At 53.3% G+C, this 137,211-nt stretch overlaps 8 protein-coding genes across 16 annotated transcripts in view; 4 read left to right on the top strand and 4 right to left on the bottom strand.

Moving 5' to 3' along the window:
• Positions 1-14,333, top strand: part of Scn5a (sodium voltage-gated channel alpha subunit 5) — a 57,394-nt gene extending 43,061 nt beyond the window's left edge. For all 3 annotated transcript variants that reach the window (XM_070042440.1, XM_070042441.1, XM_070042439.1), the window contains 7 exons: positions 1,349-1,471; positions 4,073-4,354; positions 5,106-5,159; positions 5,721-5,858; positions 6,923-7,027; positions 8,968-9,238; positions 10,282-14,333. In XM_070042440.1, coding sequence (XP_069898541.1) covers positions 1,349-1,471; positions 4,073-4,354; positions 5,106-5,159; positions 5,721-5,858; positions 6,923-7,027; positions 8,968-9,238; positions 10,282-11,549 — 2,241 coding nt within the window. In that variant the 3' untranslated portion in view covers positions 11,550-14,333. The remainder of the gene's footprint in view (positions 1-1,348; positions 1,472-4,072; positions 4,355-5,105; positions 5,160-5,720; positions 5,859-6,922; positions 7,028-8,967; positions 9,239-10,281) is intronic.
• A 4,976-nt stretch (positions 14,334-19,309) lies between these two features.
• Exog (exo/endonuclease G) lies at positions 19,310-27,702 on the bottom strand. Of its 2 annotated transcripts, none has more exons than XM_070042437.1 (6): positions 27,537-27,702; positions 25,921-26,070; positions 24,396-24,535; positions 23,841-23,917; positions 22,478-22,592; positions 19,310-20,733 (listed from the first exon to the last, which is right to left on the bottom strand). In XM_070042437.1, the coding sequence occupies exons 1-6, from the start codon at positions 27,700-27,702 to the stop codon at positions 20,272-20,274; spliced, it is 1,110 nt and encodes a 369-aa protein (XP_069898538.1). In that variant the 3' UTR covers positions 19,310-20,271. The 2 variants fall into 2 exon arrangements, with proteins under 2 accessions (XP_069898538.1, XP_069898539.1); XM_070042438.1 differs by lacking the exon at positions 27,537-27,702 and adding an exon at positions 26,694-27,147.
• Positions 27,703-37,208: 9,506 nt separating this feature from the next.
• Acvr2b (activin A receptor type 2B) lies at positions 37,209-49,742 on the bottom strand. Of its 3 annotated transcripts, none has more exons than XM_070042434.1 (11): positions 49,614-49,742; positions 44,719-44,926; positions 44,207-44,316; positions 43,703-43,854; positions 43,428-43,571; positions 42,831-42,974; positions 42,254-42,402; positions 41,410-41,524; positions 40,749-40,887; positions 40,508-40,638; positions 37,209-38,662 (listed from the first exon to the last, which is right to left on the bottom strand). In XM_070042434.1, exons 1-11 carry the CDS (start codon positions 49,663-49,665, stop codon positions 37,976-37,978), a joined length of 2,031 nt encoding a protein of 676 aa, XP_069898535.1. In that variant the 5' UTR covers positions 49,666-49,742; the 3' UTR covers positions 37,209-37,975. The 3 variants fall into 3 exon arrangements, with proteins under 3 accessions (XP_069898535.1, XP_069898536.1, XP_069898537.1); XM_070042435.1 differs by having other exon boundaries at positions 43,703-43,830; XM_070042436.1 differs by having other exon boundaries at positions 38,570-39,576; positions 49,614-49,741.
• A 1,284-nt stretch (positions 49,743-51,026) lies between these two features.
• Positions 51,027-69,733, bottom strand: Xylb (xylulokinase). Of its 2 annotated transcripts, none has more exons than XM_070042432.1 (19): positions 69,621-69,733; positions 68,209-68,291; positions 66,302-66,371; positions 65,877-65,957; positions 64,303-64,389; positions 63,710-63,838; positions 63,207-63,272; positions 61,541-61,613; positions 59,618-59,736; positions 58,495-58,576; positions 57,547-57,587; positions 57,008-57,123; positions 56,363-56,478; positions 55,969-56,042; positions 54,119-54,215; positions 53,664-53,722; positions 52,939-53,026; positions 52,144-52,238; positions 51,027-51,807 (listed from the first exon to the last, which is right to left on the bottom strand). In XM_070042432.1, exons 1-19 carry the CDS (start codon positions 69,678-69,680, stop codon positions 51,736-51,738), a joined length of 1,608 nt encoding a protein of 535 aa, XP_069898533.1. In that variant the 5' UTR covers positions 69,681-69,733; the 3' UTR covers positions 51,027-51,735. The 2 variants fall into 2 exon arrangements, with proteins under 2 accessions (XP_069898533.1, XP_069898534.1); XM_070042433.1 differs by lacking the exon at positions 69,621-69,733 and adding an exon at positions 68,818-68,909.
• A 3,184-nt stretch (positions 69,734-72,917) lies between these two features.
• On the bottom strand, positions 72,918-82,123 carry Acaa1 (acetyl-CoA acyltransferase 1). Its single transcript, XM_070042431.1, has 12 exons — positions 81,830-82,123; positions 80,977-81,070; positions 79,784-79,841; positions 78,359-78,438; positions 77,600-77,642; positions 75,547-75,645; positions 75,245-75,325; positions 74,533-74,723; positions 74,265-74,444; positions 73,746-73,801; positions 73,511-73,656; positions 72,918-73,292 (listed from the first exon to the last, which is right to left on the bottom strand). The coding sequence occupies exons 1-12, from the start codon at positions 82,016-82,018 to the stop codon at positions 73,217-73,219; spliced, it is 1,293 nt and encodes a 430-aa protein (XP_069898532.1). The 5' UTR covers positions 82,019-82,123; the 3' UTR covers positions 72,918-73,216.
• Positions 82,124-84,503: 2,380 nt separating this feature from the next.
• Positions 84,504-88,718, top strand: Myd88 (MYD88 innate immune signal transduction adaptor). The gene is made up of 5 exons (XM_070042428.1): positions 84,504-84,956; positions 85,883-86,017; positions 86,884-87,064; positions 87,177-87,268; positions 87,775-88,718. The coding sequence occupies exons 1-5, from the start codon at positions 84,560-84,562 to the stop codon at positions 87,927-87,929; spliced, it is 960 nt and encodes a 319-aa protein (XP_069898529.1). The 5' UTR covers positions 84,504-84,559; the 3' UTR covers positions 87,930-88,718.
• A 3,498-nt stretch (positions 88,719-92,216) lies between these two features.
• Positions 92,217-125,919, top strand: Oxsr1 (oxidative stress responsive kinase 1). The gene is made up of 18 exons (XM_070042427.1): positions 92,217-92,470; positions 99,904-100,016; positions 101,571-101,679; positions 103,035-103,176; positions 105,226-105,281; positions 106,474-106,583; positions 107,558-107,659; positions 109,163-109,296; positions 112,528-112,576; positions 113,780-113,845; positions 113,968-114,090; positions 115,212-115,247; positions 117,134-117,286; positions 118,730-118,794; positions 119,268-119,320; positions 119,900-119,968; positions 121,642-121,706; positions 122,445-125,919. The coding sequence occupies exons 1-18, from the start codon at positions 92,401-92,403 to the stop codon at positions 122,517-122,519; spliced, it is 1,590 nt and encodes a 529-aa protein (XP_069898528.1). The 5' UTR covers positions 92,217-92,400; the 3' UTR covers positions 122,520-125,919.
• A 1,390-nt stretch (positions 125,920-127,309) lies between these two features.
• The window catches only part of Slc22a14 (solute carrier family 22 member 14), a 13,281-nt gene continuing 3,379 nt past the window's right edge, over positions 127,310-137,211 (top strand). The window contains exons 1-9 of one of the 3 annotated variants that reach the window (XM_070042409.1): positions 127,310-127,354; positions 129,628-129,707; positions 130,974-131,474; positions 131,741-131,844; positions 132,012-132,166; positions 133,051-133,219; positions 133,744-133,864; positions 134,372-134,469; positions 136,537-136,754. In XM_070042409.1, the coding sequence (XP_069898510.1) occupies positions 129,699-129,707; positions 130,974-131,474; positions 131,741-131,844; positions 132,012-132,166; positions 133,051-133,219; positions 133,744-133,864; positions 134,372-134,469; positions 136,537-136,754 (1,375 nt within the window). In that variant the 5' untranslated portion in view covers positions 127,310-127,354; positions 129,628-129,698. Of the gene's footprint in view, positions 127,355-129,627; positions 129,708-130,931; positions 131,475-131,740; positions 131,845-132,011; positions 132,167-133,050; positions 133,220-133,743; positions 133,865-134,371; positions 134,470-136,536; positions 136,755-137,211 lie in introns of all 3 variants that reach the window. The other 2 variants (XM_070042408.1, XM_070042407.1) reach the window with 2 other exon arrangements.

Here is a 137,211-nt window from a genome sequence, read left to right as displayed (position 1 = left end):
AGAGAAGAAAGGGAGGGAGGGAGGGGAAGGAGGAGGAGGGGAGAAAGGGAGGAAGAGGAAGGAAAGGAAGGAAGGAAGGAAAGAAGGAAAGAAGGAAGGGAGGAAGGAAGGAAAGAAGGAAGGGAGGAAGGAAGGAAGGAAGGAAAGAAGGAGGGAAAGAAGGGAAGGAGGGAAAGAAGGGAAGGAGGGAAAGAAGGAAGGAGGGAGGGGAGGCTTTTCTTGAGAGTGTAGTAGAGGTGTGGAGGGCTTTTTCTTTGGACCACACGGTCCTCTGGGCAGGGGAGAAGGGCTCTGGCAGAGAGCCAGGGCGAGATGATGACGTAGCCGGTCAGGAGCGTGGCCGGCAGCAGACAGCGTGAGAAATGTTTAGATAGCTGAGGGATTCTAAAGGCAGGGCCAACAGGAAATTCTCACGCATTAGACACAGCATATCAGAGACAGAAAATGAGAGACGATGTCCAGTCTTTAGCCCGGGACAGCTGCGAGATTAGGATCCCACTGCTGTGGAAAGGCCAGGGTGGATCGAGTGGTGTGAGCCTTTGCCAGGAACAGAGATGAAAAGGTGGTTGGTTGGTGACAGGGCATTGGGTGCCACAGGCCTGTCCTTCTAGCTGCTCAGGAGGCTGAGATCGGAGAATCGGGGTTCGAAGCCAGCCTGGGCAGGAAAGTCCATGAGACTCTGATCGCTAGTCAATCACCAGAAATGGAGCTGTGGTTCAAATGGTAGAGTACTAGCCTTGAACAAAACAGCTCAGGGACAGCGTCCAGGCTCTGAGTTCAAGCCCTAGGACTAGCCAAAAAAAAAAAAAAAAAAGAGGGAAAGAAAGAAAAGAAAAAAGGGAGGGAGGGAGGAAGAAAAAGCAAGCAGAGAGCATGGCACCTTTGTGTTCCTACCCTAAAAGTCTCCTTTGGTCTCACTGGGTGTGAATGTCTCAAGTCTTGGATACTCTATCCTTTCCCCATGTAGTTTACCTCTAGCTTCCTCACATGAGAGAAGACATGGCATTTGTCTCTGAGCTTTCCTGACCTCACTTCACGTGATTTGTTCTGGGTCTGTCCATTTCCCTGAAAATGGCATTATTATATTCTTTCTGATGGCTGTGTAATATTCCACTGTGTAGAGGGGCCACGGTTTTTTAGATCCACTCACCGATTGGTGGGGGGGGGGGCATCTGGGCTGCTTCCATAATCGGGCTATGGTGAAGTGCAGCAGTGAACATGGTTGTGTAGACGTCTTTATGGTCTCCTGGCTTGTGATGTTCTGGGTGTATGCCTGTCTCAGTGTGGGTCGGGAACCCTGCCGTCCCTCTCCACACCTCTTCCTGGCCCCCTTTCCTTTCCTCCCCAGGTGTCCCTGGTCAGCCTGGTGGCCAACACGCTGGGCTTTGCCGAGATGGGCCCCATCAAGTCGCTGAGGACGCTGCGTGCGCTGCGACCCCTCAGGGCCTTGTCACGGTTTGAGGGGATGAGAGTAAGTGGGGGAGCCACCTCCCACCCAGGTTCACTCGGGGAGGCCTAGACAGGAGCGAGCATGGCCGGGGAGTATGGGAAGTGGCTGAGCTCCTGTTACCCCAGCTACAAAGGAAGAGGAGATTGGGGGAGGGGAATTGCCAAGCCGGCCTGGGTAGAGAAATCTGTGAGACTCCCATCTCCATCGAAGCAGCTGGGAGCGGTAGGGAACGCCTTCCATCCCAGCCACAAGCAAGAGCCTAAAATAAAGGATCGGGGTTCAGACTCATGCCTGAGCAAGACATGATACACTTTATCTCAATAAATAAACAGCACCGTGGCCTCGCCACGGCCTGTAATAATTCTAGAGGCCCAGGAGGCAGAGATCTGAGCATGGAGGTGCAATGCCCACTTTAGCAGATGACAAAAAAAAAAAAACCCACCTCAAACCTCCAGCAAAAATACAAGAACAAAAGGAAACAAAAGTATGTGTTTATGTGGGCATTTAATTTTTTTTTTTAAGTCAGGTGCCAGTGGCTCCCGCCTGCCATCCTACCTACTCAGGAGGCTGAGATCTGAGGATCAGGGTTCAAAGCCAGCCTGGGCAGGAAAGTCTGTAGGACTTTTTAAAAAAAATATCTTTAAACTTGTTTTTCTTAAGGTGATGTACAGAGGGCTCACCACGGGACTGTGTATCTTCCCTAAACTACCAGAAAAAAAAAAACTGGTGTGGAGCTGTGGCTCAAGTGGTAGAGCACCAGCCTTGTGCAAAAGAAGCTCAGGAACAGCACCCGGGCCCTGAGTTCAAGCCCCAGGACTGACACAGGAAGGAAGGGAAGGAATCCCAGTTTCTTGCAACCAGACAACACATGCTATTCCATTGCTCACCGGACACCAGAAGGCTCACTATTTGTCTGATGGCTTGGATCTTGCCTTTATCCACTCCCCCCCCTACCCTGCACCCCAAGTTCTTGGCAGAAAGCCCACCCACAAGTGACTAATGGGCCTGAGTTAATGTCTCTGTGAGAGCCAGGACATTTGATTGCAATGGGACACGCGGACATGCTAGATGCCAAGAATGCCAAGCCGGGGAGCAGCCAAGGGCAAAAGCGCCTAGGGTTTCTCTCCACCACCCCCTGCCAGGCAGCTCGGGGCAGGGAGGCGGGGCCTGGAGAGCTGCGTGCCCAGCCTGCTCAGATGTAAGGGAGGGAAGGAGGGAGGGAGGGAAGACAGAGATCAGACAGACAGACAGAGATGGTAGAGATTATATAGATGATAGAGAGACAGAGAGAAAGATGATGTAGACAGGCAGATGATACATAGACAGCAGAGATACATGTTAGAGAGAGATGATGTAAATAGACGATTCGTGATAGATAATATAGACTGATAGAGATGAGAGGTTAGGTGAGGATCGATTAGATAGATAGATGTGAGAGATAAATAATGGTGATTGACAGATATAGACAGACAGATAGATTAAGGTAGATAAGGATAGATAGATTATAGAGATAGATAATACATAGATGTTACAAATAGATGATAATATATAAATAGATATAGACAGATGATAGGTAGATAAAATAGATGGATAGATAGACAGATGTTACATATAGATGATATAGATTGATGATGATGATGATGATGATGATGGATGGATAGATAGATAGATAGATAGATAGATAGATAGATAGATAGATATAGGCCAACAGGTTGACAAAGATAAATGATAGGTAGATAAAGATAGATGATAGCGATAGAAGATAAATAGATAAATGTTAAATAATATAGATAGATGATAATAGATATAGTCGGCCAGATACAGACAGAGATAGATGATAGATAAAGATAGATGGATAAATGGATGGATAGCTAATTGATAGATGATGGTGATGATAAAGATAGATGTTACATATAGATGATGATGATAGATAGATAGGAAGGTAGGTAGGTAGGTAGGTAGGTAGATAGACAGACAGATGTTATACATAGATGATATTGATGATGATAGATAGATAGCTTGATGGATGGATGGATGGGTAGATAGATGGATATGTAGATAAGTAGATAGATAGATAGATAGATAGATAGATAGATAGATAGATAGATAGATAGATAGATAGACAGATAGATAGATAGACAGATGGATGGGTAAATAGGTAGGTAGATAGATAGACAGACGGACAGATAGGTAGGTAGGTAGGTAGACAGACAGACAGAGACCTGCATAGCTGGAGAGATAGATAGATAGATAGATAGATAGATAGATAGATAGATAGATAGATAGATAGATAGATAGATAGATAGATAGATAGATAGATAGATAGATAGATGGGTAAATAGGTAGGTAGATAGATAGACAGATGGACAGATAGGTAGGTAGGTAGATAGACAGACAAACAGACAGAGACCTGCATAGCTGGAGAGATAGATAGATAGATAGATAGATAGATAGATAGATAGATAGATAGATAGATAGATAGATAGATAGATAGATGATTGATAGATAGGTAGATAGATAGACAGACAGACAGACAGACAGACAGATAGATAGATAGATATAGTGGCAGGCAGGCGATTCTGGCCGCACACACAGGGGTACCCCATGTCCCCCCCCCCGTAGGTGGTGGTCAATGCGCTGGTGGGCGCCATCCCCTCCATCATGAACGTCCTGCTCGTCTGCCTCATCTTCTGGCTCATCTTCAGCATCATGGGCGTGAACCTGTTCGCGGGCAAGTTCGGGCGCTGCATCAACCAGACGGAGGGCGACCTGCCACTCAACCACACGATCGTGAACAACAAGAGCGACTGCGAGGCCTTCAATGTGACCGGCGAGCTGTACTGGACCAAGGTCAAGGTCAACTTCGACAATGTGGGCGCCGGCTACCTGGCCCTGCTACAAGTGGTAAGTTCCAGAAAGGGGGACAAGAAGGGGGACCAACGGGGCCATCTCAAACCCCACACAGGAATGGAGGAACAGGCCGATGCCGGTGGCTCACGCCTGTCATCCCAGCTACTCAAGAGGCTGAGATCTGCAGGATCACAGTTCAAAGCCAGCCCAGGGCAGGAAAGTCCGTGAGACTCTTACCTCCAATGAACCACCAGAAAACTGGAAGTGGCGCTGTGACTCAAGTGGTAGAGCGCTCGCCTTGAGCAAAAGCAGCTCAGGAACAGCGTCCAGGCCCTGAGTTCAAGCCCCATGACCAACAAAAACAAAATGGAAATGCCAAGCCAAGCTGGGTGCGGTGTCTCCGGCCCATGTCATGCTAGCTGCTGAGGAGGCTGAGATCTGAGGATCACAGTTTGAAGCCAACTCTGCCAGGAAAGTGCATGAGATTCTTCCCTTCCACGAACTAGCAAAAAGCCGGAAGTGAAGGCGTGGCTCAGGTGGTAGAGGACCTCCTTGGGAACACAAAAGCTTAGAGACAGCACCCCAGGAAATGAGTTCAAGCCCCGGTACTGGCACAAAAATAAATAAGTAAATAAAAGCTCGCTACTCACTCACTACAGGGTTTTCTAGAAGGGTCTTTAGCTCAGTTGCTCCCTCCCCTTCCCTCATTCCTAACCCCAGACTTGCCCAGTTAGACAGGGGCTTCGTGTAGCTCTAGTGAGACAGTTGGTTTAATGATTTCTCTTGTGTTTTCTTTCCCTTCCAGGCAACTTTTAAAGGCTGGATGGACATCATGTATGCAGCGGTGGACTCCCGAGGGGTAGGAGATCATTCCTGTTTCTTCTTGTTCATGCCAGCACCGAAGACTTGAACTCAGGACTGGGCTTTGTTCCCTGAGTATTTTTTTTTCATCTCTTGCTCAAGGCTGGTGCTCTACCACTTGAGCCACCAGCTCTGCTTCTGACTTTTTACTGGTTCATTAGAGATTTAAAAGTCTCACAGACCTTCCTGCCCCGGGCTGGCTTTGAACCACAATCCTCCAGATCTCAGCCTCCTGAGTCGCTAGGATGACAGGCGTGAGACACAGGGGTCCTCTGTTTCTTCACCGAATTCACTCCAGGAGAAATGGGGTGAAAGCAAGAGAGATGCAAATTGACTTCCCCCCTCCATTTGACCAACCCCATGACGCCAAGACCCAGGCTCCCAGGGCTGAATCCTGAATCCTATGCTAAACCCAGCAGGCCTTCTGCCCTCCCTTGCCTCTGTCCTCTCCCCCCTGCACCCCTGCCTCCGTCCTGTCCCCCACCTCCAGTCCCCTTGACCTGTCCTCTTACACAGTGCCCCGGCTGGCTGACCATCTCTCTTGACTTCCGTCCCTTAGTACGAAGAGCAGCCACAGTGGGAATACAACCTGTACATGTACATCTACTTCGTAGTCTTCATCATCTTCGGCTCCTTCTTCACCCTGAACCTCTTCATTGGCGTCATCATCGACAACTTCAACCAACAGAAGAAAAAGATACGTAGACTACATATACATACATATAGTCTACATACGTAGAATACGCAGAAGACATACACTATGTAGATTATGTACAATGCATTGAGTTCACAGAATATGTTCAAGACATAGAAGACATGCAGTATGAATACATACAGTATGAATGCATACAGTATGTAGAATATGTACAATACATAGAATGCATAGAACATGTACAATACATAGAATACTCACAATACATAGAATAAATTCAATACATAGACTATGTACAATATATAGACCACATGCAATATGTAAAATACATTTAATAAGTAGAATATGCACAATGCATAGAATGTATAATAGAATCTATTATATTCTATGATATATAATAAATATATCATAGAATATATTATATTCTATTATATGTAATAAATATATAATAGAATATATTATATTCTATTATATATAATAGAATATATTATATATATTCTGTATATTGCATGTATTATACATATATAATAATACATACAATATACAGAATGTATAATACATACAATATACAGAATGCATTCAATATGTAGAATACATACAATGCATAGGATACATAGAATAGTACACTCAATATGCAGAAATGTACAACAACACATAGAATTCATGGAAAACCAGCTCTACCTGGGTTGGGTTGGGTGGGTGGGGCAAGAAGTAGTAGCCATTCTGGCTCCAGGCTCACGGCCTTTCCTGCCCAGGCTGGCTTTGAACCATGATCCTCAGATCTCAGCCTCCTGAGTTCAGCTGGGATGGCAGGCGGCCTCTGGCATAGGCCATGTTATACTGAACGCAATCCAACAGGGCAGAAAGAGCCACCGGGCCCGGCCCAGCTGGGTAGACAAAGGGGAAGGGTGAATGAACAATTGGTTTGGAAACCCTGAAGCCAGCTAGATCTCCAGGGATTTTTGGAAAGGCAGGTTTCGCTGAGAATGTTTGATGCAGTATAAAGCGAGACAAAGCCCATCTTGATACAGAGTCTGCCCTGACACCCCCCCCCAATCCCAGAGGTCAATGAGAACCCTCAAAATGATATCAGTGTTGTCTCTCTGCACTTAGGAGGCCAAGACATCTTCATGACAGAAGAACAGAAGAAATATTACAATGCCATGAAAAAGCTGGGCTCCAAGAAACCCCAAAAGCCCATTCCTCGGCCTCTGGTGAGCCGGGCTCCCTGGAAGAATCAAGAGGGCTGTTCTTTTGGGGTGGGAGAGTTGGAACCTTAAGATTTCGCCCTCCTCCCTAGCCATCAGGGCCGCCTCATGATCCTTCAGCTTCAGGGAGAGGTACTCTGATGTCTGGGCTTCACACCAAGGCTTCATCCTGACATGGATGGGGGGGAGAGGGGCGAAGAAGGTGCAGATCCACGGAAGATATATAGCCACAAGACACACCTGGTCCCTTGGGGTACAGATTTTACCCAGCCCCACACCCATGCTTGTTTCTTTGCTTGTTTATTGCTAGTACTGGGGCTTGAACTCAAGGCCTACCGTGCTAGCCCTGCACTTGTGGTTGGTTGTTTTTCCTAAGTCAACGCTGGTGCTCTACCACTTGGGTCACACCTGCACTTCTGGCTTTTTGCTGGTTCATTGAAGATAAGTCTCTCTCTCTCTCTCTCTCTCTCTCCCCCTCCTCCCTCTCTTTCTCTCTCTCTCCCTCTCTGGTTTGTCAGTCTGAGCTGGCTTTGAAGTGCAGTCCTCAGATTTGCCTTCTGAGTAGCTAGGATGACAGGCGTGAGCCACTGGTGCCTGGATCAGACCTGGTGTGTGTGTGAGACAGAGTCAGAGAGACAGACACAGAGAGACAGAGTGTGTGTGTGTCTGGAGCTTGAACTCAGGGCCTGGGTGCTGCCCCTGGGATTTTGTGCTCAAAGCCAGCACTCAACTACTTGAGCCATAGCTCTGCCTTGGCTTTTTTATAACCAATTGCATGGATATGAGTCTCACAGACTTTCCTGCCTGGGCTGGCTTGGAACCTCGATCCTCAGATCTCACTCAGATCTCAGCCTCCCGAGTCCCTAGGGTGACAGGCCTGAGCCACTGGCAGCTGCATTTACCATGAATGACATATCAATACTGTTTGAGTGCTGGTAACTCACTCCTATACTTGTAGTGACGCAGGTGGCTGAGATCCAAGGATTGAAGTTTGAAGCCAGCCTGGGCCACAGGGTCTGCGAGACTCTGATCTCCAATGAGCCACCAAAAAGCCAGAAATGAGATATGGCCCAAGTAGTAGAGCTCCGTCCTTAAGCATCCTTAAGACCTCCCAGGCCATGAGTCCAAGGCCCCAAACCAACTCCCCCCACTCACACACACATACACCAATTCCACTGAGCAGAATAAATTAAAAACAATTCCATCAAAAGAATAATGCAGCGGCTGGGAATGTGGCTTAGTGGTAGAGCGCTTGCCTCGCATGCATGAAGCCCTGGGTTCAATTCCTTAGTACCACAGACACAGAAAAAGCTGGAAGTGGCGCTATGGCTAAAGTGGTAGAGTTCTAGCCTTGAGCAAAAAGCAGCTCAGGGACAGTGCCCAGGCCCTGAGTTCAAGCCCGAGGACTGGCAAAAATAAATAAGAATGGAGAAAACATACCAATCCAAGGGACTGATACCATTGCTAGAATTGACGTTTAACATTGACCTTGAGCCTTCAAGGTCATCCAGGAAATGGCTGGATAATCCATCCACGAGAGAGTCTGAAGGGCATCGTCCCATCCAAATCTAGGGAAAGAAGACAGAGGGAGAAAAATCTTCAGAATTCAGGGAGAGCCAGGAAAAGGATAGGAACCTCGGAGCTGGGTCTCAAAATCCGGGGAAACATTTAGGACAGGAAAAAAAACAGATGTGAATCTAGGGGGAACACTGAGGCAGGAAGACCGGGTGTGAATCAATCTGGGGGGAATGCTGAGGGAGGAGGACCGGATGTGACTCTGGGGGGAACACTAAGGGAGGAGGACCTCTTTAGTGAATGTGAGTCACTTGGGTGCTGGCCTGGTGGCCCTGGGAAGGCCAAGGGGCGATGGCCACCCCAGGAGAGGCTCCCTTGCCTGCCCAGCCCAGGCCCCGGGCCAAGCCCCACATCCTCCTTCCTCCTGGCAGAACAAGTACCAGGGCTTCCTCTTCGACATCGTGACCAAGCAGGCCTTCGATGTCACCATCATGTTCCTCATCTGCCTCAACATGGTGACCATGATGGTGGAGACGGACGACCAGAGCCCCGAGAAGGTCAGCATCCTCGCCAAGATCAACCTGCTCTTCGTGGCCATCTTCACGGGCGAGTGCTTTGTCAAGATGGCCGCCCTGAGACATTACTACTTCACCAACAGCTGGAACATCTTCGACTTCGTGGTGGTCATCCTCTCCATCGTGGGTGAGCCAGGGTGCCGGCCCCAGCTGGGCAGAGAGGCTGACCACCCGGCCGGGCCTTCTTCCCACCCTTGGGTCTATGGGGAGGCCCTGGAATGCCCCCTCTCCCGCCCTCCCTTCCTCCAGCACCCCCTCCCTCTCCCGCCCTCCCTTCCCCTCCCTCTCTCTCTTCCCTTGTCTCTCTCTCTCTCTTTACTGGGGTTTAAACACAGCTCCCTGGTTGCCCTACTGCTCAACCACGCTGCCAGCTGTGCTTTTTTGCTGGTTATTTTGGAGATGGATTCTAGGACCCCTTGGGTCCGGTCGTGGGGCCTGAACTCTGGGCCTGGGCGCTGTCCCTCCGCTCTTCAGCTCTACCCCTTGAGCCACAGCGCCACTTCTGGCTTTTTTCCTTTTTGCTTATGTGGCACTGAGGAATTGAACCCAGGGCCTCAGGCATGCAAGGCAAGCGCTCTACCACTGAGCCACCTTCCCAGCCCCATGATCCTACCTCTTTTTTAAAGAGGGAGACGTGACTGAGGCAGCAGAGATTTTTTTTGTTGTTGTTTTAACATTTCCACAAACTCCCGAATCCACGACTTAGAATAATGAGGAACTAGAAAGCCTTGAGCAAGGCTGATGCGCTGCTAACCAACTACCTTTGGTCTCAGACACCACCCAGCCATACCAGCTGTGTTAGGAATGCTTGTCATCCTAGCTACGCAGGAGGCTGAAGATCTGAGGATCACAGTTCAAAGCCAGCCCGGGGCAGGAAAGGCTGTGAGACTCTCACCTCCCATGAACCACCATGAAAACCCAAAGTGGTGCTGTGGCTCAAGTGGTAGAGCGCTAGCCTTGAGCTGAAGAGCTGAGGGACAGCGCCCAGGCCCTGAGTTCGAGTCCCACAACCAACACAAAAGAAAGGTGGTGAGAGGTAGTGCTAACACACCTGTCCCTCCCAGAGGTGCTTCATCTCCCTGGATCCTCTCTGGGTGGAGGGGGCCAGTGCTGGCCTGGGAAGCGTAGCGATATTCTTACTGTCCGCCATGCTGTCTGCCATTCTCATAGGCACTGTGCTGTCCGACATCATCCAGAAATATTTCTTCTCCCCCACGCTCTTCCGGGTCATCCGCCTGGCCCGCATCGGCCGCATCCTCCGGCTCATCCGGGGTGCCAAGGGCATCCGCACCCTGCTCTTCGCCCTCATGATGTCCCTCCCGGCCCTCTTCAACATCGGCCTGCTGCTCTTCCTCGTCATGTTCATCTACTCCATCTTCGGCATGGCCAACTTCGCTTACGTCAAGTGGGAGGCGGGCATCGACGACATGTTTAACTTCCAGACGTTCGCCAACAGCATGTTGTGCCTTTTCCAGATCACCACCTCGGCCGGCTGGGACGGCCTCCTCAGCCCCATCCTCAACACCGGGCCTCCCTACTGCGACCCCGATCTGCCCAGTGGCAACGGCTCCCGGGGGAACTGTGGGAGCCCGGCCGTGGGCATCCTGTTCTTCACCACCTACATCATCATCTCCTTCCTCATCGTGGTCAACATGTACATCGCCATCATCCTGGAGAATTTCAGCGTGGCCACGGAGGAGAGCACCGAGCCCCTCAGCGAGGACGACTTTGACATGTTCTACGAGATCTGGGAGAAGTTCGACCCCGAGGCCACGCAGTTCATTGAGTACGCCGCCCTGTCCGACTTCGCCGACGCCCTGTCCGAACCCCTGCGCCTCGCCAAACCCAACCAGATCAGCCTCATCCACATGGACCTGCCCATGGTGAGCGGAGACCGCATTCACTGCATGGATATCCTCTTCGCCTTCACCAAAAGGGTGCTGGGCGAATCCGGGGAAATGGACGCCCTGAAGATCCAGATGGAGGAGAAGTTCATGGCGGCCAACCCGTCCAAGATCTCCTACGAACCCATCACCACCACGCTGCGGCGCAAGCATGAAGAGGTGTCGGCCATTGTCATCCAGCGCGCCTTCCGGAGACACCTGCTCCAGCGCTCCGTGAAGCATGCCTCCTTCCTCTTCCGACGGCAGACCTGCAGCAGCGGCAGCGACGGGGGGCTCTCCCAAGAGGACGCCCCAGAAAGAGAAGGCCTCATCGCCTACATGATGAATCAGAACTTCTCCCGGCCCAATGGTGGTGGTGATGGTGGCCCTCCCTCCAGCTCCTCCATCTCCTCCACCTCCTTCCCGCCATCCTACGACAGTGTCACCCGGGCCACCAGCGACAACCTCCAAGCCAGGGTGTCCGACTACAGTCGGAGCGAAGACCTGGCCGATTTCCCCCCGTCCCCAGACAGGGACCGCGAATCTGTCGTGTGACCCGGGACTTGGCATAGTGGCGAAAAACGGGAGCGAGGTCAAAACCAGCCTCACGTGCTGGGCCTTTCCTGGCTTCGGGGAAGGGGGAGCTAGCTGGGGTTCAGGGGGGAGGGAGGAGTAAGAGCTGAGTCCCCAGCGCCCTCCCCCCAAAATCCACCAGGCACAGTTCTGTGGCAGGGAGAGTCACAGGTGGAGCTGAAGCTGGTGCCCTGCTCCCCGCCCCCCCCCCACTCCTCACCCCCAGAATTCACGGGGGGAGGGGGCCTCTCTCTGGAGAGGGCCTGGTCTCGTCCGGTAACTTCCTGGGGTGCACGGGATTCGGGAGGGGGGGGAAAGGCGATCTAAAGCAGGAAACTCCATCCCAGGTGCCACCGCCCCGTTGAACCCTAAAACAGAGACTTTGTCCGTGTGACTGGGCTTTCATATGATATTTGATATTTTTTTACTGGAGCCGAGAAGACAAACTTTTTCCCTCCCCCCTCCCTCCCCCATCCTCCCCCCCCCAGTCCCAGCGATTCACGCTGTTCTCACCCCCCAAACTTCTGGAACTCAGAGCACAGCGGGGCCAGGTGCTGGTGGCTCGCGCCTGTCATCCTACCTACTCAAAAAGAGTGAGATCTGAGGATCCTGGTTCAAAGCCAGCCCTGGGTAGGAACGTGTCTGTGAGACTGTGTCCAGTGGGTGGCGGAGTGCGGGGGGGCGGGGGACCAGACAGGGAAGCAGGTGGCTTAAGGGGTCAAACACCCAGCTTTGAATGACAAGCAAGCACAAGCACCCCCCCCGAGCTCAAGCCCCAGTCACTGGCACCCAGTGAAGACAATGTGGGGTCCAGTGGGGCTCCCGAAGACCTTCATGGAGAGACGGGGCTCCCAGGCGGCAGGAGCTGAAGGGAGGGGGGGGAAACAAAGCCTCTTACTCACACACGTGCACACACACACGCGTGTGCACACACACTGAACACACCAAGGCCAGACACAGGCTCCCCTCAGGCCTATGTTAGCAACCGAGACGGGCTTTCCTCATTAGCTTCCAAGGGCAGAATCTCAGCAGGACTTACCTGTAGCCATCTATGGACTTCCCTGGGGTCAGCCCTACACACAGGAAAGGCCCCATGGCTGGCCTCGAAGTCCAGGCATGGCCTCAACTTCCCTGGCTCGAGAGTATTAGCCTGACATGCCAAGGCTGCAAGACCCCGATCTACTCCCTGGCTGCAGAGAGCGTCTCTTCTGCTTCCAGAACCTCACAGGCCTCGCCCATGGGGCCAAGGGAAGACTCGATTTTGCAGCTGGAGAGTGGACAGATTCATGCCTGTCACCCTAGCTACTCAGGAGGCTGAGATCTGAGGATTGCAGTTCGAAGTCAGCCTGGGCAGGAAAGTCCGTGAGACTTTCATCTCCAGTGAACCACCAGGAAACCGGAAGTGGCGCCATATATATGGGCTCAAAGTGGTAGAGCGCCAGCCTTGAGCAGAAGAGCTCAGGGGCCATGCCCAGGCCCTGAGTTCAAGTCCCAAGACCGACAGAAGAGAAGAGTAGCTTTTCCACGCTGTAGGGGTGAGGGACTCAGCTTGAACACCGGTCCAGCTGCGATCACACATGCCCATGGCTCTCCACTGGGTGTTTCCTGCAGAACATGGCAGGGAGGAAGGACAGCAGGTAGTTCGCCACTAACCCTGGCAATGGCTGCTCACTTTTTCTCTCCTCACTGAAGAGGATAATGTTCTGCAAGTGATGGACAGTGTGTGCTGGTGACAGACTTTCCCCCCGGGGAGGGTGGAATCCAGGGCTGTCTCCGTGGAGTTGTGCTTTTCTTTTCTTTTCTTTTTTCAGGGAAAAAAAAAAAACACCCTTTCACTAGTCTGATCTTCCTTCCCACCATCCCTTTCGACTGAGTCCGACTCTCCTTCCCGCCATCACTTTCGACTGCTGACAATCTTGGTTCACATATGCAAACACTGGAGCGATGGATGGACGGATGGGGCTGAGCCTGAGCAGGAAGAGCTCAGAGACTCTCCACACCTCCACCCTGCATCACCTCACACCCCCCCCAAGCACCTCGGTCCCTCCCCCCTACCCACGCCAGGCCTCGGCTGCCCCTAACCTACCTCGCCCGGCTGTCCAAGGGGCTGGACAAGGGCATGTTTGACGTGAGGCCCGGGGCAGGGCCGAGGAGGAGCATGCGGCTGGCAAGTCAAGTATTAATGTCTCTTGTCAACCCCGATCCTCTTCTGGGGAGACCCCACGTTCCCGCCCTCCACTTCACCCCACCCCTGCCTTTCCTTCCTTCCTTTTCTTTGTTCCCAACCATCCAGTGTGACATTCTCTCCAAGTGGAAATCTTATTTTTGTAGATCTGGGCTTTGGTTCCCCCTCCTACCCGCCCCCCCATCTCCAAGGCTTGGAGAAGGTGGATCCTGGGTCCCTGGCATCTTCTGGGCCCCTCCTTCATGTAGGGGGGTGCCTGTGGCAGGTCAGGCCACAGCAATGAATGTGTGGACAGGCCAGGGCACGCAGCTGTCCCCGGCTGGCTGTAGATGAATGGCCGAGTGCGGGGACCTGTGCCAGGCCCAGCTCCTTCGCCCCGTGTGACTTTTGATTTATTTTTCTAGAACTTCACCAGGATCCACAGAAGGGGAGAAGAAAACAGAGCCGTGGGAGGAAGGGGGGGAAGAGGAGCAGTGGGGGACAGAGCACCCCGGTGCCAGGCATTGCCTGAGCTGTGTGTGAATACTTCCCAGCAAGCGTGTGTATGGAATAAAAATACATATTTTTAAAACAAACCAATAAATGGCTTCCATGATGTGGGTTGTGGTTTTTGGGTTTTTTTTTTTTGGTGGGTTTGTGTGTGTGTGTGTGTCTGTCTGTCTGTCTGTTTGTCTGTCTGTGTGTTTGCCTTAAGACTGGGACTCAAAACTTGGTATCTGATGCTTTTGTTGGCTGGCTGGCCTGTTACCACCTGAGCCATGCCTCCAGCCCCGTGTTTTGGTTTTGTGCCAGTCCTGGGGCTTGAACTCAAGGCCTAGGCACCATCCCTGAGCTGCTTTTTGCTCAAAGCTAGCGCTCCACCACTTGAGCCACAGCGCTACTTCTGGTTTTCTGGGTGGTTCCTTGGAAATAAGAGTCTCCCAGACTTTTCCTGCCCAGGGCTGGCTTTGAACTGCAAGCCTCAGATCTCTTCCTCCTGTGTGGCTGCGATGACAGGCGTGAGCCACCAGTGCCTTGGCTTCTCTGCTGGTCTTGAAGCCAGGGCTGGGGGCTGGGGGGCCTTCCCAGGGCTTTGGATCGGCCCTGTCTCAGGCGGGCAGGCGGTGTGAGATGAGGCCCAGGAGGAGGCTCTGAGCGAGCGAGTGATCGAGCAGACGCCTGCCCTGCTGTAATACTACAGCTGTCCCCTGCCAGGCGGGGAGGGGAGGCCTGGGCCAGGCGGGTGACTGTGAGTGACGGATGTGGGCTCTTGGGTTACAGATAAGGCATGCAGGCCAGGATCTGAGGCCTTGGCACAGAGAGAGAGAGAGGGAGCGGGCTCAGGACAGACGTCAGCTTTCGCCCTGAGCCTGCAGCTTTGGCATGCCCTACAGCGTCAGCTCTGCCAGCCACGGGACTCGGTGCCCTGGAGGCTGGAGGGGACGGGGTGGGGGGTGGGGACCCACAGAGGCCTTAAAAAGCAACTTTAACCCAGGGGCCCCTCAACAAAGTCAGCCATGCCCCTTCCCACGAAAGACTGATGCATTTCCACACTACTCCTGGAGGCTGAAATAGGAGGATCGCGGTTCGAAGCCCACCCAGGAAGGGAAGTCTGTGAGACTCTCCCACTTCCCATGAGCCACCAGAAAAAGGGCCAAGAGGTAGAACTGGGGCTCAAGCTGCTGAGCACCGGCCAGCCTGGAGAGAGACATTGTTTACACCCTGCCCTGGATGTGGAGACGTGTGTTCCCACATACACGTGTGTGCACCCATGAACAGGCAAAGGCGTGGCAGCCACCAACAGAGTCTGTATGAGAAAAGTCTCTTCATTATTCTGCTGGGCCAGGCCCCTGCCTGGGGTGAAAGGAGCCTCCATCCCAGTGGCTCGGGTCGCTGGGATTACAGGCGTCTGCGACTACACCCAGCCGTCTGAGGAGCTCCAGGACAGAAGAACCAACCACACTCAGGGGCATGCAGCCCTGGAAGGCGTGCGTGGGGGTCTCTGGTATCGTGTCGCGACTGGTCACACCCCTCAGCCTCCCATGCCAGACAGGAGGCAGCGAGGAAAGCCAGTAAACCGGGGGGGAGTGGAATGAATGGGTATGCACACTGATTCTCCCAGGCCCGGCTGCGCATGCGTGCTCTCCCTCCCCCCTCCTCCCCCGCCATCTGGATTACAGGCCCTGGAAGATGGGGGGAAAAGCCACCCCGTGTGGCCCATGGGCGGGGGAGGTTGGGGGGCTGGAGGGGCACAGTGGCATCAGTAGCTTCTTGGGCCACATAATAATAATAAACGTGACATCGAGTTTGTCTCTCGCTTTTCCTCTATCCCAAGTCCCACCGGCTGCTCTGTGTGTGTGTGTGACTTGAACTCAGAGCCTTCAGCCTTCTTCTCCCTTAGCTTTTTCGCTCCAGATTGGTGCTCTACCACTTGGGCCACAGCTCCCCATCTGGGTTTTGGATGGTTTGTTGGAGATCAGAGTCTCACAGACTTTCTTTCCCGGGCTGGCTTTGAACCGCCATCCTCCAGATCTCAGCCTCCCAAGTGGCTGGGATGGTAGGCGTGAGCTGCCGGTGCTGGTAGGCCATATTTGCACACACACACACCATCATCATCATCACCATCATCATCATCACCACCATCATTATCATCATCATCATCTGAAGTGCTTTTTCCAGGTGGAAATGGCCTCAGTCCCCATGTCCTTAGACTGTGCTATGTTTAAAAAAGAAAGACGTTCTGGTTAATTATCTTTGTCTTCGGGCGTTCACACTCAGGGGTCAGGGAGCTGTCTGCGGTGGCGAGCACGCACAGAGACCGGAGAGACCAAGACACCAGGTTCCCACAGCTGGAATGTCTCAAAAGAATGCCAAGCCCGAAAGAGGAGATGAGGTCAGGACCAAGAGATAAAGGAACAAAGAGAAGGCAGGGCACATCCAGAAAGCCAGCGGAGGGCTGAGGTGACATGGCTCTTTTGCCTTAGTAGCCTAAGCTTTATTTTTGGGATTTGAACTCAGGGCCTGGGCGCTGTCCCTGAGCACTTTGTGTTCAAAGCTGGTGCTCTACCACTTTGAGCCATATGGATGGCACCACTTGTGGTTTTCTGATGGTTCATTGGAGGTGAGAGTCTCCCCGATTTTCCAGCCCTGGCTGGATTAGAACTGCGATCCTCCGGATCTCAGCCTCCTGAGAAGCTGGGATGACAGGATTGAGCCACTGGGCCCGGCTCCTCCACCATACTACTGTCCACTCCACACCCAAGGGAACAAGATAGTAAGAACTAGAAGCAGACAGGCACGGGTGGCTCATGCCTGTCATCCCAGCTACTCAGGAGGCTGAGATCCAGAGGATCGTGGTTTTAAAGTCCATGAGACTCTCATCTCCCATGAACCACCAGAAAACCGGAAGTGGCACCATCTATAGGGCTCAAAGTGGTAGAGCACCAGCCTTGAGCACCAAGAGCTCAGGGACGGCGCCTAGGCCCTGGGTTCAAGCCCCAGAAGCAGCAAAATAAAAAAAAACAAACAAGAAGGCCTGGATGTACAGAGCGTGCACAGTCGCCAGCTTCAGATACAGGCCTGAGTTTGGGGACGGGAGGGGGGGGGTGTCATCCACCCGCTGGCTCGGGTCTGGCAGGAAGATGGGGTGCGGGGGAAGAGAAGCTGACATCTGAACTCAGGACTTAAGTGGGTGCTCACCACGGCTGGATCTTCGCCAAACAGGCTGTCAGAGGTGGCCTTGGCTCACACCCGCTTATCAGTGCGGGTGTGGAGAGGGTGTCTTGGACGAGAGATAGGGCCAGGACACGGCTGTCCGCAGCCCCCCCTCCCCCTCCCCCCCTCCCTCCCCCTCCTCAGAGGCTTGAGTGGAAAAGCCAAGTAAGATCACAAGGCCCCGAGTTCAAGAACGCACCAGTACCAGCACACACAGGAAAGTGAAGTTTCAAGTCCTTCGTCACTGCTTTCAAGCAAATTACTTGTGTGCGTGTGTGTCTGTGGTGTGTAGTGTGTGTGTGTGTGTGTGTGTGTGTGTATGGGTCAGTACTGAGGCTTAAACACAAGGTCTGGCCGCTGTCCCTGAGCTCTTTTGCTCAAGGGTGGTGCTCTACCACTTGAGCCACAGCACCACCTCTGGTTTTCTGTGGTTCATTGGAGATCAGAATCTCACGGACTTTCCTGCTGCCCGGGGCTGGCCTCAAATTGTGATCCTCTAGATCTCAGCCTCCTCCTGAGTCGCTAGGAATCCTTTTAAGCTTTTTCATTCAGACTGGAGCTCTACCAGTTGAGCCATAACTCCATTTCCAGCTTCATTGGAGACAGACAATCTCTTGGATTTCTCTCCCCGGCCTGGCTTGGAACCGGGATCCTCAGATCTCAGCCACCCAAGTAGTCAGGAGCCATGGCAGTTAGCAACGAACTACCTCTGAAGAATTCAAAGAGAAAAATAAAGCAAGTGAGGGAAAGCACTAGGCTAAATGGCAATCACTTTGCTCTTCTTTCAACTGTGCTGTAGGGGTTCCAATCTCAAAATAAAAATTGGAGGGTTAGGTGCTAGTGGCTCACGCCTGTCATCCCAACTGAGATCTAAGGATGGCCGATCAAAGCCAGCCCAGGGTAGGAAAGTCTGTGAGACTCTTATTTCCAAAGAACCACCAGAAACATGGAAGTGGTGCTATGGCTCAAGTGATAGAGCTAGCCTTGAGCAAAAGCAGCTCAGGGACAGCACCCAGGCCCTGAGTTCAAGTCTCACCAGACTTGAACTGTGAGGGTCTGAGGATCACCACGTTCTTAGTAAAGAAAACTAAGTCACCCCGATGCCTGTGATTAGATAGTTCACAGCGCCCCCCAGTGGCCGTTCGGGGCTGAACAGCTCCTGGGCGACAACGGCAAATACAGGGTTTCACAGGGCTGGGAAGGTGGCTCAGTGGTAAAGTGCTTGCCTCACATGCATGAAGCCCCGAGTTCAATTCCTCAGTACCACAGACACAGAAAAAGCCAGAAGTGGTGCTGTGACTCAAGTGGTGGAGCGCTCGCCTTGAGCTGAAGAGCTGAGGTACAGTGCCCAGGCCCCAAGTTCAAGTCTCAGGACTGGCAGAAAAAAAAAGAATCTCAAAGCCAGTCCTGGGGAACCCCCATTTCAACATGCAGTTCATCTCCCTCCTGACGCCCATGTGACTATCTGAGGGTTGGTTTGAGACAAGGAAAAAGGAATACTAGCCCGGCACTGGTAGTGACTCAGGAGGATCTCAGTTCAAAGTCAGCCCTGGGCAGAAAAGTCTGTAAGACTGATCTACAATCAACCACCAGAAAACCAGAAGTGGCGCCATATATATGGCTCAAGGTGGCAGAGCTGCAGCCTTGAGTAAATGAAGCTCAGGGACAGTGCCCAGGCCCTGAGTTCAAGTCTGATGGTGGTGGAGGAGGAGGAGGAGGAGGAGGAGGAGGAGGAGGAGGAGGAGGAGGAGGAGGAGGAAGAGGAGGGTTGGAAGGCCTGGCCTAGTACCCCACAGGACATTCACCTCCCCAGGACTCAGAGATGCGCAGGAGCGTGGGTCAGAAGGCAGAGACTCAAGCTTCCTTTGTTTTTTGTGTTTTGGTAAATTGTTAGCATTTAAATAATAGTACACAAAGGGAATGTGTCCAGATGTGTCGACCGTCTCCTCCCATCCATCCTTCACTGCCCCCTTTTCCCCCACCCCCATCCTCTCCACCACACCCCTGCCCATCTGCTGCATCCTTCCCTTCCTCTTCCTTCAAGCAGCGGGCACCATGGCTTGTACCTGTCAATCCCAGCCACTCAGGAGGCTGAGATCTGAGGATTGTGGCTCAAAGCCAGCCCGGGCAGGAAAGTCCATGAGACTCTTATCTCCAATGAACCACCAGGAAACTAGAAGTGGCGCTGTGGCTCAAGTGGTAGAATGCTCGCCTTGAGCTGAAGAGCTGAGGGACAGCGCCCAGGCCCAGAGTTCAAGACCCAATCTGACAATAATAACAACAACAACAACAACAACAAGCGAATAAAAAAACCTAGGCTGGGTGAGGGTGTCTGGTTCACCCGGGGAGGCTGAGATTTGAGGGTTGTCATTGGAAGCCCAGCCCTGAGCAGGAAAATCCAGGAGACTCTTAAAAATCTCCAAGAAACCACAGCAAAAAAGCTACGTGTGGCGCTGTGGCTCAAGAAGTATAGCATCAGCCTGGAGTAAAAAAACATAGAAAATAGCTAGGCTGGGCGCCAGTGGCTCACGCCTGTAATCCTAGCTACTCAGAAGGCTGAGATCTGAGGATACAGTTCAAAGCCAGCCCGGGCAGGAAAGTCCGTGAGACTCCTATCTCCAATAAACCACCAGAAAACCGGAAGTGGCACTGTGGCTCAAGTGGTAGAGCGCTTGCCTTGAGCTGAAGAGCTGAGGGACAGCGCCCAGGCCCAGAGTTCAAGCCCCATGACTGACCAAAAGAAAATAGCTAAGGGAGAGTGGCCAGGCCCTGAGTTCCAGTTCTGGTACTGGGCACACACATCCAAAACTTACAAAATCAACTCATCTAGGAGGATTTCCCCGCCGGGGTTCCCGGCTGCTCCTTAACAATCAGTTCTTTAAGCTTCTTCATGTAGCGACTCATAAAATATGCATCGGGTTCGATGCCCGCGTCCTTCAGGTTTTCCAGAATCTTCTCCAGCCGGGGCAGTGAGCGGGCGCTGTCCACCTTCCGGGTGCTCAGGTACAGCGTGAAAGCCTGGAAGTCCATGAGTTTGCAGCTGTCCACGGAGCAGAGGTCCTGGATCTCCCGTGTCCGGTCCACCCGAGGGAAGAACACCAGGCCAGACAGCGCCTCGAGGTCCCGCAGGCTCACCTGGAAGTCCGCCAGCGGGGGCTGGAAGCCAATGGCTTCGTTGGGCACCACAAAAGCCCCCAGGGCCAAGGGCTCGGGGGACCCCGGGCTCCTCCGGGCCAGGATCACTTTGTAAAGATGCGAGGGCACGGCCACATTGTCTGAGCCGATCACCTACAACACAAGCAGCACAGGTGAACCACAGATTTCACTGGCGGCTCACACATGTCATCCCAGCTACTCAGAAGGCTGAGATCCGGAGGATCGTGGTTCGAAGCCAGCCTGGGGCAGGAAAAGTCCGTGAGCCTCTTGATCTCCAGTCAACCACCAGGCAACCGGAAGTGGCGCCATAGATGGCTCAGAGTGGTAGAGCGCCAACCTTGAGCAAAAGAGTTCAGGACAAGTGCTCAGGCCCTGAGTTCAAGTCCCATGACTGATAAAAAGAATCCATCCATCCATCAATAGGCTAATTCCAGCCAAAGGTAAAGAAATAACATTTCTACAAGGTGTTTTAAACACGTACATTACAGTAACAGGGGCTGGGAAGGTGGCTCAATGGTAGCGTGCTCGCCTAGCATGCACAAAGCCCTGGATTTGATTCCTTAGGACCACACACACAGAAGAAGCCAGAAGTGGTGCTGTGGCTCAAGTGGTAGCGTGCTCACCTTGAGCACAGAGAGGCTCAGGGATAAAGCCCAGGCCCTGAGTTCAAGTTCCAGTACCAGCAAGAAGAAAAAAAAATCATAATATTCCCTGAGCCTTTTTTTTTTTTTTGCTCAAGACTACAAGCTCCTACTACTACTCTACCACTTTAACCACTTTTGGCTTTTTGCTGGCTCACTGGAGAGAAAGAGTCTCACAGACTTGATTTTACTGCCAGAGGCTGGCTTTGAACCATGATCCTCTAGATCTCAGCCTCCTGAGTGCTCGGATAACAGACGTGAGCCATGGCAGCTGGCCTGCTTTCTTGCTGTGGTCATCTCTGGCAGCCGATGTTCAGGTAGAATTCACTGGGCTGGGCCTCACGCGCCTGAAGGCCGGTTTCCGATGGAGAAGCAGCTCTGAGAAAAAGGGGTGATTCTGATAAGAGCTGTCAGGTGACTCACTTCCGATCAAAATCACTGCTACTTATCTGCCCGCAGGCGGCCGGGTCGCCGGAGTTCTTGGACTGGATCATGCTCTCCCAAATATTCTAACCGACATTTGTGCCTGACTATAAGAAAATCACTCTTGGCCCATTTTCTGTGTTTTATTTTGGGGCTCTTCCCCTCCCCGTACCATGTCTGTCTGTCTGTCTGTCTGTCTGTTTGGTGCCAATGCTGGAGGGATTAAACTCAGGACCTCATGCTCTTCCTTGGCTATTTTTGCTCCAGGCTGGTGCTCTACCATTTCAGCCACACCTCTACTTTCCAGCTTTTGGCTGGGTCTCCCAGATTCTCTGCCCTGGCTGGCTTTGAACCAGGATCCACTCGATCTCAGCCTCCTGAGCAAGCTAGGAGGACAGGTGTGAGCCACCGGCACCTGGCTCCACATCTTTTTTTTTTTTTCATTTACCTGTTATCCGTAAGCTTCTGAATAAGGAAAAGCACAACTCATGCGCATCATTCCAGCTACTCAGGAGGCTGAGATCTGGAGGATGGCGGTTCAAAGCCAGTTCAGGCAGGAAAGTCTGTGAGACTCTGATCTCCAATGGACCGCTAAAAAGCCAGAAGTGGTGCTGTGGCTCAAACGGTAGTGCCAGCCTTAAGGAAAAATAAAAAAAAAAGCTCAGCCCCCAAGGCCAGAGTTCAAGCCCCAGTACCAGTGTATGCACATGCACGCATGCACATAAACACGCGCGCGCGCATGTGCAAAAGCAGAACCCAGAATAAACAAAGTTCATGCAAGTAACAAAGCCCTGAATGTTTCAAGGCCCTACCTGGTAACTCACAGTCTTCTTGCCATCATTTCTAGTCTCAGGTAAGGTCAGAGGTCCAGACACTACCCACACATCCTCGAAGCGCTCTGTCAGTTCCCGGCAATACATTTCTATTCTGAAAAACCAAAGGAATCGGGGCTGGGAAGGTGGCTCAGGGGTAAAGCGCTTGCCTTGTATGCATGAGGCCCTGGGTTCGATTCCTCAGCACCACATAAGCAAAAAGAAAAAAGCCGGAAGTGGCGCTGTGGCTCAAGTGGTAGAGCACTAGCCTTGAGCTGAAGAGCTGAGGGACAGCACCCAGGACCAGAGTTCAAGCCAGCTTCTCAGGGGGCTGAGATCTGAGGATGGCGGTTCAAAGCCAGCCTGGGCAGGAAAGGCCATGAGACTCTTATCTCCAATGAACCACTAGAAAGCCAGAAGTAGTGCCATGGTTCAAAGTGGTACAGTGCCAGCCTTGAGCTGAAGAGCTGAGGAACAGCGCCAAGGCCCTGAGTTCAAGCCCCAGGACAGACAGACAGACAGACACACACACACACACACACACACACACACACACACACACACACACACACACACACACACACACACACACACACACACACACAACAGTCAAGGCTGGGGGCTGTAATCCAGTGGTTGGCAGGCATTTGTCAATGCTTGGATTCAATCCCCAGTGCCACAAAAGAAAAGAGAGAGAGGGGGGACGGGGGGGGGGGGGAGAGAAATGCAGTAATGCACCACCTAGACTTGTTTCTAAGCATTTTCAAGAATTACATGTTATCCAACCAGCTGATGTACACAGGAGTTACGCTAACGTTTTTAGATGGAATGCAATTTGTTTTTTTTTTTTGGTCAGTCCTGGGGCTTGAACTCTGGGCCTGGGCGCTGTCCCTCAGCTCTCCAGCTCAAGGAGAATGCTCTACCACTTGAGCCACAGTGCCACTTCTGGTTTTCTGGTGGTTTACTGGAGATATGAGTTTCATGGACTTCCCTGCCTGGGCTGGCTTTGAACCGCAATCCTCAGATCTCAGCCTCCTGAGTAGCTAGGATTACAGGCGTGAGCCACCAGCGCCTGGCTCAATTTGCATTTATGTATTTTTGGTGCCCATCCTATGCTTGAACTCAGGGCCTGGGTGCTGTCCCTGAGTTTTTCACTCAAGGCTAACGTTCTACCTCTTTGAACCACAGCGCTACTTATGTTTTTTTTGTGGTTAATTGGCGCTGAGATTCTCACATTCTTTCCTGCTCTGGGCTGGCTTCAAACCACGATCCTCTAGATCTCAGCCTCCTGAGTAGCTGGGATGACAGGAATAAGCCCCCGGCACTCAGCTAACGAATGTACTTTATAAACTCCCAGACTTACCTATTCCAATATCCAGAATTATTTTCATAATTCTGAGGCACAATATTAGAAAGGTAAAAGGTTTCAGCCATGGCTTTCTGTGAAAAGAAATAAAAGATAATCACTTCCACTGCAACACCTTTCTCTTCAAGATATTTCACAAAACAGACACAGAAAACCAGCTCTCAAAAGAGGAAGTTTGAGCCGGGCACCCGTGGCTCACGCCTATAATCCTAGCTACTCAGGAGGCTGAGATCTGAGGATTGAGGTTCAAAGCCAACCCAGGCAGGAAAGTCCGTGAGACTCTTATCTCAAATAAACCACTAGAAAACCGGAAGTGGCGCTGTGGCTCAAGTGGTAGAGCGCTCTCCTTGAGCTGAAGAGCGCAGGGAAGCGCCCAGGCCCAGAGTTCAATCCCCACGACCGATCAAAAAAAAAAGGGCTAGTAGAGTGCCAGCCTTGAGCAAAAGATGCTGGGGCAGCATCCAGGCCCCAGAACTAGCAACAAATAAATAAATGAAATAAGAATGATGATAAAGATAATAATAAATTAAAATCTTTTAAAAATGTGCTTACACTTGAAAATTTGTTATTTCCAGCTGGAGCCATATGGCCTCTAGACCAGCCACTTCCAAGGTAGTCTTCATTGTGGGCGCTAAAGGCCGAAGGAATCCTGGGATCCGGCTGGAATTTGCAATGCTTTCTGTCTGCATCCCCTAAGGAAAAACACAGCCAAGGATCACCAATGGACAAATGGCTTGTGGGATCTCCAAGCCGGGTAAGCCGGTGTAGGCGAAGATTACTTTGGGGAAGACATATGTCTCAAGTTCCTAGAATAGTTCAGACGTAGTCAGGTGCCAGTGGTTTATACCTGTCATCCCAGCTACTTAGAGGAGGCTGAGATCTGGAGGACCACGGTTCAAAGCCAGCCTGGGCAGGAAAGTCTGTGAGACTCTTATCTCCAATGAACCACCATGAAGCTGGAAGTGGCGCTGTGGCTCAAGTGGTAGAGCGCTTGCCTTGAGGTGAAGAGCTGAGGGACAGGACAGCACCCAGGTCCTGAGTTCAAGCCCCAATACTAGCACACAAAAGGTAGGTTTTAAGTAAAAGTAATAATAATCCAATAGCTAAGATGTTGATTTTACACAATAAGCTCCCTTTTCTCCCCTCCCCCACCCCCCAATTCTGAGGCTTAAACTCAAGGCCTGGGCGCTGTCCCTGAGCTTTTATTTATGCTCAAGGCTAGTGCTCCACCACTTAAGTCACAGTTTCACGTCTTCTTCATCTTTTTTTTCTGCCAGTTCTAGGGCTTCAACTTGGGGCCTGGGCGCTGTCCCTGAGCTTCATTTTGCTCAAGGCTGGTGCTCTACCACTTGAGCCACACACCACTTCTGGCTTTTTCTGTGTCTGTGGTACTGAGGAATCGAACCAGGGGATTCATGCATGCTAGACAAGCACTCTTACCACTGAGCCACATATCCAGTCCCACAGCTCCACTTCTGATTTCTTGCCTGTAACTGGAATAAGAATCTCAAGATGTCTGCCCTCTGGCTGGCTTTGAACCATAATCCTCACATCTCAGCCTCCTGAGTAGCTAGGATGACAGGCTTGAGCCACTGGCGCCCAGCTTAACCTCATATTTTTATTTTAAGCCTTCATGTGTTGTTTTTCACAATTATATTTAAGCAAGCATATATGTACTGAAATGATAGGTATTTATAGACATAAAAGAAGTTATCCTGGACAGGCAGGGGCTGAATAAGGGAAAGTATCTTTGCTATCTTGTTTATTATTTTTTTCCTTGGGGGGGGTGCTGGTACTAAAGCTTAAACTTGGGGTCTTACACTTTCTCTTTGGCTTTTTCATTCAGGACCACTTGAGCCAGAGCTCCACTTCTGGCTTTTTGTTGGTTAATTAGAAATAAAGAGTTTCATGGACTTCCTGGCCAGGCTTGCTCCCAATCCCACTGAGTAGTTAGGATGACAGGTGCGAGCTACCGGTGCCTGGCTGTAGAACATTCTTTGAACCTGTGATCCTCAGATCTCAGCCTCCCAAGGTAGGATGACAGGTGTGAGCTTCTGGCACCTGGGTACTAAGGTACCTGTAATCTTGCTTTTGGAAATGTGTTCAAGGACCCATCGAGGGACTCGTTTTGTCTGGTCGTAGGACAGGGCATGATTTGTGTAACATCTGGTCTCTGTTCCAGCTAACGGGAATCCAAATTGTTCTAACACAGCTGTTTCTGTAGATCCTAAAAAGGAAACGAAAAAAAAAAAAAAGAAGATAACAAATAATTAGTGAGCCCTACTAAAAATCAAAACTTTTTTTTTTTTTTTTTTTTGTCGGTCATGGGGCTTGAACTCTGGGCCTGGGCGCTGTCCTTCAGCTCTTCAGCTCAAGGCTAGCGCTCTACCACTTGAGCTACAGCACCACTTCTGGTTTTCTGGTGGTTTATTGGAGATAGGAGTCTCACAGTCTTTCCTGCCCGGGCTGGCTTTGAACCGTGATCCTCAGATCTCAAACTCCTGAGTAGCTAGGATTACAGGCGTGAGCCACCAGCGCTCGGCTTAAAAATCAAAACTTTTAAGAGCAGGATGGCAAAGAATTGGCTCAAAAGTCTAACCAGGGCTGGGGATGTGGTTTAGTGGTAGAGCGCTTGGCTAGCATGCATGAAGCCCTGGGTTCGATTCCTCAACACCACAGACACAGAAAATGCCAGAAGAGGGCGCTGTGGCTCAAGTGGTAGAGGGGTAGCCTTGAGCCAAAGAAGCTCAGGGACGGTGCCCAGGCCCTGAGTTCAAGTCCCAGAACTGACACCCAGGGGATAATAATAATAATAGGGCTGGGAAGGTGGCTCAGTGGTAGAGCGCTTGCCTTGCATGCCTGAGGCCCTGGGTTCGATTCCTCAGCACCACATAAGCAGAAAATGCTGGAAGTGGTGCTGTGGCTCAAGTGGTAGAGCGCTGGCCTTGAGCTGAAGAGCTGAGGGACAGCGCCCAGGGCCAGAGTTCAGGCCCCATGACCGACAATAATAATAATGATGATGATGATGATGATGATGGTGATGATGATGATGGTGATGATGATGATGGTGATGATGATGGTGATGATGATGGTGATGATGATGATGATGATGATGATGATGATGATGATGATGGTGATGATGTTGATGATGATGATGATGGTGGTGATGATGATGATGATGATGGTGATGATGATGATGATGATGGTGATATGATGATGATGATGGTGATGATGATAATGATGATGATGATGGTGATGATGATAATGATGATGATGATGATGGTGGTGGTGGTGGTGGTCTAGCCGTCGGCCCGTGGCTCACGCCTGCCATCCCAGCTCCTCAGGAGGCTGAGATCTGAGGATCGCGGTTCAAAGCCAGCCCGGGCAAGAAAGTCCGTGAGACTCTGATCTCCAATAAACCACCAGAAAACCGGACATGGCGCTGTGGCTGAAGCGCCAGGCCCGAGTGGAAAACGCTAAAGGCCCCGGGCCCTGAATCGGGGCCACACGACTGACACGCCCTGACACAGGCACACAGACTCACAGACAGCGCATGCGCCAACGCCTGCCTCCTCCCCCGCCCCCACTGAGGCCCGGCGCGGGCTGGAGGAGCGCACCTGGCGGAAGAACCCGCCCCGGAGCCCGGCCACTTCCGGTCCGGGGGAGGAACCGACGCTTCCCGCCAAGACTTACCGCTCGGCTCCCCCGCTGCCGCCGCTGCCGGGGTCCCCGGATGCCGGGAGAGGTGCCAGGCCGTCAGCCCCGCTCCCGCGGCGGCGCCCGCGGCAGCCCCGACCACGAAGCCGCGCAGGAATCGCCGGGAGCCTCGGAGGCGGGAGGCGAAACTCTTGGCGGCCATTTTGCTGGGGCTTTAACGGCCGCGCATGCGCACGGCGGACCTGACGCTGGCGAGCCAACGTCGCCACTGGGACGCGCATGCGCCGTCCGTAGCCGGCCTGGGACGCGCGTGCGTCGTCGCTTCCCCTGGGACCCAGCCGGCGTGGGACGCGCATGCGCGGTCGGATGGCAGGATGCAGGGGGCCCCCCAGGCAGGGCCAGGCTCTGCCCCGGTGGGGAGCAGGGCGTCTTGGGGAGTTCGGGACTCCTTTATTCTTGCCAGTCCTAGGGCTGGAACTTGGGCACTTTGGCTCAAGGCTGGCGCTCCACCGCTGGAGCCACGGCGCCGCTTCTGGCTTTTCCTGTGTCTGTGGAGCGGACTCGAACCCGGGGCCTCACGTATGCCAAGCGAGCGCTCCCCCTGGGGCCTGCTGCTCCCAGCCTGCCATCTCCTCGCCCCCAGGCCCCAGCAGCCCCGCCATCTGGAGCAGGCTTGAATCTGAGTACCCAGGTTGGAAGCCAGCCCTGGGCGGCACAGGCCGAGTCTCTTGAGTTCCAATGAACCAGCAAAGAAAAACCAGAAGTGGAGCTGTGCCTCAAGGGGTAGAGCACCAGCCATGAGTGATCAAGAAGGTAAGGACGAGTGTCCAGGTCCCGAGCCCAAGCCCCAGTACACACACACACACACAGAGGAAGGAAAGAAGGGTGTGAGGGACAGAGGGAGGGAAGGGAGAAGAAGAGGGTAGAGGGAGAAGAGAAAGGGCAATGGGGGGGGGAAGGGTAGAGGGAGGGAGAAGGGGAAGAAGGAAGGGAGGGAAGAAGGGAAGTCCACCCACATCCATGAGACCAGGACAACCAAGTTCTTTTATTATCGTTTTATTTTCATATACAAAAAGATAAAACTTGAAATAGTACTAGACTTCTCCTTCTATTCTGTTGGGGGTGTGGCAGCATCCTGGGGGAGGGGGGAACTACATTCACATGGGTTTATTTGAGGAGCCCCCCCCCATACAGAGTTCAAGCAGCGACACCCCAACTGAGCACATCTACATTTCAAATCGACACTCGTTCTAAAATTACCACAGGAAAAACAGAAAAACAAAACAACAACAAAAAAGAGCAAAGATTCACTGCAAATTAATGATCTATGATACAAAGCTTCTTTCTTTTTTTGTCCCCAAATGTCTGCTTTGGGCTATTTTTAGACTGTGTGTGTGTGTGTGTGTGTGTGTGTGTGTGTTAGTGTATGCACACTTCTCAAATCCAGACAGGGTTCACAACAGGCTTAATTCTTTGTATGGATATTTTCTTTAAAAGGAAAAAAAAAAAAGAGATAACTTCAGTACAACTTTTGTTAATTCAGTAGTACACGCTATCATCTGCTTCTACAAAATCTTTTTATTTTATAGCTACAGGGGTTGAAAAAAGGGATGGGTCACATTTACACATCACATGTCCCAGTATACAAAAACAGGACTTCACAAATTTGAGCCAAATTAAAAAAAACATATATATAATATATGCTATATATTATATATATATATATATTAGAAGTCTTTAGTAAAACGGAAGACCTGGAAGACCTTCCCTATTTCTAGAATCTTCCATCATATACCATTCACCTTCCCAGAATTTGCTGTGACTCATCCTTTCCAACCGAGGAATGGAGTTACATCCCAAACTCTGAATGAGGATTCATCTACACAAGTTAGGAAAAAAAAAAACCAACAACAGCAGAACAGGACTCCATTGGCCGCTGTTGGGCCCAAGCATATGCATTTTCCCCACGAGACCAAGACACGCCTTGGAGGTTTTCCATCTCATTACAAATCAATATACAAAGGTCGAAGGAGCTGGTTAGAAACTGAGTATCTAAGATGGTAAATCAAAAGTTAACACTTTATTTTGCGCTCTACCACTAGATCCACACCTCCAATTTCTAGCTTTTAAAAAAAAATGATTATTGTTGTTTGTTTTCTGCTGGTTCATTGGAGATCAGAGTCTCTCAGAATATACCTTTCCCAGACTGACTTCCAACCTCAGTCCTCAGCTCTGAAGCCTACTGAGCAGCTAGGGTATGAGCCATACACTGGCACCGGTGGCTCCTGCCCATATGTAGGCCATGTTGTGTGCTTTTTCCCCTCCCTGTATGCCTCTTTATTTGATCCAGAATGCTCTTTCCATAAGAACTGCCCTCGAGCCCCACAGGGTCTTAAATCCGATGGACAATGTTGTATAGGAACTCCAACTCCAGCTCAAGGGTAAACGTGCGAAAAGATTCACAGATGAGAAACAAAAACCCGGGCTTTATGTTCCCAGATCAAGTCTGATTTGCTCAGCAGATCTCTCTTGGGGAGTTGTAAACCAAAATAGCATTCTGGGAGCTTTTCAATCATTTTTGTCACATGGAACTGAAATCTAGAAATGGTTCTAACCTGGGGTTAAGTTTCTCAAGTACCGTATGATTATCTTCTTGGGTTCTTTTTTGTGTTTGGGGGGGAATTTACAGAATTCTAGAAAACTAAAATAAAAAATAAAAGAGGCAAAGCAAGTCATTGGGTGTTTGTCTTGTGGTTCCTTCCCTGGTGGTTGGAGCAGACAGTTTTGACATCCATGACTTGAACATTTGTTCAGGTTTTTGTCTCCGTCATGCTTGGTACCATGGGAAGGATTGTGGGGGGTTTCCCCCCTTAGGGGGAAATTATTTGGCTCCACATTAAACTAGTGGCAGTGTTTGGGATGCATATACTTGTGTCCTTTTACTCTCGGATTAGTTTTATTTTTAGTGCTGGTCCCGGGACTTGAACTCGGGGCCTGGGTGCTGTCCTTGAGCTCTTTTCACTCCAGGCTAGCATTTGACCACTTGGAGACATCTATGGTGCCACTTCCAGTTTTCTGGTGGCTCACTGGAGATGAGATTCTCATGGATTTTTCCTGCCCGGGACTGGCCTTGAATTGCGATCCTCCAGACCTCAGCCTCCTGAGTAGCTGGGATGACGGGCTTAAAGCCACTGGAACCAAATACCCCAGAAACCAAACAACCCAGCACACCTGGAGGACAGCACTGAGGATGGCCGGGCACTCGGCGTGTGCACACGCAGCTCAATGGCCACATCACACACTGGTCTTCCCCTGCCGTCCATGCCCCAAGACCGAAAGAAAACATAAATTTACAAAATTGTATTTGTGGTGAATTCTGCTGGCTTAATTAAGCTTTCTTTGAACTGGGTTTTCATTTTCTTTTTTTCTTGTTTTCTTGTTTTTTTTTTTTAAAAAAAGGCTCTTTAAAAAATATATACATATTTATTTCTTTAAGATACATTAAAAAAAAATGACAAATAGCCATACTCTCCAAAGGCCTGGTCTCCTAGCGACAGATGCTAGCGCTACATCTTCCCACAATGCACCGAGGTGGATGGTTGAGGTTTTTTAATCCTGCCTTTTTTTTTTTCTTTTTTCTTAAAAGAGGAATGTTCTGCATCTGAGCTTCCAATGAACTTGGATAGAAGACCGCCCAGTTTGGCTGCTACGGCCTATTTGTGTGTGTGTGTGTGTGTGTGTGTGTGTGTGTGTGTGTGTGTGTGTGTGTGTGTGTGTGTGTGTGTGTGTGTGTGTGTGTGTGTTTGGAATACTGGATGCTGCAGTGGCCACACAGAGCAGCTACAGCAAGCACCAATCAAGACCGCATGCCACACCAATCGCACCACAGCACCAGGGCCAGCTGTGGCACAAGGCCCCTGGGTATCAACCCTTGAAAGAGCTTTTGCCTGATCGCCAGGACCCAAGTGATGTCTGAGGTATAAGTGGTTCTTTAAAAAAAAAAAATCCTGGATTACAAGAGTGTACCCAGAAATTAAGAACTAGGAAGGAGGAGGAGGAAAAAAGGCCAGGAAATTGGGCTAGAAAGGCAGAAAGAAAGAGAGAGAGAGAAACAGAAGCTTACAGCAGTTGCTTTTGACACAAAATAAAGGCACAACAGAATTACATTCTAAGATGAAGAAGTTCTTTTTTGTTCTTTTCCTGTGCTGGGGTACACAGGAATGCCCCCGCTAGCCCACCAGCCTGCTCCCAGACCTGCAGAAACTACACTTATCCCAAGCATGAAAAAAGCAGGCGTAAAAACTGTACAGTAACAATACAGTAACAATACACATGAAAACTGGTTTGAAATGACACCTGAGGACTTTACTATTATTTTTTTGTAGTTGTTTTGTTTAGTGCTGGTACTGGGGGCTTGAACTCAGGGCCAGGGGTGATTATTATCATTTTTCACTCAACGTTAGAATGGAACCCCTTAACCCACACACCTCCAGCTTTTCTTTTTGGTGGTTAAAGTGGAGATGAGAGTCTCACAGATTTGTCTGCCCAGGCTGGCTTTGAACCACAATCCTTAGCTCTCAGCCTCCTGAGTGCTAGGATTATAGGCGCGAGGCACTGCCAACTAGATCTCTTAGATGGCCCTGTCTATCTTTCCATCCATCCACCTACCCATCCATCCATCCATCCATCCATGAGTCCATCCGCCCATCATTCATCCATCCATGAGTCCATCTACCCATCATCCATCCATCCATCCATCCATGAGTCCATCTGCCCATCATCCATCCATCCATGAGTCCATCCACCCATCCATCCATCCATCCATCCATGAATGAGTTCATCCGCCCATCATTCATCCATCCATGAGTCCATCCGCCCATCATTCATCCATCCATGAGTCCATCTACCCATCATCCATCCATCCACCCATCCATCCATCCATGAGTCCATCTGCCCATCATCCATCCATCCATCCATCCATGAGTCCATCCATCCATCCATCCATCCATCTATCCATCCATCCATCCATCCATCTAGAACCCATAGCTTTCAGTGCTTTCAGGGCCTCAGGGCTGGCCACTATAGATACCAGAATTTAGCTTATTCACTGTTTCTCTGTCCTCGCCAAAAATCCCATCCAGATATCCATCCCCTCTCTACTCAAGAGCTGCATGGCTATGATGCACAGTGTCTTTCACTCCATGGCCAGGATCCTGACTTGGTAGGCAACCCAGAAATCCTTGGGGACACCAGGCTGGGTTCATTGTGGGCTGACTCAGATGTCTGGCAGTGAGCTATCTCCAACAAGGCCCTGACCACAGACAGCATCATGGCTGCTCAGATAATCTCGTCCCTTTGTCCAGGCGTCCTGCCCCCCCCCCCCAAGGGTCTGAAAACAATGACAACTGGATAGTATGGTCATTTGCTGATCTGTTTTGGTGACACGCAACCCCTCCCTTCCATCAGACCTGCAGCCTGCATCTTATTCTCAGCCCAGCCCCCACGACTAGCCCTTATTTCTGTACCTCCCAAACCCCTTCTCTGCTCATAGCTGATGAGCAAAATCTTAACCTCAAAAATGCTTGGGTTCAACAGAAATCTCAAGAAAAAGCTGGGCGCTAGCTGTCCACCCTAACTACTCAGGAGGCTGAGATCTGAGGATCAGGGTTCAAAGCCAGTCCTGGGCAGGAACAGCTCATGAGAACCTTTATCTCCAATGAATAAATAATAATAAGCCAGAAGTGGAGCCGTGGTAGAGTGCTAGCCTGGAGCACAAAAAGCTCAGGGACAGAGCCCAGGGTCCTAAGTTCAAACCCCAGGACTGGCACATACACACATTAAAAGAAAAAAAAAAATCATCTCAAGAAACAACACAAACGTGAGATGGGCAGCCACCGCCCAGAAGCTGAGCCACGCCACCGCAAGACACTCCTAGCGACAGTAAACCCTCCACACCCGACCTGATCTAATCGCAGGCTGCCAGTGAGCACAGAAAGCCACCGAATCCATGCAGTCCCTGCCCCAGTGTACCATACCTTAAAAGAAAGACTCAGCAGCCTCAACTAAAACATCTTCAAAACAGCATTCTCATCCCAAACTCATTCGACTTAGAAAAACAATCATCTGTGGCATTATAAAGCCTCTTCACACTGTGTACGACAAAAATCTGTGGGGTGAGGTAACAAAACATAGCGTAAGAGCTAGAGGGGCTTTTCTTTTGAAAGTAAAACCTCAAGTGTTGAGGGTGTGGGTCTCTATTATATAGCTATTATCTATATAACCTACTCTTATTTACAATACTATCAAACAACATGGATGCCAACGTATCTCAGGACAGAGTAACCGGACCAACAGCAGAAATTCTCAGCCCTCAAGAAGCAACTCATTCATTCCCTCATTCATTGACAAAAACCCAGCTTCACCTCAACCTGAAACACAACAGATGGATCACAGTTCTAGTAACTGAGTCAAGAATAGAAAGGGAATACTTTCCTGCAGGTGTTCAGATTTAAAAAAAACCACCACACACACACTCTTCCAGCATATCAATGCCCTTCCACAAGCCATCCACTGCCCTGAGGAAAAAAATCAGATCCAATCAGAGTAAAACCCATCACCACACCCAGCCATCTTACAGAATATGATTGCTGATATTTTATTTTCAGTTTTTGGCATCAGTCTTGGGGCTTGAACTCAGGGCCTGGGCACCATTCCTGTGCTCTTTTGCTCAAGGCTAGGGGGATCTTACCAGTTTGGGCCACAGCTCTGCTTCTGGCTTTTTTGTTGTTTCATTGGAGGTGAAAGTTCCATGGATTTCCCAGCCTGGGCTGGCTTTGAACCACCTCCCGAAAAGTTAGGATGACAGGTGTGTGCCACCAGACCCTGACTTGTAGTAAATACTTTAAATTCAGATCTGTCATCCAAACCAGTTTATAGTAAGTGCTGCATGGATGCACAGCAAACATTTGAAATAACCCACTAACTAATGTATAGACTTTTACAGGAGGAGGAGAATGGGGGAGAGCGAAGAAGGGGTGACATTGTCAACAGGCATTGTACTCACACCCTGATCTATGGAACTGTAGCCCCTGTATACAACTACCTAATAATAATGATATATATTAATAATAGTACTTGGACATTGGTGGGTAGTTTATGGGTCCTTTTGAACTGACCAATTATTTTAACCAAAGTGGCTGTCTCAACTAAATTAATTTCCAAGTCAGGCTTTTCAACTCCAAATTTCTTTTTCCAGTAAAACTAAGTCACTATTGCCAGGTACTGGGGGGGCTCAACGCCTGTCATCCCAGCTACTCAGGGAGGATTGTGGTTCAAGCCAGCCCAGGCAGGAAAGTCCATGAAAGTCTGATCTTCAATGAACCACCAAAAAAGCTAGAAGTGGAGCTGTGGCTCAAGTGGTAGAGCAACTAGCCTTAAGCAACAAAAACTCAGGGACAGTGCCCAGGCTCCAAGTTCAAGCCCTAGGACCAGCAACAAAAAAGCAAACAAACAGAACAACTGATAGGAAATAAGAACATGGCCCAGCTAGACAGAGGAAGACTCTGGCACTCAGGGCTTAGCAAATAGGAAGGTCACACTGGATGACAGAGGAGACTGAGTCTACCAACCCTTTCCCTAGCGCTCTCTCCCTGCAAACAAGCCTTCTGCTAAGCACCAAAGGTGACAGCAGCAAACGCAGCTCATGCTTGGCTCACAGTGCTCTGACGATCAAAAGTGGTTCCCTGGTCTCCACTTGTTTTCTCCTTTTCTGGCTCACTCCCGGATTTCTCTCACTAGGAATGAAAAGTCTATGAGACTTTTATCTCCAATTAGGCACCCAAAACAAACAATCCAAAAACCCTGGAAGTGGAGCTGTGGCTCAAGTGGTAAAAGTGCCAGCCCTTGAGCTGCAAAAGCTCAGAGAGACAGCACCCAGGTCTTGAGTTCAAGCCCCAGGACAGGCCAAAAAAGAAAAAAATTAAAGCATTAGTGCTGAGGCTGGGAAGGTGGTATGCAGGAAGCCCTGGGTTCAATTCCTCAGTACCACACACACAGAAAAGGCTGGGAGTGGCGCTGTGGCTCAAGTGGTAGAGCGCTAGCCTTCAGTAAAAAGCAGCTCAGGGACAGAGCCTAAGTTTAACACCCAGGACTAGGTTGGGGGTAGGGTGGGGCATCAGTTCTCTGGGCTCTCCCAAAGTGTGTTAGTGTGGACTCAGAAGGGCACAGGAGGGGTGCATGGTGACCCAATCGCTGTCATCAATTCAAACCACGCTCTAGATAATTCTATCCTCCTATAGTACACAATTACAAATGCACCCCGCCCCCAGCCCCAGAGCCACACCTGGCCATCCAGGCTGCCACCCTTTGTACCACCCCGGGGGGGACAGGCTGTCCCAAACCCCAGGAACTGGCACAGCCCACAGGCTCTCCTGCAACAGCCTCACCACAGACAGAGACTGCAGAAACCTTTTCGCAGGGGATGGGGGGGGGGGGGGCAGGCCCTGGGAGCTGAGCCCAGGGCCAGAGAAGGAGAGGAGGATCTCCTCCCTGGGGAGGAGATCAAACCTGCCTTGCCTGCATGTGTCTCACCTGCTGGTCTCGCGCTGGAGTTCTGTGTGGCCGGCCCAGTCCTGCTTCCCACAGGAAGTCAAGGCAGGGGGAGGACCAAAGGGGGGTGGGGGAAGAGAACATGGAAAGGCCCAGGGGAAGGTGGAAGGGGGGTAGAGGACATGGAAAGGCCCAGGGGAAGGCGGGGGGGGGGGGGGGGGGTAGAGGACATGGAAAGGCCCAGGGGAAGGGGGGGGGGGTCAGGGGACATGGAAAGGCCCAGGGGAAGGTGGGAGGGGGGTAGAGGACATGGAAAGGCCCAGGGGAAGGCCTGATCAGGGTCTAGCACTGAAGTGCTTCCCATCGCATTTGTCACCGGGTGGATTTGGTTGGTTTGGGGGTTTTCTGCAAGTCCCGGGACGTGAACCCAGGGCCTGGGCACCGGCCCTGCGCGTGGTGCTCTGGCGCTTGGGCTGCGGCCCCACCTCTGCGGTGCTGGTTCACTAGGGGTGAGGGTCTCACGGGCTTTCCTGACCTGGGGAGGCCCGGACCCCGGCCTGGGGGGCGGGGGGGAATGGCAGCTGGAGAGGAGCCACGGCACTTGGTCACGGAGATACTTTAAAGCTTCTGAAGGAAATCCGTAGGGGGGGTGGGGGGAGGGGGAGGAGGAGGGGAGGGGAGAAGGGAGGAGGGAGGAGGAGGTGGGAGGGAGGAAGAGGGGGGAGGGAGGAGGAGGGGAGGAGAAGGGAGGAGGAGGAAGGGGGAGGGGGAGGGGGAGGAGGAGGGAGAAGGAGGGGGAGGGAGGAGGAGGAGAGGGGGGAGGGAGGTGGGGGAGGGGGAGGGAGGAGGGGGGAGGGTGGGGAGGAGGGGAAGGGGGAGGGAGAGGAGGGAGGAGGGGGAGGGGGGAGGGAGGAGGGGGAGGGGGGAGGGAGGAGGGGGAGGAAAAGGAGGGGGGAGGGAGGTGGGGGAGGGGGAGGAGGAGGGAGAAGGAGGGGAGAGGGAGGAGGAGAAAGAGGGGGAGGGGGGTAGGGAAGGGGGAGGGAGGAGGGGGGGAGGGTGGGGAGAAGGGGAAGGGGGAGGGAGAGGGGGGAGGAGGGAAGAGGAGGGGGGAGGAGGGGGAGGGAGTGGGAGGGGGAAGGAGGGGGAGGAGGAGGGGGAGGGGGAGGAGGGGGAAGGGGACGAGGACGGGGAGGAGGAGGGAAAGCAACTGCTGTAGGGCTGGCTTCTGCACTAACGAAGAGCTCCGGGAGGAGGACGCGGCGGGGGCCAGGGGAGGACAAGGGGACACCTGTCAGACACCGCAGGATCTGAGCTCAGAAAGGGAAGCAAGAGCGGCCTCCCGCCGCGACGCGAGCAGCCCGAGCACAGGTCAATGGCGACGCACTGCGGCACTGCGCTTGCGCATTGGCCATAGAGCGCATGCACGCACACTGCGCATGCGCCGGCGACGACGGCGGCACGGCGCACCGCGCAAGCGCAACTATCAATGCTGGCACACTACGCACGCACAAGTCTCTGGAGCACGCCCCCAAGTCCCCGCGCGGGCAATGACGGCGGCACACGGAGCATGCGCACGTCCCTGCGGGGCAGCACACTGGGCATGCGCCACGCCCCCGGGCCGCAGTGTGGGGCCCAGGGGTCCCGGCCTGCGGCGAGGCCCTCCCCGCTCTCCACCCCGAGCCTGCCCGCCCCGGGGCCGGGGAGCCGCTGCTCCTCGGGTCAAGGAACAGGAAAGCCCGGAGGACCGGGAGGAGGAGCTGGGCCGTGGCAGGCCTGGGCCGGGGTCTGGGCCTGGGCCTGGGGGGCTCCCCGGGCCCCCGGCCCCGGCCCCCGCGGCGCGGCGGGGAGGCTGAGGTATTTCTGGTTTGAGGTGCTCTCTGTCGTCACGGGTGTTTTTCTTTTTTTGTTTTTAAACCTTTAGAAAAATATTAAAACAAAACGAACCCTCGGAAGCCACCTCGCGGGAAAGCGCGGGCGCGGGCGGCGACGCCATCCCCGCCATCCCCATCATCACCATCATCATCATCCCCATCACCATCATCACCATCATCATCATCCCCATCACCATCATCATCATCCCCATCACCACCGCCACGGGAGCAGCGTCTATAAATTAACAGGAGAAATCCCGATGTCCAAACAGCAGCATTCAAGACATTCAGTGACTGGAGCGGGTGACGGGGGTGGGGACACGGACCCTGGGACCCCGGGACCCCCGGGACCCCCGGACCCCCGGACCCCGGGCAGCCCCGGACCCCGGGCAGCCCCCGCGGGCGCGCTCCAGGCGGAAGCCCGGCTCTTATCGATTCAGTGGCGACGCCGGGACTCGAACCCGGGACTGCGCGCGTCTGCTCCACCTCCGATTTTGTCGTCTTCCCTGGAGATAGGAACTGGCGAGGATCCGAGGCCCGGCCCGGCCCGGCCCGGGGTACCTGAGAAGTAGCAGAGGCTGCTGCGCCCGGAGTCCCGAGGAGCGCGGATCCAGACCCGGCCGGGGACGGGCTCCTCCTGCGGGTCCGTCCGTCCGTCCGTCCGTCCGTCCGTCCGTGGGGAGCGGGGCCCTGCGGGGTCCGCGAGCGGGCCACACCTCTGTGGCTGTGTTCAAGCTTAACGGCCTTAACAAATAACAACATAAAAATTCAACATCAAAAAGGGGGGGGGGGACAGAGGAGGGGGGGCAGACAGGCCAGCCCGGAGCTGGCGCTGGGGACGAGCGCGCAGCCAGGGACAGGCTAACAGTCTTCCATGGCCCCGGGTAGAGGAGGATCTGCAGCATCAAGGTGGCTAAGACAGGAGATGGGGAGGGGGGGCCCAGAGGGGAAGTCCTGGGGTGTCACCCAATCCGGGGAGATGACAAAACAGAACAGAGCCCCCCCCTCACGCCCCCCAGGACAGGAGGTGAGAGGTGGAGGCCAGTCACAGAGGAGCGACTCAGCGCCCGGCCCGTGCGTCTGGGTGCTGGCCTTGTGCGAGACCACACAGCGAAAAATCCAAATCCAAATTTAAAAAAAAAAAAAAAATGCTGGGTTCAAAAACACAAAAACGGACCCAATTCTCAAAAAAAAAAAAAAAAAATCACCATCATCATCACATTAAGAATAATTATAATAATAATAATTAAAAAAAAAAGTCTAGTAAAATAGCAGCTGCATTTGTATGGGTTTCTTGGTTTTAGGGTTTTTTTTTTCTCCCCTTCCAAAGAAACACAAAACATCCACTCGGGGTTGGCTTGTTTCTGTGTTTCCCCTGGTTTCCTCAGGTCCCACGCTGAGTGTCAGTGGCAGGTGGGCAGGCGGGCGGGCTGGCCGGGAGCTTCTTCACCGCCCCGGGGGTCTCAGATGCTAGGCTCTTTAGGGAGCAGGTCCACATTGGTGAGGGAGGTCACCAGGGAGACCAGGCAGTCCGAGGGACAGGCATTGACGGATCTTCGGATCAAGTTTACCCTTTCCTCCACACAGCCCGCCGACAGGCGTGCCTCCGAGTCGTGATCCCAGCATTCCTCGATCGTCACGCAGAGCTGGGCCAGGCCCTGAGTGCCAGCCGGGGACAGGGGGGGGAAGGAACCATTGGTGACCACAGCCAGGCATTATGGCTCATGCCTTGTTATCCCAGCGACTCAGGAGGCTGGGATCTGAGGATCACGGTTCGAGGCCAGCCCTGTCCAGCAAGTCCTTGAGACCCTAATCTCCAATGAACCACCAGAAAAACCAGATGTGGAGCTATGGCTCAAGTGGTAGAGCACCAACCTTGACAAGCCAGGCATTGGTGGCTCATATTTGTCATCCCAGCTACTCAGGAGGCTGAGATCTGGAGGATTACAGTTCAAAGCCAGCCTGGGCAGGAAAGTCCATGAGATCCTGATCTCCAATCCAGGTTTGGCTGCCATGATACTTAAATTCAACCTTTTTTTTTTTTTTTAGTGGGGGGAGGTCTGGCTTCAAATGGTGATCCTCTAGATCCTGGCCTCCAAGGAGCTAGAATGGACAGGCATGAGCCGTTGGCACCTTGCTCCAATTCCATCTTTTTCTTTTCTTTCTTTTTTTTTTTCTTTTTTGCCAGTCCTGGAGCTTGAACTCCAGGCCTGGGCACTGTTCCTGAACTGCTTTTGCTCAGGGCAAGCGCTCTACCACTTGAGCCATAGCATCACTTCGGGCTTTTTCTGTGGATGTGGTGCTGAGGATTAGAATCCAGGGCCTGTGCATGTGGCGAGCGCTCTACCACTGAGCTACACTCCAACACACACAGGCCCTTGCTGTTACCGGCTTTAGGGGGATAACACTGGGGGTGCTTGGGACCAGGGGAAGGGCATTGCCCACCTTACCTCCTCCTGGTCCTGGCCCTTACCACCCTCGAGCCCCAGAGAGGACAGCCCTCACCCCCTTTATCCGAGGTCCCTCCCGTGTATATACAAGTGGGGGGAGCCGGGTCCCCAGAATCCTGAACACGCCCCTCCCCCTCACCGGATGCTTCAGCCAATGCTCCTTAATGGCGGGCCTCATCTTCTTATGGACGACCACGTCCTGCAGTTCTTCCAGTGAAGGGTGCTGGCCAATCTCCTCCTCGAAGGGCAGCATGTATTCATCCACGGGTCCTGGGGGGGGGGATGGGAAAGAGCCTGGTGGCATCACTCCCTCCCCCCAAAGATCCCTCTAGAACCTTCTAGAACCTTCTAGAACCTTCTAGAATGGGGCTGCCACTCACCGTCAGCCGCTGTGCACCGCGACACCAGCTCCCACAGCACCAGGCCCATGGCGTACATGTCGATGCGCAGGAATGCATCTCTCTGGAAGTTGATGGCGCCTTCCAGCACCTCAGGAGCCAGGTACCGCCTGGTGCCTACCTATGGGGCAGGGGGGTGGGGGTGGGGAGACGAGGGTAGGGCTGGGAAGGCGGCTCAGTGGTGAGTGCGCCCCTAGCATGCACAAAGCCCTAGGTTCCATTCCTCACTACCACTTCCACAGAAAAAGCCAGCAGTGGCGCTGTGGCTCAAGTGGTAGAGCCCCAGCCTTGAGCAAAAGAAGCTGAGGGACAGTGCGCAGGCCCTGAGTTCAAGTCCCAGGACCAACACCCAAATTTAAAAAAAAATAAATTCAAAATGATCATTTTTATGACTTTATGATTTATAAGGCTTATTCTCTCTTAATTGCCCTGCTTTCTTGGGCTCCATTTTTAACACATTTCCATTTTGTCTGGTTCAGTTACTAGAATTGAGGGAGATAAACCGGGCCAGCTCCCCACGACTGCACACCTCTGGATTTCTAAGCCATCTGGCCTGAGGGAAACACAGCGATCCACGGGGAAACCACGGACCTCCACAGTCCCCAGGTCCCAGGCAGGGCTCCGCCTCACACAGACCTCTTACCTGCCCATGAGTGTCCCCTGGAGGCTTGCCGGGCTCAAAGCGGACGGCCAGGCCAAAGTCGGCCAGCACCGCAGTCAGGTCGCTCTTTAGCAGCACGTTCTTGCTCTTGAAGTCCCTGTGGAGAAATCCAGGCCATCGGTGATGAGCACTCGGGACGCGGCCCACAGCAACCTCATCTGCCATGCATCCACACCCGCCTGGGCCTTCGAGATCCTAGAATCTGGGGGGGCCCACGGCCCCCAGAGCAAAGCACCCACTGTATGGGGGACCAAGGCATGTGCCACGGTGAAGAAGTGTCTTCTTGGAGCCTTTTAGCGTGTGTGGGCACACGTGTGTCAGGCACGGGACTTGAACTCAGGACTTTATGCTTTCACTTAGCTATTTCATTCAAGGCTGGCACTCGACCACTTGAGCCTTCCAAACTACCACTTCTGTCTCACTGGCTTTGAACCACAATCTCAGCCTCCTGAGTACCTAGGATCACAGGTGTGTGAGTCACTGGCACCTGACTATATTAACTTTTTGTTGGTTGTGGGGCTTGAACTCTGAGCCTGGGCGCTGTCCCTCAGCTCTTCAGCTCAAGGCAAGAGCTCTACCACTTGAGCCACAGCGCCACTTCCGGTTTTCTGGTGGTTCATTGGAGATAAGAGTCACAGACTTTCCTGCCAAGGCTGGCAGATTTTTCTGATCAGCCCTCATTTTCTTTCAGCAGGTGCTCAAGGTGAGAATGGACGTGGCACTTCCTTGCGTGGCCAGCAGAGGGCAGCACACAGCCAGCCCATGCCATTCCCAGGCTGGCGGGGTGCCAGCAGCCCTCCCAGCCAGTGCCCAGCCACCCGGGTACCTGTGGGCGATGGAGGGCTTGTAGCCTTCGCCACGACACCAGGGCACGTCCTCATGCAGGTACGAGAGGCCACGTGACATCGTCTCCGCCACGTGACACAACTCGTTCCAGCTGATGATATTTCCTTTCAGGTAATCGGTGAGCGAACCCTAAGAAAGAACAGGCACATGAAGCATAGAACTTGGGCACAAGTTCTGGGTGCAAAACTCAGCTCGGCCCCATAGGGGGGTGGGGAGGGGAGAATGTCCCCAGAGAGAGTCGGAATGGCAAACAGGACATCATTACTCCAAGCATTCACAAGTTAGTCCAGAAGCCAGATGCACATCTGCCATCCCAACTGCTCAGGAGGCTGCGATCTAGAGATTCGCAGTTCAAAGCCCAACCAGGGAAGGAAAGGCCAAGGGACTCTGATCTCCAGTGAACCACCCGGAAACCAGTAGTGGCGCTGTGGTTCAAGTGGTAGAGCACCAGCCTTGAGCAAAAGAGCTCAGGGACAGGCCCAGGCCCTAAGTTCAAGCCCCACACTAAGGTACCCCAGGCCCTGAGGGACAGTTAAGTCCGCACCTAGCTGACTCACCTTGTCATGGAAGGCGGTGATGAGCCACAGTTCCACCTCCAGGTTGGAGCCTCGCTTCTCGGCAGCGATGAACTGCAGCAGGTTCTCGTGTTTCATGCCAGGCGTGCTGAAGATCTCGCGCTCGCTCTGCCACGACTGCTTGTCCTGCGTGTGTGTAAAGGTGTGGAAGGGGATGAGCCATGGACGGGGCGTGGCCCAGCTGACAGTACAAGGCCCTAATGTAGGAGGGCCACTGCCCCATTTTGTACTTCCTTATGATTTCTGAGAGGCGATTGTGTGTGTGTGCAAGCGTGCACACACGCACGCATGCACGCACATGCCACTCCTGAGGTTTGAACTCAGGGCCTGAGTGTCATCCTTGAGCTTCTTTGGGGTGCTTAATTGGACATAAGAATAGTGTCTCAGACTTTCCTTGCCCAGGGCTGGCTTTGAACCCCGACCCTCTAGATCTCAGCCTCCTGAGTAGCTAGGATGGCAGGCTACTGGTACCTGGCTTGCTGCCTGCAACACGTGCTCGGTGCAGGGGAGGCCTCTCCCCTCCCTCCCCCCTCCCCCCCCACACCCCTGCTGCGGCCCTGGGGCGCCTCCCTCGCTCACCTGGAGAGGGAAGATCTTCACGGCGACGAAGTCGTTCATGAGCTGGGCCTTCCACACGCAGCCAAAGCGGCCCCGGGCTCTGACCTCAAGCAGCTGCAGTGGCTTCAGGCCCACCAGAGGGGACGGGGGCGGGGGTGCCGAGTCCTGGGGGGGTGGGGGGGGTCTTTCATGTCTTCTTGTCGGTCTGGGGCCGGCGGGTGCTGGGTTTCATGGAGTGTCTGGACCTGCCCGCTCCCGGGCCCCCTCCCCGCCCCTCCGCGGGCGGGCGCCCTCACCTCGTGGACGTCCACGTGGCCGTAGGGGGGCTTGCGCTGGCGGTACATCCAGAAGGCCAGCGCGAGGAGCAGGGCGAGGCCCCCGACGGGCAGCAGCGAGTAGGCCAGCACGGTCAGCAGGGCCGGGGCTGTCGGGGGTGGCTCGTAGGTGACTGAGAGACACACCGCGGAGCCCTGGGTCACACAGACCCACCCTCCCCGCCCACCGGGACTCAAAGCCGCCATTGGCCTACGGGAGCGGGCCCCGCCCACCCGGACTCAATGCAGCCATTGGCCTGCAGGAGCGGGCTCCGCCCACCGGGACTCAATGCAGCCATTGGCCTGCGGGAGCGGGCCCCGCCCACCCGGACTCAATGCAGCCATTGGCCTGTGGGAGCGGGCCCCGCCCACCCGGACTCAATGCAGCCATTGGTCTGCGGGAGCAGGCCCCGCCCACGGACTCAATGCAGCCATTGGCCTGCGGGAGCGGGCCCCGCCCACCCGCCGGGCAGCCCCGCCCCTCACCTTCGGGGCCGCCGGGCTCGGGCAGGTGGGTGAAGCGCTCGTTGCAGAAGTTGCCCTCGCAGCAGCAGAAGTAGACTTGCGGGTTCTCCTCGGTGGCCACGCACTCCTGCCTGGGGGAGCCCGAGGGGGTGGGTGTGAGTCCCGGTCAGGCCTGCGGCCCCCCACACACGCCGCGGCTTCCTGAGGAGCCCGCCCCCCCTACGTCCCCAGAGCAAGTGGGGGCTCGGCGGGGAGGGGCCGGGACGGGCAGCGCACTCCGGTCATCCCAGCTACTCAGGGGGCTGAGATGTGAGGACGGAGGTTCGAAGCCAGCCCGGGCAGGTAAGTCTGTGGACTGCTATCTCCAATGAACCACCAGACACCCCAAAGTGGAGCCGCGGCTCAGGTGGTAGAGCACCAGCCTTGTGCAAAAGCAGCTCAGGCCCTCAAGTCAAGGCCCCTGGAGAACACTGGCACTGCCAGCACCCCAGGGGCGGGCTGGGGGGGGGGACAGGGGAGGGGGGGGACGGCACCTGTCATAGCAGTTGAAGTCGTCCAGCCAGCAGCCCTTCTTCACCAGCTCGATGGTGCCCGAGCTGTTGCGCCAGGAAGCGTAGCAGTGCAGTCTCTTGTCCTGCTCGCCCTCACAGCGCTCACGGCCGCTCTGGTTCGTGCGCTCCAGTTCCCAGTTGGCGTTGTAGTAGACGCACTCACGAGTCCCGGCCTCCCCGCGCCCAGAGCCTGGGGGAACCCCCCCAAAAAAAACCAAAAGACAAGACCATGAGCATGGCGGTCTAAGGAGATCCACAAAGCCAGCCTGAGTGGGACCCCCGTCCCTTCCCCCCCCCCAAAGCTCATTTCCCCCCAAGAAGCAGCTGGAAGCCGGGCACTGTGGCGCACGCCTGGCATACCAGCTACTCCGGAGGCTGAGAGCTGGAGGATGGCGGTTCAAGGCCAGCCCAGTGGTACAGTGCTGGTTTTGAGCAAAAAAATAATAAAAAATCTAAGGGACAGCGCCCAGGCCCTGAGTTCAAGCCCCAGTATCAGTGTATGCACACATGCCCGCGTGCGCACGCACGCATGCACACACATACACACACGTCCAAAGGCCAATTGGTCATTGGATTAAATGTGAACAGTGGAGGAAAAAACAAACAAACAATAAAGAACCTTGAATCCTAGCTACAGTGGAAGCCAAAGTGACCCCATGCCAAGCAAAGCAGTCAGGGTGTGATCATCCCAGCTACCCAAGAGGCAGAAGTAAGGAGGATCGCTGTCCAAGGCCGGCCCCAAGCAAAAATGCAAGGGCTTTAACGTGAAAAGTAAACGGGAACGAGATAAGAGTTCAGGTGGTAGAACGCCCTGCCAGGAAAGTCTGAGAAACGTGTGTGTGTGTATATACACACATGTGTTCGTATACAGGACAAGTCTGTGTATGCATGTGATAACTAGTATGGTGCACACACATGCATTGATATGTATGTATGTCAGAGTGTTTGCATACACAATGGCAGAAACGGAGTTCTGCGGCCACATTCAGAAGCCCAAACCCTAAATAGTTCCAAAAAAGCTGAGGGGTTGACGGCATGGCTCAAGTGGTAGAGCACCAGCCGATGAGCAGAATGCATCAGGTACTAAGCATTAGTCCCAGTCTCAGGTCAGAAAAGAAAAACAGCTGGGCAGCGGTGGCTCAGACCTGTCGATTCTGGCTACTCGGGTGGCTTTGCCAGTCCTGGGGCTTGAACTCAGGGCCTGGGCACTGTCCCTGAGCTTCTTTTGAGCCACACAGCACCACTTCTGGCTTTTTCTGTGTACGTGGGGCTGAGGAATCAAACCCAGGGCTTCCTGCATGCCAGGCCAGCGCTCGACCACTGAGCCACCTTCCCAGCCCCCTTAGCACTCTCATTGGTGGGGCCCTGGGGAGCCCAGTGGGGGACCGCCCTGTCTCTCCAGATGGACAGCCAACAGCTGAGCCCTCCAGAAAAGCAGCCTGCTTCCTCCTCCGGCCAAGTCAGCTTCCGTTTCCCATCCAGCCTTTCTCTTCCTTCCCCCCCACAACTAATTTTAGCCTCCTTGGGAGGAGGTTCCTTGGGGGTTCACAGGCAAATGGGAACCTGGGGGGAAGAAGATCACCTTTTGCAAGTGACATTCTCCCCTAACATCCCTCCCTCCAGCCCAGAGCACTGGCTAGGAAAGACAAGGCAAGGTGGGGGGGGGGGGGGACTTCAAATCTGTCCAGTTGGGGTACTGCTTCCCTTCCAACACAGCTTTCTGTTTTTTTTGGGGGGGGAGGGTTTGTTTTTTTTTGGTCGGTTGTAGGCCTGATCTCTGTCCCTCAGCTCTTCAGCTCAAGGCTAGCGCTCTACCACTTGAGCCACAGCGCCACTGCAGGGTTTTTCCGCTTATGTGGTGCTGAGGAATCGAACCCAGGGCCTCATGCATGCGAGGCAAGCACTCTACCACTGAGCCACCTTCCCAGCCCCATCGTTCTGTGTTTTTTTCTTTCAGCAGTCAGTCCCTGAAGGACAGCAACAGGCTACAGATGTTAATAGCTGACGATCTAAAGGAATAAAGTTAAACTTTTAAGGCTTATGCATACATAACGCCAGAGGGAAATGTTACAAATCGAATTAAAGTCTGGGGCTCTTGTAGGAAAGGGGCCCAGCTGGCATTTCCAGGCCTTTCCAGTCCTTTCCTTTATCCTCCCCAGGCCTAACAGCCCACAGCACATGGAAGCCCCAGAGGGCACCCAGGTCTCCAACCCCAGAAACCTCCAAACCAACCAACAAGCAAAAGGCCCGGGGGGCCAGCCCTGGACCGCCAGAGAGCCTGGGCTCCCAGAAACTGCCAAGAAGCCAGGCCTGGAGGGAGGTGTGGCCCGAGGGGCAGAGAAAGCCAGGGGACAGTGCTGGGAAGGGGGTGCCCAGGAGGCGGGGCTGGGAGAAAGGGAGGTGGCGGGGAGGTGGGTGGTGGGAGGGGGGTCACCCCAGCGGGGGGGGGGTTTCCCTCCCCTCCCCAAGGCTGTCACCACCTCCTGGGGTGCTGTGCGCAAGAGGGGGCAAGGACCCCTTGGCCCGCTGACGGAAGCCAGCAACTGTGGACACCCATGCGGCCTGGGGGGGCGCGGCCTGAGGGGGGGGACGGCCTGGGATGGAGGGGACCTGGGATGGAGGGGACGTGATCTGGTGGAGGGGATGCAGATTGGGGGAGATGCAGATTGGGGGAGATGCGGCCTGGGGTAAGGGACATCTGGTGGGTGGGATGTGGCCTGGGGTGAGCGACATGGCCTGTGGGGGGACGAGGCCTGGGGGGGGGTATGAGGCCTGGTGGAGGGGACAGGGCCTGGGGCGGGGGAGGGGGGGGTGCGGGGGGGGGGGGCGAGAATGCTTCCTCATATGTTCTCTGCAGAACCCGCGCCCAAACACCCGCATGCACACGCGCACCCCGACCGGGGCGGTGGGCTGGGGTGCAGGGCTGGGGGCGTGGGGGGGGGGACCCCAAGCCGGCGCTTCCTCCCCCCCCATGAAACACAACCCCGACGGACCGGCTCGGACCGGCCAGTGGGGAGAGGGACGATGGAGAGCCTGGAGGATGGCAAGTTTGGGGGGCAATTGAAAGCCTGGCGGAGAGGCCGCAAGGTTAGGGGGCTGCGCGCAGGGAGTTGAGGGTTTTGCGCTCACATGGGGACTGTGGCAAATTGGGGAGGGGGTCACGGCTCGGGGGAGGGGGTCACGGCTGGGGGAGGGGGTCACGGGCAGGGGAGGGAGGGGGGTCAGCGCGGGGGAGGGGGCCACGGGCAAGGGAGGGAGGGGGGTCACGGCGCGGGGGACGGGGGTCACGGGCAGGGGAGGGAGGGGGGTCAGCGCGGGGGAGGGGGCCATGGGCAGGGGAGGGAGGGGGGTCAGCGCGGGGGAGGGGGCCATGGGCAGGGGAGGGAGGGGGGTCAGCGCGGGGGAGGGGGCCACGGGCAGGGGAGGGAGGGGGTCAGCGCGGGGGGAGGGGGTCACGGCGCGGGGGAGGGTCACGACACGGGGGAGGGGGTCACCCCGCGGGGGAGGGGGTCACGGCGCCGGGGGGTCACGGCTCGGGGGAGGGAGGGGTCAGGGCGCGGGGGGGGGGTCACGGCGTGGGGGAGGGTCATGGCGCGGGGGGGGGGTCACTGCGCGGGGGGGGCCACGGCGCGGGGGGAGGGGATCACGGCACGGGGGGGGTCACGGGCAGGGGAGGGAGGGGGTCAGCGCGGGGGAGGGGGTCACGGCGCCGGGGGGTCACGGCTCGGGGGAGGGAGGGGTCAGGGCGCGGGGGGGGTCACGGCGTGGGGGAGGGTCAGGGCGCGGGGGAGGGTCAGGGCGCGGGGGGAGGGGGTCATGGCGCGGGGGGGGGTCACTGCGCGGGGGAGGGGGTCACGGCGCGGGGGGGGGGGCCACGGCGCGGGGGGAGGGGATCACGGCACGGGGGGGTCACGGGCAGGGGAGGGAGGGGGTCAGCGCGGGGGAGGGGGTCACGGCGCGGGGGAGGGGGTCACGGCGCGGGGGAGGGTCACGGGCAGGGGAGGGAGGGGGTCAGCGCGGGGGAGGGGGTCACGGCGCGGGGGGGGTCACGGGCAGGGGAGGGAGGGGGTCAGCGCGGGGGAGGGTCACGGCGCGGGGGGAGGGGGTCACGGCGCGGGGGGAGGGGGTCACGGCGCGGGGGGGAGGGGGTCACGGCGCGGGGGAGGGTCACGACACGGGGGAGGGGGTCACCCCGCGGGGGAGGGGGTCACGGCGCCGGGGGTCACGGCTCGGGGGAGGGAGGGGTCAGGGCGCGGGGGGGGGTCACGGCGTGGGGGAGGGTCAGGGCGCGGGGGAGGGTCAGGGCGCGGGGGGAGGGGGTCATGGCGCGGGGGGGGTCACTGCGCGGGGGAGGGGGTCACGGCGCGGGGGGGGGGGGCCACGGCGCGGGGGGAGGGGATCACGGCACGGGGGGGTCACGGGCAGGGGAGGGAGGGGGTCAGCGCGGGGGAGGGGGTCACGGCGCGGGGGAGGGGGGTCACGGCGCGGGGGAGGGTCAGGGCGCGGGGGGAGGGGGTCATGGCGCGGGGGGGGGTCACGGGCAGGGGAGGGAGGGGGTCAGCGCGGGGGAGGGTCACGGCGCGGGGGGAGGGGGTCACGGCGCGGGGGGAGGGGGTCACGGCGCGGGGGGAGGGGGTCACGGCGCGGGGGAGGGTCAGGGCGCGGGGTGTCGCCGGCTCGCGGAGGGGGGCCCCCAGCCCGGGCGCAGCGCGGGGCGCAGGGCCCGCCCTTTGTTGATCTACAGCGCGCCGCCCCGCCCCGCCCCGCGCGCCCCGGCCCCGACGGCCCGGTCCCCGGCCCCGGGCCCGGCCCCGCGCGCCCCGCACGTCCCCATCGCGGGCCCCCCGGGGCCCCGCAACCCCCGGCCCCGCGCTTACCCGCGCACAGCGACCCCCAGACGAGCAGCAGCGCCGCCCAGGCCGCCGTCATGTTCCGCCGCGCCGCCCCCGGGTCCCGGCGCCGCCGGCCGGGCGGGCGCCCCGCCGCTCAGCGCGCGGCTGCTCCGCACCGGGGGCCCCGGGGCGATCGCGAGGCTCGGGGGGGCTCAAGGCCGCAGCGCGCGGCGGGGCCCGCGGCCCGGCGCGGGGCGCGAGGCGGGGGCCGGGGGGCGGCGGCGGGGCGCGGGCCGGGGCGCGCGGGGGCCGGACATCGGGGCGCCGGGCGGGGCCCGCACCCCGGGCCGCGGGGCCGTCGAGTCCGGGGCGGCCATGAACGGGAGGGGGGGGGGGGGACGGCGGGGGAGGACGGCGGAGGCCGGGTCCAAAATGGCTCCGCGGCGGCGACCGCCGGGCCCCGTTCGCCGGCGGGGAAACCCGGATGTTGGATACAAAGAGGCGGGCGAATGGGGCGGGAGGACGGGGGCGCGGGGGCGGGGCTTGCGACCGCGTGGTTCACGCCCCGATTCGGGGCGGGGCCTCCGAGAAACAACAACACGTCCGCCACGCCCCCTCGCGGTGCCGGGCACGCCCCCCTCCGCGCTGGCCACGCCCCCCTCCGCGCTGGCCACGCCCTCCGGCCCCAGCCTGCCAGGGCGCGCGTGCGCAGAGGCCCGCCTGGAGAGCGCGCGAAGAAGGGACGGAGGCGGCAGAGAGGGTGATGGATGAAATGGGATCAGTGAGCCACTTGGGCTCTGGGGGGGAGTCTCGAACCCCTGCACCTCTGGGATCAGAGCGTCTGAGATTGCCTGCTGTAAGGTCTTCAGATCCACACACACACACACACACACCCGTGTCAGGACAGGGTGCCCATGGGGTGAGAGAAGGGGGACGAATCCCACCCCACAGAGCATCTGCAGGTGGGAAGTGGGAGGGGGGGACTGGAGACTCTCCTTTCCACTGTGTGTGTGTGCCAGTCCTGGGGCTTGAACTCAGGCCCTGGGCCCTGCTCAAGCCTGGTGCTCTACCACTTGAGCCACAACTGCACTTCTGGCTTTCCTGATTGGCTGGAGATAGAGTCTCCAAGGGCTTTCCTACATGAGCTGGCATCAGGCTTCGATCCTCAGACTTCAGCCTCCTGAGTAGCTATGTGTACAGGTGTGAGCCACTATGGCTTAACTCTATTCTGGGTGTGTGTGTATGTGTGTATTAGTGCTGGGGCTTGAACCCACAGCCTGGGCACTGTCACTTAGCTTTGAGGCTCAAGGCTGGTGCTCTACTACTTGAGACACGGCTCTGTGTCGCTTTTGGTTCATTGGAGGTAAGAGTCTCACAGACATTTTCTGCTGTGACCCGTGGGTGTTCAGATCTCAGCCTCCTGGTTACCTAGGATTATAGGTGTGAACCAACAACGTCTGGCTGTTCAGAAATTTGAGTCCTTTTATTTATTTTTTGGTCCATCATGGGGCTTGAACTGAGGGCCAAGACGCTGACCATGAGCTTTTCTGCTCAAGGTGAGCTCTCTACCACTTGAGCCACAGCACCACTTCTGGTGTTTTTGGTGGTTCATTGGAGATAAGAGTATCACAGACTTTCCTGCCCAGGCTGGTTTTGAACCATGATCCTCAGATCTCAGCCTCCTGAGTAGCCAGGTATGAGCCACTGATGCCCAACTTTCTGCTGACTCCTGGATTTAGCTGTTGCATTCTGATTATTAATGTCATTTACTCCCTGCTTCTCCTTTCCCCCACCAAGCTTCCAAGAACCCGTTCAGGCTGTTTTCCTCTCCGGCAAGAGTGGCGCCCCGCTACTTGAACCACAACCCCCACTTTCAGCTCCTTGGTGGTCCATTGCAGAGAGAAAAAGAGTTCTTTGCAGCCGTTCCTGTCCTGATTGACTTAGAACTGTGCTCCTCCAGATCTCAGCCTCCTGATTTGCTGACAGGTGTGAGCCACCGGGGCAAAGTCCCAATCTTGATCAAGACCGAGACCTTTGTCTGGTTAACCTTGCATGGCAGGGAAAACACAGTAAAGGAAGGGATTCCTCCCGAGTCTGGGTCCACGTAGCAACAGGCTCAGGACAATTGGATGGAAGGGTGAGGTGGCTGGACCCTACAGAATTTATCTCAGAGACTCTGCTTCTGGGACAAGATTCTCTGTTCAAGTTTGGCATACCGAGGAAGGAGGGCCTGATACACCTGGAGAGACAGAAAGCACCCATTTAGAGGTGGGAAGAGGTGAGGGGAAATTCTTACATTTCTGGCGACCTCTTGAAATGTGTGGTTGCTGTTGGTGTTCTTTGTTTTTAACTGCCAGGCCTGGGGCTTGAACTCAGGGCCTGGGCACCAGCCCTGGGCTTTGGTGCTTAAGGCTGGTGCTCTACCACTTGAGCCATGACACCAGTTCTGGTTTTCTGGTGGTTCATTGGAGTACAAGAGTGGAGGCAAAGGAAGAAAACTGATGTTTCGTGGGAGAAAAGACTCTGGCTGGAGTTCATAATCTGAACGCTAGAACAAAACCTACGGCTTTCCCACCTGTGCGGCTCCTGGGTCTGGGGTGGCAGCCAGCCTGGCCTTTGGAGCTGACTTCACAACTTCTGAAAAAGGCATGTCTACACCACCTGCAAGGCCTAGGAGAGAAAGGACATTTTGTGTCTGTGTGTGTACAGCATGTGGGGCTTGAACCCAGGGCCTGGGTGCTGTCCCTGGGCTCTTTTTTTGCTCAAGGCTGGCACTCTACCACTTGGAGCTCTATGTATGGTGCCACTTCTGTTTTCTGGTGGTTCCTTGGAGATCAGAGTCTCACAGACTTTTCCTGCCCCAAGGTGGCCTCGAACCACGATCCTCAGATCTCAGCCTCCCGAAAAGCTAGGTGGCTGGCTATGACGATCTTAAATTTAAATAGTTAAGGGGAGAGAAGCAAAGAATAGAATCATTATGGAGCCATGAGAAAACCCTTTGAGGCAGGCTGCCAATTAGGGGCTCCCTGGCAGGCAGGTGCCCGGGCAAAGTAGTCCAAGCAAAATGAGGACACCCTTGAGGGTTTGTGTTTCTTTCTGGGGAGCAAGCCTTGATGGGGCTCCCCCCATCAATTCTGGGGCTTTGTCTGCCACCGCTCAAAGGAGGGAGCTGTCCCAGGTCCTGGCTAGTTAACTCCAGAGCCGATCATGATCCTCTCCACTTCCTTTTGTCTCTCCTTGCTAGAAATAACAGCATAGTCTCTGGCTGTGTGCCAGTGCTGTGGCTCACGTCTGTAGTCCCAGTCGCTGCAAAGGAGGCTGAGCTCAGAGGATCTGGGAGAAAGCGCCAAGCCCCCGCTTGTGGACTTACCGTGAAAAGCCCGGTAGGCCGAGCCCACGCAGGCCGAGTTGGCAGTGTCTGTGATGTAAACTGAGGCACCAAACACATCGGCCAGCACCTGGGAAGGACACAGGGGTTTTTCTTTAATGGCAGGGCCGGGATTTGAACTCAGGGCCTGGGTGCTGTCCCTGAGCTGCTTTTACTCAAGGATGATGCTCTACCACTTGAGCCACGGTGCCACTTCTGGTTTTCTGGTGGTTCATTGGGAAGGAGAGTCTCTAGGATTTTCCTGCCGGGCTGGCTTTGAACTTTGATCCTCTAGATCTCAGCCTCCTGAGTAGCTGGGATGACAGGCGTGAGCCACCGGGTCACTTTGCATACCCACACCAGGACTCAGAAATCACCTGGATGTTCAGTGGAAGCCAGAAGAAAACAGAGTGGGCAGCCAGGCACCAGGGACCCTTGCCTGTCATCCCAGCTGCTCAGGAGGCTGAGATCTGGAGGATCACAGTTCGAGGCCAGCCCGGGGCAGGGAAGTCCATGAGACTCTGATCTCCAAGGAACCACCAGAAAACCAGAAGTAGCACCCTATATATGGCTCAAAGTGGTAGAGCGCCATCCTTGAGCCAAAGAGCCCAGGGACAGCGCCCAGGCCCTGAGTTCAAGTCCCACAACTGACAAAAAAAAAAGTTTATGATTCTTAGACTTAACAGATTCACATACTGTCTCGTTGTGAGGCAACTTCCAGTTCCTACCTGTAAAATGTCTGTGTTGTGCGATGCCCCTCCTGTGGCCAAAATCTTTGTCTTAGGCACTACAAGAAAAACAGACAAGCAAAGAAGAAAAATACACAGAACAAAAACAAATGAAACTGGGCACCGGTGGCTCAGCCTCTCATCTCAGCCACTCGGGAGGCTGAGATCTGGAGGATCATAGTTCAAAGCCAGCCCGGGGCAGGAAAGTCCGTGAGACTCTGATCTCCAGGGAACCACCAGAAAACCAGAAGTGGTGCCATAGACGGCTCCAAGTGGTAGAACACCAGCCTTGAGCAAAAAGGAGTTCAGAGACAGCACCCAGGCCCCGAGTTCAAGTCCCCTGTGCAACTCAGTTTCACACCCCTCCCCTGCCCCGGGCCAGGGCTCCATCTCCCTCCAGTCACAATCTCAGCCCCGGGGCTCCCCGCACCCCAAAACACATCCAGTACACTCACTGACTCGGTAGCCCAGACTCTCCGCATGAATCCGCTTGGCCATGAACTGTCCTTCAATGAGGGCTCGGATTTCCACATCCCCAGGGAACGCTGCCACCTAGTACCCAGACATGGGGGGTCCTTGAGGGGCATCTGAGTGTGTATTCCTGTGATATGTGTGTGTGTGCGTGCACGTGTGCACAAGCGTGCGCTAGTACTGGGGCTTGAACTTAGGACCTGGGCGCTGTCCCTGAGCTTCTCTGGCTCAAGGCTGGTGCTCTACCACTTGAACCACAGCGCCACTTCCGGTTTTCTGGTGGTTTATTGGAGATGAGTGTCTCATGAACTTTCCTGTCCTGGGCTGGCTTCAAATCATGATCCATCTCAGCCTCCTGAGTAGCTGGGATGAGGTCAGGTGTGAGCCACGGGTGCCCAGCTCCTTATTCTTTTTACTAGGTAAATAAGAGCCACGTGTTTGTTCCAGGAATCCACACTGCTTGCACACCCATGCTAATGTGCTATCCCCAGGCTGAGCCAGCACCCAGCACCCCCAGCACCCCAGACCAAGGACTGCACTACTCTCTCCCCTGCCCTGTGCTCCAAGTTCCATTCACTGCTGGTCTCCACGCTGTGTCCATCTTCTGGATAAGCCAGCCATCTTGCAGACGTCAACCGAACGCTCTTCACAGAAATCACGCTGTCCAGTCCAGCCCCAGACTCACCCACCCTTCCCTCCCACTCCACACGGACCTCCTCCCCAACCCCCCCACACGTGTGTCCTGTGTGTGTCCACTCAGCCTGATTTCCGTCCATCTTCCAGATCGGGGCTCCACAGGCCCCCCCAAAAGAACCCACTCTCCTTGGATCTGCTAGGACCTGGCACCAGTGACCCATACACAAGCAGTGAATGAATGTGTATGAAAGAGCAAACAATGGGGATGGGTCAGTGAATGAACAAATGTGCATTGAAGAATGAATGAGTGAATGAATGAGGGAACGGATGAATGAATGATCCACTGGAGAATACATCTTTCCTGACAGCCCGAGGGTTGGTGTGTGCAAACAGAGCAGAACTGTACCTGTTCCCCTCAAACACGATCCACACCGATCTCAGTAGGGGACCGGAATGGACTGCGGACACGATCTCCAGAACATTCTACCTAGCCAAATCTGCACCAGCCCCACAGTTACAGTGAGGAATGGCGACACAGGAGCTCCCAGCATGCATTGCAGGGGGCACAACTCTCTCTCAGGTCCAACCTAAACTAGGGTAATCATCCAGGCATCAATGGCTCACACCTGTCATCCCAGCTACTCGGGAGACTGAGATCTGAGGATCATGGTTCGAGGCCAGCCCAGGCAGCGAAAGTCTGTGAGACTCTTCTCTCCGATGAACCACTAGACAACCGCAAGTGGCACCATATATACGGCTCAAAGGGGTAGAGCACCAGCCTTTAGCACAAACAAGCTCAGGGACAATGCCCAGGCCCTCAGTTCAAGCCTCAAAACTAGCAAAAAAGAAAGAAGGAAGGAAGGAAGGACACAATTTGAGCCTCAAGTCCAGCTCTAGTGGCTCACGCCTGTCATCCTAGCTAATCAGGAGGCTGAGATCTAGAGGATAGAATGTTCAAAGCCAGCCCAGGCAGGAAACTCCATGAGACTCCAATGAACTGCCAAAAAAACCCTAGAAGTTGGAGCTGTGGCTCAAGTAGTAGAGCACCAGCCTTGAGCAAACAAACCCTAAATGAACATATAGGTCCCAATACCATGACAACAATAACAACAACAAAGGTGATTGATTTGATTTCTCGACTGCTAAGATCAATGCTCAGTGCATGATTAATATAGCTCCATATCAAGATAGTTCCTACCTCCTGGTTTTCTGCATTAAATCTGTGACGCCCAGACATTTCAGGGGTGATTTCCATTACGTCAAAATAAAAACCTGAAACAAAAATCAAGAAGATTGGCTATCAGGAGCCGGGTGCGCCAATGGCTCACGTTTGTCATCCAGTGACTCAGGAGGTGGAGATCTGGAGGATCCTGGTTTGAAGCCAGCCCCTGGCAGGAAAGTATGTGAGACTCTCATCTCCCATGAACCACCAGAAAACCGGAAGTGGTGCCATATATGGCTTAAAGTGGTAGAGTGCTAGCCTTGAGCAAAAGAGCTCAGGGACAGCGCCCAGGCCCTGAGTTCAAGTCCCAGGACACACACACACACACACACACACACTTAATAACCAAATAAAGAAGTAAAGCCCCTACCCAGGTTTCCTCCATTTCCCATCTCTGTGGACTGCAGGGCCTTGGAGAACTCACTCCAGGAGCCGGAAGCTGACTCATCTCGAATTTTCTCTCTCATCAGGGAGCCATTTTTAAAACTGTAAAAGGGAAGCGAATGCTGAAGACCAGAGGTACGGTGACAGCGGCGCTGGGGATTGAACCTATGACCACATGTAGGCTAGGCAAGTGTTCTGCCTCTGAGCTACAACCCCAGCCTGGATCCATGGGTTACCCAGGCCCCCAGGTTGTGGGTACAACAAGTCTTTCTCAGGTCCAGCCTGAAATGCAGTAATCAGCTGGGCATCAATGGCTCACGCCTGTCATCCCAGCTACTCGGGAGGCTGAGATCTGGAGGATCACAGTTTGAGGCCAGGCCCAGGCAGGTAAATCTGTGAGACTCTCACAGACGAACCACCAGAAAACCGGAAGTGGCGCCATATATATATGGCTCCAAGTGGTAGAGTTAACCTTGCGCAAAAAGCAGCTCAGGGGCTGCGCCCAGGCCCTGAGTTCAAGCCCCCAGGACTGACAAAAATAAAAATACAAACAAAAATGGTCCCCGAGCAGCCTGCACCTGCATCCCACAGCCGGGCTGGGAAATCAACAGCACCCCACACCCCAGCTTACCACAGAAGCGCCATGTAATGCCGGGGGTCAACTGGATTACAGAAAATGTGGCCTTCCAGGGCTGGTGTGGGTTCCTGGAGCCACAGAAAGAGTGTGTCGCTGGTCCCCAGGCTGACCTAGAGAGAAGGCCGGACGGGGTGAGGGACCAGGGGCTGGCTGAACACACACCGTGGGTCTTGACCCGCCACGCCTGCTGCATCTGTCCACGATCTGGGGACCATTTCCCCACGTGAGGATCCAGGAATCAACTCCCCGCTAGAAAGAACCACACCCACCGGGCGCAGGAGGCTCCCGCCTGTCAACCCAGCCGGGAGGCTGAGATCTGGAGGATCACGATTGGAACCCAGGACAGGAAAGTCTGTGAGACTCTGACCTCCCATGAACCACCAGAAAACCGGAAGTGGTGCCATGTATATGGCTCAACGTGGTAGAGTGCCAGCCTTGAGCACAAATGTTCAGGGACAGCGCCCAGGCCCTGAGTTCAAGTCCTACAACAGATTTTTTAAAAAGCAAGCATGGAGATGGAGAAGTCAGCTTACCGCGATGTCGCCTTCCTCCAGCCTCATGCCCGCCAGTGACGCTGAGAAAGGTTGGGGGTCTTTGGTTACTTGAAGCATTGGGCACCAGTGTCCCCGTCCCCCGTCCCCCCCCCACCATCCACCCCTCAGGGAGAAGCGCCAGCATGGGCTCAGGTGGCCTAAGAGAATTTACACAAATCCGAGTGCAGCCTTGGGGTTACAGATGTTTGTCTGTTTACTTAATTTCGGTGCCAGTCCTGGAGCTTGAACTCGGGGCCTGGGCACTGTCCCTGAGCTTTTGCTCAAGGCTGGTGCGCTCCCACTTTGAGCCATTTATATGGCGCCACTTCCGGTTTTCTGGTGGCTCCAGTGAGAATCTCTTTCCTGCCCAGGCTGGCTTAGGAGTAGCGATCCTCCAGATCTCAGCCTCCTGAGTCACTAGGCTGACAGACGTGGGCCCCGTGGACTTGCTGCGCTGTTCAGCAAGTCCAGAGAATCAAGAAGACGACAACAAGAGTGCTCAGGAAACCTGGGCGCCGGTGGCTCAGGCCCATCAACATCCCAGTGACTCAGGAGGCTGAGATCTGAGGATCATGGTTCAAAGCCAGCCCGGGCAGGAAAGTCCGTGACACTCTTGTCTCCAATAAACCACTCAAAAACGGAAGTGGCGCCATAGATGATTCAAAGTGGTAGAGTGCCAGCCTTAGAAACCCAGAGATAGAGCCCAGGCCCTGAGGTGAAGCCCCAGGAGATTGGCAAAAGAAAAACAGAGAGAGAGAGAGAGAGAGAGAGAGAGAGAGAGAGAGAGAGAGAGAGAGAGAGAGAGAGAGAGAGAACAAGTAAAAAAACAATGCAAGATGCTGGACTGCCCTCATTGGGAGGGGCTGAAGCCCCTCCCACCGACTCTGGTGCTCACCTGACTCCGCCCCTCCTTCCCCTTCCCCCCCCCCCTTTCCTGCCCGTACTCACCGGGGTTGTCCCCCGTGAAGGCCACCACTGGGCATTCCGGGGAAAATCCATAGCGCTGGACATAGTAGGAAGAAATGTTTCCCTGAAGGTTGAGAGCAATTGCGTGGGTAATTCTAGCCTGCTACACACACACACACACACACACACACACACACACACACATAACCTCAAGCTACTGGAATATTTCAGAAGACTGAAACTAAGGATTTTGGCGCACGTGTCCCTTGCATGCCAGGCTTGGGGGTTCCCTCCCATCCGCCATTCCAGAAGAGCCCTACACAACCATAAGCATGAAGTCACCTTGGCTTGATCTTTTTAATCTTATTATTTCATTTCATTTTTTTTTTGCACCGGTACTGAGATTTGAACTCAGAGCCTGGGCTCTATCCCTGAGCTTCTTTTGCTCAAGGCTGGCACTCTACCACTTCTGAGCCATACATGGCGCCACTTCCTGTTTTCTTGTGGTTCATTGGAGAGAAGAGTCTCATGGACTTTACTGTCCAGGAGGGCTTTGAACCGTAATCCTCCAGATCTGAGCCTCCCAAGGAGTTGGGATGCCAGGCGCCTGGCTCCAGGAGATCATCTTGAAATCCATTTGACTTTGAGATGCAGAGCAGTTAGAATGAAACAGGCTCCAACTTGAACCAACCTAGGAGAGCTTGAAATTCTGGATACGGCACTGAAAGGAACTTAGCAACATCAGACGCCGGTATCTCACACCTGTCATCCCCGCTATTCAGGAGGCTGAGATCTGAGGATTGCAGTTCAAAGCCAGCCCTGACAGAAAAGTCCAGGAAACTCTAATCCTTCCAATTAACCAACAAAAACTGGAAGTGGAGCTGTGGGCTCAAGTGGTAGAGCGCTTACCTTGAGCTGAAGAGCTGAGGGACAGTGCCCAGGCCCAGAGTTCAAGCCCCATGACCAACAAAAACAAAAACAAAAAGGTATGAGTCACTGATTTGAAACCCTAGTATAGGCAAAGAAAAGGAAAAGAGGGAAGGAAGGGAGGGAGGGAAGGAAGGAAGGAAGGAAGGGAGGACAGGGAGAGAGGGAAGAAAGGGAAGGAGGGAAGGAAGGAAGGAAGGAAGGAAGGAGAGGGAGAGAGGGAGGGATCCTATCCTACCAGGACTGAGCATGGCAGGGCAGGTGGACCCAGCTTCTCCTCTAAATTTGGGGCGCAGGCGAGAAGGCAGGCCTGGGACCAGACTTTGTCCTGGATCTGCAACAAATTCATTCCAGAACCTGAGGAAGGAAAAGGAATGGCAAATGAAAACCAGGCTGGGTAGGGTAGCTCAGCCTGTCATCCACTGTAGCCATCCGGGAGGTAGAGATGGGAGGATCCTAGTTTAAGGCCCAACCTGGATTTTTTAAATAAAAAAGAAAAGTGAGTGAGACCCTATCTTAATGAACAGGAATGTAGTGGGTCCCACCGGTCACCCCAGACTTCTGGAAGCCTGAGGACAGGAGGGCTGACATCCAGGGTGTAGGTAACAGGAGGAGGATTTTCCCGGAGTGACACCTGACCGAGTAAGCGCAAGGCCCCAGGTTCAAACCCCAGTAACACCAGACAAGCAACAGCAACAAAAGTAAATGGCAAAAATAGAAATCAGACACTGGTGGCTCACCATGCTACACTTAGCTACCCAGGAGGCTGGGATCCGGAGGATGGCGGTTCAAAGCCCTACCGGGGTCTCTCCAGTGAACCCACACAAAGCCCGGGAAGCGGTACAGCATCCGTCCTGAGCAGGACAGGGAGCGCACCAGCCATGTCAAGCCCCAGTCCCAGCACCCCTACCGCAAGGAAGGTAATTAGTACCAGCTTTCTCTTTTTTTTTTTTTCTTTTGTCAGTGGTGGGGCTTGAACTCTGGGCCTGGGCGCTGTCCCTCAGCTCCTCAGCTCCAGGCAAGCGCTCTACCACTTGAGCCACAGCGCCACTTCAGGTTTTCTGGTGGTTCATTGGACATAAGAGTCTCACGGACTTTCCTGCCCGGGCTGGCCTTGAACTGCGATCCTCCGATCTCAGCCTCCCGAGTAGCTGGGGTGACAGGCGTGAGCCGCCACGCCGGGCTCAGTATCATCTCTTTCCAACAAAGACTGAAATCCTCAAGACTGGCTGGAAACCAGAGTCCAGTTGAGGCACACTGGGTGGCCACGTGGCCAGCCCGACAACCTGCCTGCAGCCCAAGCCCCGCCCCTGCCAGGCCCCGCCCAGTCCCACTCAGCCCCGCCCCTGCCAGGCCCCGCCCAGTCCCACTCAGCTCCACCCCTCCCGAGCCCCACCCAGTCCCACTCAGCCCCGCCCCTTCCAAGCCCCACCCAGTCCCACTCAGCCCCGCCCCTGCCAGGCCCCGCCCAGTCCCACTCAGCTCCACCCCTCCCGAGCCCCACCCAGTCCCACTCAGCCCCGCCCCTACCAAGCCCAGTCCCACTCAGCCCCGCCCCTTCCAAGCCCCACCCAGTCCTACTCAGCCCCGCCCCTACCAAGCCCAGTCCCACTCAGCCCCGCCCCTTCCAAGCCCCGCCAAGTCCCATTCAGTTCCGCCCTTACCAAGCCCAGCCCCACTCAGCCCCGCCCCTGCCAAGCCCCACCCAGTCCCACTCAGCCCCGCCCCTTCCAAGCCCCACCCAGTCCCACGCAGCTCCGCCCCTACCAAGCCCAGCCCCACTCAGCCCCGCCCCTGTCAAGCCCCGCCCAGTCCCACTCTGCTCCTCCCATACCAAGCCCAGCCCCACTCAGCCCCGCCCCTGCCAAGCCCCGCCCAGTGCCACTCAGCCCCGCCTCTGCCAAGCCCCGCCCAGTCACAATGAAGTCTGCCCCTACCAAACCTCTCCCAGCTCCGCCCCTACCAAGCCCCGCCCAACCCCACCAAGCCCCGCCCCCACCAGCTCCACCCATCCCGAGTTCCACCCGTTCCTAAGCCCCGCCTCTCTGTTTCACCCAGCCCAATCCCCGCTCAGCCCCTCAGCTCCCTCCCACCCAGCCTATTCCCCAAGCCCCGCCCCACTCAGCTCAGCTCATCCCAAGCCCCGCTCAGGAAGGCTCACCATCACTGTAGTCAATGGGGGAGTAGGAGCCCAGGAACAGGGAAGCAGCAAAGCTGCTGACCAGAGAAATCCTCTATGGAAAAGCCACAAGGAGAAAGGCCGTGACACTCCTTTCATCAGTCCATCCATCCACCCATCTATCTCCATCCATCCACCCTTCCATCCACCCACCCATCCATCCATTCATCCATCCATCCATCAATCCACCCATCTATCCATCCACCCACCCACCCACCCATCCATCCATCCATCCATCCATCAATCCTCCCATCTATCCACCCACCCACCCATCCATTCATCCATCCATCCACCCTTCCATCCACCCACCCATCCATCCACTCATCTATCTATCCATCCACCCATCCATCATCCACCCATCCAGCCAGCCAGCCTTCCATCCACCCACCCATCCATCCATCCATCCACCCACCTATCTATCCACCCATCTATCTATCCACCCATCCATCCATCCATCCACTCATCCACCCACCCATCCATCCATCCCCCGGCATAACCTTGCACACACACACACACACACACACACACACACACACACACACACACACACACACACACATCACAAATCGTGCTGGCACAAGACTTGAACTCATGGCCTCCAGCCCAACCTTGGCTTTTTTTTTTTTTTTTGGCTCTAGGTTGGCAACTCTACCACTTGAACCACACCTCTACATCTGGCTTTTTTGGTAGTTCATTGGAGATAAAGAGGCTCATGGAAATTTTTTTTCCATGCCCAGGCTGGCCTTGAACCTCGATCCTCAATATCTCAGCCTCCTGAGTCGCTAGGTGTTCAGGCACAGCAGCTCCTGCTGTAGGTTTGTTTTTGTTTTTTAACTCTAGCATCACTATGAAGAATGAGTAGTTGCCTGTCACGTGAGAACACCCACAAGGACCCTGGGTGAGTGTGATTCTACCATTTTTCTATAGTAGGAGCGCCGGTGGCTCATGTCCATTATCCTGGCTATTCAGGAGGCCGAGATCTGGAGGATTAGAGTTTGAAGCCAGCCTGGGGGAGGAGGGAGTCTGAGACTCATCTCCAAGAGCCAAAGGTGCACACAGCTGTGGCTCAAGCATTCCAGCTTTGAGGGAAAAAACTAAAGGACAGAGTCCAGGTCCTGAGTTCAAGCCCCAGTACTGGCACCAAAAACAAAAAATCAAAATAACCAACTATGGGCCCACCATCATTAATGGAAGCATCATTATACACCAAATATTTATCTCTTTCCTTCCCTTCTTTCTTCCCTCCCTCCCTCCCTTCTTTCCCTACGATGGAACCCGGACATACCCACCACGCCTGTATATATCAGTTTTGGGTGTGTATGCCAGTGGTGGGACTTGAACTCAGGGCCTGGGTGCTGTCCCTGAGCTTCTTTTGCTCAAGGCTGGCGCTCTACCACTTGAGCCACAGCACCGCTTCTGGTTTTTTCTGTGTATGTGGGACTGAGGAATGGAACCCAGGGCGTCATGCACGCTAGGCGAGCACTCGACCACTGAGCCACCTTCCCAGCCCCATCAGTTTAATATTCATTCCTCGAAGGCATGAACCCCCGGTATCCCGTGATGTCTTCATGATGTGCTCACGCGGGGAGTATTCTAAGCAAACTGGTGCAGACTTGTCACACTTGCCACATGGGAAGAATGCACCTACCTCAGTTTGGGAATAGGCCTCAGGGTTTTCCTGGTAAACCTTCGCAATTTGGTTCCCTGTAAAACGCTGGGAGAGAGAGCGTGCATTCTTAGGGAGGGGGACCCAGATTCAGAACAAACTGTGAGATCCACACAGTGAAGAGTTTAATGATATCTATATCTATAGATATTCTATATCTATATCTAGATCTAGATATCCACAGCTACTAGTTAATATCACCCTTGTCACCCTAGCTACTCAAGAGGAGGCTGAGCTCTGGAGGATCGCGGTTTGAGGCCAGCCCTGGGTAGGAAAGTCCATGAGACTCTTCTCTCCAACGAACCACCAGAAAACCGGAAGTGGCGCCATAGATATGTGGCTCAAAGCGGTGAAGTGCCAGCCTGGAGCAGAAGCAGCTCAGGGACAGTGCCCAGGGCCCGGAGTTCAAGTCCCAGGCCTGGCACAAAAGAAACAGACAACTAAAGAAGACACTCAGGGGATGAGGGATGGGTCAACCCTGTTACCTCATAGGCCCGGGAGCCGGTGAGTTGGCTGAGCACCCGGGCCCCTCCCACGGCAGCCTCTAGTTGGTGGCATTGGGCGGTGGTGCTGGAGTCCATCCACACCGGGCAGTCAGGGATGGAGAAACACATCTGCCAGGAAGGGACAGTAGCACAGTGTCAGACACTGGGCCACGCCACTGGCCCTGAGAGCATGTGGGGTGTCTCTTCCTACCACCTTCTAGTGTGTGTGTGTGTGTGTGTGTGTGTGTGTGTGTGTGTGTGTGTGTGTGTGTGTGTGTGTGTGTGTGTGTGGTGCTCTACCACTTGAGCCACAGCTCCACTTGGGGCTTTTCTGGGGGTTCACTGGAGATAAAGGGTCCCAAGGAACTTGGTCCCAAGGCTGGCCTCAAACCTGGATCCTCAGCTCTCAGCCTCCTGAGTAGCTAGGATGACAGGTGTGAGCCACCAGCGCCCGGCCTCCTCCCCTTCTGTTCTTTCTGTCCAAGATCCTTAGACTCGCCAATACTAGTCACCTGCCCGGATCATAGAAAATAATGTTGATCAAAATGAACTCCAGGAAACGGAAGGAACAGAAAAACAAAAACCGAAGTCACCTGTAGCTGTTGGTATAAGGAACGGTCCGGTGACAAATCCCTCAGTGCCAGGCTGGCCCCCGCCTTCCAGTACACGCTGCCATGTTGCTGTTGGAGACAGAGCCAGGCCTGTGGTGTGCGGTCCCTCGGGACACAGAAAGACCCCCCAGGACCCCCAGGCCACTCACTGAGTACCTGGGCTCCACCTCCACTACCTCTCTTAGTCATCCGCAATTGTCAGCTTTATGAAACTCAGTGTTCCTTTCTTTTTTGGTGCCAAGCCTTGGGCTTGAACTCAGGGCCTGGGTGCTGACCCTGAGCTCTTTCACTCAAGGCTAGTGCTGTACCACTTTGAGTCATATATATGGCGCCACTTCCGGTTTTCTGGTGGTCCCTTGGAGATCAGAGTCTTCCGGGCTTTCCTGCCCCAGGTTAGCTTGGAACTGAGATCCTCCAGATCTCAGTCTCCCGAGTAACTGGGATGACAGGCTTGAGCCACCAGTGTTTGGCTTCCATGCTTATTTCTGTCAAATGGGGAAGGGCTCTACCCTGTCACCCCAAAAACTTGTAATACGATTCCAAGAGAAAATCACTGGTCTGTTTCTTGGTGCCTTTTGTAAAACTGTATTTAAACAAATTGCTTGTGAATGCATCCATCCTCTTAATTCACCCATCCCTCCATCCACCTACCCACCCCTCCATCTATCTACCCACCCACCTATCCATCCACCCATCCATCCATCTACCCCATCCATCCATCCATCCACCCATGCACCCATCTACCCCATCCATCCACCCATCCATCCATCTACCCCATCCATCCATCCATCCATCCACCCATCCATCCATCTACCCCATCCATCCATCCATCCATCCACCCATCCATCCATCTACCCCATCCATCCACCCATCCATCCATTCACCCCACCCATCTATCCATCCACCCACCCATCCATCCATCTACCCCTTCCATCCATCCATCCACCCATGCACCCATCTACCCCATCCATCCATCCATCCATCCATCCATCCATCTACCCATCCATCCATCCATCCATCCACCCCACCCATCTATCCACCCACCCACCCATCCATTCACCCTTTCATCTAACCATCCATCCACCCATTCATCTTATTTAAATGCATTCCCCCCATTCATCTATTCATTTAAAGAACTGAAACACTCACTCATGTGTACTGAAACTCACTCACCCATTCATTGACCATGTACTAAGACTCACACAAGTCACTCCAAGAACAGGTGCCTACATTCATCCCATTCATCCAAAGACCATGTGCTGAAACTTTCATCTCATTCATTCATTCAAAGGACACGTACTGAAACTCTCCTTCATTCACTCAAAGAAAATATGCTGAATCTCACCCCATTCATTCACTCAAAGGACACATAGTAAGGGCTGGATCAGCACAGGACTGATGGCCAGGGAATGATGGAGCCTCCTGTCCTGCATATTAGAGGATCTGTAGGTGGACACCCACCAAACTCAGTGGGGCTAAGGGGAGAGACAGCAGGGACAATGCACCCAGACAGCCGATCCCTAAGCACAAACCAGGGAGAGCAAGGGCTAACACACCTGCCCAGCTCCAGACAAAGCGAGAACTTGAGAGAAGTCAAACCCCGAGGCCTTCATCTTCTCCAAGACCATGTCCAGCGCCTGGGGAGATACACGTAGTCCGCCATGACTGAGCTGAGCCAACCCCCCCGCCCCCACAGAGCTGCTAGCCTCCACTTGGAGGCTGGGGGCCACCATGCCGTAAAGGATTCTGGGTGTGGGCTGGGAAGGTGGCTCAGTGGTAAGTGCTCACCTTGCACGCATGAAGCCCTGGGTTCGATTCCTCAGCCCCACATACACAGAAAAAGCCAGAAGTGGCGCTGTGGCTCAAGTGGTAGAGTGCTAGCCTTGAGCAAAAGAAGCTCAGAGACAGCGCCCAGGCCCTGAGTTCAAGCCCCAGGACTTGCTCCGAGAAGGGGGGGGGGGAGGAAGATCACCATGCGTACCTTTACCCACATCAGCACAGGAGAGGTGACGGTCAACCTGTCTTTGTGCAGATGCACACCACCTTGAGTCCTGCAAGAAGAGCAAGTGTGGGCTTCAGGCCCAGGGCAGGCTGGGCTTGGAAAATCCACCCCCCCCCCCACGCGGCCTCCTTCCTCTAGGCCTGAAGTGAGGTAATGGATGAGACTGAACAGAGAGGAAAGGCATGAAAAAAAAAAATCGCACAGCTTCTTCATTCAAGGCTGGCACTCTACCACTTGAGCCACACCTCCCTCCACTTCTGGCTTTCTTCATTGGAGAGAAGAGTCTCTTGGATTTGGCAGTAGCCGGGGGCTCACACCTGTCATCCCAGCGAAGCAGGAGGCTGAGATCTGAGGATCAGGGTTCAAAGGCCATGAGACTCGAATCTCCAATGAACCACCGGAAAACCAGAAGTGGAGCTGTGGCTCAAGTTGAGCACTCGTCTTGAGCACAAAGAGGCTCAGGAACAGCACCCAGGCCCCGAGTTTGAGCCTCAATAGCAGCACAAAAACAAAAGAGGAAGTATTTCTCCTCTCCCCCACCCACTGAAAAGCCAGGAAAAAAAATCCAGACTTTCTAGGTTAAGAACTGGACAAGAAATGTACTCATTATTTTACTTATGCAACGGTAACGCCTCTATATATCACCCTTACAATAAAATAAAAGAACTCATTCTCAGATTTCATCCCTGTTCCGAGGTCATAAAAAGGTAGAAACTTAAATCTTAGCTATCTGAGGCGAGGTCTACAGGAAGTGATTAAGATTAAATAAGGTGCTAGGTGTCAGAGGCTAAGTTATGCGTGTAAATCCTAACTACTCAAAAGCGAGAGACTGAGACTCAGCAGCATCTAGGATAGACCAGGGAAAAAAATGTGGGAAACAAAACCAAGCAGAAAAGCTGGCTGTGGCCGCCGATGCCTATAAACTCATCTCTGAAGCATAAATATGGCAATCTCAGTCTAAGCTGAACTAGCCCAAAAGCCAGGCCCTATCTAAAAATGATCAGAATGCTGGGTGCTGGTGGCTCATGCCTAGCATCCCAGCTATTCAGGAGGCTGAGGTCTAGAGGTTCGAGGTTCAAAGCCAACCCAGGACAGGAAAGTCTGTGAGACTTTGATCTCCAATAAACCATCAAAAAACTGGAAGTGGCGATTTGGCTCAAGTGGTAGAGCACTTACCTTGTGCAGAAGAGCTGAGGGACAGCGCCCAGGCCCAGAGTTCAAGCCCCATGACTGACAAAAAAAAAAAAAAAGAAAGAAAGAAAGAAAGAAAGAGAGAAAGCAAGCGATCTACATTACTACCTCGTGTTTCGTAATGCTCAGGACTCAAAGCAAGAACGCTGACAGCAGATGTCAATCTTTGACCTTCGCCCAGAACTGTGGGCTAAGACAAACTGTTTTCCTTTATAACTAACTGGGTTTGTAGCACTGAGCCGGTGGCTCACGCCTGTTATCCCAGCTACTCAAGAGGCTGAGATCTGAGGACCATAGTTCAAAGCCAGCCCGGGCAGGAAAGCCCATGAAACTCTTATCTCCAAGGAACCACCAGAAAGCCAGAAGTGGTGTTGTGGCTCAAAGTGGTAGAGCGCCAGCCTTGAGTGAAAGAGCTCAGGGGCAGTGCCCAGGCTCTGAGTTCAAGCCCTATGACCGGGAAAGGGGGGGGGGGCAGGACACAATATCAGGAGCATGGTGGTCCAAAGCCCACCTTCTAGAAAAGTCTCCATCTCCAGCTAACTAGCAAAATGTTGGACTGGAGGTGTGGCTCAGGTGGTAGAGCTCAAGCCATGGGCACAAACAAATTGAGAGTTTGAGGACTCTGAGTTCAAGCCCCAGCACAGACATAGCCATACACACACATAAGTGTTCAAGGACACCAGACACAAAAATACCCGAATTCTGGAAGGTCTCTGTCAAAATGCACGCTGTCTTCATAGATGATGTCCAGCTTTGTATCAACCGCAACAACCTTCACCTGGAAGATATTTTTCAAAATGGGGTTCAGCCCATAGCTCCCCTTCAACTCTACGGGGCATCTTTGTTACCATGGTAACAGAGGTCTCATCTCAAGATGCTGAAGCTAAGTGGGCACCAGTGGTCCACACCTGTCATCCCAGCTACTCAGGAGATTGAGATCTAGAGGATCGAGGATCAAAGCCAGCTCTGGGGCAAGAAAGTCCAGGAGACTCTGATTTCCCATGAACCATCAGAAAACTGGAAGTGGTGCCATACTTGGCTCAAAGTGGTACAGTACCAGCCTTGAGCAGAAGAAGCTCTGGGACAGCACCCAGGCCCTGAGTTCAAGTCCCAGGACTGGCACGCACACACACACACACACACACACACACACACACACACACACACACACACACACACACACACACACACACAAAGAGTCCAGGAGGAGAACAACTGTTGCTTTCGAAGGTAAATTTCCATCCTGCTCCATGGAAGCTGGAATCAGCCCAGACCTTTGGTGGCTGGGAGCAACTGAGCCTCACCTCAGCTCCAGTGCCAACCAGAATCCATGCCAACCAACTCAGTCACCAGAAAAGGCAAAGTCCATTCACACAACTGTGTCCATTTCAATTGCACTTACCTAAACATGAAAAGAAAGAAAAAGAATAATAATTCCCAGCCTCACTGGTGGCTCCAGCCACCCTCCTAGCCCCCCCCACTTGAGAGACTGAGAGATGCCAGGATCCTGGTGCCAAGCCAGCCCAGCCCAGGCAGGAAAAGTCTACTGGCATGCTTCTCGCCAATGAACCACCCAAAATACCATCAAATAAAAGCTGGGAAGTTGGAGCTGTGGTTCAAGAGGTGGAGCACCGGGCTTGCATGACAAAAATAACATAAAAGACCAGCTCAGGGACAGGAGCCCAGGCCCTGAGTTCAAGCCCCAGGCCTGGCACCACGAAAGGAAAATAGAGTTTCCAGCAATGTGGAGATCCCAGGCTAGGGCCTCCTCTGCCCCCCCCCAACTTTTGAACCCTTCCCCGTCCCCAGGAGGGCGGGGGGGGGGTATGAGAGGAGGGGAAGTTTCTGGAAAAGTCCAGGGGTGGGGTGAGGTGGGGTGAGGCCGAGCTAGGCCCCAGGGCCGGGCAGTCCCAGGTCATCGCCAGGCCAGGCACCCCGCCACAGCCTCCCCAGGAAGAGGGGGCCCCCCCTCTCTCCGGGAGGTCGGCGCATGCGCACTGCACGGCCCCGGGCGCGGTGCAGCCAGCCGGGCGTCCCGGTGGAGGTGGCCAGGGTCCCCCGCCAACCCCCCCTCCGGTTCCCCTCACGATCCCCCACCCCATCCTACCTGCTGCGTGCTGAAGTCCCAGCCCAGGCAGCAGTGGCGGCGATCGGGGTGCTCGGCCATCGTCCCGGAGAAACGCCCGCAACCCGGGTCCGACCGTCCGGGAGTGTCGCCGCGCTCTGACACCTAGCGAGAAGCGGGGCCACGCCCCTGGCCACGCCCATCGCGCAGCCACGCCCAATCAGCCGGAGTCCGCCACGGACTGGCCCGGCCCACCTCACCGCCACGCCCAATCAGCCGGAGTGCGCCGCGGGTTGACCACGCCCCCTTCCAGTCGGTGGCTTTTGGCCACGCCTCTTAGCCACGCCCAGCCAGACTAAGACACGGGCCGGCCGGAGCTCTGGCGCCACCTAGGGGATCGGCGAGGGAGGACGGCGCCCGGGCCGGGATGGCGCCTAACTCCTGCATGCACCCCTCTTTCTGCTCCTTGCTCTGAGCTCTGGGGACATCCAGGTCCTGGATCGTCACACGTTTCAGGTTTAATCCAACTTGTCCTCGCCTGGTCCTCCCTCCCTCTCCAGTGGCCCTCGTCCTGGGAAAACCTCTGGGGTCGTTCTTGAGTGTGCTGGGGTTTAGGGGTGCTGGGCTCTGGTCCGGATCTAGCCAGTGTGATGCCCTGCTTGTGCCTAGCCTCTCAGGAGGCTGCGATCTGCGGATCCATCAGGGTTCAAAGCCAGCCCGGGAAGGAAAGCTGCCGGAGATCGTTCTGTCACCCAGCCAGAGAGCTGGAAGTAAAGGTGTGGTTGAAGTGGTAGATAGAGCACCAGCCTTGAGTGCGAAAGCCAAGGGAGGAGAGAGACGCCCAAGGGTTCAAGTCCCAGTGCAGTCAGGAGAGAGAGGCACAGACAGACAGCAAGAGAGATAGAGATGGGGAGAGAAATTTTTATGCCACCACGACTCAAAGTTAAGGAGCAAACCACACGTGACAAATCTCCAGACCCCTATTAAATTGTAACTACAAGAATGAGAGAGTTAGCAGGCGCTGGTGGCTCACGCCTGTCATCCTCGCTGGTCAGGAGACTGAGATCTGAGGATCACAGATTGAAGCCCACACAGAAAAATCCAAGGCTCTGATGGGGTTTTTTTTGGGGGGGGGAGGAGACTGGGGGTGCTGGCCATTTGAGCCACAGCTCCACTTCTGGCTTTTTTTCTTTTGGTACCTTTTTTTTTGGGGGGGGGAGAGGTAGTCCTGGGGCTTGAACTCAGGGCCTGGGTACTGTCCCTGAGCTTCTTATGCTCAAAGCTGGTGCTCTACCACTTGAGCCACAACACCACTTCTGGCTTTTTCTGTGTATTTGGTACTGAGGAATGGAACCCAAGGCTTCATGCATGCTAGGCAAGCACTTTATCACTGAGCCACATTTCCAGCTCTGGTTCTTTTGGTACTTTAGTGGAAGTAAAAGTCTCACAGATTTTTCCAGCGTAGGCTGGCTTTGAACCTCAATCCCCAGATCTCAGTCTCCTGAATAGCTAGGATTATAACTACATGCCACCACCAGTGCTTGGCAGAAGTTAAGGGGTGTGTGTGTGTATGAGAGAGAGAGAGAGAGAGAGAGAGAGAGATGGGGCTCAAACTCAGGGGCTGGGTGCTGTCTTTGAGCTTTTTTTTTTCAAGGCTGGTGTTCTACCACTATGAGCCACAGCTCCATGTCCAGTTTTCTCATGATTCATAGGAGATAAGAACTTTTCCTGCCTGGGCTGGCTTTGAACCAGCGATCCTCTAGTCTCAGTCTCCTGAGTAGCTAGGGTAATAGGCATGCGCCACCGGCACCCAGCCATCCTAGCTTTTTGCTGGTAAATTGGAGGTGAGTCTCATGGACTTTTCCTACTCAGGTTAAATTTACACCCCAATCCTCAGATCTCAGCTTCCTCCTGAGTAACTGGGATTACAGGCCTGAGCCACCAAGCCCGGCTTGTTAACACAGGATAGCCCAGGTCACGAAGTCATGTCAGGTGTGGGGGTGGGTGGGCCCTTGGGTGGCTGATCTCTGTAGGGAGCCTTCACCGGGAGGTAAGGGCTAACCGTGGCCTTTTGGGGTGCTTCTGTGACCCCACCTGACCCTCACTAGGGACAGTGAGCTGTAGGAGTCCATGTTGAGTGGACAGCCTGCTGGGAGAGAAAGCCCACACCCCAAGGCTCTGAAACCAAGGGTCTGAGAGATTCAGGGCCAGACAGTAATTCTGACCTGGCCCTGCCCAGTGGCTGAGGGAAGAAACATGGCCCCAGGGCTGAGGAACCGGTCTGCTGGTTAAGCCAGGAGACAAAAACGGTCTCTTCTGTTCAGGCCTAAGGCTTAGAAGTTCCCACTTTGGCCTGCTGGCTAGGCTCTTGGAAAGGAAAAGAGGAACTGTTTGTGGCTAAGAAAAGATTGCTAAGATACATGGTTTTTGTCTTCTGTAGATTTCGAGAAGGGTCGTTTCAGAAATAACAGAGGGGGCAGTGTATTTTAAGATTACTTGTGCACTGTTAATCTTCTTTCACAGTCACTTTAGGGGACTCTATCTGACTCTCTTCAAACCAGCCAACTACGATGCAGCGTGAACCTGAGCCAATCCGAGCAGAGGGGCGGGGCCTGCTGCAGGAGGAACAACCGATGCAAATAAGTTTGCCCTATTCACACCAGCCAATCACAAGCAGAGACTGAACCTGACCTCAGCCAATCAGAGCAGAGGCGTGGGGCCTGCTGTGGTCGGAATATCCTATGTAAATATTTTTCACCCTGCTCAAACCAGCCAATGGCAAGCAGACTGTGAACCTGAGCTCAACCAATTGGAGCAGAGGGGCGGGGCCTGCTGGGTTAGGTATAAATAGGGGAACAGCTCTGTCAGCTTCATGTAGAAGTACATTTTGTCTTGCTGAGAGAATTCTTTTTTGTGTTGTGACTCCAATAGTTCTGAGAGGTATTGATAACAGCCCATCAGGACAGAGCTCCAGCCCAGGCCTTGAATCTGATGTGTCCAGGTGGAACAAAAAAACAGGCCAGGTGGGCATCCGTGGCTCATGCCCCTCATCCAAGCTACCCAGGAGGCTGAGATCTGAGGATTGCGGTTGGAAGCCAGCTGGGCTAGGACAAATTAAGCACTGAAGAAGCCAGAAGTGGTAAAGCGCTAGCCTTGAGCCAAAGTGTTCAGGGTCGGGACTCAGGCCCTGAGTTCAAGTCCTGGTAAGAGCAAAAGGAAAAAGACAAGCCACACCACTGTAGAAAGAGGGACACAGATGGAAGAATAATTGTTCAAATTGAAGAGAGAGGAGCGCAGGACAAAACCTGGCCGTTGTGAAACAAAACAAAAACACAACTGTCAAGATGACATAGCACGTTTATTCCACCCATGGCAGTCTGCTGTCCCCCCAGTTACACACCGGACCCAGTCACAGGGGTCCCACACTGACTTGTGCCCAGATAGACAGAGGGCTGGTGGGGACCACTCCATGCGTGACCCCTCATGGGCTGCGCCATCTGCCTTCACGTTTTCCAAACTAGATAAAGTGCTTCGATGTCCCCACACCCCATCTGGCGAGGGAGGGCTCGGGCTCGTGGATCATGGCTGCAGTCCCGTAGTCCACAGAGCACGGGGAGTTCAGGAACACCAGCAGGGCCTCAGTTTCCAGGGTATTCGAAGACAGCAGCGGCTCCCATGCCGGTCCCAATGCACATGGACACCACGCCGTAGGCCCTGGGGAGGCCTGGGCATCAGCCGGCCGGGCTTTCCCACCATCCACCACCCCACCAACAGGCTGCAGAATCAGACCCCCCTGAGCAGGGCACAGACAAGGCAACCATCCCTGCAGGCCAGGGCCGGCTGCGAAGCTAGGGCCATCCCCGCCCTAGTTCAGAGAACCGCAGGCCTCGGCCCTTGAGACTCCACTTCCGGGCCTCCTCCCCTCCCCTCACCTCTTTCCACGGCGCTTCAGCTCATTCAGCAGCGTGACCACCTGGCGCGTACCAGTGCAGCCCAGGGGGTGGCCCAGGGCCACGGCGCCCCCCAAGGGGTTCACCTTCTCAGGGGGGATGCCCAGCTTCTCCACGCAGTACAGGGCCTGCGAGGAAACACAGCAGATGGAGCCGCCCCCACCCCTCCTCCGGGGCCGCCAGCGCCCAGGGTCACACACAAGGGACACAGGCTCACCTGGCTGGCAAAGGCCTCGTTGATCTCAAAGATGTCCACGTCATTCACCGTCAGCCCTGCGCACAAGGGAGAGACCCCGAGAGCAAAGTGAAGCATGAGCTGGCACCGTGGCTCACGCCTGTAATCCCAGCTACTTAGGAGGCTGAGATCTGAGGATCGCAGTTCAAGACCCACCAGGGCAGGAACCTCTGTGAGACCGTTATCTCCAATTAAGCACAAAAAGCAAGACGTGGCGGCCACAGTGGCTCACATCTGTCATCCCAGCTACCCAGGAGGCCGAGATCAGCTGAGGATTATGGTTTAGTGCCTGCGAGGGCAGGAAAATCTGTGAGATTCTGGTCTCCAAAAGAAATCGCAACCAACAGAAGTGAAGCCGTAGCTCAGACGGTAGAGCACCAGCCTTGAACAACAACAACAAAAGCTCAGGGACCAGCCTCAGGTCCTGAGTTCAAGCCCCAGGACTGGCACACAGGAAAAGGGGAGAGGGATCGGGGCCAGGAAGGGGTGCAGCCGTCTCACCTGCCTTCTGCAGAGCCACAGGGATGGCGTAGGCGGGCCCCACGCCCATGATGTCAGGGGGGACCCCGACCACCGCGAATGATCTCAGCACACCGAGGATGGGGAGGCCCAGCTCTTCCGCTGTGGACCTCCGCGCCATCAGCACGGCCGCCGCCCCGTCGCTCACCTGGCTTGAGTTTCCTGGGGTGGGGGGCAGGGGAGGGGTGAGGAGGTGAGGAGGCAGAGGGAGGGGTGGGGGTGGGAATGGGAAGGGGCCTGCCCTGCTCACCAGCCGTGGTGGAGCCACCATCTTTGAAGGCAGGCTTCAGCTTGGCCAGACCCTCCAGTGTGGTACTGGGACGGATGCCCTCGTCCTGAGCCACGGTGAGGGTCTGGGGGTTGCCCTTGGCATCCAGGACGGTGGTGGTCACGGGCACGATCTCAGCACGGAAGCAGCCCTGGCTCTGAGCTCTGGCTGCCCTTTCAGCAGCATGGACAGACAGACAGACAGGGTCAGGCCTCCCAGCCTTCCCCCTGCCCCACCAAACTTCCCTGGTACAGGGCCACCCGCACACAACACCTTCCAAATAAATGCAGGAGCCCAGTTCTGGGCGGGGACAGAGGATCCCATAGGCCCTGCGACCTGGGGGGCACACCCCAAGCCTTCCTGAGCCCTAGAGGTCCTGGTGGTGACTCATCTGAACCTCAAAGGAGAAGAGGATCAGGACTGGTAGCTCCCGCCTGTCATCCCAGCCACTCAGGAGGCTGAGATCTGAAGATCACAGTTCCAAGCCAACCCTGGGCAAGAAAATCTGGGAGAGTCTTCCTCTCCAGTGAACTAGCCAAAAGCTGGAGTGGAAGTATGTCTCCAGTCGTAAAGCACCAGGCTTGGAATGGAAAAAACCAAACACGGGCAAAGGCACTGAGTTCAAATCCCAGTACTGATGGAACATGACTCAGGGCACACCGGGTTCTTTCCCCGTCCCGACCCCAGCCCTCACTTCTGCTGGGAGGCCAGTGCGAAGGCGTCCTGCCGCTCCCTGGAGATGCCAAACCGCTCAGCCACGTTCTCCGAAGTGATTCTAGAAGCAAAGCAGCAAACCCGACCGGTGGTTGGGGCTGGGCCTGGACCTCCCAGGACCCAAGCCTGATCTGAGCCATGGGGTCGGCCCGGGAAGGGGACGCATAGGCCGGGGTAGGAGGCTGGGTGCGGTCACTAAGTGCCAGGCCCGCCCAGGTCCCCTATGTCTCAGAGGATGAGGGATTCTGGAAGCTTCTAAAGGAAGGCCCGCCTGGCACTCACCCCATGGGGATCAGACAGTCTCTGGCCTTCTTATTGTCCACCAGGCGGGAACTGATGTTGCCAGGATTCCCTCTCTCAGCCATAGACATGGACTCCACCCTGAGAAGCCAAACGGAGAAACTGAGTCCCACCAGGGTCCTCCTGCACACCAAGCACCGCCGGACCAGGGGTGGCCAACGGCCAGGGAGCCCCCAGGATGAAGGGTGGGAAGGGCTGCAAGGCAGGCCGGGCCCCCAGGCCAGCATGGCAGGCCTGGGGGACAGCTCTGCCCAAGCCCCGCCTCTCCCCGCACCCAGGTCTAATCAGAACCACGCCTCTTCCTGAGTCCAGGACCAATCAGGACACAGATCTCTCCCTGCATCCATAAGCAATCAGGACACACGCCTCTCCTGCATCCATGACCAATCAGAACACTGTGTGAACTGCTGAACAGCCAATCGGCAGCTTCCGAGGAAGCCCTGGTAGACCCTGCCCTAGGACACGCCCAGTCAGAGGGAGAAGAGACATCATCTATGTGGAGGAAGTGGACTGGCTGGCCGGAAGTGGTAGTGGTCAGTGCACAGGGGCAGAGCCCCAGGCCTCAAGCACATCACTGAGTACCCGGGTCATGGTGGCTGAGGCCTGCAGTTCAAGGCCCACCCAGGCGGGAAAGTCTATGAGACTCTGATTTCCAAGGACGCAGCAAAAAGCCAGAATCAGCAGCATGGCTCAGGTGGTAGAGCATTACTAGCCTGGAGTGAAAAAGCAAAGGGTCAGTGCCCAGGCTCTGTGGTCCAGCCCCAGGATGGGTAAGAATGACCTCACACACCAGCGTGGCTGAATGGGTTGATGCCCCAGCACTGGGTGGAATTGTGTCACCAAAACCAGGCCCCAAGGGTAAGCTCTGGCAGTCACCCATGTAATCCATCCCCAACAGGAATCCTTGTCACAAATGCGGGTCCTGAGGGATGGAGGGGTGTCAGGGTTCTGACTGTCACCCAGCCCGAACCCCACTGAGGGACTCTGGCCTCAGGACTCATTTCCAAATAGACGCTCTGGGCAAACAGACATGTCAAAGTCTTAGGCGCCAGCCAGCGGGGATTTCAGTATTACTTAGGCCCAGGGATATTTTGTTCTTATTTCTTTTTCTTAAATACTGGGCTTATGCTCAGGGCTTGGAATCTGTCCCTTTGCTTTCTTGTAAGGCAGGGGCTCAAACACTTGTGCCACAGCTCCATTTATGGGGTAGTTTATTGGAGATCGGTCTCCCAGACATTCCTACCTGTGCTAGCTTCAAACCATGATCCTCAGATCTCAGCCTCCTGACTATCTATGAAGACGATGTGAGCCATCAGCGCACAGAGAGCTTTGTAACCGTGTAATCTTAGTGCCATGCCTCAAAGTCAAAGTCCTGGAGAACTCACAGAAGGTTCTAGCTCTTCTCAGAGCACCTACAATGCTTTCCCTGGGAAGAAGGGAACCCAAGGGACAAGGCTCAGACAACCAGATCCCGGTTTGTGAACTTTGGCTATCTCCCTACTGAGACATGGGTCAGCAGAGCCCAGTTCTAGTCAGCCAAGGTCGGCCAGAGGCCAGAGATGCTTCCTGAGAAAAACTCCACTGGCCATCACCCACTGGTGGCTCATGCCCGTCAGTCCAGCTACTCAGGAGGCCAAGATCTGGAGGATCACAGTTCCACACCAGCCCGGGAAGGAAAGTCCGAGACTCTGATCTCCAATGAACCACCAGAAAAACCACAAGTGGAGCCATGGTTCCAAGTGGTAGAGCAAAAGAAATCAGGGACAGTGCCCAGACCCTGAGTTCAAGCCCCACAACCCAAAGAAATGAAATAAAATAAAAATCACTGAAAACAAAAGATTGCCGACATCTCCAGGAAATGAAAGCTTCGAGTCCACCAGAGCAGATTGGATTTGTGGGGAACCTGCTCCCAGCATTGCCAAGGGGAGGAGGGCTGGGGGCACCCCCAAATCACCATCATTTAGAATCAAGGAAGAGGAAAATTAGTTGGACGATCACAGCAGTTATCAGCTCCCCGACTGGAAGGAATTCTTACCCACAGGCCATGCCAATGTCATAAGACCCATTTCTGATGCCACCTGCAACAAAAGTGTTCCGTGACCAGGGGGCTGCGGTGGAGCCTGTGTGTGAGCTGAGGGGCCCCACCCCACCTGTCCTCCAGGTGGGACCCAGCGAAGCCAGACCCAGGAACTGCCCGGGAGGTCTTCACAAAGCCCCGCCTCCTGCGGGGCTCCACTGGCTCACACCTGTCCTAGCTGCTCAGGAGGCTGAGATCTAGAGGATCAGGGTTCAAAGCCAGCCGAGGCAGGAAAGTCTGTGCAACTCTTATGTCTAATGAAACACCAAAAAGCTGGAAATGGTGCTGTGGCTCACGTGGTAGAGCATACGATTGAGTAAAAGAGCTCAGGGTCAGCGCCTGGGCCCTGAGTTCAAGCCCCACCACTGACACAAAATAAATAAGTGGAATAAAAAATGCTTCCTGGGGGCTGGGAAGGTGGCTCAGTGGTAGAGTGCTTGCCTAGTATGCATGAAGTCCTGGGTTCGATTCTTCAGTACCACATACACAGAAAAAGCCGGAAGTGGTGCTGTGGCTCAAGGGGTAGAGCACTAGCCTTGAGCAAGAGAAGCTCAGGGACAGTGCCCAGGCTCTGAGTTCAAGCCCCAGGACTGGCAAAAAAGAAATAAATAAAAAACTGCTTCCTGCTGCCCCAGCAGACAGCCAGGTGCTGCTGCAGCCATGCGGTGTCAGGACCATGCCCAGTCCGGGTCTTGGGCAGTGACCTGCCCCCCTTACCTGCAATGTTAGCCAGCGCCTGCAGGCCGGAAGAGCACTGTCGGTTGACGGTGGATAGAGGTACGGTCTCCGGGATGCCGCTGAGACAGAGGAGAGATGGCCCTGTCATTCTCTGCCTTGCCTTTCCTCCCAGTCCCCATCTGGACAAAGAGCAGTGCTAGGCCTTTTCTCCTTCTGGGGTTGGGGGTTCCCAAAGAAGGGGCATTGCATGGTGCCATCCCAACACAATACAACAGTCCCAGGGCTGGAAGCTCATGCCTGTCATCCTTGCTACTCAGGAGGCAGAGATCTGGATGATGGAGGTTCAAAGCCAGCCCTGGCAGAAACATCAGTGAAATTCTTTGTTGTTGCTGTTGTTGGGCATGGGGCTTAAACTCTGGGCCTGGGCGCTGTCCCTCAGCAATTCTGCTCAAGGTGAGTGCTCTACCACTTGAGCCACAGCGCCACTTCTGGTTTTCTGGTAGTTTACTGGAGGTTAAGAGTCTAAGTGCCATTCCTGCCTTGGGCTGGCTTTTAACTGTGATCCTCAGATCTCAGCCTCCAGGGTAGCTGGGATTTCAGGCCTGAGCCACCAGTGCCAGGCTGTCCTTGAGATTCTCAGTCTGGGAGATTCAGAGTTTAAGCTCTGGAATCAGCAAAAAAGAAAAAGAAAAAAAGGGAGGAAGGAATATTCCAATCATTCATTCCCATCTTGGCACAGCAAGTACTGAAGGTCAAGATTTCCGGAGCAGTAGCAGACTCCCATTCCCCCCACCCCCACCCCTTTGCCCTGGGCTCTGCCCCAACCCCAAACTTCTGCCGATGGTGCAGGTATTGGCTTAGCAGCTTGGTCAGCCGGCCAGCAAAGCCAGCCCAGTGATCAGCATGTTTTCCAGTTATTTATCTGACATGGGAGGACAGAGGCCACTCAGGCCTAGTGTAAACAGCCACACTCGCGTTGTGTACAATCACGTGACTGCCGACCTTTCCCCCAGTGTCCCGGGCCTGTGTGCCTTGGCTCAGGACCTGATCCCTCCCCTGCTCCTCCTTGTAGGGGAAAGGTTGGGTCCACAGAACACCATCCCAGGGATTTTTGGATTGCTTTGATCTGATCCTTCCATGATCCCATTCTGATTTTTTTTATTGGCCAATCATGGGGCTTGAATTCTGGACCTGGGCCCTGTCCCTGATCTCCTTTTTGCGAGCATTCTAAGGACTTGAGCCACAGCGCCACTTCCTGTTTTCTGGAGGTGCATTGGAGATGAGGCTCTCACGGACTTTCCTGACCCGCCTGTGAACTGCGATCCTCTAGATCCCGGCCTCCTGAGTAGCTAGGATGACAGGCGTGATGCCACCAGCACCTGGCTGGCTCATTGAGTTTTGGGGGGCTGGAATCCACTCAAAAACCACAGTGGCCAATTCAGAGGTAAAAGCAGGCAAGATCACCTCAGAAACTGCGCAATCCTGGCCATCACTGCCCCGGCTCCAGGCTGAAGCACGTTGCCTGTGAACAAGGAAAGCCTTCTTCAGTGCTAAGGAAGCGCTCTGAGCGCTGAAGGGACAGCTGTGAGCAGCAGACAGGAGGTATTCCAGATCATTCTCCAACAGCCTGTCCGGGTCTCACACACAAGCTCCTGGAGTCAGGAGAGTTTCAGTCAGATACCTCTGCACCATGCTGTCCCCCAAAACTGCACGGATGGGGCAGGAGGCCTGTCCTGCAGATAAGCTGAGCACCCAACACAGAACGTGACAGCCAACAGACCCGAGCCCAGGGTGCGGGGAATGAGCTTGGTGTGTGCACACGCACGTGAGTGCCAATCCTGGGGCTTGAACTCGGGGCCTGGGCACTGCCCCTGAGCTTTGTGCTCAAGGCTGGTGCTCTGCCACTGGAGCCACAGCTCCACTTCCAGCTTTTTGGAGTTCAATGAGAGATAGGAGTCTCATGGACTTTCTTCCTGTCCAGGCTGGCTTGGAACTGGGGTCCTCAGGTCTCAGCCTCCTGAGCCACCCGCGACCGGCTCATTATATGTCAAGGGAAGCGGTGCGGGATGGGACCCGGCCGTAGGCTGCAGGTAAAGGCTGAGGTCAAGCCAGCTGTGGGGCAAATGCTCTGGGCCTCAGTGTCTCCCCGTGTCAGCGAGAAGGCTGGAGTAGACAGACTTTTGTCTTGTCTGCCTTGCCTCCTGGCCTAGACGGTGTTCATGTGAGCAAGACTGTCATCCCAGTGCTCGGGAGGCTGAGATCTGAGGACGGAGGCCCCCAGCCGGCCCCGGGGGAGGAAAAGTCCACGAGAACACTTACCCCATCATCGGCAAAAGACCAGGACTGAGCTGTGGCTCAGGGGGTAAAGCACCACCGGCCTTGGACGATGATAAAGCTGGGACAGGAGCCGGGGCCAAGTCCAGGCCCCAGTGCCGGCGCATGCGCACATGCACACACACACACACACACACACACACACACACGTTACACGCGCTCCCACGCGCGTGCACGCACAGCCCTCCTCCTCCGGCCCTCGGACTCGGCCTGTCAGGCCGGGCGGCCCTGCTCCCCCGGGAGGAGGGCCAGGGTGGGGTCATCGGCCGCCTTTCCCCTGGGCAGATCTCGGGGTTCGGGGTGTCGGGGACCCGGGGCCTCACCCACGGAGATGTCCCCCAGCTGCTCCGGCCTCAGGTTCACGTCCCGCAGCACGGCGGTCATCACGGCCGACAGGAGCTCATCGGGGGTGGTGTCCTGCCGGGAGGGGCCCAGGATGGGTGAACCCCACTTTCTCATCCGCACCCCCAAGTTAAGAAAACTCCCCAAGCCCGTCCCGGGGACCCATCACCCTCGGCCCTCCTCGGGGAAGGGTTCGGGGCCTCCGTCTGCCCGGGGTCCTCCCCTCCGCCCGGTCCCGGGGTCCCCCCTCCGCCCGATCCCGGGGTCCCCCCTCCGCCCGATCCCGGGGTCCCCCCTCCGCCCGGCCCTGCCCCGAGGTCCCCCCTCTCCGCCCGATCCCGGGGGCCCCCTCTCCGCCCGATCCCGGGGTCCCCCCTCCGCCCGATCCCGGGGGCCCCCTCTCCGCCCGATCCCGGGGTCCCCTCTCCGCCCTGCCCGGGGTCCCCCCTCCGCCCGATCCCGGGGTCCCCCCTCCCCCCTCCGCCCGGCCCTGCCCCACGGTCCCCCTCTCCGCCCGGCCCGGGGTCCCCCCTCCGCCCGATCCCGGGGTCCCCCCTCCGCCCGATCCCGGGGTCCCCCCTCCGCCCGGCCCTGCCCCACGGTCCCCCTCTCCGCCCGGCCCGGGGTCCCCCCTCCGCCCGATCCCAGGGTCCCCCCTCCTCCCGATCCCGGGGTCCCCCCTCCGCCCGATCCCGGGGTCCCGTCTCCGCCCGGCCCGGGGTCCCCCCTCCGCCCGATTCCGGGGTCCCCCCTCTCCGCCCGATCCCGGGGTCCCCCCCTCCGCCCGATCCCGGGGTCCCCCCCTCCGCCCAGCTCGGCCCGGGGTCCCCGCACCTTGAAGCCCCCGCGGCCCGCCTTGCCGATGGCCGTGCGCCGGCCGTGCACCACCACCACGTCGCCGGCCGCGGCCTGAGCGGAGGCCCCGCGGCACGGCGCGGCCCTCGGCCCGGGGTCCGAGTCGGGCCGGCGGGACAGATGTCCCAGCAGCACCTGGAGCCTCCAAACGGCAGCCTTGGACTCCATGGACAACGCCCCCGGCTTCTCCGGCGCCCCGGATTCTTGCGATCGGGAATAAAATAAACCTTCGTCCGCGCCTGCGCACAACCGCCGTCCGGTTACCCCGCTTCCCCCCCCCCACCCCCGCTCGAGGTGTGCCAGCCAAACCGGAGTTTGCGAAAGCGTCCCGAAGGTGCCCACCCACCCCCCGACTCTCGCCAATCAGAAGGAAGCACTGGCTGCCTTAGACCACGCCCGCTCTCCCGCTTCAGCCTATCAGAAGTTGGAGAGGGGGGGGGGGAGGCTGCCTGAAGCCACGCCCCGCTCATCGAAGCCAGCCAATCAGAAGGAGCCGCTAGCTGCTGACACCACGCCCTCCCGTTCATTGACTCGGAAGTGGGTACTGGCTGCCTGAGACCACGCCCCGCTCATCGCAGCCAGCCAATCAGGAGGAGGATCTGCCTGAGGCCGCGCCTCTCGGTCGCCCTTCCGAGGCTCCAAAGTCCGGCTGGACGGCCCGCCTGGCCTCCTGGGGGCTGAGGGAAGGGTGGACATCGCCGGATCCCCGCCAGGGCTGCCCACTGGACACCCGACTTTCGCAATGTGTCGCCCCCCACAAGGGCGCAGCCTCAGCGTTGGGTCCACGACTGCTCTGACAAGCGGACCCCTCCCCGCCACATACACACTTAGTTCCCTCTGCTCTGGCCCCAGCCTCCTGCTCTCAAACCCCCGGACCTCAGTCTGTGGACAGGGTCAGTCTGTCCAGGGCAAAGCCATATGCGATTCCCCGGCGGCAGCACGGACAGTGGATCGTCACAAACATGCGGGTGGCTCAGGCCTGTCAGCCCAGCTGCTCAGGAGGCTGAGAGCTGAGGATCGCGGTTTGAAGCCAGCCCTGGGCAGGAAAGGCTGTGAGACTCTGATCTCCAATAAATGACTCAGTAAAAGCTGACGTCGGGCTGTGTCTCAAGGGGTAGAGCGCCAGCCTTAAGCACAGAGAGGCTCAGGGACAGAGCCCCAGCCCTGGGTTCAAGCTCCAGGACCAACCCACACAGGCACAAGCACACACACACACACACACACACACACACACACACACACACTAAAGGAGAGTCCAGGCCCCAAGTTCAAGCTCCAGAACCAACACCAACACACACACAGACACACACACACACTAAAGGAGAATCCAGGCCCCAAGTTCAAGCTCCAGAACCAACACCAACACACAGACACACAGACACACACACACTAAAGGACAGAGTCCGGGCCCCAAGTTCAAGCTCCAGAACCAACACCAACACACAGACACACACACACACACACACTAAATGACAAAGTCCAGGCCCCAAGTTCAAGCCCCAGGACCAACACACACACACACACACACACACAAGCTAAAGGAGAGTCCAGGCCCCAACAGTCCAGAACCAACACCAACACACAGACACACAGACACACACAGACATACACACACACACACTAAAGGACAGAGTCCAGGCCCCAAGTTCAAGCCCCAGGACACACACACATACACACACACACACACAAGCTAAAGGAGAGTTCTAGGCCCCAAGTTCAAGCTCCAGAACCAACACCAACACACAGACACACAAGCTAAAGGAGAGTCCAGGCCCCAAGTTCAAGCTCCAGAACCAACACCAACACAGAGACACACAGACACACACAGACATACACACACATACACACACACTAAAGGACAGAGTCCAGGCCCCAAGTTCAAGCCCCAGGACACACACACATACACACACACACACACAAGCTAAAGGAGAGTTCTAGGCCCCAAGTTCAAGCTCCAGAACCAACACCAACACACAGACACACAAGCTAAAGGAGAGTCCAGGCCCCAAGTTCAAGCTCCAGAACCAACACCAACACAGAGACACACAGACACACACAGACATACACACACATACACACACACTAAAGGACAGAGTCCAGGCCCCAAGTTCAAGCCCCAGGACCCCCCTCTCCACACACACACACGCTAAAGGAGAGTCCAGGCCCCAAGTTCAAGCTCCAGAACCAACACCAACACACAGACACACACATACATACACACACACACACCCCTTCAACCCCATTAACTCCTAAAGGCCCAGGCTGGTTGCTGTAACCCCCTTTCTCCATTTCTTTTTTTTTGGGGGGGGGGTCAATCATGGGGTTGTCGTCGGTGCTGTCTCTGAGCTCTTTTGCTCGAGGCTGGCGCTCGACCCCTTGAGCCACATTTCCACTTGCAGTTTTCTGGTGGTCTCACCGTCTTTCCTGCCCGGGCTGTTTTCGATCCTCTGGATCTCAGCCTCAGGCGGGAGCCGCAGCTCCAGCACTGGGCTCTCTTTTTGAAGGCATCGAAAGGCTTTCCCGTGTGTGCACACAGCCCCTCCCTTACCCCCCCCAGCTCAGGGCGAGGCCCGCCGGACCGGGCCGCAGGGGCGGCGCCTCCTCCTTCCCCTCCCGCGGAAACCGAAAGCGGGCGTGGCCGGCGGTGAGCTCCCGGCGAGGAAGCAGGAAGTCCGCGGAGACGCGCAGCCGGCTCCGCGGCGAGGCGCCATGGCCGCGGGAGGCCCGGGCGCGGAGTTTGCATCCCGGGGTCTGTCGGGTTCGGCGCCGGCGCCGTCCCCCGGTCCGGCCCGGTCCTCGACCCCGGCCTCCGCGCTGTCCCCCGCCGCTGCCGAGCTGCCCCTGGCCGCCCTGAACGTGCGCGTGCGGCGCCGCCTGGCGCTGCACCTGAACCCGCGCACGGCCGTGGCGGCCGACTGGACGGTGCTGGCCGAGGAGATGGGCTTCGAGTACCTGGAGATCCGGCAGCTGGAGGCCCGGCCTGACCCCACTGCCGCGCTGCTGGACGCCTGGCAGGCCCGGCCGGGAGCCTCGGTGGGCCGCCTGCTGTGGCTGCTGGAGCAGCTGGGCCGCAAGGACGTGCTGCAGGAGCTGCGCGCGGACATCGGTGAGGGCCGGGGGGCGGCATGGAGCGGGGGGTGCTGGGGGCTCAGGGACGGAGAGGAGAATGTGAGGGGTGCTGGGTCCGGGCATAGGGGGGCATGGCGAGGGTGGGATGGGGGGTACATATGCCCCATGCCCCTCTTGTTTCTCATTTAAGGGGCCTAGGGTGGGGATGGAAGGGGAAGGGAGTTCAGAGGTGCCCCGGGATGCTCATGGAAAGGGTGGGGAGGGGGAAGGGATATCAGAAATGCCCCCCCACTTTCTCCCATCAAGGGGGTACCGAAGCTGGAAAAGGCCCCGATTGGAGCCCGGAGAGGGTCGGGTTTTCCTGTCCAGGCCAAAGGAAGGAAGAAAGGCCTGAAAGAAGAGACCTTGAAAAAGCACAGAGGGGGTGGGGCGCGACTTGGGGAGCAGAGGAACCCCAAGCCTCAGAGGGGAGGGACTATAAGGGGAGGGAAATGGGGAGCAGACTATACCCCAAACCTCAGGTGCCTTGAAAGGTTCCAACTGGGTTTGTTGTTGTTTGGGTCTTGGCCTGGGCGCTGTCCGTGGGCTCTTTTCACCCAAGGTTTGGTGCTCTACCACTGGAGCCACAGTGTCACTTCTGGTTCTCTGTGGTTCTCTGGAGCGGGGAGAGTCTCACACCTTTCCCACCCTGGTTTGAGGCCAAGCCCAGACAGCCAAGTCCACGAAGTTCAGGGAAAGACCAAAAAGCCAGAAGTGGTGCTGTGGCTCCAGTGGTAGAGCCGCCAGCCTTGAGTGGAAGAGCTCAGGGACAGCGTCCAGGTCCCCAGTTCGAGTCCCAGGCCTGGCACACGCACTCACCCCCCCTAACACACACACAGAGGAACGGGGTGGTGGAGGAGGGATGGGCCTGGCCTGTGGAGAAGGAGCGATGGTCCTGCCCCCAGCCATGCCCTTCTCCCGCAGAGGAGGACTGCCTGAAGTACATTCGGAAGCAGCAGGAGCTGGAGGCCGAGAAACCCTTGCAGGTGGCCCGAGTGGACAGCAGCGTCCCCAGGACCGAGGAGCTGACCGGCATCACCACACTGGATGACCCGCTGGGTAGGCACTGGGTGCTTTCCTCGTGGGGGCTCTGAGGAAGAAGGTGGGCAGGCCAACTTCGTCATTTGGAGCCTCAGTTTCCCCACCCTGACAGATGGTGGTGAAGCCAGTGATGGGTGGTTTGCCCTTGGGGTCGGTCCCTAGCTACTCAGGAGGCTGAGACCTGAAGATCACTTGAGATTGCAGAGAAATGATTCTTGGTCACCAGGGAGCTACCTGAAGTGTGTAGAAGTGTGGTTCAAACGGTAGAGCACCCACCTTGACAAAAAATAAGCTGGGTGGAAAGGTGGCTCAGTGGGGTAGAGTTGCTTGCCCAGCATGCACAAAGCCCTGGGTTCGATTCCTCAGCACCACATACACAGGAAAAGCCAGAAGTGGTGTCGTGGCTCAAGTTGATGTAGAGTGCTAGCCTTGAGTTCACGCTCAGGACTGGCATTGAAAGGAAGTGAGGGAGGGAATGTGGAAAAGCAATGAAAATAGTTCCGTCTCTGATTTGCCTTGTGACTTTCAAGGCATGGCCTGTGTCACGATTAACCCAGGACTTCTACCCAACTGGAGCACATTGGGATGGACACCAGGAAATTTCTAGCAAATACCACCTGGACATTGATTGCCATGGAGTCTCTTTCCCCCCGGGGCTTGAACTCATGGCTTGGGCGCTGTCCCTGAACTCTTTGTGATCAGGACTGGCACTGTACCACTTTTGAGCCACTCCGTTTTCTGGTCTCTTGGACTTTCCTGGCTTTTGAACCATGATTTTCAGATCTCAGCCTCCTGAGTCGTAGCCAGGATGACTGGCTCCAGCTGTGGGTGCCTGGCCCTCTGACCATTCCCCCGATGCTGTTCGTCCCCCCTCACCCCCCCAGGACAAGCACCGGAGCTCTTCGATGCCTTCATCTGCTACTGCCCCAGCGACCTGCAGTTTGTGCAGGAGATGATCCGGCAGCTGGAGCAGACGGAGCACCGGCTGAAGCTGTGCGTGTCCGACCGCGATGTCCTCCCTGGCACCTGTGTCTGGTCCATTGCCAGCGAGCTCATCGAGAAGAGGTTACCTAGGGGAGCCTGGGATGGGGGGGGCACAAAGCTCCCCGGTGTTGGGTCCCTGATGGAGTCTGTGCCTACACTAAACGAAGTCACCGCAGTGCCCATTCTCTCCCAGATGCCGCCGGATGGTGGTGGTGGTCTCCGATGATTACCTGCAGAGCAAAGAGTGTGACTTCCAGACCAAATTCGCGCTCAGCCTCTCTCCAGGTAAACTGAGTCCTGCCCCCGGCTAGAGAACTGTAGATCCAGGAATGCCCCTCCTACCTCTGCCCCAAGACACCTTCCTCCATGTTGTTTAGTTTTGTGCCTGTCTTGGGGCTTGAACTCAGGGCCTAGGAGCACACTGTCCCTGAGCCTCTCTGTGCTCAAGGTTGGTGCTCTACCCCTTGAGCCACAGCACCACTTCTGGTATTTTGGTGGTTCATTGGAGGTGTAAAAGTCTCATAGACTCCCTGTCCTGGGGCTGGCTTTGAGCCCCAGTTCTCCAGATCTCAGCCTCCTGAGATGACAGGCATGAGCCACCACTGGCACCCAGTGTGGATGTTTTGGAGGTCTTTGGCCACGAAGATAATGCATTCGCGGCTCTCTATGTCAACACACATGTGTGTCTCCGTGTGCTGCGTGGCCGCGGGCTGCTGTCCCCTCCGTTGGGGTCTGGGCCTGTCTGGGTCGGGGTGGGCAGCTAACGGCTATGTCCCATGCCCGGCCGGCAGGTGCCCATCAGAAGCGCCTGATTCCCATCAGGTACAAGGCCATGAAGAAGGAATTTCCCAGCATCCTCCGGTTCATCACAGTCTGTGACTACACCAACCCCTGCACCAAGTCCTGGTTCTGGACCCGCCTGGCCAAGGCCTTGTCCTTGCCTTGATGCACAGCTCTGGACCACATTGGGAGGGGACATTGGATGTGCTCATCCCCCCTTCCTCCCTCCTCCTCGGGGTGGGGGTGGGGGTGGAAACCTGCACCCCTCTTATTTCTGGACAGCCCTCCTCAGATGACCGCCTGGGCTGCCTCCCAGCACCTGGGGAGCAGGGAGCGAAAATCAGACCAGAACTCTGTGCAGATCACAGCAGGAAATGTCTCAGGGCATCCCGGCTGTCCCAGAGAGATCGTTTTGGGGGTCAGGGGGCAGAGGGGGGGACCTAGGTCCCCTTTCTCCTACTGAGGGTGGACCCAGGGAGGATTCCCTCCCTGACCCCTGAACCTCCACACCCCTTGACCAATGGATGGATGTGGGCAGTAGGGGCAGGTGTTCGCCTCCACTGTCTAGTGGCTGGTGGGTTGGGCAGGGATCCGGGTCCCTGGTGGGGCCATCTGTCCCAGTGACCACGGGCAGGGAAGCTGTTTCCCTGTGCCACCTAGAAGTAATCTCTGGCAGCTTCCTGCCCCTCCCTCCTTCCTCACTTCCTTATCCCTTCTCTTCCTCTTTCTTCCCCCTTCTTCTCTCTCTCCTTCCTCCTTTCCTCCTCCCTTTCCTTACCCTTCTTCTCTTCCCTCCCTCCTACTTCCTCCTTCTGGATATTGTGCCTTTTAAAACACTTTGAAATCGTCATTCTACATGTTTTTGTATGCTTTCTGGAAACTTGTGTGAGATCTGAGAACTGCGTATCAATTTTCTAAAGCCTAGATTTAAATAAAGACTGTTCTATTTTGTGTATGAGTGTGTGCGCACGCATGTGCGTGTGTGTGCCAGCCTAAGGACTCTGGGAACGGTAAGCTGGGGCGCAGCCTTTCCAGGGAGGGAGGCTGGCACCCGTGGATGGGGTTGGTATGGGACTGGGAGAAATTTGCAGATAACCAGGTGACTCCACCATTATGACTTTACTCAGCAGAATAGCCACTGGCCACATGTAGCAACTGGGCACTTGCATTGTGACTACTTCAAATGCAGATGTGCCAGCCAGGCATTGGCCACTCAAGCCTGTTATCCCAGGAGGGTGGGATCAGAGGATCACAGTTCAAGGCCAGCCTGGACCAGAAAGTCTGTGAGACTCTTATCTCCAATCAACTACCAAGAAGCTGGAAAGTGGCACTGTGGCTCTAAGAAGAGATAGAGCACTAGCCTTGGCTGCAAAAGCTCAGGGCCAAGTGCCTGGACCCTGAGTTCAAGTCCCATGACTGGCACCACCCCCCCAAAAAAAAAATTGAGGTGGAATAAGCCAAGAAGGGGTTTGATCTGAGAGAAGACAAAGACACACTTCCTGTCATTTCCCTTCTTGTTTTGGTTTCCTGAAGATGAAATAATCAGGCCTGCTTCTCCACTTCCCTAATTGCACTTGTGCAGGAATTTAACCCAGCCCTCTCTCTGCACACGGATCTAATACTTCCTTCCGTCTGCCCAGACAACTGGGTAGCAGTAGAAGTACAAAAGGCCTCCGTTGTTGCTGCAGAGCCCTGAGGGTTTTATCTGCCCCACCAAAGTGTCATCATCTTTCTATGTGAATTCTGCTTTAAAAAAAAAAATTTAGGGGCTGGGGATTTAGCCCAGTGGAAGGGTGGGCACAGGGTCTTCAGCCCTGGCAAAAAAAGATTTTTTTTTTTTACCCTGTGGCTTGAACTCAGGGGCCTGGGTGTCGTCCCTTAGCTTTTTTTACTCAAGGCTGGTGTTCTGCCACTTAAGCCACACCCACAATGGGATTTGCCATTCATGAAAGTGTGATCTCAAACTGGGCCCCCCAGTGGCTCACGACTGTCAGCCCAGCTACTCAGGAGGCTGAGTCCTGGAGGATTGTGTTCAAAACCAGCCTGGGCTGAAAAGTTGTGTAAGACTCTTAATCTCCAATCAGAAAAAGCTCTTGTGGCTCAAGATAGCCTTGAGCACAAAGAGGCTCAGGGACAGCGCCCAGGCCCTGAGTTCATCCCAGGAATGGCATGCGTGCGTGCACACACACACACATACACACAGCATTTCTTTGGGCAGGGGTGGGTGGAAAGGTTTGGCCTTTAGCCAAACTTGCAGAGCAGGTAAGATCTGGACAGGTGAGGCAGAAGTGCCATTCCTGGAAGGAGGGCATTACATATGGGCTAAGGCAGGCCCATGAAAGCTGGCTGGAGGTTGGAAGGTGTGTCAGACTGAAAGACAGGAAAAGCTTGGACCAAGTGTGTACCACAAACATTACTATGACCTGAAATGTGAAAAACCAAACGTTATAAATTATGCCATCTGTTAGGTTTTTAAAAAGAGGTAGCCAAGTAAGAACTGCACCAGCACGCATGTGGTATTCAGGTAAGGTAGGTTTATTCAGTAGACCTGATGGGACCAGGCAAGGTTGGCACTCCACGTGGCTGGGAAAGAGAGAGAGCAAGAAAAGAACAGAGAGAGAGCTAGAATAGAACAGAGAGAGCAAGAAAAGAGCAGCAAGAGCAAGAAAAGAAGAGCAAGAGCAAGAGAGCAAGAGCAAGAGAGCGTCTGGGCCTGGGTTAGGCCTTATGTAGGGTATGGGCGGGGAAAGGTGTGGCCACATCAAATTCAGATGTGACCTCAGTGGATGCAGATGTGACCTCTTCCAGGTGTGCCAGTTGCAGGTACTGGGTGGAGACTTCGCTGCGAGGAGGGTGGAGTCTTCTCGTCATCCAGGAGCGGACCTTACAGCTGGCGCTCTACCACTTGAGCCACAGCACCACTTCTGGCTTTTGCTTTTTGTCGGTTGTGGGGCTTGAACTCTGGGCTTGGGTGCTGTCCTTGTGCTTTTCAGCTCAAGGAGAGCTGCTCTACCTACCCCTTCTGGTTTTCTAGTGGTTTATTGGAGATAAGAGTCTCGTGGACTTTCCTGCCCGGGCTGGCTCTGAACTGTATCCTCAGATCTCAGCCTCCTGAGTAGCTAGGATTACAGGTGTGAGCCACCAGTGCCCGGCTCTACTCTACGACTTCTAGCCACCTTCCCAGGCCCTAAATATTATTATATATTTTGCAGCCTGTATATAATTATATTTATTCCCAATCTTCTCTGTGGGGATTTAGATATACATGTATGTTATATATAATTACATATGTAATGTTGTTGTTTATGATTAATATACATTTCCAGTCCACATACCGTATATCCCCAGTCTCCTGTGGGCATATATACACAATTATATGTCACATACAATGTATCCACTTATTTTGCGGGTCGTGGGGCTTGAACTCTGGGCCTGGGCGCTGTCCCTGAGCTCAAGGCCAGCGCTCTCCCACTTGAGCCACAGCGCCACGTCTGGTTTTCTGGTGGTTCATTGGAGATCCCAGAGTCCACGGCCTTTCCTGGCCCAGGCTGGCTTTGAACCGCGATCCCTTTGAGTGCTAGGATGACGGGCGTGAGCCACTGGCGCCAGGCCTATTATTTATTATTACATGTTATATGTATAATCGTATATAAAATAAAAATATAAAAAAATCCGAAACACACCCCAGTACTGGGGGGGGGGGGGGGGGGATGGTGCGGCCGGGCACTTCCGCCTCGGCGCCGATGACGTCACTGACGCGACTTCCGGTGCTCCCGGGTGTTTTCCCTCCCGCCCCTCTCCTCCTCCCCTCCCCCTCCCCTCCCCGTCTGACCTTTCACCCCGGCGGGCGGTGGCCCGCCCCCTCCGCAGGCTCCTCCACACCCCCACGGCGCGGGTCCGCACGTCTCCGGGGCGTGACGCTCCGCGGAGTGACGTCACCGCAGAGCCCACGATCCAGGAGCCGGGAGGCGGGGAGTAAGTCGTGATTGACGTCCACGCCTGCCTATGAGCCGTCACGGCCCTCCGGAAGCCTGACCAATGAGGGCGCCCCAGCGGTTACAGAGCGGTCCCGCCCCCCTCACATCCGGTTACGGCCGCGCCGCCATGTTGGGTGTGGCGGAAGTCCCTCCGTGCAGAGAATGTCGGCTTGGTATTAAGCCCCCCGACCCCCCCCCAGAGCTGAACCCCTTCCGAGGCTTGGCTCCTCCGCCGTCGCCCATGCTCCTTTCCCTCCTCCCCGCGCGGACACGGCCTCCCCGCCGGGTCTCCCATCCCGCCACACCTAAGATGGCGACCCGGACATGCTGCTCCCGAGAAGGAGGAGGCGGGGCGTACGTATCCGTCCTTCCGGCGGCGCGGTGACGTCAGCGCGCTGCGTGCGGCCGGCAGGTGGAGGCAGAGCGGGGCGGGCGGGGGGAAAGTTGGGCGCCGTGCGCTGAGGGCTCGGGGCGGAGAGGGCGGGACGGCGGCCGAGGGGCCGGGCGTGAGGACAGTGCCCGGCGGCGGCGGCCCGGGGGAGGCCGGCAGCTCGGGGCGCCGAGGCCTGGCAAGGCTGCGCGGCCCCAGGGCCCCAGGCGGTTGGCGCCGGGGCGCGACGCGCGGCCTGAGGAGGCGACGCCGCGGCGGCGGCCGCCGTCATGAGCGAGGACGCGGCCGCCCTGCCCTGGTCCATCAACCGGGACGACTACGAGCTGCAGGAGGTGATCGGTGAGCCGAGGGCGGGGAGCCGGGGCGTGAATGCGTCTGCGGCGCGGGTGTGTGTTTTTTGGGGGTGGGATGCTGTGATCCAGGGGACCCCCTGAGGGCGGGGAGGGGGGGGGGCGGGAGGGAAGCGTCGCAGGCCTGGGCTATGATATGAATGACAAGGGGACGGGCCTCACCCCGAGATCCCCGGGGCTGATGATGGCGACAGGGTGGAGCGGATCCGTGGTCGTGGGGGGGGGGGGACGACGGTGGCCTGTCGAGGTGGATGCAGGGCGATGCTTTTGGCAGGGGTGGTGAGCCAAAGGGGCTGATGAACGACATCGGGGGGTCGGGGGGTCGGGGGGGGTCTGGGATCATGGAGGGGGTCGGGGGGGGGGTCTGGGATCGTGGGGGGGGGCGCGCAGGTTGACACCCGAAGAGTGATCCCCCTCACTCACACACACACACCCCCAGAAAAAGGGGTGCAGACCGGGCAGAGCTGGAAGGATCGTGGTTGGAAGCCAGCTGGGGCAGACAGGCCCCCTGATCTCCTCCCCGAATGAAATTACCCACCTTGAGCGGGACAGCACTGGCGGGCCCCCTGATGGATGTTCAAGCCTCGGTTCTGCCACAAAATAAAGTCCAGGAACTAAATAATAATAATAATAATAATAATAATAATAATAATAATAATAATAATAATAATAATAATAATAATAATAATAGATGTAGTTGGGGCTGGTGGTAGGAAGAAACTCAAGTAGGGCAGACCCTGGAGACAGTGGTGTGAATTCAGGGACAAATGGTCTTCTTAATGATGCTAAGTTGAGCACTGAAAAATTGAGAAATGCCTTTAACTTCAGAGCCTGGGCAAGTTTTTTTTTTTGTTGTTGTTGTTGTTTTTGTTGTTGTTGTTGTTTTTTGGGGGGGTCTGGTCGTGGGGCCTGAACTCTGGGCCTGGGTGCTGTCCCTCAGCTCTTCAGCTCAAGGCTAGCGCTCTACCACTTGAGCCACAGCTCCACTTCCAGCTTTTTTCTTTTTGCTTATGTGGTGCTGAGGAATCGAACCCAGGGCCTCAGGCATGCAAGGCAAGCGCTCTACCACTGAGCCACCTTCTCAGCCCCAAGTTTTGTTTTTTTATCTCCTCCCCACCCTCCCACTTTGTTTTTGTTTTTGTGCTGATTCTGGGGCTTGAACTGAGGGAAGGCTGCCCCTCTGCCACCTCCAGCTTTTTTTTTTTTTTTTACTTTTGGCAGGTTCCTTGGAGATAGGAGTTTCACAGCCTTTTCACCTAGACTGGCCTTTGAACTGTGATCCTCAGATCTTAGCCTCCTGAGTAGTTAGGATGACAGGCGTGAGCCACCAGAGAAAAGATTCCCCCCCCCCATCTCCCACCCCCCTTCCCCTTGAGGGATAAGGGAAGGCAAAAAACCCCTGGGAGGCAAAGGGCTGGATGTGTGCTCCCTCGTGTGGCAGGGCTGGATCTCAGGCCGCCGGGCCCTTCTCAGCCTTGCTAAAGAGCTTGGAATTTCTTGTCAAGTGTGTCATCAGAGGGTTCGGGCCAGGGTTGTGACATGATCTAATAGGTGTGGCCACTATGCGCTGGATTTGAAGGGGGTCCAGGAATACCAATCCGCAGAAAGCAAAACTTGTACAAACAGGGCTGGGATTCCAAAGTGCAGTGATTGAGGGGAGCCTGAGGGTGGGGAATGAGGGGTGTATTGGCTGCCCAGACATTAAAAAAAAAAAAAAAAAAAAGATTTAGCTAAACACAGGCTCAGCCCAGCTGACAGGAGCAAACCCTCATGTGTTAAAAGAAAAGAATTGTCTACTTTAACCAGCATCTTGCCCTAAAGTTGTTTCTTTTCTTTTTTTTTTTTTTTTTTCCTGGTCTTGGGGCCTGAACTCTGGGCCTGGGCACTGTCCCTCAGCTCTTCAGCTCAAGGCGAGCGCTCTACCACTTGAGCCACAGTGCCACTTCCGGCTTTTTCTGCTTATGTGGTGCTAAGGAATCGAACCCAGGGCCTCATGCATCCAAGTCAAGCACTCTACCACTGAGACACCTTCCCAGCCCTAGATCTAATTTTTGTTTCTAGAAATTCATCTTTATTCTAGACATTACACATAACTAGGATTGTATAACATGTGGCCTTTCATGTTTCTCTTTCCTTCACTTCTCATAGTCTTTTTACATTTTTTTTCCAGTACAATTTTATTGCGGTATAATTTCCATCCCATAAGTCTTACCTGACTACTATCTAAAATTCAGTAACTTTTTTTTCTTAAAAGTTAATTTTAATTTTTGTGTATATGGTACCAAGGAAGTGAACCCAGGGACTTATGCATGCTAGGCAAGCTCTCTACCACTGAGACACCTTCCCAGCCTCAACGATTATTGTTGTTGTTGTTTAGTAAATGTACAAGGTTTTCGGTTGTCACTACAGGCTAGTTTTAGAACATTTCCATCATTCCAGAAGGATGTCTCACACTGGTTTGCAGCAACTCCCTGTTCTCACCCCTTGCTGGAGGCAATTTCACTTCCCCCCCAAAATCTGCTTTCTGTCTCTATAGATTAGATCTTTCTGGACAGTCATCTGAAGTTGTAGTTGTAGTCATCTTAACCTGTAGTTATTTGGGATGGTTTTCTTTGACTGCATATGTGTTTTTTTTTTTTTTTGGGGGGGGGTGTCAGTTATAGGGCTTGAGGGTCTGGGCTCAAGACTGGTGCTCTACCACTTGAGCCACAGCACCATTTTTGGCTTTTTCTGAGTAGTTTATTGGAGACAAGAGTCTCAGCCTTTTCTGCCTAGGCTGGCATCAAACAGTGATCATCCAGATCTCAGCCTCCCGATAGCTAGGATGACAGGTGTCATGAGACAAAGAAGCCAGCTAGCTACACCTTTTGATGTTTAAAGTATTGATCTGTGAATAAAGCCTCCTCCAGCCTCAACTAGAAGCTCACTTCTAGCCCCAACATAAATGTGAAGCGCTTCACGCTCTATTAATAGAATGATGACCAACAGTTTTTCCTCTGATTAGAAGACTCAGGTAACATTTTCATCGAGGCACACTAATTAAACCAATAGTCTCTCGCAGGGTTCTGGCTAGGAAAGATTATTTGAAAACAAACACAATAATCTAAGAAAATGCTTTTCCCTTATTTATTTTTGTGGGTCCCGGGGCTTGAACTCAGGGCCTCTACCACTTTGAGCTACAGCTCCACTTCATCTTTTTTGCTGGTTAATTGGAGATAAAAGTCTCAGGTGCTTTATCTACCTGGGCTAGCTTCCAACCACGATCCTCAGATCTCAACCTCCTAAGTAGCTAGGATGACAAATCTAGGCCACAGGGGGGCGAGGAAGCACCCAGCTACCTCTCAGATGTCACGATGGAGGAGAAAATGCATTCCTGGAGAAGCAGCTAAAAATATTGATCCTGTGTTTGCTTTTAAATTAGAATTTAAATATGATACTGAAAGTAAATCATTTAATTTGCCCCACTAGTCAGTTACACTGCCTGGTATTGGAACATTGTGGCCAACAGTGTAGCCTTGATACATTGTTTTATTTGTTACCTTGTTTGATATACATTGCTTTGGGAATGTTGCTATTAATGATGAGAATAATTACGTAGTGTGTCAAGATTGAGCTATATTTACTTTTTCATTTTTACTTTTTTTTCTTGTACCACTACTGGGACTCGATCACAGAGCCTGGCACTCTTTGCTTCTTGCTCAACATGGGCACTCTGCCACTTGAGCCACACCTCCACTTCCAGCTTTTTTTTGCTGGTGAATTGGACATAAGAGTCTCATGAAGTTTTCCGCTCAGGTTGGCTTCGAACCACAGATTTTCAGACCTCGCATACTCTCTTGAGTCACCAGGATTTCAGGCACTGGTCCCCGGTCTAGACAAGGTGATTTTGATCAATATATGCCCTGTCTATGCATGGGATTACCGCAATGAAATGCCCTTGTCTAACTAGTACACAGTAAAAATTAAAAAAAAAAAGATTGGACATGTTTTCTTTTCCTTTTTTTGTATGTTTTTTATTGTAAAAATGCTGTACAGAGGGGTTACAGTTACATGAGCAAGGTAATGAGTACATTTCCTATTGAGCATTGTTGTTTCCTCCTTTGTTTTCCCCCTACCATCATTCCTTCCCTCCCACCTCTACAACTACAATCCCCCCCCCAACACACACATATTTTCTTTGCTTTGCCTCAAGTAAAGTTCTTTCCTTGGAAACTACCCCAGCATTTGATGAATCAACAAGTATTCTTTGAACTCCTACCATGTTTGCTGCTGAGATGAAAGCAGGTAGTAACCGAGTTAAGAGGCTGCTAAGGCTGGAGGTGGTTGTAGTTTTACAATAGGTCTTGGAGGCTGGGCACTGGTGCTTCTCACCTGTCACTCCAGCTACTCAGGAGGCGAGATCTGGAGGATCGTGGTTCAAAGCCAGCCCGGTGGGCAGGAAAGACCTGGTAAGACTCTAATCTCCAATGACCCACCAGAAAACTGGAAGTAGCCCCAAACTGGAAATGCTAGAGCACTAGCTTTGAGCAAAAGACAAAAGAGCTCAGAGACAGCGCCCAGGCCCTGAGTTCAAGCCCCATAACTACAGTAAGTCATGGAAAGCCTCAGCTGGAAGGTGACATTTGAGTGAGAACCTGAAGGAGAAGTGATTTCCACAGTTAACTGCTGGAAGTTGTTCCAGGTCAGGGGAGAAAGGGCAGGGCTGTGACCTAGAGCCCAACAGCTGACACGAGGAGCAGGGAGGAGGCAGGGAGGTCTAAATTGATTCTAAGTTGAGAATCCTGGGGCCTGAACTCAGGGCCTGAGCGCTGTCCCTGAGCTGCTTTTGCTCAAGGCTAGTGCTCTACCACTTGAGCCACAGCACCACTTCCAGCTTTTTCTGTGGATGTGGTACTGAGGAATCAAACTGCATGCTAGGCAAGCACTCTACCACTGAGCCACATTCCCAGCCCTGCAGGTGTTTTCTTTCTCTTCCCTCCTCCTTCCTTCCTCTCCCCCATCCTTTCCTCTTTCTCTTTCTTCCCTCCCTTTTCTTCTTTACTTCCTTCCCTTCCTTTCTCCCCCTTCTCCCCCTCCCTTCTTTTCTTCTTTCTCTCTTCCTTCCTTCCTTCCTTCCTTTCTTTCTTTCTTTCTTTCTTTCTTTCTTTCTTTCTTTCTTTCTTTCTTTCTTTCTTTCTCTCTTTCTCTCTTTCTCTCTTTCTCCCTCCCTCCCTCCCTCCCTTCATTCCTTCCTTAGTAGCTAGGATGACAGTGCCTGGCCAGCTCTGTTTTTTTTTTTTTTTTATATCATTTTTATGACATGTGTGGCTTCATGTAACTATTGCTAAACCACACAAAACAGAATTGGACTATTAGGCTACAGTAGTGTCTTTGTGTCCATACCCTCACCCTCTCCCCACACCCCTTGCTGCCTCTGGCTGTTCTCAGTCTCTAGGAGCTTGTATTTGATAAGTCAAATAAGAGGAGTTGTGAAATATGTAACAATCAGTTATGACATTCATTCAAGTTATTATATCATTGCTTTCTTATTTATTCACTGTTGGTCCTGGGACTTGAACTCAGGGCCTGGACTCTGTCCCTGAGCTCACTCAAGACTAGCTCTCTAACACTTGAGCCACAGCACCACTTCTGGTTTTCTGGTGGTTCATTGGAGATAAGAGTCTCACAAACTTTCCTGCCTGGGCTGGCTTTGAATGGTGATCCTCTAGATGACGTCTTGTCGATATTGTGTTGTGGTGACTCATTGTAATTTTAATTTCTCTAATAGGCCAATGATGTTGAATATCTTGTGTGTGCATGTGTGTGCGTGCTTGGGTGTTTATGTTCATCCTGGAGCTAGAATTAAAGGCATGGGCTCCAGGCTAGCCCACTTGAGATCCTCCCAGCTTTTTTTGTTTTTTGTTTTTTGTTTTTTTGTTTTTGGAGGGGAGATAGTTTATTGGAGATCAGTCTCATGGATTTTTCCTGCTGGGGCTGGCTTCAAACTTTGATCCTCAGATCTTAGCCTCCTGAAGAGCTAGTTATAGATGTGATCTACTGGCATGGCACCGGGATCTCTGTGTGTGTGTGTGTGTGTGTGTGTGTGTGTGTTTTGCCCTGGATATTTTGGTTATTATGTTGAAAGCATTTTTAAAAAAATTCTGTTTGTGTTTGTCAGTCATGGGGCTTGAACTCAGGGCCTGGGCGCTTGTCCCTGAGCTCTTCACTCAAGGCTAGCACACTCTACCACTTTGAGCCACAACACCACTTCCTGAAACACTTTATCCTATTTAAGTTTTCTTTTTTAGCAGGTAGTTACCCTATTTAGACCTAATATTTATTGCTTGTCCTACTTTTGTATGCTTTTAATTGTCATGGTAATTTTTTATGACTATTTAGTGTGTTTCCCTGTTTCTCTTCCCATTCCCTCTTCTTTTTCTTTTCTTTCTTTTTTTTTTTTTGTCGGTCGTGGGGCTTGAACTCTGGGCCTGGGCGCTGTCCCTGTGCTCTTCAGCTCAAGGCGAGTGCTCTGCCACTTGAGCCATAGCGCCATTTCCAGTTTTCTGGTGGTTTATTGGAGATAAGAGCGTCACAGACTTTCCTGCCTGGGCCAGCTTTGAACCATGATCCTTAGATCTCAGCCTCCTGAGTAGCTAGGATTACAGGCATGAGCCACTGGCACCTGGCTTGCTTTTTTTTTTTTTTTTGGTGCTCAAGGCTACTGTTCTTCAACTTGAGCCACACCTCTATTTCTAGCTTTTTGCTGGTTAATAGGAGATTGAGAGTTTCTCAGATTTGTCTAATGGCTTCTACCCATTACAGCACCCATCTTCCCAGAGCCATTTCATAATGTGTGTCAAATTATTTCTAGTGCTAGTTGCTGGTGGCTCACACCTGTCATCCCAGCTACTCAGGAGGCTGAGATCTGAGGATCACCGTTCAAAGCCAGCCCAGGAGGAAAAGCCTGTGAGACTCATCTCCAGTGAACCACCAGAAAACTGCAAGTGGTGCTGTGGCTCAAGTGGTAAAGTGCTCATCTTGAGCTGAAGAGCTGAGGGACAGTGCTCAGGCCCAGAGTTCAAGCCCCATGACTGACCAACAAGAAAAACGGTCACATTTCAAACAAGTTTTTTTTTGGGGGGGGGGAGGTGGAGGGGCTCGTTGTGGGTCTTGAACTCTGGGCTTGGGCGCTGTCCCTCAGCTCTTCAGCTCAAGGTGAGTGCTCTACCACTTGAGCTACAGCGCCACTTCCAGTTTTCTAGTGGTTCACAGGAGATCAGAGTCTCACAGGCTTTCCTGCCCAGGCTGGCTTTGAACCATGATCCTCAGATCTCGGCCTCCTGAGCAGCTGGGATGACAGGCGTGAGCCACCGGCGCCCAGTGACTAAATGTTCTTTTAATGATCTTTTTAACATCTACTCATTGAGCTGTGTTTATCCTCAGGGAGTGGAGCAACTGCTGTGGTGCAAGCAGCTTACTGCACGCCTAAAAAGGAGAAAGTGGCCATCAAGAGGATAAACCTTGAAAAATGTCAGACCAGCATGGATGAACTCCTGGTACACTCGGCTCGCACTGCTTTCTGTGTCTGTCTGTAGGGAGAGGGTGCTGAGGCTAGAACTCGGTGCTCCTTGCTCTCTCTTGGCTGTTTCGCTCAAGGCTGGTGCTCTACCACTTGAGCCACAGCTCCACTTCTGGCTTTTTGATGGCTCATTGGAGATAAGAGTCTCAGGGACTTTTCCTGCCCTGTGTGGTCTTGAACCTTGATCCTCAGATCTCAGCCTCCTGGGTAGCTAAGGATGATAGGTGTGAGTCACCGGTGCTTGCTCATCTGTCTTAAATGGAGAGATATACTGCTATATATTGACGTTGGCATTTGAAACAACCTGAATTTCCCCCTTACCCCCCCCCCTTTTTTTTTTTTTAAATAAATAAAGGCTTAGGAGGTTTGGGGCATGGCTCAAGTGATAGAAGATTTGCCTAACAAGTATGAGACACTGATTTTCATGCTAGTGCCAAACGCACAGAAAATGTTTAAAGATTGTAACATTCATAACGTCAAGCTAAGTAGAACAACGAGTCGTAATTCTCTTACTCTGTGATGAACGTTTGCTGTATAACCTTTCAGACTAAAGTCTTTTAAGTATGTGCGTATATATTTATTTATGTGGTAATGCCATCTTTTTTTTTTTTTTTTTTGGACCAGTCCTGGGGCTTGAACTCAGGGCCGAGGCCCTGTCCATGAGCTGCTTTTTGCTCAAAGCAAGCACTCTACCACTTGAGCCATAGCTCAATTTCTAGTTTTCTGGTGGTTCATTGGAGATAAGAGTCTCATGGACTTTCCTGCATGGGTGGCTTTTGAACCACAATCTTCAGATCTCAGCTTCCTAAGTACCTAGGGTAACAGGCCTAAGCCACTGGCGCCAGGCTAGAGTCTTACATTTAATATACGTTCTTTATTATATGTACACAGCTTATCTCTTGAAATCCCCTTTGACTATGTCAGAAGGCAAATACTTGTTTAAGTTCCTCCTTCCTTTTCTTTGGTGTTTATTCAGCTTTTAGTGCCGAAGTCTGCTGGTGAGTTTGGAAGGTATAAAAATGTATTCAATGAGATTTTAGCGGTGAAGGAATTTGTTTTCCAGTAGAGAAGATGAGAAAGGAGAAACAGCATTTATTAAGCATTTTGTATTACGGTAGCCTTCCCATACTTGGGCCTATGGAGCAACTATCACAGTATGGAGTGGGACAGGGTAGAAAGGAAGAGCAGGACTTAAATAAATGAAAAGCTATATAAAGTACTACTGGAGGATTGGGGGGGGGGAGAGAGGGGGGGCCGGGAGTGGCCTGGTCCTAGAGCTTGAACTCATGGCCTGGACTCTTACTTTTCTGTGCTAAAGGCTAGTGCTCTACCACTTGAGCCACAGAACCACTTCCCACTTTTTCTGGGTAGTTTATTGGAGATAAAGAGTCTCACGGATTTTTCCTGCCCGAGCTGGCTTCAAGAAGATGATCCTCAGGTCTCAGCCTCCTCAGTAGCTAGGATGACAGGCGTGAGCCACCAGCACCCAGCTCACCATGTATATGTGTATGTGTTTGTTTTTTCTTTGCAGAAAGAAATTCAAGCCATGAGCCAATGTCACCATCCTAATATTGTGTCTTACTACACGTCCTTTGTGGTCAAAGATGAGCTGTGGCTTGTCATGAAGCTGCTCAGCGGAGGTGAGTATGGCCTGACTTGGAGCATCCACAAGGGACTTGGAGAAGATAGGAAGACTCTTCTCAGTTCCAGTGCTGCAGCTGAGCCCAGACAGAGCTCACTCTGTGCGTCTTAAGCCTCTTAAACTTCTTTATTAAGGATGGCATCTCCCTCCCTCCTTTTCTTTTCCCCTCCCAAGATAGGAACTTCATGTACTGTCTTACTCTGTTACTTCTTGGTGTGATGTTAAGTCTGACCTATTCTCCTCTATTTCTTGCGTGCTGCACATGAGATGAAAAGGCTTGTTTACATTCAAGCTAAACTGGTTTGGGAGCAGAATGGTGTGTGTGTGTGTGTGTGCGTGCGTGCGTGCGTGCGTGCGTGCGTGCGTGCGTGCGTGCGTGTGTGCGTGCATGTGTGCATGCAAGCCTGGGCTATCAGTATTGGGTCGCATCAAGAAACACTTGCTGGGGGCTGGGAAGGTGGCTTAGTGGTAAAGTACTTACCTAGCATGCATGAAGTCCTGGGATCTATTCCTCAGTTCCACACACACACAGAAAAAGCAAGAAATGGCACTGGACTTCAAGTGGTAGAGTACTAGCCTTGAGCTAAAGAAGCTCAGGGACAGTGCCCAGGCCCTGAGTTCAAGCCCCAGGACTGCCCTCTACCCCTGCCCCCAGAAAAAAAAGAAGTATTTGCTGTTGTGTGTGTGTGTGTGTGTGTGTGTGTGTTTGCTTGCTGATATTGGGGCTTGAACTCAGGGCCCAGATGCACTGTCCTGTAGCATTTTTACTGAAGGCTGGCACTCTGCCTCTTGAGCCATAGCTCCACTTCCAGCTTTTTGTTGGTTCATTGGCGATGAGTCACACAGACTTTCCTATCTGGGCTGGCTTTGAACCATGATCCTCAGATCTCAGCCTCCTGAGTAACTGGGATGACAGGCATGAGCCATTAGCACCCAGCCATAATTGTTTTCTTTTCTTTTTTTTTTTTTTTATTGTCGGCCGTGGGGCTTGAACTCTGGGCCTGGGCGCTGTCCCTCAGCTCTTCAGCTCAAGGCGAGCGCTCTACCACTTGAGCTACAGCGCCACTTCCGGTTTTCTGGTGGTTTATTGGAGATAGGAGTCTCACAGTCTCTCCTGCCCGGGCTGGCTTTGAACCGCGATCCTCAGATCTCAGCCTCCTGAGTAGCTAGGATTACAGGCGTGAGCCACCAGCGCCCGGCTCATAATTGTTTTCTTAACAGTTATTTTGAGAATGAAAAGTTGGGTTTTCCTTTAATCTGTTGCAGCAGAGCACTATGTGTTGAGTCCAAAATGGCTCTAAATGATCTCTGAGTGGGTTCTTTTCTTACAGTGAATTCTCTTGTGTGTTTCAGGATCAGTTCTAGATATTATTAAGCACATTGTGGCCAAGGGAGAACACAAAAGTGGAGTCCTAGATGAGCCTACCATCGCTACGATACTTCGGGAAGTCTTAGAAGGGCTAGAATATCTGCATAAAAATGGGCAGATCCACAGGTATGGAAGCCGTGACACCATCCACACTCCCACCTCTGAGTTTTGACATTGTGTGTGTGTGTGTGTGTGTGTGTGTGTGTGTGTGTGTGTGTGTGTGTCTGTCTGTCTGTCTGTCTGTCTGTCCTAGAGCTTGAACTCAGGGCCTTGGAGCTGTCCCTGAGCTGCTTGAGCTGAAGGCTGGTGCTCCACCACTTTGAGCCACAGCTCCATTTCTGGTTTTCTGGTGGTTAATTGGAGATAAGAACCTCACAGACTTTCCTGCCTGGTCTGGTTTTGAACTGAGATCCTCAGATCTCAGCCTCCTGAGTAGCTAGCATGACGAGCTTGAGCTAGGATGACAGGTGTGAGCTTCACTACCCAGCTCATTCCTTTTCTTGATCCTTACTATATTTTTTCTGTAAACTGCCTATTGCCGAGGCATAGTTTAGGATGCCCTAAGAACAAATTCATTTAATTTTTTTTTTTTTAAACTGGGCACCAGTGGCACACATCTGTAATCCTAGCTACTCAGGAGGCCTGGGCAGGAAAGTCTGCGAGACTTTCTTTTGGGGGGGAGGGGGTCCGGTCATGGGCCCTGAACTCTGGGCCTGGGCACTATCCCAAAGCTCTTCAGCTCAAGGCTAGCGCTCTACCACTTGAGCCACAGCACCACTTCCAGCTTTTTTCTTTTTGCTTATGTGGTGCTGAGGAGTCAAACCCAGGGCCTCAGGCATGCAAGGCAAGCGCTCTACCACTGAGCCACCTTCCCAGCCCCCAAGTCTGTGAGACTCTTATCTCCAATAAACCACCAGAAAATCAGAAGTGGCGCTGTGGCTCAAATGGTAGAATGTTACCCTTGAGCTGAAGAGCTGAGGGACAGGGCCCAGGCCCAGAGTTCAAGTCCCACCACTGAACCCCCACCCCACCCCACCCCAAAAAAAATTAAGGATTTTTTTTTTTTTTTTTTTTGTATCTGTGGTATCAAGGAGTTGAACCCAGGGCCTCCATACCAGGCAAGCACTCTGCCACTAAGCCACAATCTCAGCCCACGAGGTAGAAACTTCTGTTGTATATTTTTGAGAAAGCCAAGTGTGTTTATGCCTTTTCATTTGAGGAGAAATGTGACACTTTGGGCTGACATTAATATGTGAAAACAACACTAAGCAATGATAATCATTGTGTGACCATGTAAGAAAGATGGAGAATTTAACTGCTAGGGTGCTGAGTGTCTTGGTCTTCTGTGTGACACAGAGATACACATTTCTTTTTATCGATGGTGGGACTTGAACTCAGGGCCCTGTCCCTGAGCTCTTGAGTTCGAGACTAGCACTCTACCACTTTGAGCCATAGGGCACCTCAGGTTTTCTGTTGGTTTGTTGGAGACAAGACTCTGATGGAGGGGTCTGGGAAGGTGGCTCAGTGGTAGAGTGCTTGCCTTGTATGCATGAGGCTCTGAGTTCGATTCCTCAGCACCACATAAACAGGAATTCCAGAAATGATGCTGTGGCTCAAGTGGTAGAGCATTAACCTTGAGCTCGAGCTAAGGGATAGCATCTAGACTCAAGAGTTCAGGCCCCATGACTGACCAAAACAAAACAAAACCCAAGGGCTGGGAAGGTGGCTCAGTGGTAGAGTGCTTGCCTTGCATGCCTGAGGCCCTGGGTTTGATTCCCAGCACCCCATAAGCAAAAAGAAAAAAGCCGGAAGTGGCGCTGTGGCTCAAGTGGTAGAGTGCTAGCCTTGAGCTGAAGAGCTGAGGGACAGTGCCCAGGCCCAGAGTTCAGGTCCCACGACCGGACCCAAAAAAAAAAAAAAAAAACCCAAAATCTCATGGACTTTCCTGTCCAGCCTGAGGACTTTCCTATCCAGGCTGGTTTTGAACCATGATCCTTAGATCTCAGCCTCCTGAGAGTCTCCTGCTTTGAGCAAAGAGCTCAGGGACAGTATCCCCCAGCCAATAATAAATAATTAACCAGTGTGTAAAGTATGTTACACTAAAGAGTAGATGCTTTTTGATATGTAACTGTTTTGTTTCTTTTTTGTGTGTGTTTGTATGTGTGTGACTTAAAGAGATGTGAAGGCTGGGAATATTCTTCTGGGAGAAGATGGCTCAGTACAGATCGCAGGTAATACTATTTCTTTTTATTCTGGTTCAATAAGCAGTACCACTTCCCCAGTGGGGTACCAATTTAAGACCGTCCAGAACCAGGAAGATGTGGGCTTCTTTTTGGTTCCTCTTCCTTTGGCTTGAACTCAGGGCCTGAGCACGGTCCCTCAGCTTTTTCATGCAAGGCTGGTGCTCCATCACTTGCCACAGCACTACTTCCTGCTTTGTGCTTGGTTCACAGGAGATAAGACTTTCATGGACTTTTCCTGCCCAGGCTGGCTTTGAACTGCAATCCTCAGATCTCAGCCTCTTGAGTAGCTAAGATTACAGGTGTGAGCCACTGGTTGCCTAATCTTGGATTTTTTTTTTCTTGTTTCGATTTGTCTTCTACAGACTTGTTTTACATAGTAGTAACAAGGAAGTATTTCCTTCAGGATAAATAAACTCAAGACAGGCACTGAAGCTGGGCACCAGTGGCTCACGCCTGTAATCCTAGCTACTCAGGAGGCTGAGATCTGAGGATCACGGTTCAATGCCAGCCCAGGCAGGACCATCCATGAGACTCATATCTCCAATAAACCACTAGAAAACCGGAAATGGCGCTGTGGCTCAAGCGGTAGAGCACTCGCCTTGAGCTGAAGAGTGTAGGGACAGTGCCCAGGCCCAGAGTTCAAGCCCCACATCTGACAAAAAAAAAAAAAAAAGGACAGGCACTGGTTGCTGCTGTGATTCTCAGATCTCAGTCTTTTCAATAGCTAGCATGACATGCATGAGCCACCAGCACCCAGATGCTTACCTTATTTATTAGCACCTTGTCTGTTTCAATACTGTCATTTTCATATTGTCTCAGCCTAATGCTCCTTGACTATGATAACATACCTGAGGAAAAAATTATTTGGACTCCTACTTTCAGCGGTCTTCTCTTCCACCCCGACCCGCCCGGCCCACAGTGGCTGGACCATTTGCTTTGGGTCTGAATTGGGGTAGAACATTATAGTGGCAAGGACAGGCTTTCATGGTATGGTGGATAAATCCATCAAGAGACAAATGCATGGATTAAATCAGTGCCAGTCACTTCCCAAAAGACCTGTATCTGACAGCCAGGCTCCCCAGTACAGGAGCCCTGCCCACTCACCATCAAATTCATCACCTTTATAGTCACAGTTTTAAAAACCTATAATAACTAGCATGCTGTTGTATTTCGATTCTAGACTTTGGGGTTAGTGCTTTCTTAGCCACTGGAGGTGATATTACACGGAATAAAGTTAGAAAGACCTTTGTCGGCACGCCCTGCTGGATGGCTCCGGAAGTGATGGAGCAGGTACTGTGATCTAAAAAAAAAGTGTTTTGTTTTTTGTGGGTCGTGGGGCCTGAACTCTGGGCCTGGGTGCCCTCAGCTCTTTGGCTCAAGACTAGTGCTCTACCACTTAAGCCACAGCGCCTCTTCCTTCTTTTCTCTGCTTATATGGTGCTGAGAAATTGAACCCAAGGTCTCGTGCATGCAAGGCAAGCACTCTACCACTGAGCCACCTTCCCAGCCCCGTTTTTGTATTTTTTTTTTTTTTTTTTTTTTTTTGGGTCCGGTCGTGGGGCCTGAACTCTGGGCCTGGGCGCTGTCCCTCAGATCTTCAGCTCAAGGCTGGCACTCTACCACTTGAGCCACAGCACCACTTCCGGCTTTTTTCTTTTTTCTTATGTGGTGCTGAGGAATCGAACCCAGGGCCTCATGCATGCAAGGCAAGCGCTCTACCACTGAGCCACCTTCCTAGCCCCCCGTTTTTGTGTTTTTTTAAACTGTTGAAGTTCTTTTTTGTTGTGAACCTGAAAACTCTTTAGTCGCATTTGCTGTGTGTATTTATCTGTCCCTTGGTTGAACCTTTAGTTACTCTTTTTTTGTTTTGTTTTGTTTTTGCCAGTCCTGGGGTGTGAACTTGGGGGGCTGGGTGTTGTCCCTGACCTCTTCTGCTCAAAACTAATGCTCAAAACTAGAGCCACAGATCCACCACCAGCTTTTTAGTGGTTCATTAGAGATAAGCATCTTACAGACTTTCCTGCCTGGGCTGGCTTCAAACCTTGATCTTCAGGTCTCAGCCTCCTAAGTAGCTAAGATTACAGATGTGAACCTGGCTTGCTTTTTGTTTCCTTTGTTTGTTTGATTACAAGGTACAAGGAATTGCCTCAGGCAAGCTGGGCAATCACTCTACTGCTAAGCCACCGTCTCAACCCTTAAAACTGCCTTTCAAAAGTGCCTTTAGCCTTGTTAAAGGAATCAGCACATGTCTGGGTTCTTTGCAGGTTCGAGGTTATGATTTCAAAGCTGATATATGGAGTTTTGGAATCACGGCCATTGAACTAGCCACGGGAGCAGCTCCATACCATAAATACCCACCAATGAAGGTAAGCCCTGCCTTCAAGCTTCGGTCTGAGCTCAGGCTGTTTTCATTTGTCTTATCTTACCCATAGTATCCTCTCTTTATCCCATTTTATCTGTGTGTGTGTAAATTTATAAACGTAACTTCAAACATTAAAACTTATTTACGAGCTAGGCTCTGGTGGCTCATGCCTGTCATCCTGGCTACTCAGGAGGCTGAGATCTGAGAACAGTTCGAAACCAGCTTAGGCAAGAAAGTCCATGAGACTCTTACCTCCAATTAACTGTCCAAACAGCTAGAAGTAGAACTGTGGTTCAGAGAGTACTAGCCTTGTTCAAGAAAAAAGTTCAGGGACAGCATCCATGCCCTAAGTTTAAGGCCTAGGACTGGCACAAGAAGAAGAAGAAGAAGAAAAAAAAAAACCTTCTCACTGTATATTTGAAAAACAAATTTAGGCTGGGTGCTGGTAACTTATGCCTTTCATCCTAGATATTAAGGAGGCTGAGATCTGAGGATCACAGTTTGATGCCAGGCCAGGCAGGAACTTCCATGAGATGCTGATCTCTAGTTAACCAGAAAAAAAGTTCTTCCCCAGTACCAGCAAAAAAGGGTGGGGAGGGGGGGCAGGGAGGCAGGGGCCTGGGAATGTGGCTTAGTGGTAAAGTGCCTAGCATGCATGAAGTCCTGGGTTCAATTCCACGTTACCACATACATAGAAAAGACTGGACGTGGTGCTATGTCTCAAGTGGTAAGAGTGCTAGCTTTGAGCAAAAGAAGCTCAGGGACAGCACCCAGGCCCTGAATTCAAGCCCCAGGACTGGCCAAAAAAACAAAAACAACACACAAAAACCCTAAAGTGAAAGAAAGCCAAGAGAAAGCAGGTAGCTGTAAGTTCAAGTCCCAATACCAGCATCAAACAATAAACAAGCCACATTACAAGAAGTGAAGGAAGGGGGCTGGGAAGGTGGCTCAGTGGTAGAGTGCTTGCCTTACATGCATGAGGCCCTGGGTTCCATTCCTCAGCACCACATAAGCAAAAAGAAAAAAGCCGGAAGTGGTGCTGTGGCTCAAGTGGTAGAGCACTAGCCTTGAGCTGAAGAGCTGAGGGACAGCGCCCAGGCCCAGAGTTCAGGCCCCACGACCAGACCCCCCCCCAAAAAAAAAAAAAAAGAACAAAACAAAACATGAATAGAACAGCAAAGTAATTGGTAGCCTTGCTACCTTTACCTGTTTCACCCTGTTTTTCCTTCACTTCTTTTTTTTTTTTGGGTCTGGTTGTGGGGCCTGAACTCTGGGCCTGGGCGCTGTCCCTCAGCTCTTCAGCTCAAGGCTAGCGCTCTACCACTTGAGCCATAGTGCTACTTCTAGCTTTTTCTGTGTATGTGGTACTGAGGAATGGAACCCAGGGCTTCATGCATGCTAGGCAAACCCTCTACCACTAGGCCATAGTCCTAGTCCCTGATGAAAATCTTGAACCACAGCAGTTAGCAAAACCTTGTGTCCTTATCTTTCTTGAAAATCTCTATAGGTCTTAATGCTGACACTACAGAACGACCCTCCTTCTTTGGAGACTGGTGTTCAAGATAAAGAAATGCTGAAAAAATATGGCAAATCATTTAGGAAAATGATTTCCTTGTGCCTTCAAAAGGATCCAGAGAAAAGGTAAACTCTAAGAAGTATTTGACTTTTCTCTCCAACAAGTATGGAAATGAATATGGGATGTCTAAGATCATACATATATAAACAGAATTATTTGTACACGTTCACAAGTATTGACTTGTAAACTTCAAGAAAGATAAAAAATAAGTAAGATATTCATTGAAGGAGATACATAAACAAAACTGGGTGTTGCTGTCATCCTAGCTACTCAGGCTGCGATCTGAGAATCGATCGCAATTTGAAGCTGGCCTCGGCAGAAAAGTTCATGAGGTTTTTGTTGTTGTTTTAATCTCTAATTAACCACCAAATTAAAAGCCAGAGCTATAGCTGTGGCTCAAATGGGAGAGCAACAGCCTTGAACAAAAAAGCTAAGGGACAGTGCCCAAGCCTTGAGTTCAAACCCCCAGTACCAGCACAAATAATAAAAATAAACGTGTATGTCTATATTATGCCATTATGTCTGTATTATGCATCATGGTAAACTGTTTGATTCACCCAGTGAGGTATTTCATCTTTGAGTTATGAGTAGATGCTATTTGTTTGTTTGTTTGTTTTTCTTTTTTTTTTTTTTTGGTCGGTCATGGGGCTTGAACTCTGGGCTTGGTGCTGTCCCTCAGCTCTTCAGCTCAAGGTGAACGCTCTACCACTTGAGCTACAGCACCACTTCCCGTTTTCTGGAGGTTTATTGGAGATAGGAGTCTCACGGTCTTTCCTGCCCGGGCTGGCTTTGAACCGCGATCCTCAGATCTCAGCCTCCTGAGTAGCTAGGATTACAGGCGTGAGCCACCGGCGCCCGGCTATTTGTTTTTTGTGCCAGTCCTGGGGCTTGAACTCAGGGCCTGGGTACTGTCCCTGAACTGCTTTTGCTCAAGGCTAGCACTCTACCACTTGAACCACAGCTCTACTTTTAGCTCTTTTTTTTTTTAAATTGAAAATAAAGATTCCCATGGACTTTTCTGCCTGGGCAGGCTTCAAGCCACCATCTTCCTATCTCCGCCTCCTGAGTAGCTAGGATGAGAGGCTTGAGCCGCCAGCTCCCAGCTTTAGGCATTGACTTGTTTTTATTCCTGTTACAACAGCTATTTATTTATTTATTTATTTTTTTTGGGGGGGTCCAGTCACGGGGCCTGAGTTCTGGGCCTGGGCGCTGTCCCTCAGCTCTTCAGCTCAAGGCTAGCGCTCTACCACTTGAGCCACAGCACCACTTCTGGCTTTTTTTTCTTTTTTGCTTATGTGGTGCTGAGGAATCGAACCCAGGGCCTCAGGCATGCAAGGCCAGCGCTCTACCACTGAGCCACCTTCCCAGCCCGACAACAGCTCTTTATGTAGGGCTTCCAGTATAGCAAAGCTCATGACAAATGCATGATGATGTTCAGGTCATCTCAAGCCTCTGGAGGTTGTGTGAGATGCCCACGGAGCTGTTTCCTTTAAGAGACTAGGCAACATCTGCAGGTTTTGGTATCGACAGGGGCCCTGGAACACGGCCATATAATCTACCAAGTTTTTCTTTTCTTTTTTGTCAGTCATGGCGCTGTCCCTGAGCTTTTTCACTCAAGGCTGGCGCTCTACCACTTGAGCCCCAGCTCTACTTCTGGTTTTTTGGTGGTCCATTGAAGAGTCTCGTAAGACTTTTCCTGCCCAGGCTGGTTTTGAACTGCGATCCTCCAGATCTCATCCTTCTGAGTAGTTAGGATTACAAGTGTGAGCCACCAGCACCCCACAAGTTTTTCAGCACTAAAAATGATTTAATTCTGTTTTCTCTTGCAGAAAAAAAAAAAAGTCAAAGCCTTTGACAACTTTGATCATGTTTCTGGTATATGTAATGGGGCTTCAGAATTTACTGTTGGGAATATTGGAAAGGGTAAGAGACTCAGGCAGCAAAGTTTCTACGTATGTGTTTAGAAAGAAACATTTTTGCTGGGTGCTGGTGGCTCACATCTCTAATCCTAGCCACTCAGGAGGCTGAGATCTGAGGATTGAGGTTCAAAGCCAGCCCAGGCAGAAAAGTCCCCATGAGACTCTTATCTACAATGAACCACCAGAAAACCGGAAGTGGTGCTGTGGCTGAAATGGTAGAGCGCTTGCCTTGAGCTGAAGATCTGAAGGACAGCACCCCAGGCCCAGAGTTCAAGCCCCATGACTGACCAAAAAAAAAAAAAAAAAAGTTTTTTTCTGAGTAAATAACAAAGAAAAAAAAAAAGCTAGGGAACACGTGTGCTTCTAGTTTAACTCAGGAAAAAGAACACATCCTCTAGCTGGAAATAACCTAAAAATTGTCAGGAACAAAAACAAAAATAACCCAAAGTTTTAAAGATCCTTGCATACCACAAATAGGAGGAAGCCATAAACTAGAGCAGAAATAACAAAAGCACAAACCAGTCCAGGAACTACTGGGCTCGGAAACAACCTTTATCCCAATAACTTACTAGATGGAATTTCATAAGTATAAATTACATATAGCGTATAAGACTATATACATTCACAAATTAAATTACATATGAAACGTTCACATGATTTCTATATAAGCGTACATAAACATATGTAAATTATATATAGTCATGTAAATTTGTTATATAAACATTTACGTTATATAATCGACACAAATACATTAATGCTAATATATTAATACTAGTATTATCTGTCAATACTAATATAGTACAATATGTACTTACTATATTTAATTTTTTTTTTCTTTTTTTGTTGGTCCTGAGGCTTGAACTCTGGGCCTGGGTGCTGTCCCTCAGCTCTTCAGCTCAAGGCGAGCATTCTACCATTTGAGCCACAGTGCCACTTCCGGTTTGCTAGTGGTTTATTGGAGATAAGAGTCTCACGGACTTCCCTTCCTGGGCTGGCTTTGAACTGAGATCCTCAGATCTCAGCCTCTTGAATAGCTAGGATTCCAGGCGTGAGCCACTGGGGCTGGGCTCTCTAACCTCTTGTAAATAATAATAAGTAGCACGTACTCTGTAAGCCCTTAAGAAATCACTCTTTCTGAGTCATCATTTGACTCATTCTTTTTTCAAGGAATCTATAATTATTTGAACATACCCATTTGGGTTTCTTATTCTATTTACTGTCCTGCACGAAGATGACCTTACCTTCTGTATTTCAACAGGTGAAAGAAAGTGGCGTATATTTATTTTGCCGCTCCAGATATCATCTTCCCTTTCTGTGAAGACGGAAGCTCACGTGATGCTTGAATTAACTGTACAAACTTTCTTTTCTGATTTTTAGACCCACAGCAGCAGAACTGTTAAGGCACAAATTTTTCCAGAAAGCCAAGGTAAGACATTTTAGCTTCAATTATACTTGTTTTAGGATGTTTTTTAAGCATTCATTTATGTCCACTGCTCATGATTGATCATTTTCTTGTTTGGGTTGTGTGTGTGTGTGTGTGTGTGTGCGCGCGCACGCGCGCGCGCGTGTGCGTGCGCATACATGCGTGCCTGTACTGGGACTTAAACTCAGAGTCTTGACACTGTCTCTGAGTATCTTTTACTCAAGGCTAACACTCTACCACGTGAATGACAGCTTCATTTCCAGCCTTTTGCTGGTTAAGAGTCTTCTAGATTTAACTGCCCGAGCTGGATTTGAACTTGAATCGTCAGATCTCGGCCTCCTGAGTAGCTAGTATTATAGGCGTGAGTCACCACCTACCTACACCCAATGTGTTGCCTTTCTTAAGATAATTATGTTTGGAAGAGTGATGGGAGATAAAATAGTGGCTGAGGGCATTATGTATATCATCTTTGGCAATTAATATAGTTGCTTTGGAATTTAGTAGCTTTATTTTGTGTAAGTTCATTAAAGTTAAATATATCTCAGGAATTATGATTATTTTTGCCATTATGAAAATGATCAGCCAGGTACTAGTGGCTCACACCTGTAATCCAAGCTAATCAGAGGCTGAGATCTGAGATTCACAGTTCAAAACTAGCCAGGCAGCAAAAATCCATGAGACTCTTATCTCCAATGAAACCACCAGAAAACCAGAAGTGGTGCTTTGGCTCAAAGTGGTAGCTTTGCGCAAAAACCTTCAGGGAGGGGGCTAGGAAGGTGGCTCAGTGGTAGAGCGCTTGCCTTGCATGCATGAGGCCCTGGGTTTGATTCCTCAGCACCACATAAGCAGAAAAAAAAAGCCGGAAGTGGTGCTATGGCTCAAGTGGTAGTGTGCTAGCCTTGAGCTGAAGAGCTGAGGGACAGCGCCCAGGCCCAGAGTTCAAGCCCCACAACTGCCCCCCCCCCGCCGCAAAAAAAAAAAAAAAACCTTCAGGGAGTACACGTAGGCCCTTAGTTCAAGTCCCATGGCCAACAAAAAACCCCCCAAATCTTGGCAGTAATGTACAAAAGTGCTCTGGGTAATAGAATGGAATTTTTCCCTGTTCTCTTCATAAACACTTGTCAGGAATATTCTGTGGGGATATTTAGTTTGGTTCAGTACAAATGTCTTATGTGAATAAAATACTGATTTTTCCCCCCCCTCCAGAACAAAGAATTTCTTCAAGAAAAAATACTTCAGAGAGCACCTACCATTTCTGAAAGATCTAAAAAGGTAATGGGAGAGGGTGGCTAGGGTTAACTCAGTTTTCTATTTTTGTTTTGTGGTGGTGGGGCTTGAACTCAGGGCCTGGGCGCTGTGTCTGAGCTCTCTTGGCATTTCTCTGTGCTGGGCAGGTTCGTCGGGTGCCAGGCTCCAGCGGCCGCCTCCATAAGACAGAGGATGGCGGCTGGGAATGGAGTGATGATGAGTTTGATGAAGAAAGCGAGGAGGGGAAAGCAGCCATCTCACAACTCAGGGTAAGTTGTGTTCACTTGGTGGCGCTGGCTGCAACTTCCTTGCCTCTTCACAGCTGACCTTCCTCCAGCATGAAGAAAACCAGCGTGTACATAGCAGAACCTCAGTTTATTTTGCATGCCAGACAAGACTGGGACCTCTTTTTAAATGTGGTACTGTTTAGTATACACAAAACTAGGCACCGGTGGCTCACACCTGTCATCCCAGCTACTCAGGAAGCTGAAATTCAAGGGTCGAGGGTCATGGCCAGCCCAGGCAGGAAAGTCCATGAGACTCTTATCTCCAATGATGAACCACCCGAAAACCAGAAGTGGCGCTGTGGCTTAAAGTGGTAGAGCACCAGCCTTGAGCAGAAGAGCTCAGGACATTGCCCAGGCTCTGAGTTCAAGCCCCAGCTCCACTGCTGGTTTTCTGGAAGTTCATTGCAGATCAGAGTCTCATGGACTTTGCTGCCTGGGCTGGCTTTGAACTGTGATCCTCAGCTGTCTGGGTAGCTGGGATGATAGGCGTGAGACACCAGTGCCTGGCTTGTTCTTCAGTTTTTGTCTCAGGACTTTTCTCCATTAAAGTCCATCCTCAGAAGGACTGTGCTTTGAGGATGTGCTGGGTGATTGGCCTTTTTTTTTTTTTTCAACTGACATTTAACTCTGACAAGTGTACGGATGTGCTCACCACAGGCTGCATGGACAAACACTGTCAGAGGGTCGGCAGTAGCTCCCACTCAGAGCTCCTTGGGGATGTCTCACCCAGTGAGCAGAGCTGGGATTGTGCATGCTTGGGCTCTCCGCCCGTCAGCATGGGCCCAGGGAGGGAATGCAGAAGCACGCCGCCGTGGTGCTCCTCCTTGGTGCCCAGTCCCCACCCGTAGAAAGTTCCCCTCCCTTTCTATCCAGGGCTTTCTCATCACTCTCAAAGAAAACTATTGGTGGTATAAACAACCACGGGGATCTCAGTTTTACTGTGCAGAAAACTTTTCCCCAGAGTCATGTCGGAGTTACTTTATGCATGAGATTGAAGTGAAATAGATCTAAATTACTATCACCTGCCATTTCTCCAAGCTGGTTCTCAGGGGCCCAAGTTCCCAGTTATGAACACATGTCCTTTTCTGTTTGTTTTCTTCTAGTCTCCTCGAGTGAAAGAATCATTGTCCAATTCTGAGGTAAGTGATTGCGATTGTTGGATACTGGTTAAAACATACATGCTTTAAAAAATATTTTTTACAGCTAGGTGCCGGTGGCTCACGCCTGTAATCCTACCTACTCAGGAGGCTGAGATCTGAGAATAATGGTTCAAAGCCAGCCAGGGCAGGAAAGACCTCTTGTCTCCAATAAACCACCAGAAAACCGGAAGTGGTAGAGTGCTGGCCTTGGGCTGAAGAGCTGAGGGACAGCACCCAGGCCCAGAGTTCAAGCCCCATGACTGACCCAAAAAAAAAAAAAAAAAAAAAAAAATATATATATATATATACACACACACACACATATATCTGTATATGTGTATGTGTATATTTTTTACATATACTTGACGTATATAAATATATACATATATAGTATATACTTTATGCATATAATGTTTTACACGTTAATGTGTATTACATAATATGTGATTATATACAATATAATAAACACATTTTATATCAAAATATAAATAAACAAAATATAAAAATATATGTATGTGCCAGGCACCGGTGGCTCACGCCTGTAATGCTAACTACTCAGGAGGCTGAGATCTGAGGATTGGGGTTCAAAGCCAACCTGGGCAGGAAAGTCTGTGAGACTTTTATCTCCAAAAACCCACCAGAAAACAGGTAGTGGGGCTGTGGCTGAAAAGGTAGAGTGCTCGTCTTGAGCTGAAGAGCTCTGGGACAGCACCCAAGCCCAGAGTTCAAGCCCTACAACCGACAAAACAAAAGGTGGGGGTGAGGAGTTAATATACTTTTCTCTGTATGTGCCTGAATAAGACTGAGACTTTGTACAACTGATTTTTAAATTGGGCTAACGGCTCAGAAGGGCTCTCCTTGCTTGCTTGAGTTTATGACTTGCTCTTTTTGGATCTTTTGTTTTGTGTTTGTTTTCTTGTCCAAGACCGGGACTCAAAACTCCCTATCTGGCACTGGGGCTGGTTGGCTGGCACACTACCACCTGAGCCACACCTCTAGTTCTATGATTTACTTTCTTCAGTTGGGCTGCTTGGTGTGAGGAAGTAGTCAGTTTTCATCATTCTTGCCAGGAATTTGTCCCTATTCACTGACACCTCCCCCCATCCCCACCCTCTCTCTCTTTTCAGTCGGTCGTGAGGCTTGACCTCTGGGCCTGGGCACTGTCCCTCAGCTCTTCAGCTCAAGGCTGGTGCTCTACCACTTGAGCCACAGCGCCACTTCTGGCTTTTTCTGTGTATGTAGTGCTGAAGAGTTGAACCCAGGGCCTCATGCATGTAAGGCAAGCAATCAACCACTGAGCCACCTTCCCAGCCTGCCTTTCTCTCTTTTATTTTTTTTTTAAATAGTTATTTTGCTGGTTGTGGGGCTTGAACCCAGGGCTTAGGCATTGTCCCTGATCCTCTTTGTGCTCAAGGCTACACCACGCTCCCACTTGAGACACAGCACCACTTGTGGATTTTGAGTGATTCATTGGCGATAAGAGTCTTTCAGGGACTTACTCTGTTCTAGCTGCCTCGGACCCTCATGTTCAGATCCCAGCCTCCAGTTGCTAGGACGATAGGCGTGAGCCACTGACAGCTAGTTTGTTGTTGCCATTTTTAAACATGTACATTATCTTGAGCATGAACAATGTCACCCCTTTGATCACCCTCCCCCCTCCCCTCCCTTGCATCCCAACCCCACCCATCCTCTGGGTTTTCCTAATTTCATAGCATCTGCATTGAACATGATGACTGCCATTCTGCCTTCTCCCCGCTTCCTCCCCTGGTCCTGAGTTCAAGTCCCCCAGAACCAGGATCATGGAGCAAATGTTCCCCCAGGAGGCTGCCAGTTGCTGTCTCCCTTTTCCCCTCCGGCAATGTCGTTCCTGTGTGGCTTTCTTGCAGCTCTTCCCGTCAGCCGATGCCATGGGTACTCTGCTCCAAGTTCCTGAACAGATCTCTGTTCATCTACCTCAGCCAGCTGGACAGATGCCTCCACCGCCGCCACCGCCCCATGTCTCCATCCCTCCCCCCGCAGAGCCAGCCCGGCCGGCCCAGGTACGGCGCATGTGCCATCATCGCCACGTCCCTGAAACAAGTTAGAAATTCCATCTTCAGCTGGGTGCCTGTGCCTCACGCCTGTCATCCTAGCCACTCAGGAGGTGGAGAGCTGAGGACTAAGGTTCAAAGCCAGCCCAGGCCAGGAAGTCCAGGAGAATTTTTATCTCCCATGAACCACCAAAAAGCCAGAAGCAGAGATATGGCTCAAATGATAGAGGAATAGGCTTAAACAAAATAGCTAAGGGATAGCAGCCAAACCCTCAGTGCAAGCCCTGGGGCCATCACAAAATAAGGAAGACCTGGACCCTTCAGTTGAGTAGAATTTTTTGAGGGGGAGAGCTGGTATAGACCCTACCCAGTTTACTACCCTGTGCTACAGTGCCAGATTTCAGGGTGGAGGTATATATTAACTTGTGCATAATAAAAGGTTTCATGAGCACCTTTCATACAGGGATATGTTGATCATATTCACTCCCTCTTAGTACTTCCTTTTGGGTGGAGGTTGGTCGCTCTTGGGCTTGAATTCAGGGCCTGTGTTTTTTTTTTACTCAAGGCTGGGATGTAGAGCCTTAGTTTTTTTTTACTCAAGGGTGGGATGTAGAGCCACAGATCCACTTCTGGCTTTTTTCATTTGGAGATAAGTCTCTTGGACTTCATGTCCAGGTTGGCTCCAAACCACAGTCTTCAGATTTCAGCCTCCCGAGTAGCTGGGATGAAAGATGTGATCCACTGGTGTCTAGCTTGGGCTGATTTTTTTTAAGTGAGAAATATAGCTTTGGGTTTTCACCCTTAATAAGAGGGCCAGGGCCTCAAAAGAAGAAGACCTCAATATGGTTGTTTATTTCACTTAGCTGTTAGAATTAGTATACTAACTCTATTTGACATAGGCTGACCGATTTCCCCCTGCTCCCCCCATCTGAGACCCAGACTGGAGCTTTTGGTCTGATCCTTTGTGCTCATTGGCAGGTGCCCTACCAGCTGAGCCACGCCTCCAGTTCCCAGCAGTTTTTGCTGCTTTGTGGCTTCATTCCTGCTTCTGTCCTCTTAGCAGGCAATGTCTTGGGTGGTAGAATGACTGAGCTACAGAGGGACAGAAATGGTTGTCGAGTGATTGATTCTTGTTGTTGTTGCTGGTACTAGGGCTGGAACACAGGGCCTGGGATCTGTCTCTTAAGCTTTTGTGCTCAAGGCTAGCACATGCCACCTGAGCCACAGCTCCACGTCTGGCTTTTTGCTGGTTCACTGGAGATCAGAGTCTCATGGACTTCCTCGCCCGGACTGTCCTTGAACCGTGATCCTCAGATCTCAGCCTCCCAGGTAGCTGGGATGACAGGCATGAGCCACCATGCCTGGCACATGGTTGATTTGCTGGTAGACAGATGCCCTCAGTTTCCTTCATACTCAGCCTTCCAGGAATTGACTGTGGATTTTGCATTGTAGGCTCTGTCTCCAGGAGTGGGTCCTCAGGAAACCAAGATCCCCATTAGTCTGGTACTAAGATTAAGGTAAGTAGCCATTCTCTGCTTTCCCAGGACTCCTGAGGACTTGGTGGCCTGGGCACCGACCCTGGGCTTTTCTGCTTAAGGCTGGTGCTCTACCACTTTGAACCACAGCACCACTTCCGGCTTTTGAGTGGTTCATTGGAGATGAGAGTCTCACAGGGACTTTCCTGCCCAGGCTGGCTTCAAACCACAATCCTCAGATCTCAGCCTCCTGAGTAGCCAGTATGACAGGTGTGAGCCACCAGCGCATGAGACTTTTCTGTTGATCAGTGGAGGTCCGGAGTTCCCAGGCTTCTAGTACAATTGGATGGGAATCCTGGAGTCTGGAGTCGTCATCCTGTAGAGACAGCGTTGGGCCAAATGTCATCATCTATTGCACCATGAGAGCTTTCTAGCACAGGGTTCCAGTGGGCGTGGAAAAGGGAAGATGGGCCAGGCAGAAATTCTCATTTTGTTTGCTTTGTTCTCCTTTACAGGAATTCTAAGAAAGAACTAAACGATATTCGATTTGAATTTACTCCTGGGAGAGGTAAGGCGTCAAAAAAAGACTGGACCACAAAACTACCTTTTAGTTTGCTTCTTAAGATGGAAGTTTTAGTCCTTAGCTATGTTTCGTTTTTAAAGGATGATTCCAAAAAACAAACATTGAAGCCAGGTACCAGTGGCTTACATCTGTAATCCCAGCTACTCAGGAGGCTGAGATCTGAGGATTGAAGTTCAAAGCCAACCTGGGTAGGAAAATTCACGAGACTCTTATTTCCAATGAACCACCAGAAAACTGGAAGTGACACTGGCTTAATTAGTACAGTGCTAGCCTTGAGCAAAAAGGAGCCCAGGGACAGCACCCAGGCCTTGAGTTCAAGCCCCAGGAATGGCAAATAAAAAAAAATAAGATCATCTCCACCTTGAGCTGATATTTGCCATCTCGTTCATTCCAGTTCTGCCCCTCTTGCCAGACCTGTGAGATTCCTTAATCGAGAAACTTCCCACTCAAGGAAGGTGGCCCTGCCTGCTCCTTTGGTTCTGTGAATGGAAGCCATCTTGGCTCTGAGGTTCCAGTGATGTGTGCACTCAAGACACAGAAGGCCTTCTGTCTTTGTCCCTGCAGATACGGCCGAGGGTGTCTCTCAGGAGCTCATCTCCGCCGGCCTGGTAGACGGACGGGATCTAGTCATTGGTAACTACCTGCCTCACTGCCCGGGCATTTATTTTCCAGAAAGCCAGGTTTATTTCACTGAGTAGATGGGATGGGTCTTGAAATGGTTCTTGGCCTGATTGAGATGAAAGGATACTGAGGGTAGTTCTTCATTTCAAAACAAAAACAAAAACAAAACAGGGCTGGAATGGTGGCTCAGTGGTAGAGCACTTGCCTTGCATGCCTGAGGCCCTGGGTTCGATTCCTCAGCACCCCATAAGCAAACAGAAAAAAGCCGGAAGTGGCGCTGTGGCTCAAGTGGTCGAGCGCTAGCCTTGAGCTGAAGAGCTGAGGGACAGCGCCCAGGCCCAGAGTTCAGGCCCCACGAACAACAGCAAAAACGAAATAAAACATAAGCAACCAGGGCCAGTGGCTCGCACCTGTCATCCTAGATCCTCAGGAGGCTGAGATCTGGGGGATGACCATTCAAAGCCAGCCCAGGCAGTAAAGACTGTGAGACTCTTGTCTTCAATGAACCACCAAAAAAAAGAAAAATCTGGAGCTGTGGTTCAAGTGGTAGAGCGCCAGCCAGGACTGACACAAAACAATAGCAGTGTGGCCCTCTCTGGTCTATTTTGGCCTGTCCAGTGGAGCATAGAACTGAGCAGACATGAGAGATTCATCCCCTAAAAAGCACAATGGAAAAGAAACGGCTCAGGCAGCCACAAGTATGTATTACTGATGGACAAATGGTAGACAGTTCTCTCTGCATACCCCTCGTGGGCCTTGAGCTCATGGTCCCGCCTCCAACTCCTGAGTGCTGGCATTAAGGGCATGCTCATTTGGCTTTGTAGCCAATGACATTTTTAAACTATTTTTTCCCCTTTTTTTAATTGTTACTATAAAGGTGATATACAGAGGAGTAAGGATTGAAGTGTTTTTTTTTGTCTTTTGTGGGGATTTTTTGGTCCCTGAGCTTGAACTCAGGGCCTGGGCGCTGTCCCTGAGCTTCTTTTGCTCAAGGCTGGTGCTCTACCACTTGAGCCACAGTGCCACTTCTGATTTTCTGGTGGTTTTTGGAGAGAAGAGTCTCATGGACTTTCCCAGGCCAGCCTTCAACCACGATCCTCCAGATCTCAGCCACCTGAGGAGCGGGGATGACAGGCGCGAGCCACCCGCAGTCAGCTGGATTAAACTATTTTTAATAAATTAAAACTATCTTAAGTCATTTTCCTGAGATTGTAAAGCAGGCCACAGATCATATTTGGCTCCCAGTCTGGGGCCATGTGGTCCGTTCACAGACAAAACCGTGTCTCCCTCAGCCACTGTTGGAACTTAGCTAGATAAAGCAGTGAGTTAGAGTTTGTTTACACAGATGTGGAGGTGTGGCTCAGCTGGTAAGCGTGTGAGCCAGTGAGTGAGAGCAGTTGCCGTCTTACATTGGGAGGGAGGAAGGGAAAAGAAGGTAGATAGACAGGAAGGAGGGAAGGAAGGAAGGAAGGAAGGAGGGAGGGAAAAAAAGGGGGGATTTAATTATACATCTAGTAAATGAACTTAGGTGGTTCTTGGATTTGGGAACCAATGGTTGGGTCTTGTCTGTGTCCATTTTTGATTCTTTCTAGACAGTTCATCACCACCATTTCAGCTTTTAAATATGTTGCAAGTGAATTTACTTAGCTTCTCATTCATTGCTTTCTTTGTTTGTATGATTACAGTGGCAGCTAATTTGCAGAAAATTGTCGAAGAACCTCAATCAAATCGATCTGTCACTTTCAAACTGGTATTCCTCCTCTCCCCCCATTCAGCCATCTTACCCTTTCACACTCGAGCACACACCACACATCAGCCTTCGTGTTTCCAGGAGACAAAACATGGTGGTACCAGCGCCTTATGCCTGTCATCCTTGCTACTACTCAGGAGGCTGAGGTCTGATGATCACAGTTCAAAGCCAGCCCAGGCAAGAAAGTCCGTGAGACTCTTATCTCCAGTGAACCACCAGAAAACCGTTAGTGGTACTGTGGCTCAAGTGGTAGAGCACTTACCTTGAGCAAAAAAGCTCAAGGATAACACTCAGGCCCTGAGTTCAAATCTTGGGACTGGTGCACATACGCACAAATCAAGAGGCAGTATGACCCAGCAGTTGTCTTCTCTGAGCTTCCTGTTTGTATCCTAGGGCCCTTTTTGCCCACTGCCTTTCTTTCTAGAATCCTCTGATCCCTTTTTTGTTTGTTTGTTTGTTTTGGTAGCATTCTTGGGACTTGAACTCAGGACCTGGTTACTTTCCTTAGCTTTCATGCTCAGGGCTAGTGTTCTACCACTTGAAACCACAGCCCCGCTTCTGGCTTTCTGGTGGTTCATTGGTTAGAGTGTCTCACGGACTCTCCTGCCCAGGCTGGATTTGAACCACAGTCCTCAGGATGTCAGCCTCCCGAGCAGCCGGGATGACGGGAGTGTGCCACCTTACCTGTCATCTGCAGCTGTCATTCATCCTCACCTGTGATTCTGTTTGGTTCTCCAGGCGTCCGGCGTGGAAGGCTCAGATATCCCGGATGATAGTAAACTAATAGGATTCGCCCAGCTCAGCATCAGCTAAAGCCCAGCACCCTGTGCACGGAGGCGGCCTTGAATTCCCACCTGCCGGGATCTCTCGTCTTTGCTTCTCTTGGCCTCAATCCACTACTGCCAAAGAATCCAGCCACCAGCCTCCTGGCTGAGACCTTTCAAGTTGCTCATCTTTCTGTCAGTCCTGCCAACATTTCCCCCCCTTGTGCCCTACTGAGAAAGAAAAAAACCACAGCCAGACCACCCGTGGCCAGCATTCTCCTCTCAAAGGCTCTTGTTACTAAACCTTCCCTTCACCCCTCCTCCCACCTCCCCACCCCCACTCCCTGATCCCCATGTGTCTCCATGCCAAGCCAGGGGTGTCTCTCCACTCATCCTTGCCTTACTCCAGCCTAGGCCCCCATGTAAGACTGGCGGCCCTGTGGGATTGTCCCCACCAGCCCCAAATCCCCCCCTACCCTCACCAGGATATTTGGGGGGGCATGTTAGGGGGTTCCATGGGAATAGATCTCACCCACTGAAGTGGCCATGCAAAGTTGATTGTTTGGCTGGAGCCTAGAGAATTCAGTCTGTGGTGGTTTTTCTTTTGGTTGTGTATGTGTCTGTGTGTGTGTATGTGTTTGAATTTTGATTTTATTATTGTTGCTTTGTACCTAATGTGAATTCTAGCAGTCTTTGTTTTAGGTGGGGGTGGGGGGAGGGATAAAAAAGCACAACCTCTTGTCTGGAGGCAGCCTAAAAACTTGCGTTGTTGTTTGGAGAGGGTGGTGGTGGTGGTTGTTGTTTGGGGAGGGTGGTGGTGGTGGTGGTTGTTTGGGGAGGGCTGTTGTTATGATAGTTCCTGTCTTGTCGTTCTCAGCATCTTTGCCGGAGCTGTTTTCTCGGGCACCCCCTCTGGGAAAGGGGGCGCTGCCAGGCCTTAACTTCAGCTCCCGCAAAACCTCCCACCAAGAACCCCCACTTTCACCACCCTTAGACCCTCCATGGTAGAACCTTGGTCTGGTTTTTGTTCGTCGTCATCATCATCGTTGGGTTTTTTGGTTGTGTGTTTTTTTCTTTCCTTGCTTAAAAACAACAGCAACAAAAAAGTAAATGGGGCAGAGGGAATGTTCCTGAACTAGGAAACAAAAACTCCCTACGATAATATCATTGGGGAAATCTTTTTCAAATTTTAAGGGGTTTAAAAAAAAAAATGTAGTTGGGCCCATCGGGTAGCTCCTGCCTGTAGTCCTAGCTACTTCGGGGGAGGCTGAGACAGGAGGATCGCAATTCCAAACCAGCTCAGACAGACCAATCCAAGAGACCCTCCCAGCGGACTGCCGAGAAGCCAAAAACAGAGGTGTGACTCAAGTGCTCTACGCACTGACTTGGCCTTGGAGGGAAAAAAAAGCTAAGGAACGGCGCTCAGGGCTGTGAGTTCAAGCCCACCCCTCTTCCCGCCAGGATGGGCACCAAAAGGGGGAAAAAAATGAAGAAAAGCCACCCTGTGAAATGGATTTGCTCGGCTTCCAGTCCTGGGGCAGTGGTGTGTGTGTAGGCTGAGAGTTATCTACAGCAATAAAGGAGACTTGCATTGGGCCAAGACTACAGGCCTGCCATCAACCCTCTCCCACACTGACTCTGGTGGTGGTGGGGGTCTCAGCTCACTCAACCTGACTCCAGATGGACAGAGAAAAAAAAAATAATAAACCACATGTGCCCTGACATTTAGGTTTCCTGAATAGCTAGTGTTTGATTTTTTTTTTTCTACAGAAATAATATAACTTATTCTTTAGGTGGTTTTGTTTTTAAAGAGCACTCGTCATGCAATACGTGAATAATTCTTGCGAGGTTGATTTTTGTCCCCCCCCCCCCCCGTTTTCTTAGTCTGCTAATAACCATACCGTATTTTACTCGTTTTATAGATGAATGAGGTACTCTTTATCTGGCCTTAAAAATGGGCTCGCCAGCCCACACAAGGGCGAGAGCTGCTTTCAGTAGAATCCCTTGAGCCCTTTACTGTGTTGATCTAACAAACAAGATTGTTTTGGGGGTGATTTGTTGTTGTTTTGTTCTCTAATGTCATGGTTTCTGTGCCGGCCATCCACCCTAACTTCCTCTTGAAACACCTGGAGCGGGACACCGCTGGTCGCTCACACCTGTAATTCTTGCTACTCAGGACTAGCTGAGATCTGAAGGCTGTGGTTCAAAGTCTATAAGACTCCTTCATCTCCAGCGAAATGTTCCCCAAAATCCAGAAGTGGGAGCTGGGGCCCAAAGGGCTGAGCACCAATCTTGAGCCAAAAAAAAAAAAAAAAACCCCACTAAAGGACAACACCCAGGCCCTGAGTTCAGGTTCCAGGATCGGCAATTGAAAAAAAAAAAAACAAGATAAAAGCTTTTCTCATAACTGACTCAACTTACCTTTTTGTGCCATTCCTTCTGAACCTGTAGTTTATGGTTTTTGGATGCTTGTTCTGGGTGTAGAAGCATGTTGGGGGAAGGATGAGGTGTCTGAGGAATTGGGGGTGAATTTAGGATGGAGAAGGTAGATGGGGAGCCAGGTGGGGCTCCCCACGGACCCCCAGATCCCAGCAGAACCAGTAAAAGAAGGGAAGTTGGTAGAGCCAGGAAGGAGCAAGGTAGAGGAGAGAACTTGTATTTTCCTTTTCTTGGTGAGGGTGGAGAGGAGGTAGAGACGGGGGGTGTTGTGCCCCTCTGTAGTACAAGACTTGTGGCTTATTGTGTAGAGAATATGGTTGATTTGCTGTCTTTGTTGGGGTGCTGGTCCTGGGGCTTGAACTTGGGGGTCTAGGCGCTATTCTCAGGTGTTTTTTGTTTGGCTTTGCTCAAGGTTGGTGCTTTACCACTTGAGCCACAGCCCCACCCCTGGCTTTTTCCAGTGATCCTTTTAGAGATGAGAGTCTCAAGATTTTTTTTTTTTTTTCTTCTTAACCAGGCTTGGCTTCGAACTGCCATTCACAGGCCTCAGCCTCCCTGCGTGGCTGGGATTACAGGCGTGAGCCGCCGAGCCCCACACAGTGTTTTTTGTTACCCCCCTTATGTATGGGGGAGGTGTATCCAAGGCTCGGGGGGGGGTGGCCCTCGGTGAACCCCACTCCCCTCTCCCGGTGGCTGGAGGAAGGACAAGGGGGAGATGTGCCAATACCGCTTGTGAATCGTTTGCTCTTTTCCTCCTGACGAGTGGATTTTTAGTTTTGTTCTTTTCACTTCTGTTCGGAATCAAGCTCTAGAGCCAGCTGGTCGCCTTGGCTCGTCTGGAGGCCGGGATGATGACGCAGCCATGCAAGCGGAGTCCTCCAGGTGACCACGAGCTGACCAGAGATGTAAAATACTCCACTTCCCCACCCCCTACTGTCTGTTTTGTTTTTTTGGACATTGTATTTTACTGCATGTTTTCCTCATTTTTAATCAATAAAGAGTAAATTGTCTTTGGTGGTGGATATGTGCTGGTGTGCCAGGAGCCTTGGGTATGAACAGTGGGACTGCATGTTCACCTCTAACTTGCCTAGACCCTCTGAAGTCACATAAGCTGAGTGCCAGTAGCTCCCGCCTGTAATCCTAGGGACTACAGCACAGGCCAAGAAAAAAATCCACACTCCTAACTCCAAGGAACCAGCAAAAAAAAAAAGTGGAGGCACCAGTGGCTCATGCCTGCCATCATCCTAGCTACTCAGAAGGTTGAGAATCTGAAGATCTCAGTTCAAAGCCAGTGGGGGCAGTAAAAGTCTGTGAGAGATCTCCAGTAACCACCAAAACAAGCTGGAAATTGAGCTGTAGCTCCAGCGGTGCAGCCCTAGTCTTGAGCAAAAGAAGCTCAGGAACAACGCCCAGACCGTGAGTGCAAGCCCCACTATGGCAAAAAGGAAAAGGATTGGATAGATGGATGGATAGATGGATGGATAGGCAGGTAGATATGGATAGATAGGTGAATGGATAGATAGGTGGATGGATGGGTGAATACATAGATATAGAGATGGATGGGTGGATAGGGGGGTGGATGGATGGATGGATGAATGCATGAATGGATGGATGGGTGGGTGGATGGATGGGTGGATGAGTGGTGGCGGAAGGATGGATGGATAATAGGTGGATGGATGGGTGGATACAGAGATACAGAGATGGATGGGTAGCTAGAGGGATGGATGGATGGATGGATGAATGCATGAATGGATGGATGGGTGGGTGGATGGATGGGTGAGTGGGTGGGTGGATGGATGGATGGATGGGTGGATGAGTGGTGGTGGAAGGATGGATGGATGATAGATGGGTGGATGGATGGATGATAGGTGGGTGGATGGATGGGTGGGTGAATGTATGGGTGGATGGATGGATGGGGGGTGGCTTTCTGGGTGGGTGGATGGATGGTTGGGTGAATGGATGGATGGATGGTTGGGTGGGTTGATGGATGGGTGAAATGATGGATGGATAATATTGCAGGGGCAATCCTTCATTTTCCATCCAGATGTCTGTTGGACAGAACAGCACTGTCCCTGTCTCTCCCCGCCTCTTCCTCTCTCCATCCCAGGGCTCGGCCCCCATAGCTGGCTGCATCTTTGGTTGAGAGAGTCCCTAAGACACAATTGCAGGTGTATGTGGCCAATGGCCAGCCATGTCTGGGGGAGGAGGGGTGGTGAGGTAGGATCATGAACTGGGGGATCCTGCTGTGGGCCATGAACAGTAGCTGGAAGAATGGCAGAACTTCCCTCAGAGGGGGGCGGGACATCCTGCAGAGGGCGGGGTTTTCCTTACACTGCTTGCCTGGGCCAACAGAACCACAGAATAGAACTCCTGAGAAATTCTGCTTCCAGAACTTCTGTCCCCAAGAGCCCCTGGGAACCAGAGCTCACTGGCCGTCAGGAGCACGTGAGTTTTCAAATGGGGGTGATTTCTGCCTGTGGATGAAACTTCACATGGTGAAATCTATACACATTTGCACCTGCCTGGTGTGGGGGGTTGAGGCCTGGGACCTGTTCACAAAGCACAGGGACTTGGGGGATCCACAGAGGCTAAAAGGTACTGGGGGAGTCTCGGGGAGACACTGAGGTCAGGGGGGGTAGCAACCTGAGGAGGGATTCAGGTACAGCTGGCTCCAGCCTACAAGACACACCTCAGAAGATCACAGAAGCCTGTTCCATCTAGAAATGAGCACACAGCCTTGTTCTCCCCAGATTGATATACTTAGTAGCTTAAGAAAATGCACTCTTGGGGCTGGGAAGGTGGCCTAGTGGTAGAGCGCTCGCCTAGCATGCATGAAGCCCTGGGTTTGATTCCTCAGTACCACATACCCAGTAAAAGCCCGAAGTGGTGCTGTGGCTCAAGTGTTAGAGTGTTAGCCTTGAGCCAAAGGAACTTAGGGACAGAGCCTAGGCCCTGAGTTCAAGTCCCAGGACTGACAAGATAAACATTTTTTAAAAAACCTGTTATTTTGAAATCAACCCTTAAAAAAACAAAAAGGAAGACTTTTTTTTTTTTTTTTTTTAAATCAGTGGGGGAAGGGAGAGAAAATTGAACTCAGGTGCTCATGTTGTCTCTTGGCTTCTATGCTCAAGGCTGGAGCTTTTCCATTTGAGCTACAGCTCCACTTCTGATTTTCTGGTGGTTTATTGGAGATAAGAGTCTTACGGACTTTCCTGCCAGGCTGACTTTGAACCACGATCCTCCAGATCTGAGTCTCCTGTGTAGTTAGGATTACAGGCGTGAGCCACCAGTGCCCAGCTTTTTTTCTTTTTTCTTTTTTTTTTTTTTTTGGCTGGTCCTGGGGCTTGAACTCAGGGCTTGGGCACTGTCCTTGAGCCTCTCTGAGCTCAAGGCAAGCCCTCTACCTTTTGAGCCACAGCACTACTTCTGGCTTTTTTTTTGTTGTTTTTGTTGTTTATATGGTACTGAGCAATTGAACCCAGAGCTTCATGCATGGTAGGCAAATGGTAGCACTAAGCCACTTTCCTGGCCCCTTATTTTGTTTTTTTTTTTTTAAGAGTACTGTTTGAGTAACAGTTTCAGACCAAAAAAAAAACCATACAAAAAAAGAGTGCTAGTTGGGCCCTGAGTTCAAGTCCCACAACTAACAAAAAAAATTCAAAAATACCTAAAGTAGCTGTATTGACATTATGGAAAAACCCCAGTGTATAGTAAAACAAACCAACGAGAAAAGTAGCCAAGAGTTTGTGCAGAGGTAGGGAGGTTGAATATATGACGGCTTGGGATGTTGGGGTGTTGTACAAGAACAGGGCCACCTACTCGAAAGGAACTTGGCAAGGCAAAGTTTACTTCTGCAGCTGCCATCAGCTAAGAATCCCACAAGCAAGCAACAGAGAGCAGGAAGGCTTAAGGCTGCTCCCTTATTTATACCTAAACCAGCAGGTTCCACCCCTCTGCTCCCATTGGCTGAGCTCAGGCCCCTCCTCCCCCATTGGTTGAGCTCAGGTCCCTCTGGCTCCCATTAGTTGAGCTCAGGACTCCTCTGCTCCTATTGGCCAAGCTCAGGCCCCTCTGCTCCCATTGACTGAGCTCAGGTGGCTGAATCAACAGGATGTAAGCATATTCCAGGAGCTCCTCTCTGGCCATCTTCATTGAAGTGCTCAGGAAAAGGATGGATGTCACTAAAGTAATTCACAGGGGCCAAGCCACCGGCCCAGGCAGGAGCCATTTAGAGAAGCAAGTCTCTGGAGACTCACAGAACGGTTTGGTAGAAAAGATGGGTTTTCTCACGATTCTTTTGGGCCATGATATTCTGATCTGATCGTGTGTGTGTTACTCTCTGTTTGTCAAAATCTATAGTATTTGGTAGCATAAAGTGAACATATATATATTTATAATTTTTTTGTGCCATACTGGGGCTTGAACTCAGAGCCTGGGCATTGTCCATTAGCTTTTCCTCTCAAGGCTAGTGCTCTACCACTTGATCCACAGTGCCACTTGCTTGTGTTTTTTTTTTCTATTTTGCTGGTTCACTGGAGTAAGTGTCTCTTGGATGGGCTGGCTGTGAACTGCAATTCTCAGACCTCAGCCTCCTGAGTAGCTAGGTTGAAAGGCGTGAGACATCTGGGGCAGATGTCTCGTGATTAATATTACCTATCATAACTATTCATGCTTTTGACCTCTGCCAGTTTATGCTCTTGTGTTTTAACTTCTTGCAGGGTGACCAACTTGTCATCCGAGTTCTGACGATTTTGAGACAGAAGTGAATCTCTGGACAAGCCCAGAAGACATGGAAAGGGTAGGTTGTGAGCAAACTGAGAAATGCTCTCCAGCCATTTACAAACTATTCAGGTTTTTAATTTTTTTGGATGTGTTTATTTTATTTTATTTTATTTTGGGTCTGGTCGTGGGGCCTGAACTCTGGGCCTGGGCGCTGTCCCTCAGCTCTTCAGCTCAAGGCTAGCGCTCTACCACTTGAGCCACAGCACCACTTCCGGCTTTTTCCTTTTTGCTTATGTGGTGCTGAGAAATCAAACCCAGGGCCTCAGGCATGCAAGGCAAGCGCTCTACCACTGAGCCACCTTCCCAGCCCTTGGATGTGTTTATTTAACCTTCTTATTTTTCCTGTGTATACATATTTACTTAAATATATAAATGTATCTTAATACATAAATTAGAATGCGGAATACATATTTATTTGTGCTAGTACTGGGAATTGAACTCAGGACTTCGCATCCTTACTTGCTTTCTGCACTCAAGGCTGTTACTCCAACCACTTCAGCCAAATCTCTGCCTCTCAACTCTTGTTGGCTAACAGAAAATAAGACCAAAGGTCTCAGCAGGGAACCAGTGGCTCACACCTGTCATCCCAGCTACTCAGGAGGCTGAGATCTGAAGGATTGTGGTTTGAGGCTCATCCTGGGGCAGGAAAGTCCTTGTACCCACAAACCCACTTGTTCCACTGGTCCCACTCTTAACACCTTTCCTATTCTGGTGATTCCTCCTTTATTTTGTGTCTACGTGAGTGTAGGTACTGGGGCTTGAACCCAACATCTTTGCTCAAGGCTGGTGCTCTACCACCTGAGCCATGCCTCCACCTCCAGCTTTTTGCTAGTTAATTGGAGACAAGAGGCTTAGATTTCTCTGTTGAGGCTGGCTTTGAACCAGGACCCTCAGATCTCACCTGAAGCTCTGTTGTTTGATCTTTAAGTCTATTTATTTCACTGGAGATCCTATGGTGTGTACGTGTGCATGCATGCACTGATCCTGGGGCTTGAACTCAGGGTCTGCGCGCTGTCCCTGAGCTTTTTTTTTTTACTCAAGATTGGTGCTGTACCACTTGAGCCATCTAGGGAGCCCACTGCTGGTTTTCTGGTGGTTCATGGGAGATCAGAGTCTCACGGACCTTCCTGCCCCAGGGCTGGGCCTCAAACCACGATCCTCCAGATCTCAGCCTCCTGAGTACCTGGGAATGCTGGGCGGGAGCTGCTGGCTACAGGGCATCTTTGAGTCTCCCCTTCAGCCCCAGGCGGACATCAGGAGCTGGCGCCGTTTGTGGGCACAGATGGACGGGGAGAGGACTCTGAAGCTGAGCCTGCAGCCTCCGTTCCTCACGTCGGTGAGCTCACCGTCTTCGCCGTCCTGGTCGCTGGAGATGCTGCTACGCCGGCTACGCTCCATTGAGGAGAAGCAGGAGGATAATTTCACCAGGGTGCTGGACGCTGTTGGAGAGTTTGGCTGCTTCCAGCGGAGGCTGACGGCCTTCACCTTCCTCCCCAGCATGCTCACCGCCTTCTTCATGTTCATCGACCGCTTCTCGCTGGTCGACCAGCTGCCCTACTGCAACACCAGCTGGATTCTGGCCGTTGGGCCTCATCTGACTGTTGCCCAACAGCTCAACCTCACCCTGCCCCGGGCACCCAATGGCAGCTTCCAGCGCTGTCTTATGTACGTGCCAGTGCCCTTGGACCTGGACGCCATCATCCGCTTCGGCCTTAACCACACGGACATATGCCAGGATGGCTGGATTTACCCCGACTCCAAGATGAGATCGCTCGTCAATGAGGTGTGTCTGTCTGTCTGGGGTTTGAACTTGGGGGACCCTTGGGCACTGGCCCTGAGCTCTTTCATTGAAGGCGAGTGCTCTACCGCTTGGAGCCACAGAGATGGCGCGATTCTGGTTCTCTGGTGGTTTCATTGGAGAGCAGAATCTCTCGGCCTTTCCTGGGACTGGGCCTCCAACTGCGATCCTCCACATCTCAGCCTCCCGAGTAGCTGGGATGCCAGGTGGGAGCCACTGGCTTGTTATTGTCTTTGATTTCCCCCTCCCAGTTTGACCTCGTGTGTGACCAGCAACCGGACAAAGCACTGTTACAGGCCATATTCATGGCAGGCATCCTGACGGGGTCTTTCATTTTCGGGTTCATCTGTGACAAGTAAGGGCCCCGGAGTTGGTCTCTGGCTCCTCCCCCCCTCCCAGGGCACCCCCACGGAAAGCTGCTGCCCAGCTCTGGGGAAGGAAGAGCATTCCAGGCCCCTAGGGGCTGCGTGGCCGGCCACCCCACGTCCACTGCGTGGCTGAGCCTCATGCGGATGCCTGCAGGATGGGCCGCTACCTGACCATCTTGCTGTCCCTGCTGGGCCTGGCCATCTTCGGCTTTGGAACGGCCTTCGTGAGCAGCTTCCACCAGTACCTGTTCTTCCGCTTCGCTGTCTCCCAGGCCGTGGTGGGCTACACCATCGGCAGCCTGTCTTTGGGTGAGATGGGGTCTCTCTGGGCGGAGCGGCGTGGGTACCACTGACGTCTGGCAGGGAGCAGGGGTGAGGAGGGGGAATCTGACCCTGGGGACTGTCTGTGCTCAAGGCTGCCGGTGCTGTACCGCTTGGGCCGCACCTCTACATCTGGTTTTGGCTTGTTTGTTGATGTTCCTTCTCTGGGCTGACCTAGAAGCATGATCCTCCGGATCTCGGCCTCCCTGAGGATCCAGGATGGCAGGCGTGTGCTCTTGGGCCCGGCCAGCTCCTGGCGACTCGGTGGTGTTACAGAATCCATTCCACCCTCTCCTAGCCCCCCATGTTAGCATCCTGTAACCCCCACAGACTCCCTGAGCACCCCTGGAAGAGCTCTGCCCGGCCCAGGGCGGTACTTAGACCCTGTATCGTTTGGATTGTTTCTGCCCAAGTGGAGACATGCATCTGTCTTTTCTGTAGCAGAGGAGCAGAGCTATAGCTCAGAGGAGTTAAGCCCCTGGCTCAGAGCCACACAGCAGGAAGGAGCCAGAAGCTCATCCCAGCTCAGGCCCCGATTCTGTGTACACACGCACCTTGGAGGACCCCATTTCCAGATTCTCACAGGGTCTCCCTTCAGGGGCATAGACAGTCAGAAGGTAGCCTTAGGCTGAGGGACCTCCCCTGGAACTCAGAAGGGGACCCATGGCTCACACCTGTCATCCCAGCCTATTCAAGAGGCTGAGATCTGGAGGATCACGGTTCCCAGCCCACCCCACCCCGGGGTCGAGTGCCAGCCTTGAGCCCAAAGAGACTCGGGGACGACGCCCAGGCCCTGAGTTCAAATCCTGGGACTGGCAACAGCCAGAAGGCTGCCATGGATGAGGACTCTTGGCTTTTCCTGTTCCACACAGCCACGGAGTGGCTGGTGGGGGAGCATCGGACCCACGCCATTGTCTTGGCCCACTGTCTCATCACCATTGGTATCGTGTTCCTGGTGGGGCTGGCCTACACCATCCCCCACTGGCGGCTGCTGTTCTTGGTGGGCGGCGTGCCCGTTTTCCCTCTCATCTGCTGCGTCTGGTGAGTGAAGCCAATGGCCTGGGGCCGGTGGGGGGGTCAGGAGAGGGGTGTGGTGGTGGGAGGGCTCTCCTTGGGAGAACGTGCATGGAAGGGAGATGAGAAGAGAGAGTTCCAAGCGCTCGTGGCTCACGCCGGCCCTCCCAGCTAACTCTGGAGGGCTGAGATCTGGAGGATCGCGGTTCAAAGCCAGCCCTGGGTTAGGAAAGTCTGTGAGACTCTGATCTCCAAGGAGCCACCAGCAAAACTGCAAGTGGTGCTGTGACTCAAGCGGTAGAGCACCAGCCTTGAGCAAAATAAGAGCTCAGGGACGGCGCCCAGGCCCTGAGTTCAAGCCCCAGGACTGGGAAAATTAAGCAAAGTGAAGGAAAGATCATGGTGACCGCTCTCAGGGGCTTCTCAAGTGGTTCATGCCACAGGGCAAATAACCCATCGCTGAGATCCAGGCTCATTGGGATCTGGGATAGGGGTGGGGCATGGGGAGGACACCCTGAAATGCGAAGAGAGGGGCGGACCACCCCGCACAGGGCCCTCCCAGAATCCCCTCGCTGGCTGATGACCAGGGGGAGGATAGAAGAGGCCAAGCAAGTGCTGTGCTATGCTGCTAGAGTGAATAAGAGAACCATTCCTCCTGGATTGCTTAACGAGGTAAGACTGTGGAGGGTAGGGTGGGGGGGGAAAGAAGAGCCGAGCAGAGACCCCCCCCCCTTCTTGGCCGGGCGCTGTGGCTCACGCCTGGCATCCCGGCAACTTAGGAGGCTGAGATCTGGAGGATCTTGGTTCGAGGCCAGCCCGGGGTTAGGAAAGTCCATCTCCAATGAACCACCAGAAAACCGGGAGTGGTGCAGTGGCTCAAGTGGTAGAGCGCCAGCCTTGAGCACAAATTGCTCAGGGATGGTGCCCAGGGCCTGAGTTCAAGACCCACGACTGACCCAAAGATGGCAAAAACAAAACCCCAAAACAACCCCCCTCCCCAGACAGTCTGGGGGAGAGAGGATGGAATGCAATCCGGTCGGGACACAGCCAGAGGCCAGCTGTCTCCATGGTGGGGGGGAGGAGGCCTTGTTTTGGGGTGGGGAGCAGGGTCCCCTGTTGGAGGGACCGACAGCAGTCGGGTCTCGGCCTTGCCCCCGGCTGGTCCCTCTTGTTGTCTAGCTGCAGCTGTCTGGGAAGAAGGTGCCGAAGGCCTCGGTCTTGGACTTCTACACCAACCGGCACCTGTACAAGGTGACCCTGGTGATGGGCTGCGTGTGGTGAGTGTCCCGGCCGGCTGGGGCCATGGGGGGAGGTGGCCAGGCACACCACGAAGTCGGGGGCCAGGGGGTGGGGGGGCAGGTTGGTGCAGGACAGAAACCAAGGCCAAAGCCGGCTGCTCCCACCTGGCCTCCCAGCCACTCAGGAGGAGGCTGAGATCGGGAGGACCGTGCTTCGAGGCCAGAAGTGGAGCTGTGGCTGAGGTGGTAGAGAGAGAGGAGGGGGGGGGAGAGAGAGGGGGGAGGGAGGGAGAGAGAGAGAGGAGGGGGGAGAGAGGGGGAGGGGGAGAGAGAAAGAGGAGGGGGAGAGAGAGAGAGGAGGGGGGAGAGAGGAGGGGGAGAGAGGGGAGGGGGAGAGAGGAGGGGGGAGAGAGAGGGGAAGGGGAGAGAGGGGGGAGAGAGGGGAGAGGGGGGAGGGAGGAGGGAGGAGGGGGAGGGGGAGAGAGAGGAGGGGGAAGAGAGGGGGAGGGGGAGAGAGGAGGGGGGAGAGGGGGAGAGGGGGGAGGGGGAGAGAGAGAGAGGAGGGGAGAGAGGGGGAGAGAGAGGGGGGAGGGGGGAGAGAGAGGAGGGGGGAGAGAGGAGGGGGAGAGAGGGGAGAGGGGGAGAGAGAGGAGGGGGGAGAGAGGAGGGGGGAGAGAGGGGGAGGGGAGAGGGGGAGAGAGAGAGGAGGGGGGAGAGGGGGAGAGAGAGAGAGGAGGGGGGAGGGGGGAGAGAGAGAGAGGAGGGGGGAGGGGGAGAGAGAGGAGGGGGGAGAGAGGAGGAGGAGAGAGAGGGGAGGGGGAGAGAGGAGGGGGAGAGAGAGGGGAGGGGGAGAGAGGAGGGGGAGAGAGGAGGGGGGAGAGAGGAGGGGGGAGAGAGGAGGGGGGAGAGAGAGGAGGGGAAGGAGAGGGGGAGGGGAGAGGGGAGAGAGAGAGGAGGGGGAGAGAGAGAGGAGGGGGAGAGAGAGGAGGGGGGAGAGAGGAGGGGGAGAGAGGGGGGAGAGAGGGGGGAGAGAGGGGGGGAGGGGGGAGAGAGAGGAGGGGGGAGAGAGGAGGGGGAGAGAGAGGAGGGGGAGAGAGAGGAGGGGGACAGAGAGGGGGGAGGGGGGAGAGAGAGGAGGGGGAGAGGGGAGGGGGGAGAGAGGGGAGGGGGGAGAGAGGAGGGGGAGAGAGAGGAGGGGGAGAGAGAGGGGGGAGGGGGGAGAGAGAGGAGGGGGAGAGAGGAGGGGGAGAGAGAAGAGGGGGAGAGAGAGGAGGGGGAGAGAGAGGAGGGGGAGAGAGAGGGGGGAGGGGGGAGAGAGAGGAGGGGGAGAGAGAGGAGGGGGAGAGAGAGGGGGGAGGGGGGAGAGAGAGGAGGGGGAGAGAGGAGGGGGGAGAGAGAGAGGAGGGGGAGAGAGAGAGGAGGAGGGGAGAGAGGAGGGGGAGAGAGAGGGGGAGAGGGAGGGGGGAGGGGAAGGAGGGAGAGAAGGGGGAGAGAGAGAGGGGGGAGAGAGAGGAGGGGGAGAGAGAGGAGGGGGAGAGAGAGAGGGGGGAGAGAGGAGGAAGGGGGGAGAGAGGGGGAGGGGGAGAGAGAGGAGGGGGAGAGAGAGAGGGGGGAGAGAGGAGGAAGGGGGGAGAGAGGGGGAGGGGGAGAGAGAGGAGGGGGAGAGAGAGAGGGGGGAGAGAGGAGGAAGGGGGGAGAGAGGGGGAGGGGGAGAGAGAGGAGGGGGAGAGAGAGGGGGGAGAGAGAGGAGGAAGGGGGGAGAGAGGGGGAGGGGGGAGAGAGAGGAGGGGGAGAGGGGGGAGAGAGGAGGGGGGGAGAGAGAAATGAGAGAGAGGAGGGGGAGGCAGGAGGGCAGGAGGAGGGAGGCCAGGGCCGGCTCCTCCCGTCCTCCCCACCACAGCCTCCCCTGAGGGTGGCCTGTCTGCGCATGCGTGGGGCCTGCCTGCCGCACATGTGGGCACACCTATCCCTGCGCATGCGTCTGTGAGCAGGCGCGTGTGCGGCCTGTGCGCATGCGTGCCCTCCGGGGGGGCCGGCCCTGGCCCGGGGTGCGCATGCGTGCCCGCGTTCGCGCACGCGCACACCGCGCCCGCCGCCCCGCCGCAGGTTCACGGTGAGCTACAGCCTGTACACGCTGGCCCTGCGGCTGCTGGACCTGGGCGGCATGATGGCGCTCTTCGGCAAGATAGTGCCCAGCCTCCTGGGCGTGCCCGCGCGGCTCTGCGGCCTCTTCCTCCTCGAGCAGTTCGGCCGCAAGTGGACGCTGGCGGTCACCTTCGTGCAGGCCACGGCGCTCTACCTGCTGCTGCTCTTCCTGCCGCCAGGTGAGCGGGTGGCCAAGCGCATGCGCACACGGCGCAGGCTTGCAGGCGCACACATGCGCGCATGCGCACACGGGCACAGGCTTGCGGGCGCACACATGCGCGCATGCGCACACGGGCACAGGCTTGCGGGCGCACACATGCGCGCATGCGCACACGGGCACAGGCGCACAGGCTTGCAGGCGCACACATGCGCGCATGCGCACATGGGCACAGGCTTGCGGGCGCACACATGCGCGCATGCGCACACGGGCACAGGCGCTCAAGCTTGCGGGCGCACACATGCGCGCATGCGCACACGGGCACAGGCGCACAGGCTTGCAGGCGCGCCGTGCCTCCCCGCGTGCATGTGCATGCACACACACGCGTGGGCACACGTGCAATCCACTCATGCACACAACGTGCGAATGCTCGAGCACACGCACACAGGCGTGCACACACAATGCACACGCGTGCACGC

Source organism: Dipodomys merriami, unplaced genomic scaffold (assembly GCF_024711535.1).
Source record: "Dipodomys merriami isolate MVZ:Mamm:240054 unplaced genomic scaffold, mDipMer1.0.p SCAF_325, whole genome shotgun sequence".
In the NCBI taxonomy this organism is placed as follows: Eukaryota; Metazoa; Chordata; class Mammalia; order Rodentia; family Heteromyidae; genus Dipodomys; species Dipodomys merriami.
This window is presented reverse-complemented; position numbering and strand designations above follow the sequence as displayed.

Coding starts and splice junctions, on each gene's coding strand:
- Xylb (XM_070042432.1), bottom strand. CDS start 69,680: ATGGCCGAGCACCCCGATCGCCGCCACTGCTGCCTGGGCTGGGACTTC. Junction 68,292..69,620: donor GGGACTTCAGCACGCAGCAG/GTAGGATGGGGT, acceptor AATATCTTCCAG/GTGAAGGTTGTTGCGGTTGA. Junction 52,239..52,938: donor GGCCTACCGGGCTTTTCACG/GTAAGTCCACAA, acceptor TTTCTCTCCTAG/GCCTTGCAGGTGGTGTAGAC.
- Acvr2b (XM_070042434.1), bottom strand. CDS start 49,665: ATGACGGCGGCCTGGGCGGCGCTGCTGCTCGTCTGGGGGTCGCTGTGC. Junction 42,975..43,427: donor TGAAGATCTTCCCTCTCCAG/GTGAGCGAGGGA, acceptor ACACACACGCAG/GACAAGCAGTCGTGGCAGAG. Junction 41,525..42,253: donor AAGCCCTCCATCGCCCACAG/GTACCCGGGTGG, acceptor ATTTCTCCACAG/GGACTTCAAGAGCAAGAACG.
- Oxsr1 (XM_070042427.1), top strand. CDS start 92,401: ATGAGCGAGGACGCGGCCGCCCTGCCCTGGTCCATCAACCGGGACGAC. Junction 114,091..115,211: donor CAGCCATCTCACAACTCAGG/GTAAGTTGTGTT, acceptor GTTTTCTTCTAG/TCTCCTCGAGTGAAAGAATC. Junction 121,707..122,444: donor GATCTGTCACTTTCAAACTG/GTATTCCTCCTC, acceptor TTGGTTCTCCAG/GCGTCCGGCGTGGAAGGCTC.
- Acaa1 (XM_070042431.1), bottom strand. CDS start 82,018: ATGGAGTCCAAGGCTGCCGTTTGGAGGCTCCAGGTGCTGCTGGGACAT. Junction 75,326..75,546: donor GACTGTCTGATCCCCATGGG/GTGAGTGCCAGG, acceptor CTTTGCTTCTAG/AATCACTTCGGAGAACGTGG. Junction 73,293..73,510: donor CTGAAGCGCCGTGGAAAGAG/GTGAGGGGAGGG, acceptor AGGCCTCCCCAG/GGCCTACGGCGTGGTGTCCA.
- Exog (XM_070042437.1), bottom strand. CDS start 27,702: ATGGCCGCCAAGAGTTTCGCCTCCCGCCTCCGAGGCTCCCGGCGATTC. Junction 24,536..25,920: donor TTCCAAAAGCAAGATTACAG/GTACCTTAGTAC, acceptor GTTTTTCCTTAG/GGGATGCAGACAGAAAGCAT. Junction 23,918..24,395: donor GAAATAACAAATTTTCAAGT/GTAAGCACATTT, acceptor TTCTTTTCACAG/AAAGCCATGGCTGAAACCTT.
- Myd88 (XM_070042428.1), top strand. CDS start 84,560: ATGGCCGCGGGAGGCCCGGGCGCGGAGTTTGCATCCCGGGGTCTGTCG. Junction 84,957..85,882: donor GGAGCTGCGCGCGGACATCG/GTGAGGGCCGGG, acceptor CTTCTCCCGCAG/AGGAGGACTGCCTGAAGTAC. Junction 87,269..87,774: donor CGCGCTCAGCCTCTCTCCAG/GTAAACTGAGTC, acceptor CCCGGCCGGCAG/GTGCCCATCAGAAGCGCCTG.